We start from the raw sequence: 121,896 nt of genomic DNA, 5'->3' as shown, positions 1-121,896 counted from the left end.
TGCGCGTTTGTTACCCGTCGAATAGGGCAGAGGGTGTCGCGGAAAGGGCTGCACTGTTTGCGGCTGCTGCGATGATCGAGAAGTGGTCAAGGGCTTACCGGTAGGCAGCCTTGTAAGCCACCAGGGCACCGGAGCGCTTTGGCTGGCTGTCAGAAATGAAGATGGTAGCCTAGCCTAGTGACAACGACGCGTTGATAACGATGAGGCTGGGGGTTGTGCGACTGTAGTGAGTGGGTGAGTAGTAAGTGCAAGTGCTGTCGCGAGAATATCGCGACACCAAATGCGATCATCGTATGTGATTACGAGTAGGTGGGGTGGAGATGTTGGAAGTTGGTCTTTGAGCAGGCGCGTTGATGAGCGGTGATGGATCCGGCTAGCGTGCAGAGGCCACATCTCTGTCAAAGGAAGTCGCGACCGGTTCATCGCACCGCGCACGACCGGCATCAAAAATACATCGGACACGGTGAATCGCCTTCGCAGTAAGAGAAGGCAGTCTGTTTGCACCTGCGTTACTCTGGCCGGCGCCGTTGATGTTGCAAAAATTTCCCTCTGCTCCCTGAAACGGGACGCACGGGCCAGGCCACTAGCCCGTTCCTGGTGGTGATCCAGCCTACTTAATGACCTGTTCATTCTCTTAGATAGGCCCGCAGCCCACCTTCTCCGACGCGCTCCCGGCACCGCATCGAGTTACCACCCCGTCACGTGACTCACTTCCACAACTCTGACTACACAGCCCAAACACTTCTGTGCCGTGCCCAGTGCTTCCATGGCTACGCCTGCGGGCGCCTAGTAATTTCTAATTCTTCTGGTTGCGCTCCACCTGCGAGCCCGACTGTCAAAAGTGCAGCGCGAAGATGAGGTTTGTCGCATATCGCATCGATGCATGCATGACGCGCTAACGCTTTGGTAGTGCCACCAGATTGGATCGTCTCGTAACGTGAGTATACCCGGCGCATGTCCTGCATGTCTTTCACTGCTTGATCAAACTACGTTGCAATCTTCTGCGACAGCTTAATCACGCTTGAACAGCCTTGCTTCTTTTGTCTCTGTTGACTCTCGCTAACCCCGCCAAGGCTCCTCGAGACTGGCAGCACAGCATTAATCCGAAACACAGCAGCCGACCAGCTAGCGGACGTCCAAAAACAACATCCCGATGAGCTTTTCAATCTTCTTACCCGAGTCATACCCTATTTGCGATCAAAAAGCTGGGAAACTAGAGTTGCCGCTGCCAAGGCGATAGGTGGCATCGCTGCCAATGCCGACAAGTTCGACCCCAACGCCGATGACCAGGATGAGTCCGTCAAGCCGGAAGCCCAACCAGAGTCTAATGGCGATGTCAAATCGGAAGACAGCAATGGCGCACTGGTCAAGAAAGAAGAGAACGGCGATAGCACCCTCCCACCACTCGCCGATGGACTCGATCTTGCTACACTGGACCTGCCTTCTATCCTCAAATTTGGCAAGGTCTTAGCTTCTCTCGGCACCAAGGAGCATGACTACAAGCTCGCAGCCATGGACCCTGCTGAACGACTGGAGTACCAAAAGAGCACTCTACTCAAGCGACTTGGCTTTGAAGGCGCATGGGTTGAGGACCTTACACCACCCCAGGAGATGATGCCACAAACTCCCGCACCAAAGACTCCCGGCATGCACCGTATCGACACCAACGTCTCGCGGTCAGAGAGCATGCACCATGGTAGTTCACCTACTGCAGGCACACCTGATGGGAAAGGACTCAGCAAACGTCAGCAGAATGCCTTGAGGCGCAAGAACAAGAGACAGGCCGCTGGAGGTGCTAGCAAAGTCCAAGTTGTCGACTTCAATTCAACCGCAAGGAAAGACTCACAAGCTGACCTCATCGAGACCCCCGTTCGCCCACATCCTACTGCCCTAAAGTTTGAGAAGTCGGAGAACGGAGACGAGGACGAACCCATGAACGACTACTTCTCACTTGACCGCAACGGCGGAGACGACGATGCGAAGTTTGTGAAGGAGTTTAGGGGCGCGCCGGTAGCAGAGAAGTCGTCTTTCCAAACAGAGGCCGAAGAACAAGGGCTAGAATGGCCGTTCGAGCGTGTCTGTGCGTATCTCGCCGTCGAACTTTTCGATTACACCTGGGAGGTACGCCATGGTGCTGCCATGGGCCTACGAGAAATTCTCCGTATTCACGGCGGTGGTGCTGGCAGGCGGAAGGGACTCAGCCGGGCGGAGAACGATCGGCTGAATCAGCGATGGCTGAACGATCTGGCATGTCGCATGGTCTGCATCTTCATGCTCGATCGCTTTGCAGATTTCACCGGCGATAATGCTATTGCGCCCATACGAGAGACGGCCGGACAAGCGCTTGGGTCTTTGCTCCAATACATGTCTCGCGACAACGTCCTCGCAACATTTCAGGTTCTCAACCGCCTTATCATCAACCATAACCTTCCTCTCGACACCAATCCTCTGAGCGCACCCTGGGCCCTGTGTCAAGGTGGCATGATCGGACTACGGTACCTTGTTGCTGTACGAAACGACCTACTCCTCGAGGACGGCACATTACTGGATGGAGTTCTCGCCGCAGTCATCAGCGGTCTGAGTAACTCCGATGACGATGTCCGAGCCATCAGTGCCGCCACCCTTATTCCCGTGGCGAAGGAATTCATCGAGATGCGTCCAAAATCACTCGAGCACCTGATGAACGTGGTCTGGTCTTGTCTTTCCAGTTTACAGGACGACCTGAGTGCCAGTACTGGTTTTATCATGGACCTTCTGGCCAAGCTTTGTGGCTTTCCTCAAGTTTTGGAAGCGATGCAAGCCAACGCACGGCAAGATCCGACCCAATCATTCCACGAATTGGTGCCACGACTCTTCCCCTTCTTACGACATACCATCACCAGTGTCCGTGCGGCAGTGCTGCGTGCGCTGATTACTTTCCTCAACATCCAAAGCGAAGGCTCGGACGGCTGGGTAGATAGCAGGGCATTGCAACTCATATTCCAGAACATCCTGCTTGAACGCAACGAAGGTGTCTTGAAACTCTCCCTCCAGCTTTGGAATGCTATCGTCGCAGCCTTGGGTAGCCAACTGGCGCCTCTTATGGAACCCATATTAGATGCCGTCATTCCTCTCACGCTCACACCTATTGGAGTATCGCGTCACCCGATATCGTTGAACAAGTCACTACTCATCAAACCCTCTGGACAAGCCATGGGCCCGCCACCCGACTCTGAGCCGAGCCGTAAGTCGTCTCCACCAGATGGCAGTGAGCCAGCTCAGAAGAGAAGAAAGAAGTCGCGTATTGGAAAGGACGAAACGTCAACACCTACTCCAGCCTCACAGTCTCATAACGTCGACGGACACATGATCACTGGTGATCTCGAACTCATAGGCGCGGACGTCATGATCCGTTCCAGGACTTCTGCAGCACAAGCTCTCGGCAAAGCGATGGGAGCCTGGCCTGAAGAGTCGAGGCTCGAGACCTTCAGATCTAGGCTGCTGGCCCCATTGTCCTCTCAGAACTCGTCAACCCAACTGACGGCTGCAATCATCATTGAGGAGTTTGGAAAGAACCTGGCAACTAAAGATGCCTTGGCTGAGTCCTTCGTCCAGGCCCTGCTGCCTATGGTTGAAGGCGAGAGGCCTGCCGCCTACGAGGATCTTGTGCCCAAGCTGCAGATTGTTCGGACTCAATGCCACTCTTTGTTGAGCATCTTCCACGACGCCCATGTCCAAAGCCTGCCACAGATCGCTGCCCTTGTCCAGGGCATGCCGAATGCGAACCACTATGCATTTGGCGTCGCAGATGCCGAGAAGCTGATCAACGTGCAGTTCGAGAAACTAAAGAAGGCCATGACGCCGTCCGCCCGCATGGTCGCAGGAGCAAATCTGGACACAGCACGCAAGGAAGTAGAGACGAGCATCCAAGAAGCCAAGGACATCAAGGAAGAACGCGATGTTCGCATCAAGGCCGCTGCAGCCGGTGCACTTGTCGCGCTCAACTCGCCGCCGAAGAAGCCATCACCCCCGATTAAGGCGATGATGGACAGCGTCAAGAAAGAAGAGAACGTTGAGCTACAGAGACGTTCGGCAGCTGCAGTCGCTGGCTACATTGTGTTCCTCGTCAACGCTAAGAGATCTGGTGTGGTCAACAAGGTTGTTGGCAATTTGGTCAAATTCTACTGCATGGAGACAGCCGAAACACCAGAGTTCGCTGGACAGTCACACATCGAAACAGGCATTCTTACGCTCAAGAAAGATGAAGATGTGCGCGATCACCCAGACGCTGCTCGCTTCGCAGAAGAGTCGCGGGCCGCCAGGATCACCAAGCGTGGTGCGCGAGAGGGTCTTGAGAAAGTTGTCGAGAGCTTCGGCGCTGAGATTTTCGAGAAGGTGCCTATCCTGAAGGATTTGATTGAACGGCCCATCAAGGACGCCTTTACCGAGGCCACACTTCCCGCGCAAATCTTCAACGAGGACGGCGTCTTTGGCCAGGAAGTTGTTGATGCCCTATCAACTCTACGTGCTCTGGCCGGCAGTTTCCACCCAAGCGTCAGAGGCTTCGTCAAGGACCTGCTTCCACTTATTGCCAAGGCTCTCCAAAGCAAATTGTACGTCTTGCGGTACGCAGCGGCCAAATGCTTCGCCACTGTCTGCAGCGTCATGTCTGTCGAAGGTATTACCATGCTTGTCGAGAGCGTGCTACCAACCATCAGCGACGGTGGAAATGTGTACGCCCGCCAGGGAGCCATCGAGTGCATCTATCATCTCATCCATGTTATGGAAGACGCAATCCTACCATATGTCATCTTCCTCATCACCCCGGTTCTTGGTCGTATGAGCGACTCTGACAACGACGTCCGACTACTGGCCACGACCAGCTTTGCGACACTTGTAAAGCTTGTACCACTTGAGTCTGGAATTCCAGATCCGCCAGGCCTTCCGGACACTCTCCTCAAGGGCCGAGACCGAGAGCGCAAGTTCGTCGCCCAGATGCTGGATGCGAAGAAAGTGGAGCCTTTCGAGATTCCTGTCGGTATCAAGGCGACGCTCCGTTCATACCAACAAGAGGGTGTTAATTGGCTGGCGTTCCTCAACCGGTACAACCTTCACGGTATTCTCTGCGACGATATGGGTCTTGGTAAAACGCTACAAACGCTATGCATGGTGGCAAGTGATCATCATATGCGCGCAGATGAGTTCGCCAAATCCGGCGATCCCAACTTCCGACGTCTACCATCTCTCATTGTATGCCCGCCAACGCTGTCTGGTCATTGGCAGCAAGAGATTCGCCAGTATGCACCCTTCCTTAGCTGCGTAGCCTATGTTGGCTCGCCACCTATCCGCGGTCAGCACAGGAATCAGCTCGATAAGGTGGATATCGTCATTACTTCGTACGATATCTGCAGGAACGACGCCGACATTCTCAAGCCCATCACCTGGAACTACTGCGTACTGGACGAGGGTCACTTGATCAAGAACTCAAAATCCAAGACCAGCCAGGCTGTCAAGCAATTCCAGTCGAATCACCGCCTCATCCTCTCCGGTACACCTATTCAAAACAACGTGCTCGAGCTATGGTCGCTCTTCGACTTCCTTATGCCCGGTTTCCTTGGTACAGAGAAGGTCTTCCAGGAACGTTTCGCGAAGCCTATCGCTGCCTCCCGGTTCGCCAAGAGCTCGTCGAAGGAGCAAGAACGGGGTGCGCTGGCGATCGAAGCTCTACACAAGCAGGTGCTTCCGTTCCTCCTTCGCCGTCTCAAGGAAGAGGTGCTGGATGACCTGCCGCCTAAGATCCTGCAAAACTACTACTGCGATCTATCTGAGTTGCAACGCAACCTTTTCGACGACTTCACCAAGCGCCAAGGCAAGGAGATTCAATCTAAGGCCGGTAATGCCGACCGCGAGAGCAAGCAACATATCTTTCAAGCTCTTCAGTACATGAAGAAGCTGTGCAACTCACCTTCGCTCGTCGTCAAGGGTCCCACCAACAAGGCATACGAACCGACTCAGCAATATCTCAAGAAGCACAACACTACGATCGACGACATCGCACATGCACCCAAGCTCGGCGCTCTCAAGGATCTGCTTGTAGACTGTGGTATCGGCGCATCCGACGTGGTTAGCGACAAGTCTGCCGCCGCTAATGGCGACCTACCGGAAGCTGTCTCACAACATCGTGCCCTCGTCTTCTGTCAAATGAAGGAGATGCTCGACATGGTTCAGCACAACGTTCTCGAAAAGTTGCTTCCGTCTGTGCAGTTCATGCGTCTCGATGGTGGTGTCGAAGCTACCAAGCGTCAAGAGATTGTCAACAAGTTCAACACCGATCCTTCATACGATGTCTTGCTCCTGACAACCAGTGTCGGTGGTCTAGGTCTCAACTTGACTGGTGCCGATACCGTCATCTTTGTTGAGCACGACTGGAACCCGCAGAAGGACATCCAAGCCATGGACCGCGCGCATCGTATCGGCCAGAAGAAGGTCGTCAACGTTTACCGAATCGTCACGCGCGGTACCTTGGAAGAGAAGATCTTGAAGTAAGTATTCGAAACTCCCGCACTTGAATCCTGTCACTAACAAATGCTTTCAGTCTCCAAAGATTCAAGATCGATATCGCTTCCACCGTCGTCAATCAACAAAACGCGGGTCTCCAGTCCATGCAAACAGACCAGATTCTCGATCTCTTCAACGTCTCGGCCGATTCGAACGATCCTGCCGCACTACCAGCACCGCCCAGCAACGCCAAAGACGATCGCACAGGCATAGACGAGAACGACGCCGTCGACGCCACCGGTGCGCTGAGAGAGAAGGGCAAGAAGGGCTTCTTGGACGAACTAGGCGATCTCTGGGACGAGAAGCAGTATGAGGAAGAGTTCGATCTCGACGGCTTCCTCGGTAAGATGAAGGCTTAAGCCATGCCCGGTGGTTTTGAGTCCCTTCCACACTACAACTACCTTGCGCTTGCCTACCAGGCCAAGATTCATCATCTTTGGGCGGATTAACAGGCGTACACTGGCGTTTCTTCTTTCCACTACGGGGGCATGACATGACATGCATATGGTATCAATGTCTCCATTGATCGATCGGGTTGGTATGATGTTTTTGTGCATTCTCACAGGCTAGGTACTATGGAAATGTGTGTATTAGCATGGCGTTGGATGAGGGCTTTTTGTCTTTTTTTGTTTGTTTTTGTATCCTTTGCTCCGATTGTTGAGGGAGCGGGGAAAGTGGTTCGTGTATGTCTAGCCTGTGTGAGTAGAGTATGGTGTATGCTGAGAGAACTGTTATGATTGGTTTGTTACTTTGCATGCTGTGAGGGTGAAAGTGGTGAAGTGATGGAGGCTACTCGTCAGCACGACGTCAACGCTTGTGAGATGGCGCAGGATAACATAGCATTTTATGCGTGCACTACCACTTCCGAGTATGCACAGATTCGCCATTGAGGATCATGTTACGCTGAGAATTGTACTCTCGGATTGTCTGGCATTCCATCGTTCTCACTCACTTCTGCCCGATCATCACATAGGTCAACACCACAAGAGCGCATTCTAAGGGCTTCATGAATTCGTCATATTTGGCTACTACCCCATCTACAGTCCATTTCACCCATCAACGCGCTTGGAAAGGAGGATTGAATAAAGCTCTTAAATGCGCTAACAGCAAAAAGATAGTCGCGTCGTCTATAGTCGTTGCATATTTATCGTAGCATAGTAAAGATAGAAGGGTTTAGGTTGTAGCGCTAATCGTAGGTGTGCGTAAGTTAAAGTGCGTAAGAGATTTACATAGGAAAGAAAGTGTGCATGTAAATGATGCTGCGAGGGCGCTACTTTGTAATTGCGAGGTTGAGGCTGTTAGGGGTGTGTGGAAGATTATTGGGAGAAAGATACAAGGGGGAGAAGAGCTGTAGAGAGAGATGGATAGATGCAGTAGTAGTGACCTGCCAATGATGTAATCTTTGAGCGGCTACCGATCCGACAGTCTTGATCACTGTCACTACTCATTTGGAAGCCATCCCTCTCTCCACACCCACTCCGGCATAGGTTCTTCCCATCTCACCACACTGCCAACTCCCGGAGGGACAAATCCACCCACATGCCCATCTCTTGTCGGCAAGGCGACGAAAGCACCTTCCCTTAGCAACGGCTTCTGGCCTTGGCTTATCGGCACGTACCCCGCGAGTTGGATATTGACGCCGAAGTCGTAGCACTTGGAGCGGAAACCCCGACCCATAATATTGAAGGCCGTCACAAAGTCCATCTCGCACCACTGATGACGTGTGTAATGGACTTCTGATATCTCGGCTATTGCCTGGCGATCCCAGATGCGTACGAACTCGATGGTGGGGTTGCTGAGTGTATGGCGGGACAGACGCTTGATGTGGTGGTAGAGGAGTTGTATCGAGGCCGTGGTGATGAAGGTGCGTATCGTGCGTTTTTCAGCATCGCTCAACCCGTAGTTCGGCAAAGAGGGTACAATTTTATTTATGCTGCCGGGTAAGAATACGTCCGTGTCCACAAGATATTTTTCGGGCAAGTCTGAGAAATCCCAATCCGCAGTGGTTTTGCGAGCTTCGGCGAGGTCTTGGAGGAACTTGGATGTTCTGCTCTCGTAGTCGACAAGAGTTTCCGGGGCAGCGTGTTGGCCAACTGGAACGAGATCGAGTCTTGAGCGGAGGTGATCAAAGTCGCGTGCCGCAGCTCTTACAATCGGTGCTAGGGACTTGGCGTGGGTGTAGCGATCAATGCTGCCTGCAACCTTGGGCGATGCCTCAAGGATGAAATTTCGGATCGTCCTGTGGACGAGCGGCGCTGCCTCTTTGTAAATTTCCTTGCAGACTCGAAGAATAGAAGTGTTAGTGCTGCGGTGAATGAGCGTGAAAGATGGCTGGTGTCGAAGACGCCAGTAGTCACCGGGGTGAGGCTCGATTGTCGTATTAATGATGATCCGAGGAAGATTTTCGTACACCATGAACCTGACCTCCTTGGGTAGGTCAAGGAAGCGGAAGGGCTCATCAGGCATTCGTGGATGTGTCGTGTTGCGTGGAGGCTGAGGTTGCGGCTGGTATGAGAGAAGGAAATGCAGGTGCTTAGCATTTTTTTTTCTCTGAATGGAAGCTGCCTTGGGTATCACTGGGAAATGCAGGTGCAAAGGGTTTTGTATTGTATTCAGGTGCAAGATTCATCGCGGAATGAAGCCGTACGGTTTGAACCACGGTTCCATGGTCGCATGTAATGTGATGCTTGTCCAGTCATTGGTGTTGGTTGTAACCTTGGTCGCTGATTTCATGGTTCCACACTTTACGGTAGCGCATCGTCTTCTGAATGTACATCTTACTCTTACCTCATTGAGTGCAGCACGTGTATCACGACATCTGACCGCGTATCTTTTGAACAAACTCGCATCCCACCTTATCCATACCTGCTCACAAGTCCTGTTCAGCTTTTGACTCAACTGAGACAACAGACTGGGCAACCATGTCGCATGGGGAGGATTGTTACAGGCGCTCGGGCGACGTGATTATCAACCGCTGGGAATCGGTGGCTTCGGAAACGGACTGGGGTTCACCATGGCTTCCTTTGCTCAGGTTCCGGGCGAAGCTCGCGAGGCTACATTGGCATATGGTCCGCAAGTATCTCCTCCGATATGTAACCAGGTAAGTAATCGCATCTCCAGTTCCATGCAGGTAGGGTGATGCGAATGAGTAGAGAAGTTAGGGCATGGGCCACGTCCCTCGGGTGAATATCCAGCACTGCCTTCGTCGTTTGGAATGGCAGCAGAGCAGCAGAGCTTCTGGCATAAGCTGAGCTGGAGCTGTATCCACAGGTGAAAATCCTAAGCATGATAGAGGTCCGGTGGCATATTCCAGTGGCGGTGTGACGGGTGCAGGAGGTCCTTCGAGAGGCCGTAAAATGGTCAACATAGGCCGGGGTCTCCATGCAGCCGAGGGTGACACTTCCACGATCCGGGCAGGCACGGCTGGCAGTGGCTATGGAAGCCATTCCGTCCGGGAAGAACAGTCGCTTTGGAGAAGAACGATGCAACGCAGGAAAGTTTACGCAGGAAGAACAGAACTGTGTACTACGAGATGTGCATCGGATGCTTCGCGACCAAGTCAAATGCCGACAGTTGGTCAGGCGTCCGTGTGGGTCACGAGCTCGTGCCAGAGACACCGTTGTGCACCAATCACAAACTGCTCACACGCAACTCCGTTCTCGATGTCGAATGATCTGACCGCCTTATCTCGCTACGACGAAGCCGCTCCATCACGAGCCTGATCAAGCCAGCTGTGCGCTTAGCATCTATATGATCGGCATTGATTATGTGGCAGCGGAGAAAGCGAATGGGAGGGTCTCCTGGCAGTTGTCGCCGAAGCCCACCGGAGCGTTTTCCGGCTGAATGCAGGTGTGCGGCACATGCAAATGAATGCGAGGCGGTCAACACACATCGTGGTCAAAACGAAAAACGCCATATTGCTGCTCCGGCCATGGAAGCTGAAGCGCGCAAAAAGAGTAATCCGACTAACAAACTATGGCAACGACTATGACGGAATCTGGAGATCGGATCGTGAAGTACCGCCGGCGTAAAGGCGCTGGACTTGAGGCCGAAATGAAGGTCGACTGCACAGGGCGTGGTGGAGACGAAAGGGGACAGCGCAGAAAGCAGCTAGACCGCATTGGTAAGCGACTAATGCTTAATCTCCACCCTCGGCAAAGTGGCGTGGCCAATGCCATTATCGATTCTGGAGCCACGGCGCCTCACACAAAGGACCGCTCGGTCGTGCAACACCGGCTCCGGCGCGAAAACAACACCAAGGGCAGGTGACGTCTTCCGTAAGCAAAAGACCGAATCTGTTGTTTGGTTCTCACAGGCTCGAGCGTGCGTGAACGGCGCAGTGAGATGTTTGCAAAACTAAACATGCGCTGACGCACCCTGCAGATTCTGCAACACTGACACCGTAAAGACACTATTTCAGGAAAATGATCTCCAGAGGCTTTGCTGAGAGGCCCAAGTGCCGGTGGAGAACCTCTGTTCAACGGGCAACACGATAAGGGCCGCCCCTGAAGATACCCTGACGAGATCGCCACCTAGAGGCTCAGCTCGCACAGAGCAGAGGCCGTGAGGACAAACGTGCCTCGCGATGTTCTCGAAATGGAAATGCTGCGTTCCGCCGCCGATAGCGCGTAATTAGAACAACAGCCGCCGGCCTGGGAATAGCGGCCTGTGTGCAGCAAGACGACAACAACACAGTCTGGACTGAACGACCAACACAGGCCGTTCATTTCTGCAACACGAGAAGCCACCGCGAGCCTCCACAGCCAACCTGCCGATCTGGTCTTAGCACCAGGCACGCACCGCCTGCGAGTGGCCAGCGGGGCGGCAGGCCAGCTTGGTTCCTGCATTAGCCCTGACATCCGCCAGACCACTTGCAGCGCCCAGATGCTTTGGCCCCTGTCGCCCGTCCTGTCTCCCCCTTTCAGTGGCCACTTGTTTCCGGTCCGCGCTACCGTGCTGTAATCTCCTGACGGTATATATCCAGGCAGCGAGGTCGCCTTGCTGTTTTTTCCACTTCACAGCCAAACTTTCGAGCTTCAAGTCCTTTGACCTTCGGTCGTCCATTCGTTGTTACCAACTAATACTATCATTAATAATACACACTCGCCAACTCTCTCCCACCACCTCCACCACCAACCAACACTTCCAACTCTACCGTTTCAAGTTCTAATACCCAACAATCAACATGCGTTACTCCATCGCCATCGCTGCCTTCGCCGGCCTTGCCGCTGCCGTTCCCCAATACGGCGCCTACCCCGCCGCCCCGGCCAGCACCCCCGCTGCCCCGGCCTACCCTGCCTACCCTGCTCAGCCCGAGTCCAGCAAGCCCGCCTACCCTGAGGTCCCTGCTGAGAGCTCCAAGGCTCCTGAGTACCCAGCCTACCCCGCTGAGACTCCCTCCGCTCCTGCTCCTGAGTACCCCGCCTCCAAGACCCCCGAGGTCCCTGAGCACGAGTCCTCCGCTATGCCTACTCCTTCGGCCTCCAAGCCTGCTGAGTACCCCATGGAGACTCCTTCCAAGCCCGCTGAGGTTCCCTCCGTCTCCACCAAGACCCCCGAGGTTCCTGAGCACGCCACCTCTGAGGTTCCCTCTTACCCTGCCTCCTCCATGACCCCTGAGGTCCCCGAGGCCGAGACCACCTCTTGCCTCAGCTCCACCACCATCACCGTCACCGTCCCCTACCCCACCGGTACTCCCGTCGTTCCTGGTGCTGGCAAGCCCTCCGGCTACCCCATGGTTCCCGGTGCTGGCAAGCCTTCCGGCTCTGCTCCTTACCCATCTGCCCCTGCCGGCGGTGCTCCCTACCCCTCTGTCCCTGCTGGCACTGGTGCTCCCCCTGCTGCTGGCACTGGCTACCCCACCAAGACCGGTGGCTACGTCAAGCCCTCCACCCCCGCTGAGTTCACTGGTGCTGCCTCTGCTCTCAACGTCGGTGGCTTCGTTGCCGGTGTTGGTGCTTTCGCTGCTTTCTTCTTGTAAATGTCATAACCTTCAATTGAGCCTGTCTACGGGCAGGCTATGACTTTACACGATACATTGCATCGAGGATTGGTCTTCACTTCAGTAGATATCCTTGGTGTCGGAAAGGGTAATTGTAATTAGTCCGGGGATGGTGTGGTTGAATAAGAACTTGGAAAATACTCCTTCGTGCCTTATGATCGTGATGCTTCTATGCCCTCGTGTGAACTTGGTCCAATGCTCCATGCTGCCTCAATCCTCATCCACCTTCTCGCGATCGCTTTACGCATGATGTGGAACTTCTGCGGTACAGGAATGTTGAATCTATGCTGATGGAACCTGAATGCTGTGGCCTAACAACGGCTGTCGTGATCTGTTGTGGCATGCGACGAGTCGCACATGGCTACACAGCATCAGTCTATGCACGTCTTCTTTGCTTATGCCCCTGCGAACGTGCCTGCTTCTTTCAGTGCCACGAAGTCAAGGATAGAGCTGCATGCGATGCGATGACGCATGACCGCCGTAGCGCAAACTCCCGAGGTCGCATCCTCAAAACAACAAAACTGCACCCCACGTTCTCTTGCACATCAACTTCGACGACCACCTCATCACGGACGGTGATGACCCTGCATGGCGATAATTGTTGAAAGCGTAGCCTGGAAGCTATGTTTCGGCCGCGAACTATATTTCGATAGCCATGGTTGTTTCATCAGCCGTGCACCGTCGCCGCGCTGCGAACGCCACCCTCTACACTTTTCAAGCTTTGCGCTAGACCAACGCGAACCAGGGCCATCTAGCATAGTTCCTTCTACGGGTGCTCGGTTCGTTGGCGCACGTCTGGTATTTGGATGCAGGTGCTGCAACACGACCAGGGAAACACAACAAGCTAATTGCGGCATGCCGAATGCCTCCGACAAATGCCCTCGTTCAGCTTGAGCAGACTTGCCCAGCTCTCAAAAGGCACATTTCAATATTGAACTGCACAACAGACGACTCCAACAGTCTTGAGAGTGCTTAGTCAATACTCGCGTCAACGGGTAAAAGGTGGGGTTCCGGTATCCTTTGCTGCATGAAACGGCCAACCACCAATAGTACTCAAAAACACCGTCTAGACGTCTGACTTTACAGGAATGAGCGCAGGGTCACTATACTACCGCCCGAATACAGAGCTTACCCAGCTAGCCACGTCTCACCTGAGAACCTACCCAGTCCTGCCTGGCATTCCTGGCAAATCGTATGAATTGGAGGCGTCAGTGGGGTTGCCATTTTTGGAGGCAAGAGATATTTGCTTGTCAGCTTACTTTTAGATGATAGGTCCTTTGTTTCGAATGTGTAGGCGAGGATACGACTCGGTACGCGAACGGTGGACGATCGTTGCCAATGTGCGCGCCAGCCTGACGGACCTGAGCTGGAATAACGGTATGGAGAAAATGGGAAGTATAAAGTGAGAGAGTAAACTTCCTGAAGTGAACCACGCGTTCGCTTTGGTTTCTGAACCACTCATCCTACCTGATCGATTTATCAAAGCCATCAAATCGGACTCCCTCGCTTCATCATGAAGACCTTCACGCTTTTCTCGGCCTTCCTGGCCACGGCCATCGCTGCCCCAGCCACACTTGCGCCAAGTGATATCACACCACGCACATTGGGCGTCCTCAAGGGCCTTGCCAAATGTCCGGCAAACCCAGCTCAACCCGACGGGAAATTACCAAAGGGAAGCATATCGACCTCAGCCCTGGTGCCCATCAGCGCGAAGAACCCCGACAAGGCCTACCCAGCTACCGAATGGGCGACCGTCACCCCAAAAGACAAATGCACAATCTTCAACCTCGAGCTCGACTCCGACGCCACCCAAGGCAAAATCTGCAACCTCGTCTTCGACTTCCCCTCTCTCGTCCAAGCACCCGGTCTCTTTGTCTTTAAGGGACCCGGGCATTTCACGTTCACTGGTTATGCCATCAACGCTGGTGCAGAGCCTGGTGTTACTACGTACAACAAGCAACCGGCTCCAGGTCCTAGCCCACCGAACCCTCCGGCAGTCATAAAGCCAGGCAACAGCTATGTTGTCAACGGTGCGCCGTGTGGAATCCCGCCTGGTATCGGAAAGGTGACTGTTAGTGGAGCGCTGTGTTCGGAGGACACCACGTTGACGTTCAAACAAAGCGATTTGATCTGTCCATTGGGCTTTTACGTTGTGCTTACTGATGATCCTAACGCGGGAGGGTATGCGGCTCCTCACTAAATATTTGGTGTCGTTCAATGATCATAAGGAGCATTAATTCAGTAAATTAGCGTAAAGACTCCAATTCATGTTTGCAAATTCCAACTTTGACATTTTCTCGCGCTTTCGTGAAAAAAATGGGGCTACAAGTAGCGCTGTCGGGTTCGCTCTTTCCCTACCGTCATTCTGCATCGATGCAACGCCATTATCGTCCGATCAACATCGTTAATGCCGTTATGAGGAGTGTGAAGAGATATACTATCTTGAGTATCGCAGCGATATGGACACGCATCGACGTGCATCGGAAGTCTCCGACACCCGATCGCTCTTGCGTGTTTGCGACGTTGCGCGGGGAAGCGTACTAACCCTATCAATCTCTACAGCGTCAAGAACTCGAATTGCTTTGTATCGATCAACACAACCTTCCGTTTGGACATTTTCGATAAGAAATTTTACTTCATATATCAGTTTCGAGGTCATTTGCGCATCTTCCTCTCATGTCAAGCTCATCTAACTACCTAGAGGCCCAAGATGGAAGCGCACAACAACACAACAATTGAGCGTCTCAAGAACGCGACCTGGTACTTCTTCGATCTCGACGACACTCTCCACGAATTTCGCAAGGCATCTTCCGCCGCCGTAGACGCGACACTCCGCCTCATCCTACAAAACCACGCTCACCATGAACTTTCTTCCGGCGAGCCGCTCACAATCGCCGAGCTAAAAGCGGAATACCTCAAGATCCTCAAAACCGGCACATCTGCCGCATTCGTGGATGGCAAAACAAGCCACGAGTATCGCGCCGAGCGCTTTCAGGGTGTTATGAACGCTTTTGGTATCGATTGTACGGAGCAGCAGATGCAGGTATTGCTCGACACGTACGAAACTGCAATTATGCAGAATCTGCAACTCAAGGAAGGCGCTATATCACTTCTTCGGACACTTAAACATCAAGGAAAGAGCATAGCGATCATCACCGAAGGCCCTCAAGATTCACAAGAACGTACCGTTGGTGCTTTAGGCCTAGAGCCGTATTTCGACAGGCTGATCACTACGAATAAGCTTGGTGTGGCGAAGATTGACGGCCTTTTTGGCAGGGCGTTGGAGATGATTGATGTGAAGAGCAAGGAGGTGGTTATGGTGGGTGACAGCTGGGATAGGGATGTTGTTCCTGCGCTGGAAGCAGGGATCAAGTGTGTGTGGTTTGCTGAGAAAGATGAGGGAGGAGAGAGGATGGTTGCTTTGGGAGGGGAGGAGAAGAGAGTGATTTTAGTAAATTCGTTAGGTCGGCTACAAAGTATGATTCTAGAGGCTCAGGACTGATCGGATTAATCATCGATAAGCCTGCAGCATATGTTGCGCAGATGCAAAGCAGAGAAAGGGCATGTAATAAGTGCAAGAGCCCGCTCAATCATCCCCGATAACTTCCGTGGACCATTCCGGAATAATGTTTCCGTCCTCATCGATGGGATTCCCATCCTCGTCGACACGATCTCCGTCCTCGTCGACGAGGTTTCCATCCTTGTCGACGAAGTTTCCATCCTTGTCGATACGCTGTCCGTTCTCCGTGATGATATTCCCATTCTCATCAAGAACGTCTCCGTCTTCGTCCTCATCAATGGAGATGGAGATGGCTTCCTCAACTCTGAGAGAGCCATCTTTCGGGCGCTGAATGTGCTTCAATTTCTATACCTTTGGTCAGCCATGGTGAACCCCGAGGAAACGTGTCCGCATTGTGTTTTCGCAAGACCACCGAAAAGGGTTACTTACCTTGCTCCAAAATTTTCTGCTCGGTCTGAACAGCATACCACTGAAAGAGATGGCGTGGCCGCCAGGCTCCTACTAGCTGTTAGTAACGAGTTTTCCAGGAACATAAGAAGAGATCTACCTACATTCCACACTCTGTGCTCGTCAATGTCAGTCTGGACCTCGTGCGAACTGTTGACCCCAAGTTTGCCGATATTCGTCGCCCCGATTTCGGCTCCGGTGTCGATCTTACTGCCCGTCTTGTTCCACATGGCAATACTGCACTTCTCCGTGCTCCATGTGGCTGTGATGATCCAGACGCCGAACTGAATAATGTATGCGAGATAGTTATCCGTTAATTGCTTCATGTTGTCCGTAATCCAATCCTCAATGATCTTGCGCGCATCAATGTTAAACTTCTTGTGCACCACGTTTGGCGATACAACTACACCAGCGCCGGCTTTTGCAGTACTTCCCACTGCGAAATTGGCTCCAACGTCCACGGGTGCTTGGGCAGCGATTCCGGACACCTCAGCTTTGGCGCCGAAACCACTGCCTTCGTTCTTCTCGACAACCTTCTTGTCCCATGTGCATGTAGCAGGCTTGGTCAGAACGAGATCCTTCTTAGGGGCCTTGTACTCGTTGGGGTTGTGCTCCTTGAGTTCAGTAAGATCGGTAATGACTCGCCACCCTCCGTTTTCATCGAAGAAGCCGCAAGAGCCGGGATGGAAGATGTCGTTAGAGGGTGGTGTATACAAGTAGGTGCCTTCGGTGCACATGCTCATAATTTGGGCGTATGCTGTCTCCATTTTGCTGTCGTGTGTGCTTGAGAATATGAAGGGTCCTGGATGAAATGCAGGTAGAGTGACTGAAGTCTGGTCTTTCCACACCTGAGAGAAGCTCCCTATATAACGTCGCGCAAGTTGTTTACTACGAAGAAAAAGAAACAAACACTATGCGCTCAGAGCTGAGTCCCCATCTGCAGCTCGTCGAGCCATAGCCCTAGTACTCTGGAGTAGCCAGGTTGACCCCAACAGTAATCGCCGAACAGAGGATACAGCTGCGAAGTTTTGGGCAAATGACGGGCTGCGCAAAGGTGTTGCCAGTCAAGCACCAATGGACGGCTCCGCAGATCATGGAGCACAGCGAGGCTATCGAAGATCATTTCCTCACTCTTATGTTGATCGATAGGGCATAGCGAGAGTATCGACAATCGTTCCCACACCTTTATGTCGATTCATAGGGTGGCACAGTGAGGGTACAGAAAATCATCCCCACACATCTGTAGTGATCGCTGGGGCGGCCCGCGCGCCGTCGGTGGTTCCGAAGACACACAGCTTGTACGTAGCCCGCAGACCGGCGCTGTCATATACCGTCGCCCTAACACACAACGTGTGATGGACCTTTGAGCCCGTGAATTTGCGCTAGAGTATGAATGTAGTCAGTTGTTTGTGCTTCTAAAGGCGTTGCATTCGTCGCGAACATGCCCGTCAATTTCTCTAGTGGTTGAGGGTATCTGCGAATTTCGGTATGCCAACGCACATCCGAACTTCGATCATGATCGCACCTGCGTCATTGAAAGCTTATATTCTGGACTTCCGACCAGAGTGCTGGATGTGGAGATGGTCGAAGCTTCCTATGATGTTGTTGTGTCGTCAGAAAGCCGCCATATCTGGTGGATCTAAGCGAGGTGGGCCTGCTGCGATGGCATTCGTCGTGGGCTTCTGCGGGTTTGACTCGATCGAGTGGCCGCGAAGCCATCCAGCAGCCGCCATCACCGTGTCAGTGGACTCGTGTTCAGAGGGACGTCGCGCTATCGGCGTACTCGAGAACGCGTCGTTAGCGCACACGTCGCGAGAGCTGTCAGTGTCAGTGTGCTCCGTGCGCAATCTCGGCATTCGCTCCCGCGGTCCATGAGTCTTGCCGATGAAGCAAAGGACTAGCACGGCCTTAGCATCGATCACTTCTGCACAAGACAGCAAATCAACCACGATGAAGGTTTGGGACAATGGCAGATGTTATGATCGCGTCTCTGAACTCGCCCAACGTCACAGCTGACATGGCACCCGAATGTTTAACGTAGGCTCGGGACTGAGGAGGCGCTTCGCTGACCACCTGTAACGCGGCTTGGAGGGGTATAAAGTCACTGTTCGAATAAGAGCGGGATGACCCTATTGTGCGTACTGCAGCAATCGTATGGGAAGTATCTAAAGCTCAATGAACTAACCCATCGACTCCATACCTCCCTTTCAGTCTCGCCATCACACTCCATTCCGTCCATCCCGACTCACATACCACATTGCCTCATGCCCATCACACCTCACCGTCCCCCGCGCTGCCACCTTCCCATCATGCAAATGCGCAAACCGCTTGACCGCCTCATCGATGATATCAGCCATATCCTGGTTATTCATATCGAACGAGAACTCATGCGGCGTGTTAGGTATAGCACCAATACTGAACCCGCAGGGAAATTGGTGCATGTGTTGCTGGTAACCTTCTGGTTTGCCTATGGAGTTTCGGTGTTAGTGGGGTGATGAGTGGAGGTACGGGGTGGGTTTACCTTCTAGATGGACGACCCATTCGCCAGCGTCTCCGAAGATACTGAAACACGACTCCTGGCATTCGGTTGTGGTGGGTGGGTTGGTTGCGGATAGGGTGGTGTCTTCGTAGGTGAGTGTGTCGCAGTGGCCCAATGTGCTCTTGTCGCCTTCGCAATAGTTGATGTCTGGGGAGAGTTGGGCTGCTGTAAGGATGGCAGTGAGGAGGCTGAGAAAGAGAGATGATGCTGGGTGCATGTTGATGGCTTGATGTGGTGAGTTGATTGCGATGGTGTAGAGAGAAGAATGGGTGTGAGGGAATATGAGGTCGTCTTGTATGTGCTGACATGATTCTACGCCTTACGCATACATACGAGGTGCATCACAGCGTAGGGTAGTTATTGGATGGAAGATGGACTGATGTGAGACGTGCAGCGGTGATGCGAGGTAAGTCATATGCCCGCGGGGATCTTCAGATGAAGTGACGAATCAAATGGACGACAGCATGTTCATCGGCAAACAACAGACCATGATCTACATACCCGCCACTACGGCGTAGCCCATTCACACACCGTAAGCTGCATGCGCGCGTAAAACCCCAGACCAGCGCGTCGAGATACATCGGTTATATCACCCCTGTATGTATCTGACATACTGACATACTGACATCGTGCCTATTCGACGCTTTGACGCCTTCCTTCGTCGCGCTTTTCAACCGGCTACTGAGAGTATTCCAGATGCTACAACTCAAACTGTCTGCTCTTGCGATCTTCGTCAGTTTTCTTGCGACCTTCCCTAGCTCCCTTCCAAGCTTCATCATATTGCTTTCGAACTTCATCATACCGCTTCCGAACTTCCTCAGCTCGCGTTCGTACTCGCGCCAATTCATCCTCCGAAAGTTCAACGTCCTCGTCTATTCCATCCACATCAAAAGATCGTAGCCGCTTAGCAACACCGTCAGAAACCGAAAACACTCCCTCATTCAGCTCAACGACCAAAGTGTGCCTCTCTTTCGATTGCTCCTTGCTTTTCTTCTTTTCAACCATCTCACCACCCCGGAATACAAACGTGCGGTCAGTAAGTCGCTTCCACAACTTGACGAATGGACATGACGTCTCATCGGACTTATCCGTGCTGTCCGCGACACGGGACTTTGAAGAGATGTGCACGCGGCCATCGTTGGACTTCAGCGGTGAATCACCAACGTGATTCATCTGCTCAGCAAAATCCCGCCACAGCGCATTCATCTCAATCTGATAAACCTCGGGCATATCGTCAAAATCGGGATACTTCTTATACATGGCGGTAATTCGATCCGTTATCTCCTTAAGCTTACGCGAAGGCGTATTCTGGTTGATACGCCAGATCTTCCCTTCAGGACCATACAGCTCGACAAGGCCTTCTACAGTAGTGATCGACGGATCGATTCGATGGCTCAGCGTGCTGACATATGCGTCCAAGTCCTCTTTTATAGCTGGGTCGATATCAAGTGAGTTGGTGGTAGCTTGAACTCTGTCTGTGAACGTGGACACAGCCTTTTTGGCGTTATCGAGAGCGAGGATGGCACGATTGCCAGCGGTAGCGATGCTCGCTTGTATGGAGGCTTTTGGCGGGGCGGAGGCGGAGGCGGACACTAGGCAGGCTAGGCTAGCGAAGAGGGTGGTAGTCGTGGACAGCTTCATGTTTGTGACGAGTGACTTTGGGTGTAAGGTTGAGAGATTGGGTAGAGGCGGTGGATGGGAGGGGATCAGAAGGTAGACTGGTGGTACCATATATACATCGAGGGAAGAAGCAAGAGGGTGGTGATTCACGAGCGGACCGTGCTGTGAGAAGGCGAGTGAGCTGCCTATCGATGACATGCCTTCACTATCTACGGAGGACTAGCGGTGTCTTTCACGCGTGGTTCCATGTAGTGAGACAAACTTATGCACACTTAGATAAAGGTAGCAAACAATATGGGGTATCCTAACACATCCAAACCAACCTGCCCAAACAGATACGCCGCGCAATGCTTTTACAACGAGACAAAAGTATCTCTTCGTTCTCTTCACAAACCACCCATCTGACTAACCTCTCCAAACCCCACTCTCGCCCTACCACCTCTTCCCCTACTCTTCCTCATCGCACTCCCACTCCCATTTCCACCAACAGCAACACTCCCCCCAAACCCACCTTCCCTCAACCTCCTCTCAAAACTCGTCACACCACCAACTCCCAACCTCACATCCCTCGCACTCTGCACAGGCGGCGCACTCATAGTCCCCAACCTACCCCTTCCTTCCCTCTCCAGGAACGAGGAGCCCAGCGGTCGCCTCACAGGAGAAAGAACGCGTGCTTTCTCAGGACTAGGCGGGAGTTCAGGTCGTTTAGCACGGACAACGCTACGTTTACTGGGTGTTTTGAGGTAGCCTGGTTTACTGGTTGTAGTAGGAGGAGGGGGCAAGGGCGTTCCGGACCAGAAAGTGGATTGTGCGGCGTCGCCAAAGGAGAGGTCGGATTCGTCGTCTTCGGGGATGGTGGCGGGAGGGGGGCGAACGGCGGATTGGGGTTGCGGGTAGGTGTTTGGGCGGCGGAGGATGGAACCTGGGGGGCGGGTTGTTGATGCGGGTGAGGGAATGGGAGCGTAGGGGTTGGGGGTCAGCGTTGGATGGCGGGGTGGCTGTTCTGGGGTAAGGGAGAGAGAGAGGTCGAGATCGTTGTTTAGACCTAGAGCGGTCTCATCGAAGGCGGTCCAGGACTCGAGGCGTTGGGTCTCGTCACCGGATTGCTGAAAACCTCCTTGCCCGGCGGTGTTGTTGCCGTCATCGTGGTCGTCAAAGCCTCCGTCGTTTCCGTGACTGGTATAGTCATCCTCGTCATCCCGTCTTCGTCTTCTCGACCTACTAGGAGGCGATGGACTCGCAACCCGTTGGCCACGCCGCTCGGTAGCACGCTCGGCCCAGAAACGAACCATGGCCCTAACATGCTTCTCAAAGTTCCTCTCGAACAACGCTCTCGCGTTCTCCTCTTGCCTCTGGAAGTTCCAAAGACGCCATCCCATCTTCTTCAAAGCGCTGGTGGCAGCAATCTCTGTGCTCTCTTGCCGCAGTGCGACAGCTTGCCCTTCGAGTGTGTGTACAAGGTCGATGCGTTGGGACCAAATGGCGAAGTAACGGGTGGAGAGTTTGAAGGCGTGGAGGCTTTCGGCTTGAGCATCCTGCTGGCGGAGTATGAGCGTGCGGTCGTGCCATTGATGCAAAATTGCGCCACTGCTTTGGAAAGTACGGTTGTCGAGTACATCGTTTGCCCTTTGCGTCAGCACTGCGATATGGTTTGCCTTGTCCCGCCAGTGCTCAAAGACTCTGCGCACGAGATTCGTCTTGACCATTCTACGGACTTGCGAGTATGTGTCGCGTCTGCGATTACGGCGCGCATGTTGTGTGGCTTGGCTCCATGTGTTCAGTGTATGTTTACTCAGAACGTAGAAGCGCGCATCGGCCGACCACTGGTTCAACTCTTGGAAGTGCGCTTGCCTCTCCTTGAGTTTGTCGAATATACGCAGCTTGAGTTTTTGCTGGTACTGGGATAGAATAGCGAACTGCTCCCTTCGTCTCTCCGTAGTGATAGCTTCCATCTTGCGCAAGCATGTCCGCATCAGTTGAGCACGCTTGAATTGGGCGAACCGAACTTCCGCAGTATCGAGAGTGTTGACGCGCTGATTGGTCTTGGTGACCCAGGATAGGAATGTTGACTGTTTGAGCTGTCGATCGTGGACACGCTGGAAGAGGGATACTCGGGATGCCAACGTCCATTTGTACAAGCATTCGACAATGATGCGGTCGTTGATTCGATCCTCGAGAGCCTTGATGCGCAATCTATCATTCCAGGCAGTATAAGCATTGCGTAGGACGCGCATGCGGTCAACATTGCGTGCTTGACGGGATAGCTGAGCGTCTTTGCGCCAATCCTGGAACTTTGCACGAAGCAAACGACCGTTGGTGCGTGCTTGAACCTGGCGCAGTAGTGGCTCGAGCTGTGCCTGCCTCTGGAGTGTCTGGACCGTCATTCGAAGGAGGGAGGTCTGTCGGAATTGGTCCGCCTGGGATTGCAGAGTCTTCACTGCCACTGTCTTCTGCTGCCACGTCCGGAACGTCTTGCGCATGAGTGTTCCATCGCGCCGATCCGTGGCCCACATGTTCCGCTCCCTCATGATCTCGGTGATCTCGCGCCATTTCTGCAATGTCGTTCGTGCTGTTCGCGTGTCATGCCAGTTTGCTGCGCCTCTGTTGAGGTACTCGTTGTTGAGAGCGTTCCACGACTTCCGAACAATCTTCTCTTCATAGTATGCTTCAGCGAAGTCGACGCGATCCCGCACCTTTGTTGCGCGTGCTCGCCATATAGAGAGGAACTTTGCAAGAGCAAAGTGCTGGATCTTCAGCTCGTTGACTGCCGTAATATCGCGCCAACCGTTGAAGAAGCGTGTGCGTAGGATGTGCCGTCGCGCAACAGATGTTCGCTGAACCTCGTCCTCGGCACACTTTGCCCAATGTGTGAATGCTTTTGTGAGCAGGAATAGACTGCGAGCCTTATCTGCACGGGTTTCTAGCCGATCGAAGAAGCGGTTCGTCTCTCGACCAGAACGTCTTACAAGCGCGGTGTCGCGCAGCTGCAAGAGGGAGGCCCTGAGCAAGACGCGACGATCAAAGGCGACAGCTGCTCTCTCCATATCGTCGCGCAGATTCATGCGCTCTTGCGCGCGGTTCCGCCAGATCCGTATGCATTCTCTCGTCACTCGGTGTAGCCGTTGCTCTTCGAAGGTTTCCGCATCGTCCATCAATCGGGTATCGGAGGGTCGAAACGGTTCGGGGACATATTGTTGGTGTTGGGTTTGTCGTGACTGTTGAAGGCGGCGCTGGTGCGGGGAATCGTACGGATCGTTCGGTATCGGCGCGTTCACTCCTGGTATCTGGATGGAGGAGAGGTCGAGGCTAGCCGTGTGGTCGGTGAAATCGCTCTCATCTGCATCGTGAGTTCCAGTTCTGTATGTCGTTGTAGGATTTCTTCGAATTCGCAGACTGCCATAACTCGAGACAGATGTACTGCGCTTGTGGACTGGCGGCTGCGGTCCAGAACTCAATCTCCGAGGCGCGATGCCATTCACTTTGGGGCGACTGGGAAGTGGCGCAGGCCGGTACGAATGCGCTTCGGTGTCTGACGTTGCGCGCCGGTGGTTGCGCGTGTTGGCATAGCCGTCAGGAGCATTCTGCTGTGATGCTCTCCTCGGGCGCACAGCCAAATCGCCATAGTCGGTGCCTGCGACCTTGTCTGCCGTGCCGTCAAGAAATGAGTCGAAGCTCCCGGTTCTCGTGTACCGCCCTAAGCTCGCCTGCGCCCCTCTACGCGTCGCGTCAATGTTATTCGGGACTTCGACGACCTCTTCGTCACCGAGTTCGCCATTGAGACCGAAATGCTCCTTCACCACGCGCAGAACCAGCGACATCAAGTCTTCGCCTTCCCGCGCATATTCCTGCATGCGCAACAGGAAACTGTAGTAGAGAGCGGCATCGGTGGGCGAAGAAAGGTGCTCCTTGACATATTCATCGTATGCGACGAAGAGGGCGTCAATGGATCCATCATAGGAGTCTTGCGCGCGAAGAACGATGTTGTGAATGGCATCGGAGACTACTGCGGTGTTAGTATATCTATTAACCAACTCTTGTTTCGATTATTTTACCTTCATCCCGACAAAGATCATCAGCTGTTATAGCCCTCGCATCATCTCCATTCAGCCTCATGGAGGATAGCATTCGTGCACGCGACTCGTTCGTCTCCGGCGCGTTCGCGACAACATGGAAGGGACCGGCGGGAATGATTCGAACAGCGACCAACAAAAAGCAGCGGCATGCGAGAAAGTAGTCGTGGGTTCGTCGCGCAACAATTAAGCATTACAAGTCCAAAGTAAGAAGAGAGGAGTGATGAAGGGCTGTTGGTGCGCCCGCGTTTTGGCGTTGCAGCGACGCGCTTTGTTGTTGGAGTGGTTGGCCGCCCGCGTTCGTGGATGCGAGGGCGCCAAGGCTTTAGTTGGGTGGGCCCTGTTCGTTGACCTCATCGAGGTGGAAGAGCGTGGGTTCGCCGTGTCCAAAGAACTTCACGTATCTTGGAGAGACTAATTCTTGTAACACTCCAACACATAATACACGAGAGATATACTCAGTACTGCTCGAGATGCCCGGTCGAACACGTCCCATCGATAAACTCGCCACAGCGGCTGCAAAATGCTCGACGGAGGTATGATACGCCCCTCAGTGACAGTCAGGTTCAACTCGATGCTGACATACTCCAGAGCGCAGTATACGGCAAATGCATCTTCGCAGACTACAATAACGTACGGAAAGACATGTGTGTCAACGAGTTCATGAAGCTCAAGGAGTGCTATCTGGTAATGTCTCCTCACCGCATCAAAAGCCATGACAACTAACCCCCGTTACAGAAGGCATATAAGCAGCGGTGACAGCACTTGTAACGACACTTCTTCATCATAGAATCACACAGCATACGAAGGCGTTCGGTGTAAACATGGAAATTTTGATTTGATTTCATCAACGATTCATGCAGCGCCACCACACTATCAAACCACACGATAACGCTACTATAGCTTGATCAACCGCAACATGAAAGTTGCCTTGTGGAGCTCTTGCTCTTCTTCCGCAATGACCTTCTCGTTACTGTTCTCCGGAATCTTGCCCTCAACCTCAGTGATGACGTGCTTGTCCACAGGTCTTCGCAAAGCCTTCTCAAACAATGGGCCCTGATTCTCAAACGCCTGCTCCAGTCCTACACTTTCCGGATCGCTCAGCACTCGGTACTCCATGCCTACGTCGTCGGTTGGCACCAGTCCGGCCTTCTTGCGCAGATCTTGTACACGGCGGATAACCTCACGAGCGAGGCCTTCTTGCTCGAGCTCTGGATATGAGGCGACGTCGAGGAGAATGAGGACATCGTTGTCTGTGTTGAACTCCTGGTCCTTGTTGCTAGAGTCCTTTGCGAGACCGCGCTTGACCATCAGATCCTCAGCCTCAAGCTTGATGCCGTCCACGACAATCTCGCCGTTCTTCAGGTAGTCCTTGATATCTTGGCTCTTGAGGTTTGGTAGCGCCTTCTTGACCTTGATGGCGTCCTTCTTCAGCTTCTTGCCAAGCACGGAGAAGTCGGCTGTAGCTGAGTACTGGACGTTGTACTTCTCCTCATCGCTAGAGAGCACGATATCGCGGACGTTCAGCTCCTCCAGGATGTAGTTCTCCAATGACTTGATGTCGTCAAGATATTGTTGTTCTGGGTGGATGACCACCAGCGTCTTCAGCGGAATCTTCAAGCCCTTGTTGGCACGGTCACGGCAGATACGGCCAAGCTCAATGACTGACTGCATGCGCTTGACTTGGCGCTCGACATCCTCGTCAAACAGCTCCTCGCGCACTTCTGGGAAAGGAAGGAAGTGGATACTTCTGTTATCTTCCGCGTGCAGTTCCTTGGGGATGTGAGGTAGTAATCGCAGGTAAATGTTGTCCGTGATGAAGGGTGTAAAGGGCGCAAGACCGCGGCAGAGTGTGTAGAGAACTTCGAAGAGGGTGTTGAGAGCGTGTTTGGTGTCCTTCAGACCGTGCTCACCCTTTAACCGGCGACGGTTGAAGCGAATGTACCAGTTTGTTGTGTTGTCAATGAGCTCCAATAATCGCGGAACCACGGTGTACAGCCTGTACGCAGCCATCTCCTCGTTCACGAACTTTAGCAGCGACTGGGTGGACGCGAGGATCCATCGGTCGAGCACGTTCTTGTTGGTCTTTCCAGCTGCCGGGTCGAATACGAAGTCCAGACTCTCGACCTTCTTCAGCAGCGAAACTTGTTGCTCGAAGAACTGGTAGCTGTTCCAAAGAGGCAGAAGAACCTTGGAAACAATCTCCTTGACACCAGCTTCCTTGAATCGAAGTGTCTCGGCACGAACGACGGGAGAGTTGATGAGATATAACCGCAGCGCATCAGAACCGTAGTTGGTCATGATCAAGTTGGGGTCAGGGTAGTTCTTGAGACGTTTTGACATCTTTTTGCCATCTTCCGCAAGTACGATTCCGTTGACAACACAGTTCTTGAAAGGAAGCTTGCCGAAGAGATGTGTTCCAAGGACGGTGAGTGTGTAGAACCAGCCACGAGTTTGGTCGAGGCCTTCGGCAATGAAGTCACCAGGGAAGGACTTCTCGAATTGCTCCACGTTCTCGAATGGGTAATGCGCACTGGCGTAGGGCATGGAACCAGACTCAAACCAGCAGTCAAAGACCTCATCTGTTCTTCGGAGCACCCCCTTGCCGTCTTTGCTGGGAATGGTGATGTGGTCGATCTTATCCCGGTGAATGTCGGTCAGCTCGCCCTCATACCCGCTGAGCTTCTTCAGCTCCTCCACGCTACCAATACAGACCACCTCTTTGCCGTCATCGCTGACCCATATCGGAAGTGGCGTACCCCAGAAACGGTTTCGTGAAACAGCCCAGTCAGGTGAGTTGGTGATCCAGTTGGCGAAGCGCTTTTCCTTAACGAAGGAAGGAACCCAGTGCGAACCAGCAATGTTCTCCAGCATTTGCGGTACAATGTCCTGGATCTTGATGAACCAGGAGGGGACCGTTCGGTAGATCAAGGGTGTGTCAGAACGCCAGCAGAAGGGATAGCTATGGAGAAGTTGTGAGTCTACGATCAAGCGACCAGTGCCTTTCAGATGCTTGATAATGCCCTTGTCGGCCGCCTTGACGTGTTGGCCCTCGAAGTCGCGGACAACCGCGGTGAAGCGACCCTGGTCATCGACTGGGTTGGGTGGCGGTCGTGTGTCGGAGATGACACCGTGGGCCTTTGCAACGCGGTAATCGTCCTCTCCGTATGCGGGGGCCTGATGAACGATACCCACACCACTGTCTGCTGTGACGTAGGTGTCGTTCGCAACCTTGAAGCCGTAGTCCTTGAAATCGTCGTAGAGGTAGTCGAATAGGGGCTCGTATTTCCAACCCAACATATCCTTGCCCTTCAGCTTCTCCACAATCTTGAATTTGGCCTTCTTCGGGTCCTTGTATAGTGTGCGTAGCAGGGCTTCGAGTAGGATGTAGTGTTTGCCGGACGCTTCGTCGAGAATCTTGACGTATTCAAAATCGGGATGCGCGCAGAGACCGGTGTTGGATGGGAGTGTCCATGGCGTGGTGGTCCTGTTCGGGCTGGTCAGCGCACGCCAGTAGCACTGGGTTGGAGTAAGTAGCTTACCATGCCAACAAGCACGTGTTCGGGTCTTCGAGTAGCGGGAATGTGACGACTACTGCTGGGTCCTGAACGTCCTTGTAGTTCTGCGAGGCCTCGAAGTTGCTGAGAGGCGTCGCCAACGCTGTGCTGTAGGGCATGACCTTGTAACCCCGGTATACGGCACCCTTGTCGAAGAGACGCTTGAAGACCCACCACTCCGACTCCATGAAGCTGGTGTCCATAGTCTTGTAGTCGTTGTCGAAGTCGATCCAGCGACCCAGACGGTCGATAGTCGCCCTCCATTCGGTCGCATATCGCATGACAATCGCGCGGCACTTCTTGTTGTACTCGGCGATTCCGATTTCGCGTACAGCGTCGCGTCCCGACATGCCCAATTCCTTGTCGATCTCGTACTCAATGGGCACACCATGGGTGTCCCAGCCGAACCGTCGCTCGACATAGCGGCCCTTCATGGACCAGTAGCGGGGGATAATATCTTTAATGGTCGAGGCCAGGAGATGACCATAATGCGGCATTCCTGTCGCGAAAGGCGGTCCATCGTAGAAAGTGTATGGTTGCTTTCCTTTCGACTATGGCGAGTTAGCAAGTGTCGACCACACGTGCTTGGGTTCACTAGGCTGTAGCATAGTCACGTACTAGCTCGACTTGTCTCTGGAAGGCGTCAATCTCCTTCCAGCGCGCGAGGATGCGCTCCTCCTCGCTCGGAAAGTTCATCGACATGGTGGCGGCGTGAGTATGCTGAGACAGAGCCGTGGCGGGGAATCTTTTTCTAGAGCCTAGAGTTGACTCCTCCGATCCCCGCCATTAGCGTGACTCAGCCGCTTATCGATAGCACCCCGCCATACCTAGGCATCGGCGGCGGATGACTCCTGCAACTAACAACATCTTCCCGGTCATACGAAGCCTGCCTCACTACATTGATGTCTTGTCTTCGCCAGCCATATCCACCAAACCCATCCAGTCGTATGCCCACTAGCTATATGCGTCCTAGACTTGATCAACCTAATAATCTAATAATCGTAACTGGAACCGTCAGAGCATACTCATCATGAAACGTCGCATACATACATCTTCGTTGCGGCTCTGCGGCAACTGAGAAGGTTGAAACATTGACAGGTCTAGCTAATTCCAAGCCGATGTGGCAACCATCACCTCGCCTTTTTGTCTGGGCATTCTCATTACATACTTCTGATCAACAATGCGTTTTCCGATACTCCTTATCACTTCATTCTTTACGCTGATAGTAGCCTCAAACGACCCGTTTAACAATCTATCTGTTCAGTCTCTACAGAGCGGTGATACGACCATCAATACCAGAGATGCCGAAATCGACAAGACATGTAGACGCTTACGTACGTTGACACAGCTCAACAGGATCGCACATAACGAGACCCTCATGGACATGATGATCATGCGCGACAAGTTCGCTCAACCACGCATCGACTGGATCAAAAGCAACAGTGACGACATCACTGCCAAACTCGACAAGCTGACATCCAACTCAACTCTCACTGCCGAATGCAACACCATCAATGCGCAGCGCGAGACAGCTCGTCAATGCAAAGCATTGGAGATATTGGAAAGGCTGGTAAGCTCAACGAATGGCCAGCCCGGTACCAATCCAGGTCCTGCTGCGGATTTTCTCAGCGAGGAGCAGAATCAGAAATTGCAACAAAAGTTCGAGAAAGCGGAGCTCAAGCTGCAGCAACTTAGGAGGAACGCTACATTAATGGGTCTCTGCGAAGACAATATTATGTTCCAGCAGAATGGCGCCATTGGAAGTCGTGAGCATTTTTCTACAGTGCGAAACCGAAATGTACTGACTTACATACAGAAGTGGTTGACAACAGCGGCGCCATCAGCATGACGAAAAGTAGTGCAAGGAGTAATGTGCATGAATCAGGAAATGCTTCATCGCTGATGATTTTCGTGGTTCTGATGACAGTGTCGATGCTGTAGTACTCCCTTTCTTTATGTTGAAAACAATAGCCGGATAAATCGCGTCACTTCGTCGCTTTTTGCGGTTGCATGCATAAAGAATTGGGGCACGTGGCGGGGTGTTCGACGACGTGCATGTTGTGGCGTAGCCGTAAAGATGTGCGAACTCAATTCCAAGTCATGGTCATCTCATCAATATTTTACCATGGTCAATGCGATTCTTTGTGGCACAGCTCCACCTGCATAATAGGGAACGACAGAGCATCTTTACCGGACATGTCGATTGACAATGACGAGCAATACCGATGGCGCATCTGTGCATGAGAAACCCGTGCGTTGTACGCCACAAGGGATACCCTTATTTGTGCCAACGATAACTACACCGCGTCTCCGATCAAAACGCTCCGTTTCTGTGCTGGTTTACCCCATCCACCCACTCTTTCGGGCTTGACTCCCGTCTTCTGAGTTGCCCTCAAGACACCCAGTGGTATGGCGACATTCGACTTCGGCGACCCACCCCCGGGCCTTAATCTCAGCGAGTCCCGGACAGTCGGAAACAGTGTTGTCGCAATCATCTTGTTTGGTCTTTCGGGTGTCTTCGTTGCATTAAGGCTGTTTACTCGCCTGAAGTTGAAACAAGAACAGCTGGGGTGTGATGACTACTTGATCATTGCTGGGCTGGCATTGAACGCGGGGAATCTTGCGTGCTGTATCGTTGGTTGGTGGCCAGTTTCTGGGCAAAGTCTTGATTTTACTGACGCAGCGTGAAGGAGGTTTCTACGGTCTGGGCCGACATATCTGGGCGCTAGGACCTGAGCAAATGCGACATATAACTATCGTGCGCTTACATGCCTGGGCATACTCTTGCGGGACTGACATTTGACAGATCACCTTCGCATACGTTTTTGTCTACGCGTGGAGTGTCTGTGTCATCAAACTCTCCATCCTCGCTTTGTATCGACGTATCTTCGGTATAAACTGGTTGGGTTGGTTCTGTGTTGGCATGACCGCTGCCTACCTGATCACAAACCACGTCGTTCTGCCATTGTACACTCGACCGTTGAGCTACTATTGGGATCAATGGAATGGGGCACACGGAGAGATTCTCGTCGATGAGGCAAAGGTGCGCCGCAGGTACCCCACATTCTGATTGAAGCTGTCTGCTTACGCGATCGCAGTTCTACCTTGGAGCTGGGATCTTCAATCTCTTCGGCGATGTGTGTATACTTTGTATACCCATATCCAACGTTGTCAAATTGCAGATGAAAAGAATGGAGAAAGTGGCGATCTGCTTTATCTTCCTGCTCGGCAGCTTGTAAGCACTGCGAAGTAAGGAAACCGTATTGTTTCTGATCATCGTAGTGTGTGCTTCGCCTCGCTTTATCGTATCATCACCATCGTCCGATTGATGGCCTCGCCAGACGTCAGCTGGAAAAAGAGCGATGTCTTCATATGGTCGTCCGTCGAGCCATCGATTGGCATCATCTCTGGATGTCTTCCAACGCTTCACCCGCTTTTGATTCGTATGACGCGCTGTTTGGCAGGTGCACTCGGTGTTACACCGAGCCATACTCCGGAGCAGGAGGGCCCTGAGAGTCGCGAGACTGGGTCGAGGACGATCAACGCTTGGACAGAACGCTGGGGTAGAACTCGGCCAGCCGAAGAAGATTTGTGTTTGACTACGACAACAGTGTGCGGATCTGCTAATGAAAATGATGGGATCACCTGGCAAGACTTCATCCTGGGACGCCATGAAGAGAGGAGGATTACTATGACGCATGAGTTTGCGATAGACGAGAGCATACGGAGTCGCAACAGCTCAAGATGAGACTAAGCTTTTGCACGTTGCTATGAGATGAGATTTGAAGCATGTATCACCATTGGCAGCTGAAGCGACGAGCACGTTCGTTAAAGGACTTCAGGCGCGAGGTAGAAGGGAAGGCGGCCGTGTTGGCGGCAATTGAGTAGGGCGCGCCGCTGCAGATACTCGGTTTGGAGGGCGAGAAGGGTCGACTTCAACAGACACCATCCGAAGTTTCTGGGATGATGCAGGTGTCTGAGTTGTCGACTTCGGAAGTCCGTCGCACCTGTCGGATGCATGCAAGCTAGCGCGGAAGGGCCCCTAGGTCACATGTCTCCCCCAGGGCTCGGCGCGACCGCCGAAACCCCGCAATACTACTTCGTCTCTTCTTCCTCCACTGAACTGACACCTGCGCACGATTTATCCGTCAAATATGCACAATGACTGTGAGGCGTCCGGACATAAGCCCCCAATCTGTTTCCTGGCCGGCGCGAGGTGTGACACGGCGTACATGCCTCGAGTTTGCGATGCCACCTGGGCAGACTCTTGGCCATACCACCCGAGAAGGAACTCTAATAGTAGATCCACGACTCATTGTCCCATTGACATTGCGGTCGGCCCGTATGCTACGATTGACAGAGGAATGAGAAGATCGAGCTGGATCATTCACATCTACAATCATTGAAGGATTTCGGGATAGGGTGCCGGTCTCCGCATTTCGCACCCCGCATCTTGCTGGACGTGGCTTGTCAAGTCTACCGTACTTTTTGCACTGAGTATAAAGAGTGCTTGTCGCTGAAACCCCATGATGATCGTTGCCAAGTCTTTCTTCCCCGCCGATATGTTTCTTACATCGTTGGTATTGCTTGTCTCGCACTTCGCGCTGACTGGATTTGCGGCTGCGTCATCTGAATTTGAGAAGAAGTGTCTCGCATTCGAGCCCGAGAGATACATCAAAGGTGCAACTCGCAATGTTCTCCAGCATGTTCCGGCAGGGACCAATTTGGCGTTTCCCGACAACGACGCGACTTGTGGACGTGCTAGCCAGATTGTCTCAGTAGACCTTTGTCGTATGGCATTAGAGATCAAGACGACCAGAACATCGAAGATCTCTTTCGAAGCATGGTTTCCTGCAGACTGGTCTGGCCGCTTTCTGGCAACGGGGAATGGAGGCATCGATGGCTGTAAGTGTTGGACGAATATGATGGCGCGTCAAGTACAGTGAGTGCTCACATCAACAACAGGCATCAAATATGAGGATATCGCATATGGAGCGTCAAACGGCTTCGCTAGCGTTGGCGCAAACAATGGCCATAACGGTACTACAGGAGTAGCCTACCTCAACAATCCCGAGATGGTAGTGGACTTCGCCTGGCGATCGTAAGAATGTCTCTACTATCCACGACGCATATACTCACCGGCAATACAGTCTTCACCTGAGCGTCGAAACGGGCAAAGCATTGGCCAAGGAGTTCTATGGAAAGTGCCATACCAAATCTTACTACCTGGGCTGTTCTCTCGGTGGACGCCAGGGCATCAAGAGCGCCGAAAGGTTTCCAAAAGACTTCGACGGCATAGTTGCCGGCGCTCCAGGCGTCGATTTCAACAACCTCATCTCCTGGCGCGCACACTTCTACACTATCACCGGCCCCATTAAAGGTTCAGACTTCATCTCGAAGGCAGCATGGCAGACATGGATCCACGACGAGGTGCTACGCCAATGCGATACCATCGACAAAGTCAAAGATGGCATCATCGAGGACCCGACCCTATGCAAGTTCGATCCAACAACCTTACTTTGTGGTCGCAACACCACAAACACGACCAATTGCCTAAACGACAACCAAGTGCAGCAACTCCAGAAAATCTTCAGCGACTACCGTTTCCCAAATGGCGAACTAATTTACCCGGCCATGCAACCCGGTAGCGAAATTAACGCCGTCGACAAACTCTACGCCGGCGCCCCCTTCGCCTACTCAGACGACTGGTTCAAATACGTCGTCTACAACGACCCAACGTGGAACGCATCGGAATACGGCTATGATGACGCGCAAGCAGCAGAAGATCTCAATCCAGGAGATATTCGCACCTACCCTTCTTCTTTACCCGACTTCAAGCAAATTGGCGGGAAGCTGCTCATGTACCACGGCCAGCAGGATAACCAGATCACGTCTTTCAATACGAACAGATTCTACGAGCATCTTCGCGGCAACAACACGTACGCAGAGATGGATGAATGGACGCGTTTCTTCCGTATCTCGGGCATGTTTCATTGCAGTACTGGGCCAGGGGCGTGGGTGTTGGGTCAGGGTGGGAATGCGGCGCAGGCTGGTATCCCATTTGATGCGCAGCATAATGTGCTTGCGGCGATGGTGAACTGGGTGGAGAGGGGTGTCGCGCCGGAGGTTATTGAAGGGACGAAGTTTGTGAACGATACTGTAAAGAGTGGAGTCGACTTTACGAGGAGGCATTGCAAGTATCCAGCAAGGAACACGTTTATTGGGGGTGACTATAGGAAGCCTGAGAGTTGGGAATGCAAAGTATAGGGTGAGAAACAAAATCAAACTGTCTGCTCAAGTAACGGAAGTCGCGATAACATACTGTTCCTCATTCCGGCCTTTCTTCATTTTGCGATCACCTTGCACAATGAGAATCCTGAACAGGTTTGCAGCATACATTAAAATAAAAGCACGCAACGTAGCTGATCTAACGTCAATGTAGGCTCCGGGGTTTTTAAGTTTTTCCTTCTTGAACGAGGTGCGATGCTGCCGAACGGTCGCTGTGGTTAATTCAGGGTGCGTACTTCGAGTTCAGACGACGCCGTGGTAACAATGCAGACGCGGGCAATCGACGGCTTTCGAGAAGTTGCCTGATTTGGACTGCGTCCAGCAATGTGCAACAGCCTCGCTCAACCCCTCCAAAGCCTGAGATCTGATCCTCAACTGAAAAGCTTTCATTCGCCAATCCACAAATTCTCTGGAAGCACTATCCAAGTGTTTCTATCCTATGACAACGGGGCGGTAATCGCTAAACGAGCTCTGCCACCATGTACGGCGTTCCCAAGGGTAGCCTGTGAGGGCTATATGCTCCGCTTCGCGCCCAGTATGTCCAGCTAGAGGCAAGAGGTCTTGTCCTAGCATATGATTGTTGTACAGGCGTTTTGCAATGCTGGGTAGGTGCACCAAACCAACTCGTTCCAAGACGTCGCCATATGGAGCAAGCACCATCAGATACCCTTCAAGCTCTTTTGAGTGTTCCGTTCGTCCATCGAGCAGAGCGCCTACAAGTTGTTTCGAGCTTAAAGAAGCAGGGTCTGCATCCCAGTGTAGTCCAAAGGCGTATTTGTAATGATCGTTGATCTCCAGCGCCACTTGAAAATGATCAGGATAGCCATCAGTCCAGCCATCAGGCACCAAGTCTAGCTTCGCTGTTCTCGCTGTAAACTCAAGCGTCGGTGGTGCGGGGTCGACATCTTCTTGTAGTGCCGGGTCAAACTTCGACAAATCGCAGCTGAATTTTGGAAAGTGCAGTCGAGCTTTCCGAACCTGAATCAGCACTATAGGAGGCTCTTCGCGGTCGATATTACAGGCCCATCTTGACCAGCTCAATGGACCCTCCCATCCTATAGAGGACCAACTTGGAAAGCCACATCGACGACGAGCTGGTTCCTGGTGATACCATGCAAGGGCCATCTCAATTTGCTGCCCATGTCCAAGGACAGAGCATTTATCTCCTTTTTGAGGTATAGAGGGATAATTCATACTTTGGAGATCCTGCGAGGCAGATACATGGACGCGCTCGACGTCGTTATCGTCTGTGTTGGTGGATCGTCGACTTCCAATAGAGACGAAACTTCCACGATCACGTATAGAATATGTGAGATTGTAGTGTCGAAGTCTTGCCGAAAGAGAATCTGCTGCATACGCAGCAGCGTGGCGAAAAGGTGCACCCCAGGTATGGTAAATGGAATCCTTCCGAAGCGAATGTAGAGCACCTGAGATAGCATCCAAGCTATCACTGTCGTACGTCAAGTCCCGATTGCTATAGGCCTGTAGATGTCCCGCGGCCCGGTCAATAGCGGTCCAGCTCGACCCTTGATCCCCTGCCAACCCATGTTGGGGTAACCAACGTTGAGCCCAATACCCATCTTCTGTTGGCAACTCATCTGATCTGGGCCAGTGGATTCCCGACAAATCTACCTCACACCTGATGTGATTATTGCACACAAAGATAATCTGGTTCTCAGTGAAGATTAAACGCCTCGTGGAATGATAGAATTCCTGGAAGGTCCATGCTCGGGAAGCCCATCTTGACTCAGCTACTTCTGCTAGCTGAACGAAGCGTGGGAGAGGCTTCAGACACATGTTTTGGATTTCCTCGGCTTCCGGTATGAGTCGTGGCCTCGACAGGACGCCGGGTAAGCCATAGCTTGGGTCGCTTCCTGCTGCCGCCACAAGCGTAATCTGTGCTGCGGAATATATTTCGCCCATCTGCCTGACCTGCGTGTGCTTATCCATTCTATCATTCTGGTCGATACACTGGGTTGGTTAGTCTCAACGAATGCACTGAAAGATGGTAGGTACGCACAAATCTGTCGATCCAGAGGTACCGGTATCCTAGCATTTGCGCGATATAGATACTGTCTTCGATAGTCTTTGGTGGATTTTGCAAGTCGTCAAAAGCATCGTTGTGCTGTCCCCAAACATAAGACAGTGCCACGTAATGGCATCCCACAGGCGCAGGCACAACAGTCTTTGAACCACAATCAATCAGACGCAAGTTTTGCAGCAGATGCTGGACGTCTCCAATGTAACATTCGCGGTGTTTTATGTGGCAGTCTTCAATCCAACCTTTGATCTGATCGAGTTTCATGTGGCTGGCCTTGTAAGAACGCTTCTCGACCGAGTTGTCCTCCGGTGAAAAATCGGTGATTGCGAGATGTGGGAACGGGCTCCACTCTCCATCAGAGGCTGTCCAAACTTGTTCTCCAGTCTCCGGATCATGAGGCTTAATTTGTGCAAGGCCTGTGTTTCCTTTTCCTTGAATGTTGGGTATGTTTGAACAGAAATTATTAGAGGTGGTGGAGTCCACTCTAAATCCTACCAGCGAATAGTGTTTGTCTTCTGGGAGGTGCTGGGCTTCGATGATCTTCGCGACAAAGCGACAGATGCGGCAGTGCGATGCTGCTAGCTGAGCCTTCGTCATGTCGATAAGAAGCAGAGTCTCATGAGGTAACTGCGTATATGGGATTTGATCCCAACGGAAGGACTTGCATCTCTGACATACATCATCGTCATCATTACTATGTCCGTCCTCTTGCTTCATTCGAAATTGTTCCTCATCGGCTGTACTCGTGGGGAAACCGTAATCGAAATCGTTTCCGAGACTGCGATTGTGATCACAACCAATCTCCTTGGGAGTACTACAGTCGATCTGGGTTTGCGAAGGAGCGAGGTCGAGTTTTTTGAATGCGACATCCATGACATCCACAGATGCATGATTTGCGGTGTATTTGGGCCCCTCAGGATCGTGTTCGGGCGCTTCATCCGTGCACTGACCCGGATCCAGCTCAGTTACGCGGCTGCCGTAGATGTGCCCGTCCATAGTCCAGACGATGGGATTGGCGAGTTGAAGAGGAATGTGCAGAAGTACCAAATGAGAAGGCTGGGGAAGGGGGCGGTCGAGTATCGACAAGGTGCATACATCGCTTTATTTGATTGGCTGCCTTAGGCTAACAACGATCCCAAGCAGCTACATCAGGCTGAAGCCAAGGAAAGCGCGACCGGTGAACCGCGCGAGGCGCACGAGGCTGACCAGACACACCCACAACATGCCAAAAGTCATTGCAACTGCCTCGGCACCCACAACTAGAAGGCACCCACCCTAAAACATAAAAGTATCTGATATTAAATATATGCCAAGCGCAACAGCGCAGAACAAAAGGTCTAAAGCCGTGCAAACCATAAAGCCCTGTATGCCCAGTACCGATACACCCACCAAATCTATCCCACAAAACGCCATCGCAATGCCCACCTATCATCTTACAACAAAAATCTACAGCCTCACCCTCCCCTCATCACCCCTCCCTCCAAACAAACTCAAGAACCCACTTCCGCGCTCGCCCTCACCCCTCTCTAATTGCGTCCGTCTACTACGTCCGGCCTCAACTTCATCGTCATCACCACCCAGCCACTTCGGCCGCGGGAAAGAAAAGTCATTTGTCTCGAACGTATTCTTCACCCTGGAGGCGAAGTTTTCGAAGAAATTGCCTTCGTCTTCTTCGTCGTTGAGTTGTGGGCGGCGGCGGTCCGGGCGCGTTGTGCTTGGACCGCCGTTCACTGCCGCTGCAGTGGATGTGGGAAGGGTGGAGGATGGCGATGGTGCAGGGTTATCGGTGTAACGTTCGTTCGGTGGACTGGTGGTACTGCGTTGGGAAAGACCAAGGACGTTTCCACTTGCACCTTGGATTTCGCGCTCGATTAATGCGCGGCCTTCGCGCCAGGAACCGGTGCCAGCGTAGTTTCCTGCTGAGTCTTCTTCATCGTCAAGGAGGTCTCCGAAGCCACAGATGTTTTTGACTTTGCCGTACAGACCGAAGGCTGTTGCGAAGACGGGCACGAGGATGAAGATGGGGAAGAAGGCGCTGAAGCCCTCGCCGAGGGGTGTGAGAACGATGAGGCGGCCGAGGAACTTGTAGAACATGGTGCCTTTCCAGATGTTCTTGTCTGTCATGGTAAGGAAGTTGTAGCTTAGAGGTACTGTCAACTTGGCGACTTGGAGACCGTACCAGGTTGCGGACTCTTGGTATGTGTTCCTTCGTACAAGTGCTCGGTTGCCCCAGATCTTGACCTCGGTGAGACTGTAGAATGCGCAAATACACATGTAGCACAGCCAGGCAGCGGCAATGATCTGGCTGTTGAATCCAACCGACGACCGGCCGTTGTCGTGGCGATGTACGACTGTCCAGCCGATGATGGAAAGTTTAGGCCCACCGAAGTCCTGGGCTTCGCGCACGCATTCTGACCAGACAATGGAGATGGAGGCGAGGATCGTGATGGCCCAAAAGACGTAGGCCAGGGCAGGGATAACGTGGACGTGTAGATAATAGCGCGTGAGTGGCGTGAGGATTGTCATGCGATCGAACAGTCCTCTCGAGGTTGGCAACGCGGCACCTTTGAACTCGAGATGTTTGCTGGCTTTCGAGTCGAGGATAGCCTGTGTCCTGACTGCCCTGCGCACAACATGATCCCACTCGTTCTCGAACCGACACTTCGCATGACGCGCGCGCTTCAACTTCCTCGTCAGGTCCGCCAGGTATCTCTCGGTGATAACTGGAGGCACCGTTGCCGTACCCATACGTCCAACAACACCCGCCCTGTTCTCCGGAAGATTGCCCTTCTCGGCCAACTCATCAATCCACTCTTGAAACTCCCGCGCCGTACCGTTCTTCCTCTGCTTGAGCTGCACAACCTGGTATTCATACTGGTCCAGCTTCTCCAGCGCCTCGGTCAACCTCTCGTGGACCTTTGGCGCCGAACTCTGTATCCTCTTCAACCTCTCACTAACACTCGCGTACCGAAACAGGCTCCTGGGGAATGCGACGAGGCCGTGGCCCATGAGGTAGATGCCCAGTATAAGACCCCAAGTATACGCCAGCGCCATGACCAAACTCTTAAAGGTATCCGCCTCGAATCCATTCCAGATGATCAAATAGATCGACCCGACGATACTGCACCCAGCGACAATGAGCCAGTATCGTCCATTACTCCTCAGCGCATACTGCAACCTCGCCTTGGGCTCCCTGTACCCACTATCGCAGTACTCGCCCAGCATAGGCAGGATTGCCCACGTGAGCGCGAACGTGAGCCAGTAGATGATGCGCCATGCCTTGTACACAACCGTGTCATTCAACCAGATGCCCCTCGCGCCATCCGTTGTATCCAAGCCAGCACTGCTCGCGAGATCGATCGGCAGGAGCACAACAATGCTGGCCGGCAGCGCTATTGCCAAGAAGACGGGTACGACGACGTATGCGGGTGTGGTGCGGAGCGGGAGGTAGTAGCGGAGGAGCAGCAGGACGGCGCCGCATATGGAGAGGAGGGAGAGGACGAAGAAGGCGGTTGAGCCGGCCGCTGAGGACGTCATCGTGGTGTGTGGTACGGGGTGCGCATAGAAAAGGCCGAGGTTGTGGCGGTGATGGCGCAGATTATGGCTATGTGTGATGACAGTGAAAGGAAGCCTGGGTGTGGCTGGCCCGAAGATAGTTTGACAGTTGTCGCGACGGACGGCGTGGAGGCGTCGGAACGCTGCTTAATCTCGGAATGCGGAAGGTGCGCGACCCGGTCGGACTTCTACTACGTTCTATTATTCAATCTTTTCATCTAGAACTTCATAGTTGCTTTCACTGCAAATCCCATAGCTATGCACTTGGCACTATGGTCTAAACATGCGTACAAGCTAGGTCCCTACTCTCGTCCGCGTCGCAATCAGCCGCACGCGTCATGGCGAGTCCGCGTCCTTACCCCTGTTCGTCTTTTCGTCTTTGTAAGCACATCACGTCGCATCGCCGATCCATCTCCGACGGCAGTTAGCGCAGTACTTCACGAGTGATTGCATCATTTGCCATCGAGAACGTTTGCTACTGCGGGGGGCAGCTGCACACTAATCCACTACTTGTATACAGTACATCTAGAACCAAACTCATAAAGCTACTACCATCATCTGACAAACCTCGACTTCACGCATAAGTACGTCAACCCACCCACCCCTCCAACACCACAACACAGTACTCACATCTCTCCAGCCCAGAACAACCGCCAAAATTTCCTTCCTGCGTCACTTCTTCACGCGCGCCCCCTCGCCCGCCACAATGTCCGCTACAAAGACCAAGGTCCAGTCTATCATCGACGAGAACCCCGTCGCCGTCTTCTCCAAGTCGTACTGCCCATACTGCCGCCAGGCCAAGCAGCTGCTGAGCGACAGCGGCGCAAAGTTCTACGCCATTGAGTTGGACCAAGTCGGTACGTGATAGCTGCGAAACGGTGTATCGAAGAACCACAGCTAACAGGCGCATAGATGATGGCTCCGCCATTCAGTCCACCCTTGGCGAAATGACCGGCCAGACCACCGTCCCCAACATCTTCATCGCCCAGAAGCACATTGGTGGAAACAGCGATTTGCAGGCCAAGAAGGGTCAGCTCAACAACCTGCTCAAGGATGCTGGTGCTGTCTAAATGCCTACCATAAGAGAGAAGCTGTAGCTGCTCCTCGATAGCTGGTCACATAACAAAATGAATGATCTACATCACACACCGTGCACCTCATAATAACGCCAAAGTATGCATTGAAAATCTGCCAGGAATGATTCTAACTGGGTAATCTTTGTGGTTTATTGCTAGTGAGCCCAACTACTAGCCTCACTCAAGTCTCGTAAAACAAAGCTCGAAGCTACACCTACAGGGCTTGCGGCTTGGGTTCTTCCTTCATCCCCAGACTGTTGTCCTGCAGTCTTTCCAGATCATTAACCATCGTTGATGCTATTCATGATGTCATTCTCCACATTCAAGAACACGGGCGAAGCTGGATCTTCTAAGTCTGCATCGCGTCCGTGAAACCTTGTGCGGCCGTCGTCGCAAAGTATCGTACATCCACATCGTCATCTTGCTGGAGCTTTTCGAGGTTCGGCAGAATGCTCTTTGTAATGACATCTGTAGCCTTCTGGCAGCCCTGGCCAGGTGTGCCAGCCTTCTCCAGAGCGATGACGGTACCCTGCTCAGGCAGCTGCTTGAGTGTGTTGATGAGCTGGCCATATGACTTTGCGACGTTGAAGCGAATGTTGGGGATGTCGTCGTTGACCAGCTTGTCCATCATGGGAATGATGGATTGTTCGATAACATCCAGACTGAGAGCGGGTGCGAGTGTTGACACGGCAAAGCAAGTCGTCATTCGGTAGAGGTAGTTGGGGTGCTGGCCCATAGCCATGACCTTGGGAACAATAGCGTCGTTGGCCCACTCTACACCGAAGACCTCCGTAAGCTTCTTCAAGTTCTGAGTGGATGCCTCACGGATCGAGAAAACTGTGTCGCCCAACCAGCTCATGCACAGGCTGCTGAGCTTCTCATCGAAGAATTGTACACCGAGTTGTGAGGCGAGGAGGGGAACGTATTCGATGATGGCAAGACGTACGCGCCATTGCTTGTCCTCGGCGAGTTGGACGATCGCGGGGAGGAGAGACTGCGAGAGGAGCTCGATGCCGATGACGTTGTTGACAGACTCGAGCTTGGAGATGATGTTTAGGCGGACGTCGGGGAACTCATCCTTGAGCATCTGGAGGAACATGGGAAGGAGATGCGAGATGGTCCTGACTCGTGTTAGCAGGTAAGCACGTGGTCACGCGCAGTCGCAACTTACTCTTCCTTTCCAAGAATGGGAGCGAGCCCACTGATCTGGGTGCCAAGTGCGGCGCGCACATGCTGTGATTGATCGGAGACCAGCTCCTCTATGCTGGGCATGACCTCGTGCAGGAGGGTCTCACGCTCCAAAAGCGCACAGAAGCCTGGTAATGGTCAGCCTGTGTGTCGCGCTTTTGCTGCATGTAACGTACCTGGAATTTGTCCTGCGATGGCGCTGCGGACCTCAGCCTCGGTATCCTTGAGGAGCTTGACAAATGCGGGTACAAGGTCTCGGTTGACAACCTCGTCGTCGACGGCTTTTGCAATCTGTACCCGTTAGCGCATGCCCTCTCTCGCTACAAGCCAAACGCACCTTCTCAAATCGGTCCGCCACCATGTATCGCACCCTCCAGCTCTTGTCCTCGAATAGGCTCCGTAGCGCAGTCAGCAGGACACCGTGGCTCGACTGCTGCTCCTTGGGTACTGCTTCGGCGATGGCAATGAGGATGTCGACAGTCAAGAGACGGACGCTGTCCTGGTCATCGGCGGCGAGGTGCTGGAAAAGAGGAATCATTTCTTCAATGACAATAGATGGCGGCATCGCCTTGATGAACTTGGCGAGGTTATTGGCCGCCTGTCTCCGGACCATGGGGGTATCATCGTGCACTAGCTGGCCGTAGTGCTGCCTGAGGGCTTCTTGTGAGGGTGGTGTAGCGCGAGTGTAGGGGGTCTGGTAGAGTCCAGTCGCGGAGATCTTCGACGTGAACCAGTCGGCTTTTGATAGGCGCAAGACGAGGGGTATGAAGTTCTCTTCAATCTGCTGCTGCGACAGCTCTTCGCAGATCTTGTTGAGCGATTCGACAGCCTGCACGTGTTAGCTGGCGGCCGGGCTGAGGCAATTGTTGCGCGCACCTTCTCTCTGACAAGAGGCTCCTCTATGGCTGCAAGGTTCTCGAGAGGCGACAAAAGCACGTGTGCATGCTCTGGGCCGCCCACATACTCGACAAACTTGCCAAGTTCCTCGCTCAATGCTGTGAGAACCTCGTCTTCATCCTCGACCGACTCTGGATACTGCCGTTAGCCAGTCAACACGTGACGCAGGCGCCAGCCAGGCTCTTACCATCGAGAAAGGGTATGAGTTCCTCTCGTGTCCGCTCGGCGCCGAGGGCGAGGGCAATTGTGTTCAGTCGGTGGATGGCGTTGAGGCGGAGGATAACGTCGTCGTGCTTCAGCTCGTCGATGAGCACGGCGATGGGGTAAAGCTCGTCGTTTTGATTTGCGTCCATGGTTCAGTGTCTGGGGCGGGTTAAGTTTATGAGGGCGCAGTAGGGAGCTCGAAACGCGGGCGTGGTGTTGACGTACCTGGTTGTTGGCGAGGAAGCGAAGAGGGGTGTCAGGGCGCTGAAGGACCAGTCCGAGCTTTTCAGCCACAGGTGCGCCACACTTGCAGATGAGAAGGTACCGGAGGGAAGATGGAACCTGTGTCAGATGGAGATATGGTGTTTAGCTTTTGATTGAGAATTTGGCCCTTTGATCAAAAGTGCTACTGTTTTCGTGCATTTCGAATTGGGAGCGTTATTTGACACCTGCCTTTTCCGCTAGTGCGCCACACCTTGGCTCCATCTGAGGAAAGCACGATGCCGTGACTACAGATCTCTTAGCGACATCCACCCACGCAGCTTACGATGTACTTAGCATCCCACTTTACGAAATGCGTCAGGGCTCGCGCATACACACAGAGCCGCGATAGCGCGTGCCGAATGTCTTGTGACATCGTCTAGCGCCTTCCGCTCGCCAAGGCCCTGAGAAGGACCGTTCTACTAGCAAAACGACTTGCTGCCCTTTTGTCTCTTCAACTCTCGGACGAGGAATTTGGATCGGCTCACGATGGACGACGAACACCAACAGAGGCGTGTTGGAAACCAAGGCGCTGCCAAACCGAACGCGACCGAGGACGAACCACTGCTTGGCCGTTCTTCGTCCTCATCACAGGCGTCCCAGCAACTGCCCAAACAGCTTACTACACGTCACGCGTTCGCCGTTCTTGTCACTCTCCAAATCGGCTCAGGAATCTTTGCGTCGCCAGCTCAGGTCGATAGCAATGTACCATCGCCCGGGGCTGCTCTCCTTGTGTGGGTCCTTGGTGGGCTGTTATCATGGGCAGGAGCAGCATCCTTCGCTGAGCTTGGTGCCGCGCTGCCATTGAATGGCGGAATGCAGGAGTATCTGCGCCATATTTATGGTGATACTGCGGCCTTTCTGATGGCATGGGTGTACATCCTGGGTGTGAAGCCGTCGTCAATGGCTATTCAAAGCATCGTCATCGCTGAGTCTATAGGCTCCGTCACGTCCAGTACTGGCGAGTTACCCGACACGAAGATTCTCAAGCTCATGGCTGCCATGGCCTTTATCTCCATGGTGCTGCTCAACTCCATCAATACCCGATTTACAATGCGACTGAGCGAGTCATTCACAGTCTTCAAGCTGTCCACAGTGGGGCTGATCGTCTTGAGCGGCATGGTAGCTGTGGCTGCACATCTGATCAATGCGAACTCTTCGTTTTCCGGGCCGTCCGACTGGTACTCCCGCAACTGGTTCCAGACTAGATCGACAGTGTCGGATGGCCAGACCATCGATTGGGTTTCCATGGGGACCTGGGACCGTTACGGTCACTACTGTGCAGCGATTTACGGAGGACTATGGGCATACGATGGATGGGATAACGTGAGTGTATGGCCTTACTGACTCAACAGTGTGGTCTGACAGTGTGTTCTAGGCCAACATCGTAGCAAGCGAAATCCGCGATCCAGGTCGTGCGCTTCCAAAAGCGATCAAAGCTGCAATGATCGTCGTTCTCAGTTCATTCGAACTCGTCAACGTCGCTTACTACATCCTTGTACCATGGGATAAACTGAGCAGCAACAACGCGGTAGCTGTCGCTGCTGCCACCTCTCTTTTGGGCAGACCTGCAGGTATTCTCGTTACTACCCTTGTCGCCATATCTTGCGCAGGGTCTATTACGAGCAATGTCTTCTCAGTAGGCAGACTAACAATTGCTGCATCGCAACGTCATGTACGTGTTCCTGTACGGAATGCATGTGAGAGATATACTAACGTCGTACCCCGACGTGCAGTACATACCTGCAGTGTTCAGCAAGCGAGGACTGCCGATGACGCAGAGGGCTGAAGCAGAGAACAGCATTTTATCCAACCTTGACGCCCCAATGTAAGCCACTCGGGAACCCAGGGTCTGCCAAGACACTGACACGCGTTACAGCTATGCCAACTGTTTAGCCCTGGTCGTTACCCTTGCCTACATACTGGCAGGTAGTTTTCGGGCACTTTTGACTTTCGTTGGGATGGCTGAATGGGTCTTCTACGTAAGCACAGTGGCTGGGCTACTTATACTTCGTCGCCGAGAACCGGAGTTGGACCGACCCTATCGTCCGTTCGTCGTCCTTCCCATCATCTTCGTTATTGTCGGTACTCTGGTGATCCTGCGATCTGCTCTCTTTGCACCGGTGCAGAGTGGAGTTTTGGTGGGACTTCTCGTAGCCGGCGCTCTGATCAGCCGATTACGGAGCATCCAAAGCTCATGAAGATCGACCGACGAATCTGGAATCTACAACGCATGCACCCGCAGGATTCTGCGCCCGGTTTCCAAAGACCTTGAACGGTGTTGCGCCTGCAGCATGGTTCTCTCGCTCAGCTGTCTAAGTATAGCCGGACCAATCTCTCTGATCTAGACGGTGGCAAAGCACAAAGTTCGATTGATCCACCAGCCCTCATGGCTCGGGTAAGATGGATGTGGAGCTGACATATGGAACCGATGCGCTAAGCAAGGTTTAATTACCTAGCCCAACGGCAGGCTACCTTCCCCGCAACTTAATTCTGACTTCGGTGCCGGCATCAAGCATGATTGATCCACATGCTGTCAATTTTACTCTGCTAACTCTGTTTGTGCCTGCCAGTCACTCATCTAACACTATATCCGGTGCCGCATCCGACCCTTTGGTAGTACTACCTCGAGTTGCCCTGGCGCCGGGTCATGCGGGTTACCCAATCAGACACATATGGCTAATACGGCGCCATATACGTACAATGGTCGACGTCCGTCTTTGCCGGACATCAGCACTATGACGAAGCCTTAAGGCGAACGAATATACTTTTCGTAACGAGGCATGATCCCGAGACCCACGAGGCGACAAGACCCGACCGTACGCTTGCGTTGTGACAGCAAACCACACCGTACCTTGCAGGACGATACCCATCTCCCAAGATCGGGTCCCAGAGCGCTTCTCGATGCGGAGGCTGTCTATCTTAATCAGCATCCACACAACCCGTATTGCTGCATCTGATGCATGAAGACGCGGTATAATGAGCAAAAACTCATCACTCATTTTATCCACTCGCCGTTGGTAAGCAAAGAAATTTCCCAATTAGTGATGTGACAGATGTCACAAACTTTCTTTCGGGTCACGATGCTGCAACTACACTAGCTAGTGGGTCATCAGCGTGAGGGTTCACAACACACGCTCACGCCTAAACGCATCGATCCCCGGTCCATCGCCCTGCTCGCTCCTTGTAGAGCGTCGATCGTGACTCAGGACGTCCAGAGTACGAGCAAGCGACATCGTTTGGAGTTGCGGGGAAGCTCTTGGGCATCGCGTAGCTGCATGTCTTACAGCACATGCAAAGAATGTATGGCACTTCCGAGGAAGATCAAGGAAAACCATACCTCCTCGGGCCACTGGGTAAAGAACCTTTATCGATTTTATTGAGGAATGCAGAGCCTCGTCGTTGGCATTGGTGGAGGTCCAGTGTTTTCTTATTGCTCTGCAGATGGTTTTGGGAAGCAAAGAGCCGAGACGGGACTCGGAGTGTCGTACAGCGTCCTGCTGCGACCTTGCAAGGCACATTCCACGTTCAATGAACCGGGGACGAGAACAACCGCAATTTAGGATACGAGAAGACGGACGGAGATACTCCTCGGCACTACTCAGTCCGCCAAGCGAACGGGCCTCGAAGTAATGTCAACGAAGAAGTATAAAGAAGGCAGACTCTGGACTTCAAGTTGAGCATCCACAGCATCAATCATCATCTCAGCTTCTTACCTTCACTCTCTACCAACCAAACAACTTCCAACCATCAACATGCGCTTCTCCATCCTCGCCTTCGTTGCCGGTGCCGCCGCCGCTCCCTTCGCTTCCACTGGAACAGAGCCCGTCTGCCCCGATGGCCTCTACAACAGCCCCCAGTGCTGTGCCACTGATGTTCTTGGTGTTGTCGGCTTGAACTGCGCAGTTCGTAAGTCTTTGCCTCCCATTCCTTCCACTCATACACGAAATCATGCTAACGTTGCTATCCAGCCGCCACCACTCCCACCAGCACCACTGGCTTCATCGCCGGCTGCGCTGCCGCTGGCAACCAAGCCAAGTGCTGCACCATCCCCGTTGCCGGCCAGGCTGTTTTGTGCCAGGACGTTAGCCCCGGTGCCGGCGCCCCCGGTGGCGGATCTCCCCCCGCTACCACTCCCTCTCCTGCTCCCGCTCCTCCTGCCGAGAGCCCTGCTGTGCCCTCCGGTTGCCCTCATTACTAGATCAGAAAGTTGGTGGTGAATCAGTGGGGAATTGATGGTCGAGGCGAGTAAACATGGAGCCAAACTGGAAGACATAGGGGAAAGCACACATATAGCTGTAGTCATCGTCAATACAATCTGCAGTTGTAGTACCAGTCTTATATTCCAATTCTCGCGTTTTGATTGATTTGATAATATGTGACGCTGCTGCATCGTGACGCAGCGTGTACTATGGTGGTTGATGGTTGTCGTGGAATGCGGGGAAATGAAGATCGCGCTGGGCGGGTGAATCTCCCGGCGCACTGCGACCGTTTCGAAAGGGGAAAGTGGGTCCCTAACTAGGGGACGTGGGTCGAAAGGCGATCGCGATTTTGCGCTCTCGTCCGTCCCTCTTCAACCGTGCTGCCCTCTGTCGAAACCTCTGTATGCATCGCGCTCATGCTACAATAGAGCTACTCCAGAGTATGTCTAGAGCGTGCATACTCAAACACGGCGACCTCATTTCGTTCTCTTCGACGTGCAGCCTCGTCGGCCTCACCAAACCTAACAGCCACCACGTGTCAAAACCATCCGAGCGTCGACGCCGTTCGCAAACACAGTTTTGTTCATTCCAGAATGTCACATGGAAGGACTTCAGCTGGCACTAGGGGCTACGTAGCGCACCACCAGCACGTTGGTGGCTGCTGACGTGGATATTTGCCTTGTGTTGTCTTCTCGCCCTCGGGATCCGTGCACCACGCTTGATTGGTTGATACAGTAGCTGAAGCTCTAGGGCTGAAGCTCACCATGCCCCGCGCTCCAACGCAGGAGGACTGCACTCACAGAGTCATCTGCTGGTAACTTTGTTGGACCATTGAATCGTCGCACCATGGCCTACAAGGTGCTTCTAGTCTCTTTGCCATTTGCAGGCTCAGCGTTGTACCTCGCGTATCTACACGCAACCCTCTCCCGAAAGGTGCAGTGCCGAACGACGCCTTACCTCCAAGACAAGTCCATCTCCATTCCTAGCATCGCACAAAGGAGCCCGGAAGACTACATCGTTCATCATGAGTGCGCGCGTAAGACAGTCGCCAGAGAATCTTTTGGAGGTTCAAAACCAGAAGAGCTGCTGGTGCCGTTCCTCCGACACACCATGGCTATATTTTGCACGCGTCCTCCTGCATGGGGTATCTGGCATATGATCAAAGACGCTAAAGATAGAGAGTCCTTCAACGCAGCATATATCCGCTCCCTCCGATTTGCACCTGGAGACCGCGTCTGCGGGGTTTACGTGGTGACTTCTCGAAACGGCAAGCGTGTTACCTTGACTCTGGATGCACCTGCAAGTTACAGAGGGCCATCTGTTGAGGGTCTTCTTGTAGTTGAAGTCAAAGAAGAAGGAGGCCAGACTACCTTTATCAATCACACGGTAATGTGGCGCGAGAAGGGGAAGGGAAGCGCTGGGGTCTTGGAGGGGAAGTTCGGGAGGTGGATGCATGCTTTGATGGTAAGAGGCCTTGTTGAAGGAGGCGTGCAGCAACTATGTAAGGATATTGAGGATAAGAAGCGAGTATGAAGAGTGTGAACCTGCAGGAAATGACGTTCGGTCATGCTACAGTGGGAAGGTACTATGCGACGTTGCCTTGGCACGGCACGACAGCTTTTTATTCGACCACACCTTCCAACTCAAGGCACCAATGTTACCTGGAATACAATCAAAACCGTCCCGATACATCCATATCGGGAGTGTGTGGCAGGGGCCAAGGACGATTGATAGGCTGCGAGCTGTTTCGCCCCAACACACGTGGGTAAGCTGCATCAACCGCCCCCATTTTCGGTTCCCGATGTGGTCGCACCTACCTGCAGCGACATATGCATAACCTGGAAGCTCTTCCGTGGAGTCTCCTTCATCCTCCAGTCCTGGTCATGCCTAATACCCGTTACCATCAGATCGTCCATCATGTCGGGTAGCCTCGAGGTCGCCGCGGGGATCTTCGCGATCATCGGTGTAGCCGATGTTGTTGTACGAATGGGAAGGGAGGTTCATGGATTTCTACGCGACATCGCAGGTGCGCCAGAAGAGATCGACAGACTTTGTACCACCGTCAAAGAGACTGCGCTACTGGCCGAAACCGTGAAACAACTTCTCGATACCCTGGCTTGTCGGAAACAACCCAATGTGACGAATCACATGGTAGCGCTTTTCGAATCTGCGCTCAAGAGCTTGCAACGCGAATTACAAAACTTGAGGATACTAAGCGCGAGATTTAGGAGTGGCGGCAAGACTTGGAGTAGGGTGAAGTACGTTCTGGATGAGCGGAAGATCAGCAAGATGTTCAACAATCTGGAACGGTCAAAGAGTCTACTAGGCAACTCTCTGCATGTTGCAAACAGGTACGCATCTCGTCGCATCATTTGATGACGTTGTTTTGACAAGGCTCCTAGGCAAAGATCAGACGATCAACACCTGGAGCTACTGCAAAGGCACGACACAAACCAAGCCACGTTGATTCAAGGACAAGAACTTCTAGGACGGATGTCGGTCTACCACTACCAGGAGACCAAGCGGACTTCGAAGATCTTGGCAATCACTCACAAAGAGCAAGTGAACGAGCACCAAAAGACCCGCGAAGTCCTATCAGAAAAGATTGGCGATGCCATAGCCGCTGAGTTCGGGAGGTATCGCATACCTCGCGCCGAGAGATGGATGAAAAACATCTTCTTCTTCGGTGAACGTCGCGACATGATCATGGCGTATCTACTTCTCGTCAAACCGCATCTAGAAGCAGCGTTCAGAAATCTGCTGATCGATGGTATTGACCGCTTTCCCCCACACTACGTCGATTGGCTGCGGTACGAGTTCGACCACCTTGTAGCATCAGCAGCGCAGGAAGAAGCAACGAGACACAGAGGAACTTCCGCAACATCTTTCGACCGATGGCATTACTCTGAGGAGACGATGCCACATCATTCTAGGGTATCTGGGCGTGCAATTGAAGAGTCGAACACCATTTCAGATACACCGGAGGCAGACTACGCAAACCTTTATCTCAGCGCGCCGGTGATCGCGGGCCAAAGGGCATATACACAAACTACTCCCTTCGGTAGTCTACGTATACAGTCTCCCCGACGAGCGGTCAAAGCCAAGTTTAAACGTCCAAATAACGAGGCCAGTTTCACGTTCACTTGTGGTATTGGCCAGTCAGTCCACGCCATTCACGCCCACTTCCTTCGTAACGCAGCCAATGCGTCGAATCCGGGGCTCTGCGCTCAACTCAGTGTATTCACATTGGCTGAGTCCGAGACGCATTACAACCAGCTTTTTGCATCTGCTGGTGTCGAAGAGATCGACGACGCATTACGGAGAGGCGTCGTCTCTCCATATGAGATTAACCGTGAAGGAAGAAATCTATGTCTATATGTAAGCTTTCACCTAGGGGTCTCTAATACAGTGGCGAAGGAAGCTGACTTGCATAATCTAGTATGCTGCAGAGAACACACGAGTAGATCTGCTCGACTATTTGGCAACCCAAGGTATCGGAGTATCGAACCTGAAGTAAGCAGCTCCAATACCCTGCAACCTTTTTCTAACATCCACCAGCCACGACGTCAGCATAGTCGCAGGTCTCTTCGTGCGCTCAATAGTTGATGACGACCGTGCCCCGTTCGAAAAAACCGTAGATTACATCATCCCCCAAGTATACGAGTCATCTTCATTCCTCTTCGAGACGACAATGAACATGCTGCTCTGGGACTACTACCAAGGACGACCGCGCTCCCTACTACGACAACAGATACAAAGATTGCAGCAAGAGGGTCTCATTTCGGACTCTGTAGTCATGAACGACGACCCGTGGGACTGGCCCTCAGTATCAAGCATCATGGCTCCACTCTTCGAAGTCGACGCTGCGTACATCAACACGATTGGTAGTCTTGGCCGCAACAGGATACAGCGTTGCTACCGCGTTATTGATCATGGAAGTAGTCCAGGAGATCCGGTCGCTGTCGAAGAAATTGCAAATGCGTTGATAAGAGCGGGTGTTGATGTGCATCACCGCGACCATGACGGTCTGACCCCAAGTATGTATGCCAGACGCTGTGGCGCATGGGATGGATGGTGCAGCGCACTCGCGACGAATGGACTGCGCATTGAAGATGTTGTTAGAGAAGAAGATGCGGAATGGCTCTTGGATGATGGTTGGAGGAATGTCATGAAGGAAAAGCATGGGGAGCTCGCGGTCACGGGGTAGGGGGTACTGATTATCCCCTCTCAATCCTGAGGATATGGTATTACAACGACTATATCTAGTAGGCAAGTTTTTTAGAGTTGTCATTCTCATGTATGGAGTAAATGAATCTTCTACTGTAGATGTTATTAAGCGCATGAAATGATGCAAAGGGAGACCAACGACAAGAATCATTTGCGCATACATTCAAAAGCTCTACGAGGGCAGTCAAAAATGCTACCTGTATCTAATCGCTTTCCAGTCTAACCTACTGTGGCACTAAAGCCTTCCCACAGTTCCCGTTAGATAAGAAAAGAGGGTCATAGTCGAAGTAGGGGTCGAACAGGCCGTTGAACGCCACATTATTCTGGCTGCACGTCCTCCCATTTTCGTATGTTAACAAACGGCACCCGTGTGAGTTGAAATACGATGCGCCACACGTCATGCTTGTTATACACGCGACGCAGCAGTCGTAGGCAGTGGACGCGCTGGCTGAGCTAATTGACGTTCCTGCTCCAAAGTTGCCGTTGGTGATCTTACGTCCATTGCTTGTGCTCACGATATTTTTTGTGGAGCAGGCAGCGTAGACGGTCGGGCCGGGGACTTCAGCGACAATAGTGGTAGTTGAGGTGACTGTGGTGAAGACCGATATTGTGGAGGTGGAGGTCACTTCTGTAACAGATGTGACAGTGTTAGTGACAACTGCGTCAGCAAGGAAGTCGGTGATGGTTGCTGTTGCAGTGCTGGTGACGCTGTTGGTGAAGGTTGGTGTAGGAGCAGTGATGGTACTCGTCTTCTTTGCAGTGTCGGTGCTAGTCTTTGTAGTTATCACGGCTACGATGCCTCCGCAATAGACGTTGACTGGGTATCTCTTTGGTCCACCTCTGACCCAGTCCTTAGTTCCTCGAGCTTGTTCGGCAACGGGGTCTTTCTTTTCGAATTGCGATGATTTGCGCCTCTTCATCGAGTTGGGGATCGTTGACTGAACCGGAGTGAAGCCGGCGGATGCTGGAATAGTTGTAGTCGAGATAGTGGTGCTAACAACTGTGCTGGTGACCGAAGAGGTGATGGTTGTCGTCGTCTCCTCAATCGCAGTGGTTGTACTGACGAATGTTTCCGTGACAGTATCAGTGATCTGAGGTGCGGTCGTCGTCTGGGTATCTGTAACTACGTCTGTTACAGTATCCGTGACTGGTACTGGAGTAACAGTCGTGGAAGGCGTGCTGGTGATCCATAGTTTCGCCACCAGAGGGATGGTCAGATACCGCGAAGTGGTGGGAACTGGGTTCCTCGCGGTGGGCCCGAGTTTTGTTTTACAAACATTCAACACGGTTTTGGTGCTGAGGGTGCCGGTTCCCAGCGCGAGATCTGAACTCGCGCAGACCCAAAGAACAAGAGTAGTTAGCTTCATGGTGAGGAAAGATGCTTGAATGTGTGATCTTCAAACAGAAGGAATTGGCGAAGATCTGGAAAAAGTGTGCCTCTGCATGCATCTAAATACTGCAGTATACCACACCCCAATATGACTACCAGTGTTCTCGCCATCTCTAGCATTGCTGTAACTCTAGAGTTTTCCATGTCTAGTGATATGCCAGCAAGCCACCACAAAAATGGGCCATACTCAGCGAGATTCAGTTCAATGTGGCATGCATCTAGCAAACCTCTGTCCAGAAGGGCACCATTTTCAGCCGCAGTCTCGCGCATTAGCCCAGCCATCTTGATGTAGAGTAGCAATGTCCAGCCAGCCTCGTATAGCCTTGTCTATCGATTCCATGTCTAGAGCGTGCAACCCCGCAAAGTAGGAGGCCTGAATCAAGATCCGCCAATCGCCAGCAATGGGTTCTCTCCGAAGGCGTCGCGCTTCTACGCTTAATTGCAGGAACAGTGCCTGGGTGCCCTGTATGCCTTGCTTTTGGAGGTCTACACACGGGAATGGCACTGATGTGGTATGTGCGTGGATGGTGAATTGGCAGCTAACCACCATGGTGCGATACAGCGAGGAATATGAAGTGGTAGGCTTATTCGTCCATTTGACAAGCCAAGACATGCGTGTGTGGAACGATGCCTAAGCTAGCCATGGGGTTGCTGATGCCAGATGCGATTCCATTCAAATCCGGTCCTAGCGGAGGCCTAGATCGCTCGATTATCGATTATGGGCGTGCTGCTTTTGAAGGACATTTTGGCCGCGCCGTGACAACGAAGAGTTGGGGTATAAACTACATGGGGGGCGCATAGGAGTCTGGAAAGGAAGATCTGGGGAGACGTGGGAGCGCTGTGAGCGCGCGTCTGTGCTGGCGCAGGGGAGAAATACATGATGTCATCACTTCTCTCCAATCGCGATCAGTAGTCACATTCGTCTTCCATGTCTAAACCACCAACTCTCAGCTTCGATACGTACTGTTAAGCGATGACAAAATCCTGTACTCTCTGTTCCAAACCCCGCGACGTTCTCGTGCGCTGCCAGATCGACGAGTCGCAAAAATGGCATTTCGTCTGCCCTGGCGCATGCTGGAAATCGGTTTCTGGTGGAGTTGAAGACGCAAAAGGGATGCAAGAGGAATACCCATATTACCGTTACGGGGGCATGGTGAGTTACTGGCAGATTTGAAGGAAGGAGAGGCGGCTAATGTGAGGTCGTGGGTAGTGGAAGGATAGAAGTGCCGATGGGCCGGTTAGCGCGAAGAAACCGAAGAAAGTCAAGGAGAGGCAGAAAGAAGAGATGAAAGCGAGGGAAAGAGGCACTGAGGCTCAGAGTGGAACATGAATAATACAATAGGTAGGCAAATATGCTCGTTCTTTCATCGGATGTGGTAACACGCTAACCATGGCAGCCCTATGACGGGGCGTTCAATGCCGACACCAAATTTATACACTATACCGGAACTTCCTGTTGTGGAAGTCGGTAGTATCCTCAATGGAATCCACATCGCTCGAATTAATGCCTTGAGCGTGTGAGCTCTCCGCTTCTTCGCGATCGCGTTGGGCGTTCCGACGTAAGAGCAGGGCTCGCAGACAGAGCGCTAGCACAACTTGGGAGACTGCGCATCCCAAGATCATCTTTACACCGGTCTCGTATTTTGGCGCTTCCTTCGCCAGGAAGGCTTGTGGCCCTGAAGTAGGTGATGTTAGTAACCGCGGTTTTGAGATGGGGTTTGACGATGTGGTGAGGCTTACCGATGATGTTACCAACACAATAACCCAGAAAGACAAACGCGGTGCTAGTAGTACGCTTGGTGTAGCCGCCTACGTTGGATGCCGGAAATTGAAGCGCAATCACCAAAGAGCCAACGAAGGCGCCAATCTACCTTTGTTAGAAACATTTCTGCAGAGCGACAAATGGTGAAGACGAACCATGTAATAACCCGCCAAACACCCAGCCAGATTAGTGCGTGGAAGTTGCCAGATCAGACATGCGCCGATGATCGTTGGACAGAGGTAAAGAGCCATAATGTATGTGCGCGCGTTCGGCAGTCGAGAGGCGAGAAAAGGGCCTGTGAAAACCCAAAACACTTGAGCGAAGCCCTGCGGGATGCCATACAGTGTGGTCTTGAGCGGATCACCTCCCGCTGCGTCCTTGACAATGAGCTTGCCGAAGTTCGCAGTGCCACCGTTGATCATTTCGTTGAGCGTGACAAACAGAAAGAGTATCCAGATTTGCGGGTCCGTCAAGGCCTCCCAGACCTGAGGCAGTTTGATCTTGCGATTGTACACTCCGGTGCGATTGCTGGCGGCGCGCGCGATCAGGAGGGCCTTCTCTTCGACAGAAAAGCTCTTGGCTGTCATGATGTTGTTCGGTAACCTGAAGAAGAGGACTACAGACCATAAGACGGTCATACCTCCACAGATGATGTATATGATCTTCCAGACGACGAAGCTCTTCGCATATCCGGCGCCGTAGAAGAGGATGCCCCCGACGGCACTACCGAGGCCGTTGAAGCAGTAGAACGTACCCGCTCTTGCGGGTTGTTGTTTTCCTACGTACCACATTCCGACGATCTGCAACAGTAAAGAAAAAACGTCAGTGTGTGTACGGCATGTAACCTGAAGAGCAAGACTCACCATCATAAACGCGGGCGTCACAACACTCTCGAAGACACCCAACAGGAAGCGCATGACAGCGAAGCCCGCGAAGTTGTGCGTAGCAGCTGTAAGTAGCATAATGGAGCCCCAACAGAAGCAGAAGAGCGACACCACTCGGCCGGTTGGAAAGTGCTGCGCAAGGTATGCTGATGGCCATTCAGCGAGCAAGTAGGCAAAGTAGAAGATCGACGCCAGCCAGGAGTACTGATCACCGGTGATGCCAGTAGTCTCGAAAAGATCGAAGACGGCGGAGTAGCCCATTGCTTGCTTGTCGATGTACTGGAGGAAATAGGTTCCACATAGTAGTGGTAACAGCAACAGGTCGACTTTCCTGGAAACGCGCTTGTTGGCTAAGTCGTCTTCAAGGAGCTCAGCCATGTACTCCGGTGTGATGTTGTGTTGCCTGAGGAACAGGTTCGCTTCATCGAGGTCTTCAACTTCACCCACAATAGCGCTTTCTTGCTTGTGAAGGGAGTTCGCGTCCATACTGCTGAGCTGAACCTCCATGTCTTTTGACATGGTCGGTGTTTTGTCGTCGCATTTCGTGGTATTCGGCTCCGTCGACATGGCTGAAAACGAGGGTCGACAATCAACAGAGTGAGTGATCTATGCGTCGGGGACAGCCATACGAGGATGCTTGCAGTAGAGCTTTAACATAACTTCGGATGAGATACCCGCGTCGAACTACCCCGCGACATCAATCATTCAATGCAAATGAACGGAACCCATGCAGGATTCGATAAGAACGCGTGATAGCGGAAGACAGGCGGCCGATCGCATTGCCCAGAGGACATATCCGGGACTCGTTGCTACCTTGTTATCAGGGTGGGCCAGTATTCGCCTGCAAGCTGGTATCAAACCTGGATAAGGATCGAAGAAGTGGATCATCGCCCTGGTAAGTGACCTTGAAAGGATGCAGCAGATTTGTGAACATGCCATCGCCCGGCGGCAATACTTCGGCAGTGATAAGGGAGTCGCATGGTAGATGTCAGATACCGGTAGCGCCCCGCGGCATTCGTAAAGTGGTGGTCGCAAGCTGGGGTCGCATCCTAGTGACCACCAGTACCCGTTAGCGGCTCCGCCATACCTGCATCGATTGTGCGAGAGCTCCGAAGACGGCATCGACAATGCTGATACCGAGCACAACGTTGAGCGATATGTGGCTGCCACTAGGTAGCTACATGCTTGAGTCATTTGGATGTAATTGGCACAGGTTATGGGAAGACTTCGTTAAGACTGAGTGATGAAACTTCGACTTCCGGTTTCGAGCCTGAGAGGGGGATGCCGACTGTTTCTGCAGACTGCACGAAAGCCGCGTCTAGTTATTCATCGCAGCCTGGAAACTAAGCTCTCCTAGAACATACATGTATTTCGGATACAGATACGCTTCCCCCAATTTTCGCTGTTGGATGTCCGTGAGGTTTGTGAAGATGGCGCGATAGCAGTGAGGACAGGAGGATTCGGTGGACGGTGCAGCTGCAGCCGAGGTCTTCGCCCAATCGAGCGGCACCGTCTTATCGATATGCGTGGACAACGAGAACCCCAAAGAAATCACACTTTTTGCTCCATACAATGGAATCAACAGAATGGCGGGCACGCTCAAGCCTTCCAGGCAACAACTGTCAGTAGCGTTGAGTTCCCCGGCGGAGAACTCGCGGCTCGGGCTTGGCATCGATGCTGCATATCCGACCCGACTACTTAAGCCAGACGGGCCTAGTGAATGCTTGTGCGCCTCAAGGAAGCGTCCCACTCCTCTTGAAACCTGAGAAGAAGATCTTCGCCTTTGGAACATTCACGGAAAGCTGGAAACATTGCAACTAGAAGATGCCTAACATCATCGTAATCGGGTACGCTTCGTTCCATTTCCCGACAGCTATCAGCTCGGTCATACTAACGTTTCTTGGTGTAAAGAGCAGGCGTCTCCGGACTGACCTCAGCGTATTTTCTCTCTAAAGACCCAAGCAACAGAATTGCGGTCGTAGCCAAGCATATGCCCGGCGACTCCGACATCGAGTATGCATCACCATGGGCCGGCGCAAACTTTATGCCGTAAGTAGACGCGAACAACTGGGTACACAATCAGCTGATATATGCTGTCCAGAATGTCTTCAGAACCACAAAGTCTTTATGAACGTAGAACATGGCCGCAACTGGAAAGACTAGCAACAGAAGTGCCAGAAGCTGGTATCCACCTGCAGAGTAAGCAAACTCTCTCACGGCCAGACCACAGTAGCATACTCAAACAATAACAGAATGCCGCATCTACCGCCGAAAGCAAGACATGAAGAAACTGCAAAGCGGCGGCGCCACATCCTTCAACAACGTCTTTACCGAAAACCCCTGGTGGCGCGAACTAGTCGACGACTATCGCAATCTCTCCCCCTCCGAGTTGCCATCAGGAATGGCATCAGGCAGCGAATTCGGCTCTGTGTGCATCAACCCAGCCCTCTACCTCCCATGGCTCGTAGGACAATGCCGCGCAAACGGAGTGGAATTCCATCGGAAAACTGTATCTCACATATCTGCACTGCGGTCTTCGGGAATAGGAAACTTCAAGCCAGACATCATCGTCAACGCGACTGGGCTATCAGCCGGGAAATTAGGAGGTGTAGAGGACAAGACTTGCTACCCGATCCGCGGCCAGGTCGTCGTAGTAAGAAACGTAGCACCAGCTATGGTGTTCGTATCCGGCACGGACGACAGCGAAGACGAGGCTTGCTACATGATGACGCGAGCAGTTGGCGGTGGAACAGTCCTGGGAGGCACCATGCAAAGCGGAAACTGGGAGAGTCAACCAGATCCTAATATCACTAGTCGCATCATGAAGAGGGCTGTTAGTCTATCGCCTGATCTGACGGATGGGAAAGGGCCAGAGCACCTTGATGTTATCCGGTATGGTGTTGGGTTGAGACCGGGAAGGGAGGCTGGTGTCAGGCTTGAGAAGGAGAGGATTGATGGGGTTTGGGTTGTGCATAACTATGGGCATGCGGGATGGGGATACCAGGGTTCGTTTGGATGTGCGGAGGAGGTTGTGAGTCTTGTTGGTGAGATTGGGCTGCAGGCTAAACTGTAATATTGAGCTAGTAGCGGAAAGATCAAAACTACTGCTGAGACAGTTCAACCTTGGACCACCAAAAGTCGCTCTCCTCCTTCGCATACGTGTCGTCAACCATAATAGCCGGCTCACCGATGGTCTGCCCACCGATCAACTCCTCGTTATCCCTCCCAAAGATCATCACCTTTGGATCAGCTCTATTATAGCTCTTCCATTCCGTTCTGTTCGCATACGTGCCCTCGAGTCCATTCGGACTGCCAGTACAAATGAAACTCGTGATATACGCGTGCAGAACCCCCGACAACTCATCTTGACTCTTGGACTTGGAAATGAACTTCGGGTCTCTCATTTCATAGAACATGTTGTCTGCGTGACGAGCTCCATCGACGATGTCGCGTCTCATTGCCCAGTGATAGAGATATACTGGCACATCCTGGCTGGCGAAGAATGCAGTTTGACGGACTGGAGCGACGTATGCGTAGTGCGCGTAAGCCGCTTCGATACGCTTGTACATGGGACCAACACTGTGCTCAAGTCGCGTTTCTTTGTATGTAGAGTCCGGTACTTCAGTCGGGTCAGGGTACAACTTGTGTATCGTTTGGATGTCTTCGTCGCTCATCTGCGGCAGCAAGGTTCTCCAGAAATCCAGAAATTCTGAGGACGTCGACGTCTTCTTATTGACGTATAGCGAGCCTTCGTTGCCTTGGAAGCCAGTCATGATGGGAATCTTGTACCATTTGCCCGTCCGCCATGCATCGATTGGACGGCGTCGGATGATCTCGTTGTCGATTACCGGTTGGAACGCCCAGCGTAGACTGGGGTTGTACTTCTGGAATACCTTGGTCTGAGCCTTGGCGATGGTGGAAATGGGAAGTTTGCGTAGGAAGCTGAAGACTTCCGACTCTGGTAGAGTTGAAGGACATTCAACTTCTTCCAGAAAGTCTTTGAACTGCATCTCGTGGATCTCTGCGTCGGGGTTGCGGACAGCGCGGGATGTCGGAGCGCCTGACTCAATGATGACACGATGAAACTTGGGCTTTACACCCTCCTCATAGTTTAGAAGATGATGCCCTATCTAGACGAACGTCAGTAAGTTTGATCAGGGCATCCAGCGGCTCAAACGTACCGAATGCGCGCCGGCCGAGAGCCCTATGAGCGTTACATTGTTCTTGTCGCCACCGAAGTGCTCGATGTTCTCTTCCACCCAGTCAAGTAAGCAGATCTGATCCTTCAAGCCCAGGTTGAGTGCGCCTTCTGCAGCGCTCAGCTTTGATGGCAGGAATCCCAACGCTCCTATGCGATAACCGAACGATACTGCGATGAAGGGCGACTCAGACCATCCAACCATAGACGCCGTATCGTGCATCGCAGCATTTCCTCGATTGAAGGCTCCCCCATGAAGGTAGACTGCAACTGGTAGCGCAGTCGCTTTGTCGGGTTGAGCTTGCCGGAAGACGTTCACTGTGAGGCAGTCTTCACTCTCCTCTAATTTCGGTCCAACTATCATGAGCTGCTGTGCTGGAGCTCTTGGGCCGAAACTTGAAGCATCTATAGTGTCTTGACTAGGTGCTACCTTTTGTGGTGGTCGGAATCGGCGTTCACCTGTTGGTGGTAACGCATAGGGGACTCCTCTGAAGGCTTCAACGGCCCGTGGATAGTCGCCCTGCAAGGTCGTACCTAAGAGTGTACCCTGTGTAATTTTTACTTCCGGTCTCGTCATTGCGATAGATGCTGTGTCAATTGCTAGTGAGTTATCAGTATGCAACGAGGCCAAGCCAAGTCATTCGACATACCTGTGAACTGTAAATCGTATGCTCAGTATGTCAAGTGATACCAGTGCTCTGAACTGTTTGGATATGTTAGTCTAAAGCTGACGTGGTACTCAAATGCCGATGTCAATAGATAGCCGTTGGAGTATGAGCACCGGCATCGGCTAATGCCCCACCCTGCTATCTGGGGCCCAGCTCGCTGCGGGTACTGCGGGCAGCGACCTTCCGAACGTGCATACCTATCGCAGGGACTACCCGTCGGATCTATTCGGTCAGTTTGACGTAACACTAGGAGCGGCTCGGCGTTGATAAGGTTACTAGGCATCTTCCCATCAATATCGTTCAATTGCATTGATGGCACCCGACCTATCCCTACCACCTCAGGCCCCGGAGCTCGGTCGATGCGGCGACGAATTCGACTGGAATCGCGCCGCGTTTGCTGTCTACACCCTTGTCGACGGGGTATCACTTCAAGATGTCGCCTCGACTCTTGAGAAGCAGTGGTTAGAGCAGGGCAACGAGGATCATCTCGTTCGACCTGCCCCTTCCACATCAGAGCTTAAGACACTCCTTGAAGTCTTACAGGCTCACATAGCCTTGGAAAAAGGGGCAGACAGCGAAACGGATGAATTAGAGTGGTGGCCGACTGCGTTCATCGTCGTGGTTCGAAAGGACTGGAAAGAACCTGGAGGGTTGCTGTTCGTGTTCGCAGATGACGAGAACGATTACAAACTGGACAAGTTCTTTTTCCAGGTCGATGATGCGTACATGATGCTTTCGAGTCTGAGCTTCCAGGACGAGACTGAGGCTGGAAGTAAGGAGGTATACGCCCAAGGGTACTACGATGACGCAGAGTGGAGGAGCTACCCAGAACTTCCGCAACCTCACCGACGATGAGACACTCACTGATGAGAGACATCGCAAGTATTGTGTACCGAGGAGGCGTACGGCTATAAGCCCCAGAGTGAATGGAAGGCTAAGCTGGTCACTGTTCTGTATCGTATTTGGTCCGCTGTTAGACCAGCAGCTGGTGATGTTGTCATTGCTACGAGAGTTTGCGCATGCTCGGTATCGATGTACAAAGCCTACTGTATAGGCAGTTTCGGTATAGAAGCATTGCCGCCGCGGGCGCCAGGACGCGCCACGAACTGGGCTCGCCGGAGAATGTACTTTTCCTGCGTCGACAACGCTCACGAAATTGTCGGGCTCTCTGTAGGGTACCACCCAGTCACACCATCGCTGTTCGGTGTCCGTCGACAGTGGGTGGAGATGATGATGCGTTTGTTTCCAAGGTCGCGCTTGGGTGGACAGCACCTGCCCAAAGCTGGCGCGTTGCCGAGGCCCAGCCAATCCATCCAGGCACCTCTATGAACGAACATTATTCTAACAATCAACGACACTAAGTGTTTCGTGAACGTACTCCACACAGGGACCGCCGGATATTCTTGCTGCTGTGCTAATACAGTTTGCGTGTTACCACCTTGAGGATAGACTGCGTAACGGAAGGTATGCCGACAGCTCGTGAACTCGACGAGCTGCAGCTGATATGCAATAGCTATATCGAAAAACCTATTCTTACCCTCTGCACAGCCTACTGACTCAAGACGAGTAGTTTGGTGAAGTTTTGACGAACTTACAACTTATGTTTAGTCGGAATGGTGATGTTGCTATACATAGGTCTCCATGCAGCGGCCCCGGGGGGCTCTGCTGGTCGCTCCTCTTGTGGGACCCACTGAAGCTTCATGCAGTTGCGGATAGCTCCATTGGCGTCGATAGCCAACACAAGCGCCGGCACCGTGTTGAGATGGCACTGTTCCGAAGATGGGGTGATGCGGCGGTTCTTGAAACAGATGATGGTGATGGTGTTAAGATGAGCAGAATTTGAGGTATCAGCGGCATGTTTGCTGCATGCGCAGGATGGATGCTGGGTTGCGTGGATGGCATCTTCGGTACAGACCACGATGCACCAGGCACGAAGAAGTTGGTGGCGGTTGTATGAATTTCTAGCTCCGATTGCCAGTTGCTTGTAGTTCTTGAGCCAGTGGCAGAGTCTAACGTCAGCCAAGCTGCACCACCAAACGCCGTTGACATGTTCAATTGGGTGGAGGGGTAGACCCTTAGGGCTTTCTCTCGCGTGCGCACAAGGATGGCGAGTCGAAGGATGTATTCGAGCCTGCATACTATCCCCGTCGTCAGAATAAGCCCTAGGAGAGTTGTTGTTACCTCGTGAAACTATCGATTCCAAGGGATCCCGCTGCGGTTGGAGCTGTACTCGCATGTGAGCCAACGTCAGTCGAGCAGTCACCGGCGGCAATGTAGACGCAGACACCAACCAGCGCATAGACTAGGCCGCCCAAATAAGGACCCTTCACATCGGGAGTAGGAGATGAAACATTGCTTGGAGCCAGTGATAAAAAGAGCAACCTCAGCGCTTGCGGAAACGTTCAACAACCCGCCTCGCATCCTGTCTCGTGGCATCCTCCCAACCTCAAGGTACGGGCATGGGATCATCGTCCACGCCGCAACACTCTGGCCGCACTCCTTGCACACACGCTGTTGCCGACCTTTGATCGAATTCGCTCCACGTCATTGGCTACACGTCGGTAATTCCTTATTATTAGTCCACGCGTCAAATGAAGGTTGGAGGTGTCGAGGCTGTTTGGAACCGCTGGACAGCGGCCTAGTCCCCTTGTCGGCAAGCCTTGCGCGCACGCGCCTAGCCGCTCTCCACCACCGTCCTGAGCCCCTCCAGCACGCTGAGGTCTTGAAACCTAAAGACCCGCTGCCTTTGTCACTCTGGCCGCCCGTCGTCCGCCTGATCTTGGAAGAGCTATCTCTTAGCCCCCCGAAACCCGCCCCCTAACGGAGCCCTCCCCACACCACCGAGTCGCGCCTGCCGCCTGTCAAGCCGCACCTGCCTGTGACTCGTGGCCCAACGTCACTCGTGCCTAAACCCGAGCGGCCTCACACTCCACCGCACCTCACCTCCTCGTATTCCTCCCCCTGAGACGTCGACCGCGCGAAAGACCGCCTCTTTGATCCGGCTTACGGCAGCGACCCACTCTGTTGGGACCCAAGACGATTGACGTGCCACCTCAACACCACTCACTTCCCTCGTTATCTCCGGGGCCAGCATCGGTTCAGACTCTGCGGGAGCCAACGTAGATGCAGTCGTTCAACAACGGGCCTTCGCCTCACCCACAGCCAAACATGTCGTCCCCCGCGCCTCTGCTGCGACCACCCATCCCCGGCGCGCGCCCGGGGAGGAGGGGACCGCCACAGCTTGGTCTATCCATACCACCATCACCGAACGCACGACCTGTCACCAACGGCGCAGGCGGCGGCATACCGACCCTGAACGCGCCTCAGCCCCGTCATGGGCCGAAGCTAAGCGTCGTTACTCCCATGGGTTCCAGCAATGCACCACAGGAAGGACGAAACGCACGAGCTCTCCCGCCGCTTATAACGCCAGGGCAAGGACTGTCAGCATCAGGCTCGAGCGACGCGAGTGCACACTCAAGATCGGGTAGCTTTGGCGAGGTGCAAGCAAATGGCTCTGCTTCATCATACCATGCGGCACTGGGTTTTATGGGGGTGCAAAAGGCCACAGATCCCATTTCGGCAATATCACAAGGAGGAAGTGAGGGCGCGCCTTCCATGGAGCGTGCAAACAGCAGTCAGCCTCTACCAGATCTAGATGCCATGGCTATAGAGAAGGGTCGGCCATTGGAAGTGGACGACCTAGATGACGCAGCCTGGAGAGCGGCGAGCGCACGAGGCATGATTGAGGAGAAAGGCAGTTTAGGAGAGGGCGCTGGTGGCGCTGTCACAAAATGCATACTAAAGGGCGGAAAGACGACATTTGCGTTAAAGGTATGCATGGTCTCCAATGCCGTCTGAGACTCAACTGACCCGTATTTCAGATCATCACAACGAACCCCGATCCCGATGTCAAGAAGCAAATCGTACGAGAATTGTCTTTCAATAAGAACTGCGCCAGTGACCACATCTGCCGCTACTACGGTGCCTTCATGGATGACAGCACAGGGACCATCAGCATCGCTATGGAATTCTGCGAAGGCGGATCGCTCGATGCAGTATACCGCGAGGTCAAGAAGCTTGGAGGCCGAACAGGCGAAAAGGTCCTTGGCAAGGTGGCCGAGGGTGTGCTGAATGGACTGACCTACCTCCACTCTCATCGCATCATACACCGGGACATCAAGCCGAGCAACATCCTATTATGCCGAAATGGCCAGGTCAAGCTCTGCGATTTTGGTGTATCCGGAGAGTTCGGAACCAAGGGAGACGCCAACACTTTCATTGGAACGTCATACTACATGGCACCCGAGCGCATCACTGGCCAAAGCTATACGATCACCAGTGATGTATGGAGTCTAGGTGTTACTCTACTCGAAGTCGCGCAGCATCGCTTCCCGTTCCCTGCCGATGGAACCGAGATGAACCCCCGCGCTGGTCTTATTGATTTACTCACCTACATCGTTCGGCAACCCATTCCCAAGCTCAAGGATGAGCCCGAAAGTGGCATCAAGTGGTCAGAGAACTTCAAGTACTTCATCGAGTGCTGGTATGTAACCCTCTTGCATAAAAGTGAATCCCTGCTAACCTTTACAGTCTTGAGAAGGACTGTCCTCGCAGAGCCACCCCCTGGCGAATGCTTGAACACCCGTGGATGGTCGAAATGAAATCGAAAAAGGTCAACATGGCACACTTCCTCAAAAAAGTGTGGGACTGGCAGGATTAAACGCGCTACGATCCGATTGCCAACTTCGACGCGACTCGCTGCGAACTTGCCTTCGAACATGACGAGGCACGATGTTGTGGAACCCACACTTTCTCACTAGCCTCGAGCGGCTCAGACTGTACCTTCTATTCATACACTTGGTCACATGCTGGCCATCGGACCAAGATTACCTTTCCCGAGAACAGCTGTACGCGGAAACAAAACTTTGGATCTGGAGCAGGGACTGCAACTTTGTCGATAGCCTTGAGAGTTGCTTGATTGAAGGAGGATTACGCCTAGTTAGGTAAAGGTGCCTGGTGGACATCAGGGGCATTAACGGCGTTTGAAGGGCTCATGTCGTATACAGCGGCCTTTGCAGAAACAAGATTTAGGTACGACTGAATGTCAAGATTGCATATATGAAGACTCTATGCACGATATCAAGCACTCTGTGATCGTGAAGATAGGATGGAGGACTAGGTAGTTCGTTAGCCACTATTAGGCCGGAAAGCAAATCGTTCATCCAGTTTCAAAAGAGCGATGCTTCATCTTGCATGAGCTGTTTATAAAGTTCTATCTGCAGAACTTCGACGCGCATCCAAAACGGCCTAGCGCCAAGGTCCGGTCCGACGCAGCTCCCGGCGCCGATTGCTGCGCTCGAGGCTTGGAGTCATACCAAATTATTTACGCAGCCGCACCTCTCACTCAGCCGGTCCATTGAGCGACTAAAAGACGACAGCAGCTTCCTGTATTACGGCTACCTTCGTATACGAGTACTGCGACATTCTCCACACCCCGCCAGTCGCTCCTTCCTCCCAACTTACCCCTCCAAATACCCCACCATCGCACACGAGAACCACGCGAAACCCCCCAAGAGAGCAGACAAACCGCCAAAATGCCTACCATCGGTGTGGATAAGGCGGCCCTCTTCAAGGAGCTAGGTCGGGAATATACCTACCAGGAGTTCGACGACCTATGCTTCGAATTCGGTATCGAGTTGGACGAGGACACAAGCCTGAGCACCAAGCCAGAAGACCAGGCGCAACCACCACAACTCAAGATTGAGATTCCCGCAAATCGCTATGACATGCTATGTTTCGAGGGTATCGCCATGAACCTCAAGGTCTTCCTTGAGAAACAGAAGCTGCCCAAGTGGACTGTTACTGCGCCCAAGGGAGGAGAGCTGCAGGTGCTCGACATCAAGCCTGAGGTATGCCGAATGTCTGGAAAGCGGTAGCGAAGTTGTGCTGACTAGTCGCTCTATAGACCAAGCAAATACGAGAACTCTGCTCAGGTGTCATACTACGAGGTATCAAATTCACACAAGAACGATACGACTCCTTCATCGCGTTACAAGACAAACTACACTCCAATCTGGCACGTCAACGGACACTTGTATCCATCGGAACACACGACTTGGATACGATTCAGGGCCCCTTCTCATACGAAGCACTACCGCCAGAGCAGATCAAGTTCGTGCCCCTGAAGCAGGACAAGGAAATGAACGCAAAGGAGCTCATGGAGTTCTACGAGGTCAGTAAACATAAGATGCCCATTTGTAGCACCATTCTGACCCTGAGTAGAAAGACAAGCACCTGGGACGCTTCCTGCACATCATTCGCGACTCGCCTGTATACCCCGTAATCTACGATGCGAACCGTACCGTTCTCTCCCTTCCGCCCATCATCAACAGCAATCACAGCAAGGTCACACTGGACACAAAGAACGTCTTCATCGAGATCACTGCGACCGATAAGACAAAGGTTGAAATCGTCAACCACATGATGGTCACCATGTTCGCTGGATACGCGGAGTCGATCGAGCCTATCAAGATCAACTCGCCCCACAATGGAGAGTCAAGAGAGTCGCCAGATCTGTCACCGCGGCAAATGCAAGTTGAGGTGGACTACCTGAACCAGGTCACTGGCCTCACCTTGTCACCCGAGGAGATTTCGAAACTCTTGTCGCGTATGGGCCACGACGTCTCACCGTCTCAATCCGACAAGAACATCCTCGACGTTTCGGTACCTGTTACAAGAGCGGACATACTGCATCAAGCGGATATCATGGAAGATTACGCCATCGCATACGGCTTCAACAAGCTGCCGCGAGTGTACCCAAACAAGACTGCTGCTGTCTCAGCGCCATTACCCATCAACAAGCTCGGTGATATCGTCCGGATCGAGTCTGCGTCATCGGGATGGACCGAAGTCATGCCTCTCATCCTCTGCTCGCATGAGGAGAACTTCGAGTGGCTGAACCGGAAAGACGACGGAAAGACAGCAGTGAAGCTTGCGAACCCCAAGACAGCGGAATACCAACTCGTCCGAACATCGCTACTACCGGGTCTGCTCAAGACAATCAACTCCAACAAGCACCATTCAGTACCAATGAAGATCTTCGAGGTCAGCGACATTGGTCTCGTCGATTTGGAGCAGGAGAGGAAGAGCAGGAACGAGCGCCACTTCGCAGCCGCATTCATGGGCAAGACAAGTGGCTTCGAGCAAGTACACGGTCTGCTGGACAGGCTGATGCTCATGCTTCGGTCGGCATTCCTTACGCGCGAAGACGGACTAAAGAACGAGCAATTGCAGGGCTACTGGATAGAAGAGGTTGATGGTAAGTGGATGAGTTGCGCATCAGAAATGGTGCAAATATACTGACTGGTCACAGACCCGACCTTCCTTCCCGGGCACTCAGCGGCTATCAAGCTCAACCTCGGCGGCAAGAACCATACCATCGGTGTCTTCGGTATCCTGCACCCGAGTGTGCTGCAAAAGTTCGAGTTGCCGTAAGTCGCTTTCAGCTTGTCTCGCAATGTAGTTGAGATGCTAATTATCGTACAGATACCCAGTGAGTACGCTAGAGTTTAACCTGGAGATCTTCTTGTGAGATGCCACGCCAAGGTCGCCTTGCCACATAGTCGTCGCCAAAACTGCTTTGGCGCAATAGTTACCTACAACGCATCCACAAATTAAGATGTCATGATCGAATTTCGTCCAGATCACAGCAGTACCATCTTTTGATCCCCAGACCTGGTCTTCAGCGACACGTAAACGTCTCCCCATAGTTTCTAGCAGCACTGATAACGGAGCTGCTTCGCATCAACCAACAAGTCAAGCTGGCGCTTCCAAACGAATGTCTAACCCTAACAGTACGCCTGTGAGTGACTGTGGTTTCGTGAGGGCCGAAACCAGCTGATTTGAGATTATCAGGACTAGCTTCTAAGAAAGGCTCGAGGCTTGTCTGGAAGCGCATCCTCCAGCAGCTTGTTCTCAGCGCGTTTGGTCCATTCAAAATACTCGGCGCATATCGTTACCCGTAATGTCTCGGGTTTGCATGTACGTGCGACGCGAGAAGGTACTGTGCCACACGCGTGCAGCGGCCAATACCGTACTGGTTCACCCCCACCATCAACGCGAGCAATCTCATGACTTCTCTCCACTTTCGCTATAATCGCACATATCACTTGTTTGACCCAGGAGGTAAACATCCATGTTTGACTCGTTGAACTATATTCACACGACACCAAATTCGCCATTCCTGTTTGACCTCTCAGCATGATCAGTGGCAGGTACCACGAAGTGCTTGAACGGCTCGGAAAGGCGGAACCATCAACAGTGGACGAGTGCAAAGCTGTGTTGGAGCGCATTCGTGTCAACAAAGGCCACATCGACGAGGATTACCGACTGGATTTGGAGAAGCTTTCCCACGGACATCGCGACCGGACATTGTATGTTTTTGCAAAACAGCGCAAGCTTGAGGCAGCTTTCACCAAAAGGTTCGTGTTGCAGGTCAAACCATACTCAGATTTTAACAACTGATGCAGCATCTCCCAGCAGCTTTACTCGTCCAAGTATCGTTTCTTGTACGAACTTGTTCAGAATGCTGACGATTCGCTGTACAACGAGGCGCACAGCGCATCGGTACTACCCTTTCTCCGATTCAATATCGCGCCAGATGCTTTCATTGTGGAAACAAATGAAGATGGCTTCAGACTAGCCAACGTTGAGGCAGTGTGTGCGACTGGGGAAAGCTCGAAGAAATCGTCAGCTACAGACGATCACATCGGAGAGAAAGGCTTTGGATTCAAGTCTGTGTTCTCCATTGCAGAGGACGTGCACGTTCAATCTGGACTCTGGTCATTTCGGTTTCAACATCGGCGCGGAGACGACGGTCTTGGCATGGTGACGCCTCTGGACGCCGAGCCAGTCACTCTCCCTGAGGATGTGACTACAAGAATAACTTTGCGCCTCGCGAGGGATGCAACTGCAGAGTACCAGGGCCTACTCAAGGCTGTCGCAAGCATGCCTGATACAACACTCTTCTTCTTGCAGAGACTACGCAGGTTCCGTATTCATGTCACAGACCCAGTCCTGGACGACAATGAAGTAACAACCACTTTCGAGAGAATCGCACTTGAATCTCCCCCAAGTCGCGTTCTCATCAGGCGCCACGAAGAGTTCAACGATGAAATCACGGTTGACGAAAGCTTGTATCGTTGTTTCACTCACGTCGTCGAGAACATGCCAACACACGAATACCGGGAGGGTCGCGGATCGGCGCGCGTCGAGTTGGCCTTTCCAGTTGACTCCACAACACAGCAGCCAAAGCTTAGCGAATCTGGGCATCATGTGTTTGCTTATTTACCATTGCAGCGTTTGCAACAAGTTCAGGTAAGATCAATTCATGTGAAGAAGAAGTATACTGATTCATTCCGTAAGTTCCTCATCCAATCAGACTTTGTCACCTCTGCAAGCCGAGAAAGTGTCGTTGACTGTACATGGAATGAGTTCATATTCCATGGTGTGGCGAAGACGTTCGCGATGGCTGTTGAAGATTTCACGAAAGACGGTGATCCCCTGGGGTATTCTTGGCTCGATTACCTACCTACCGGACTAAGCGACGATCGATGGAAATTAATGCGTCAACTGATTACAAAAGAGCTCGCAGAGAAAACTATCCTGCAGACTTGGCGACAGCGACGTCTTAGAAGACCAGGAGAACTACGTTTACTACAGGACAACATGCTGCATGGCGGCAAACCGATCTTGGAGGCCATATCGGGTGATGTCGACCTTGCCCCTGATTACATTCCTAAATACGTCTCTGAAGTTTTTTCCCTTGGGGTACGTTGGGCAGGTCTACCTCGCATGATGAAACGGCTAGAGACTGATGTCCTGACCGTCACTTCGAGATTGAAAGCCACGGAACCGCACGATGCATGGCACGTTGCATTTGCATCCTTGTTTCTACAGGCATGGTCGATCAAAGCCCCCGACGTTGGTGTCCAAAATAGACTGAGGAAACTGGCTATAATACCTCTGCAGAATCGTCGTCAGTGGACAGGCGCACCAGGGCAAAGCAGCGGTGGGAGTTTGGATCATATCTACTTCTCTGATGTCGACGGCATTCATATTCCCAGCTCTATAGGATTGAATCTCCTCGATACACACGCGTCTTCGAATCCGACGCGAAAAGCCTTTTACACAGCACTCGGTGTCGAGGAGTGTTCGCATGAGTTGGTCGTGGACAGGATCAAGCAGGTACATGGCCGCGCCAACAAAGCTCCTGCTGATATACCGTCGCACCTTCGATACCTTTTCCGCGCGAATGAGGAAGCTTCGCTGCTCAAACAATGGATCTGGGTGCCGACAACAAGCGGGCATGTGAGAGACTCTGCAACGTTATACTTCCCGTCAGAAGAAGCCCATCATCTCTATCAAGCTCTTGCTGAACTTCATCCCTCGAAATATCAGGGAATCTTGGAATTTGTTGACAAGTCTCTAGTCGACTGGGAAGAAAATTCTGCGAAGGACCAGCGTGATGCGTGGGAAAAGTGGTTGGAGCAGGCGACAGGTGCCCGATACTATCCGCCTCTCGTATACGAAAATGCAAAGACGTCTTTGCCAGAGCTTTCCCCAGCTTTAAGGTTAGTCTACCTGTGGTCAACTTACGACTTTTTCGACATGCTCAGAGAGCATTGGCGCGATTACCAAAAGGACATTTCACGCATCGTAGACCAGCTCAGGCACCTGGAAGTACCATGCGCCGCCCAGGTTGATGAGCCTGACCAATTCGAACCTCTTCAAGATACATACCTACCTACGGTAGACGTCATTGATGAAATGCTGAACCTTGGTCTAACCTTGGGCAAGTTTCGTATACTCGATATACCTGGTTTTTGCCAACTGTCGGACAATCTTGACAAAGACGGCCGTGTAAAGTGGCGATTTTTGGAAGAATTTGGCGTACGTAGCGAGGTAGATCTCGAGTTCTATGAGCGCGCTCTTCAGGGTATCAGGTCAGTGGCTCAAGATCCTGATTTGGGAATTCTGGAGAAGATATATGCGGGCCTAGCGAAGTTCGCTAAGGCAGACGATCACGACGATCTTTGGTACGTTCTATTCATCCCACGCTCTTCAACTCAGTCACAAGGCTAATCAAAATAGCGAACTCTTCTCCCAGGAGCTGCTCTGGATACCCAGCAGTAGAAGCTGGGTAGACAAATCTTCATGCGTCTGGCAGGGCCCAGCCTTTTTGCGACACAAGAGCGTGTTGCAATCGCACTATGGGCATATTCCTGCACTGTCTAGATTCTTTCAAGGAACTCTAGATGTACCAGATGCTGTCCCCGAGGATGTCTTGGAAGAGCTGATCAAACGACGGCAAGCTACCGATCTCACAACCACCCTTTCCGTTGCAGGAGACATCTATTCATACATCCGTGATAATACAGTCCGTTACGAGGAGTGGCAGATACTGAGGTGAGTTATTCTTGTTTAATCCCCCCGCGTGATTTTCAATTCTGTGCAGCTTTGGATCGAACATACGATGTCTACATCGTTACCCGATACTGAGCTCAGTATTGGAAAGCTTCAATACATGTTAGCAGCACCATCGAAACCACTTCTTAGCCGCGTTATTTGGTTCATCCTTGTATGTGCTAACAACCTTTAGGACGCAGTTCCAGCAAAACGATTTGATCTTGGGCACGAATAACACCTGGCACACCCTGGAGACATGTGTGTGGCACAGCCGTTTCTTGCTTTCTGGATACGAAGACCTTAGCTCCATCTACCCACAATTGGAAACCTTCTTCGTGAAGCATCTCAAAGTCAAGAAAGTCACACCGACTATGGTTATCAAGGAGATATCGAAAATGGTCAGGAACAAATCGCCCGACTACGATAATATCCGAAAGCGGCTCGTCGACGTCAGCAGGATGCTGACTACTACCAAGCTGGATAAGGCAACTAAAGATGCGCTATCCGATCTTGCGGCAAGCAAGTTCCTGCCCAAAAGACTTGCCAATGGCGGTGCAGTCCTCCTTAGCCGTCACGATGCCTACGCTATCCGGGACCATACTCGATATGGCAGCGCCTTTGAGGAGCATGACATCTTACTCGACTTCTCCGTTGAGGAGGTTCAAATTATGAACGTCATGTTCACGCATACCGGTGTCAAGAGGTATTATCTCTCGTCTTTGGTGGTCGAGAAGTCCACGGTCGAGGAAGATAGTGAGGAAGACGATGCCCTTACGCAACAACTGCAAGTGAAAGCGTACGCTCTATATTGGTGAGTCTTTCCTCATATGAAAGCCACTCTGTGCGATCAGTCAAGCTGACTCTACACAGCTGTGCTGCGAAGTACAAGAGTGTGAAAGCTCTCCATGGAGATCACTCACTTTTCGACACTTTGTCAGCGGTTCGGATCTCCAGAGGCGATCTCGCGACCCACCTGGTCATCGACAACAAAGACCCAGACCTTCATCTTATTGTTCGAAGCGAGCGATCATTCATACACCATGAGAGGACGGCAGACGGTCTAAGAATCTACGTACCCAAAGGCCCGAAGCAACGTCAATCTTCCTATCGATCACAGCTTCCGAAACTGCTTGCAGACATCATGGAAGTCGACGACAGCGCACGTCATGACATCTCTGTCATCATTGGTAGCGACCTCCGAGCCTTAGACGACATCCTGATCGAGCTCGATATATCGTGCGTGTCGTGGATCACAAAGCCAGTCTTAAATTTACCGGATGACGAAGATGAGGATGGAGATGAAGATGATTCATCGTCGCCGTTTGAGCCACGACACGTGCCGAATGCTGAGAGCACAGGCACGCGAAGACGTTCTTCTCTAGTCTCAGCAACTGGGTCTGTGAACTCGTCCGAGTCAACCTTCGTCGAAGATGTGACAGCTAGCTCCAGACATGCGGCCTACAGTCCTAAAGCAAGTCGCAGCTTGGATCAGGAGCGTATTAACCGCCTTCATGGAGCTCTAGGTGAAGCATTTGTAAGTCGTCGCTTCGAGTGACTCCGTATCCGCTTACTGACAGTTGCAGGTTTTTGAAACGCTCGCCGCTCTCAATTTGACCGACTTCACGCTTGACAATTGGCGCAGTACGATTCGCGGAGAGCTCTCACGCCATCCGAGATACGCCGGCATTGCCAACTGGCAAGGTCGCGAAACAGCGGATATCGTCTACACAGATCGCGATGGTACGCTGTCGCAATGGTTGAAGGGGAGATGCACAGGTGGCTATCCTGCTAGTAGTGCTGAGCGCGACTTCGCGAGGCACCCGATCGAATACTACTTCGAAGTTAAGAGCACGACAAGTGCTTGTGAGACGAGATTCTTCCTGAGTGCGGGACAGTACAAACTCGTAAGTTGTCTAGACTTCCTTAACAAATATGTGGGATGAGTTTCGTGGGCGCATGACTGACACAACAAGCAGATGCATGAGATGGCTGTTCAAAGAGACCAGGAGGCAACCAGAATGTATGTCATTATGCGAGTGTCTTATCTTTTGTCGGACGACAAAGGATTGAAGATCTACGTTGATCCTGTGCGACTGAAAGGAACATATGTTGATTTCGAAGCGGAAGGTTGGGTTGGACAGACTCTATGATGTGCTGTATGCTAGCAGAGACACTCGCTCGGTGTGACAGATGAGTTCTCGCATGCGATGCCGTTACAGCCGTGTAGCAAGATCTCAAGCACCGTAGCTCTGGGAAACCATGCATAGCGCATCTCTCTTCCCAAGCGCAGTTTCTACGGCGAAGCTTTAGTTTGTGGGGAAGCCCGTAGATCATTAGTTCACGCGTGCTGACGTCACCCACTTGGCGTGTAAATCTCGACCAGAGCGGATGTGACGGAGGCCTCACCTCCACTAATTCTGGACCACAGCGCGAGAACATTTGAAAAGGGCCGTGATATCCACGCGACTCCTACCATTCTGTGTGCGTCTCGGCATCAAGCTTTACATCGCCTTCTTGACGTGCCGATTACCCGCAACTGCTCATACCGTTCCTGACGCGGCCTCAAGCCTGGATGTCATTGTGCATGCGGCGAACCAAGTTTTCAACAAATGGTCATCCGTCTATGCGGTAGCCAGGGACTTTACACTGGCTCAGTAAGTGCTTTCGCGTCGTTCAGAGCCAAGAATCCAAGCAAGCGCCTCCGAACCGGGACTTACCAGACGCTAAGAGCCCCAGACTCCGATGGCTGGGCATGTAGACCTTCTAGAAGGCTACTAAACTTACGAGGAGCTTATTTTCACGCCAGGACGCAGCCAGCCATAACCTCAGGAGCGCTTCCGACGTGTCTTTGGTATTGACACGGCTGACCTTCCATGCTACTCACAGCTGTGCCGAAATAGCCTTCTCGTCATCCACCAGCATCTATCGTTTCGTGGATGTTGATGGTGAACATGCATCTCGCCACGAGATCTTGGTCCGATGAATATGCTAGCATATGACGACCGAATTCGAGGATGGCGTGTGCATGTTCGGTATACCAATTGTGACGCTACTCTAGATGTACCTCTCGCAGTATATATATTGATCTCCTCTCCCTTCATTAATACTGTCATCTCAAAGCCGTTCAAGACATTAATTCTTCTACGGTTGACACGAAATAACACTTCAATCGCTTCCCGACACCTACACGTCCTAATCCAAAATGGCTCCCCGTGCTGTGCACTTCATCCGCCACGCCGAAGGCTACCACAACGCAGAACACAACGAGAAGATCCCCGACCCCGACCTCACACCGAAAGGCAAACAACAATGCAAAAACCTTTCGGAAACGTTTCCATTCTTTGATCGCATCGACCTAGTCTGCGCAAGCCCTATCCGCCGCACAATCCAAACAGCACTCATCAGCATGGAGCCGTGGTTGCAATCCGGAAAGCGCAACATCCTCGCTCTTCCCCTAGCCCAAGAAGCTACATCTGAGCCCGCCAACACACCAAGCGATGTAAAGCGACTTCAGAAGGAATTCGGCGATGTATGCGACTTCCACAGGTGCCTGGACACCTACACAGACTTCAATACCAAGGAGGGCAAATGGGCACCAGACGGGGGCTCGCTGAAGGCACGCGCCCTGGAACTCCGCCGCTTCTTGCGCGACCGCGACGAAGAGGAGATCGTCGTGGTATCGCACGGCGACTTCCTGCACTACGTGTCTGGGGATCTAGATGAGAACGATTGTCAGGCACATGGAGATTGGCAAAACACGGAAATGAGAAGCTATCGGTTTTTCCCGGTCGATCACGAGGATGCGCTGTTGCAGGAGACAGATGAGAGTGTCAAACTGAGGGATGCGAGTGCGCCTGGGCAGGCGATGGGATCGGCTAAGGAGGGCACGCCGTGAGATGCGATTCGACGGAGCGACGATGACATTGTGCAGTTTAGCGAGCTTTATCTGGAATGAAAAATATTTTGACAAGATGCGCTTCATTAACAGAATCACGTCGAGATGGCATGAGTGAATGATGGAGGTCGAAATGCTGATGCTGAGAAAGACGGATGTTCGTTCCATGCGCAGTTGCCCCACAGCGGCGAGACGGAGAAACTTGCTACTTCCAGCGGCGCTAGCCCCGGGGGTGCCTTCCACGAACGCGTGCCATCGCGGTCTTGCAACATCACCTTGCGACTGCTCCTGGCGTCCTTATAATCCAAGATGGAGTCCCTCGCTATGAAGACCGTATTACACCTGCTACATGTTCCCCAACATAGCCGACATCCTCGACCCCGCACCCATCACGCCCTGCACCTCCGCACCAGGGACTCCTGCATCGGAGACAATGGCTAGCGACACGATCACACACATCGTGCTCTTCAGATACCGCCAAGATATATCATGGACGGACCTAGAGAGCCACTTCAAGTCCTTCATGGCCCTACAACACAAGTCGCTGAATCCGAACACCGGCAAGCCGCTCATTCAGTCGCTGAAAGCCGGCAAAAACAGATCGTGGGAACCTTTTTCCAAAGGCATGACACACGCTTTCGTGCTCGAGTTTGCGAATCAGGAAGATTTGGACTATTACCTCACCACTGAGCCGGTTCACAAGGCCTTCTCTAAAGCCGCGAAGCCGCTGATCGAGGATAGCTTAGTCGTCGATATCAAAGACGGTGTGCTTTTTGGTTCTGCAGCCGAACATCCGTCGGCGAAAGGAGATGGGGTCAGGAAGGGCACATGCCATTGCGAGAGTGTAAAATGGACCGCGAAGCTCGAGAATGCTGAGCACGTGCTCTGTCATTGCTCAACATGCCAGAAGCTCGGTGGTGGACCGTACTCGTGCAATCAGATCATACCGAAAGAGGAACTGCAGATTGTCTCCGGCGAGGAAAACATCAGGCAGTATGGGTACAAAGGTGCTAGTGGTATGTTCACTTTGTGTTGCTGAAGGAGGAAAGGCTGACTGGGTGCAGGCAAGTTCGTGCGATGCTACTTTTGCAAAGTTTGCACGAGCCATGTTTATCATCATCAGGATGTTATGCCGGACAAGATCATCGTGCGCACTTTGTTACTGGAAGGCGGTGAGGACATGCCAGCCACAGCCGAGATCTTTGGCGAGGGAAGGTTAGCCTGGGTGCAAGAGCTTTCGAAACAGATTTAAGCACGAGTTCTGGAGATGCAAGGAATGTGATGATTCAGAAAGGGATACAAGCGTGGTGGCAAAGGATGCTGCCTAATGTGGCACAGCTACTTCATCATTCAAAACGAACAACACCTCACTACTCGATATCTACTTGGAATCCCGAGTGCGAAACGCATCTTTGACGGTGTATCATTGATCTCGCCACTGGATGGAGTCGCAGGGACATGTCTCATCTACTCTATCTACCAACAGAGCTTCTCATTGAGATCCTGTCTTCTTGCTCTTGCGCCGACATAAAGAGACTATGCGAGACATGCCGCTCGCTATACGACGTTGGTGTATGTGAGCATTCCTCAACTTTCGCATAGCGACTGACGACGAGTAGATGCCAGAGTTGTACCGCAACATTGACTTGAGCTCACATAATGCTCCCATCGACTGCACGCCTGTTTATGACGGGCTTCATCGGGTGCCACCCGATTTTACCCACAGAAGATGGGGACGCCTCGACTTGGACGTATTTGAGAAGCAGCTGCAATTTACACGAACTTTGCAGCACGATCCGGGGCTTGGTAAGCACGCGCATGTGCTATGCTGGACAGTCTTCAATTTGTTTGAATGCGATGAGACGGCTTGGGAAGACGGAGAAGAAGAAAGTTTGGAGCACGAATTCAAGCGCTTGACGGATGAATACCCAGGGTCGGAAGATCTGGATATTGACGGGCATGGAAGCTACGGTACGCGGATACGCTATTCAAGGTGTTGATGCTGACTATGTTAGGCTCTCTTTGGCGCACGTTCCGTAGCCTTGATAACGTCTCCGAGATTGACCTTTGCTTCACGCAGTAAGTGTTTGGCTGATTAGCGATGATTGTTTACTGACTTCTAAAGGTCATGCGATCCTCTACTACTGCCTTTGATATGCTTTCCTAAAGCTACTTCGGTGCGCTTGAGTGGCTGGGTGCGACGCGACGTTGTCAATTGCTTCTTCCAGGAGTATGCCCACCAACTCAAAGCACTTGAGTTACACAACCTGTTCCAGTCTGACGAGTTTGACCCGCCTTATCCAATGTTTTTTGCCGTCCAAGACATGGTAGACTATTTGCAGGAACACGAGGAAGATGAACGCACCGCCCTAGACGACCGGTACATGATGGGATTGCTAGATTCTTACGTTGGGGATTTTACTGCTCTCACTTCTTTGTGTATTGCTACCGTCGGCAATTCCTTTACGAATGTTTGGTACGATACAGAAGAGGGCAAGCAACGATACTCTGAATGGGCGCGCTTCATGCAATCCGTTCGGCATACCCTACGTTCTCTCTCCTTCAAGCAGGGTTACAATCGAAATGAATACGACTCTCCAAGAGGCATTCGGCCACCGTGCCCGCATTATTCGTATCGGCCAATGGATCTCATGTTCCGACAATGGATCTTGCCCGTTCTATTGGAAGCTCCATGGCCTCATGTGAAGCAGATGGAGATCAGAGGCGTTGGAAGGCATGTGGAAAGTATGGTTTCAGATCATACACCGACAGAGCAGGAGTCAGCCGAACCAGGTCTTCAGCTTGGTTTGATATCGCATCAGTCACGGGATGGTCGTGCGGAAATCAGGAAAAGCCTCGCACGCATGGCTTTTCCGTATGAGAAGAGAGAGGAGCTATTAAAGCTACTGCCTGAAGGTGCCAGACTCATCGTCGAAGAAGAGCAGGAAAGAGATTACGAAGAGCTGCACTGAAACATTGAGGGCATCAAGTACATCCTCGCAGTGGGGTGGTCGGCCACAGTTTATAGAATATAGATGTCTTACAAGTTCAATTACAAGAAATGGCGAACAGTTAGCCAAAAAATCATATCGCAAATGGTGTCACGAAAGACCAGGTGCTCGACAATATCCTCACCCACAGCGCGCGGCTAAACTCCCACATGATGTGGGGCTTCAACCCCATTGGGCCATGCCGAACCAAATCCTTCCTTCTCAGCCAGAGACCGCAAGGATGCGCAAACACGTTGAATACCCGCGACCTGGGAAATGTTAATTGATGCTTCTCATTCGTGGAGTCAACAGCCACCGAAGGAGCGGGCCGTGGGCATTCGAGCCGCGGCTCCACTTCATATGTAGGTACGAGTAATGTGAATACAGCGAGCGGCATGCATGTTGTATAGAGCATGCCGCATCCCGACATTTGACTCCTAGACACTATCTGATGTGTGGATCTAGAATGAATCCTTCGGTTCGGTGTGGCGTGGGTTTTTGTTCATTTATCAAGATGGGTCGACGAGGCTTGGTCGTGCAGCGCCTACACGTTCACTCCTCTTGACCAGACGTCCTTTCGCTATGTCTGCGCGCAGATCTTTGTTGTTCTTAGCTGCGAACGCTATCGGCGTTCTTGGAAGTCCGGTTGCTTTCCGCGATGTCGCACCTGCCGCCGCCACAGTCTCCACGAACTCGCCTGCCGGAGTTGCGCTTTTCCCGAACGAGGCAGTCCAACTGACCAACGACGCCCTGAATGCGGCTGCTCGCCAAACCAGTGAGGTTGACGTGGTTTCACTTTTTGGCTTCGACAATAAGGAGGAGACGACGGATGGAATCAGCAGCGGTCAATGCAAAGTCTTCCCAGGCGATTCCGACTATCCGGAAGAAAGCGTATGGTCTACCTTCGACAACCTGCTGGGAGGAGCGCTCATCAAGACGATTCCCATCGCTGCACCATGCTACAAGGACTCGGCCTGGAACGACTATGATGAGGCGAAGTGCGCAGACATCTCAGCCAGATTCACCACATCCGATCTCCACACAAGTGACCCGACCTCGATGATGTGGCCGCTCTTCCAAGGCCGCACGTGCATGCCTACCGACGACCCTAGTGGCACCTGTACGCTAGGTGGCTATGCATCTTACTCGATCAATGTCGAGAATGTTGCCCAGGTGCAGCTTGGCGTCAACTTTGCTCGCAACATGAACCTCAGGTTGACTGTCAAGAATACTGGGCACGACTATATTGGAAAGTCGTCTGGGGCAGGTGCTCTCAGTATTTGGACACACAACCTCAAGGACATCCGGTTCATTGAGCAGTACGATTCGACTGAGTACAGAGGCCCGGCGTTCAAGGCTGGTGCTGGTGTCCAAGGGTTCGAGATCCTGGAAGCTGCCCGCGAACACGATGTGACCGTCATGACCGGGATCTGTGAAGTAAGTCGCCATGGTATGCAACGTTTTGCAGTCGCAGCCACTGACCCTGAACGTAGACTGTTGGATGGAGTGGTGGCTATATCACCGGAGGTGGCCACTCACCTCTCGCATCCATCTACGGCATGGCCGCTGACCAAGTTCTCGCCTTTGAGGTCGTCACCGCCGATGGGCGTTTCGTCACTGCCTCTGACTCTAAGAACTCCGATCTCTTCTGGGCCCTTCGCGGAGGAGGCGGTGGAACTCTTGGTGTTGTGACTTCAGTTATCGCCAAAGCCCATCCGAGAATACACGTTACCAAGTCTGTCTTCTCCTTCCAGGCCCCAGTCAACGACTCTGTCAACTTCTGGAAGGGCATCAACGCTTACATGAAGCGGTTCCCTGAGTTCACCAACGCTGGGACCTATTCATACTTCTGGATCTGGAACTATGGTACGACGCTCGACTTCCAGATGACTCCCTTCTTTGCGCCGAACCACACCATTGAGTCCTTCAATGCGCTCACGAAGGACTTCTTCGCCGACCTCAAGTCTTTCAACATCTCAGTAACTCCCAACACGACCTACCACGACGACTTTTACTCTGCCAACAAAGGCTCATGGGGTGCGGATACGCTCGGCGTGACCACCATTCGTCAAGCTACGCGTCTCTTCCCCAAGAGCCTTTGGGCAACCGAAGAGAAGTTCAACTCTTTCTACACCACTATCAAGGACACAGTGATGAACGGCCACACGGTGGGTGGTTACCACATGGCTCCAGGCAACCCTTTCAAGGTTGACAATGCTGTCAATGAGGCATGGCGCAACACCCAGTCGTTCTTGATCACCGCGAACATGGTCCCCGAGAACGCGACGCCGGCTCAATTGAAGGAAGCGTCCGACTACCTTACGTACGACATCATGGACTCGTGGCGTGCAGTCGCTCCGGCGTCCGAGGGTGGCGGCGTCTATCTCAACGAGGCGGATATCCAAGAGCCAAACTGGCAAATCGACTTCTACGGCGCGAAGAACTACCCCAAGCTTCTCGCAATCAAGAAGAAGTGGGACCCCAAGGGCGTCTTCTACGCGACAACAGCTGTTGGCAGTGAGGACTGGGAAATCAGGGATGGCGAGCAGGGTACTCAAACTCAGAACGGACGATTATGCCGTGTCTAATTTCGCGGCTTGTCGTGTTTCGGCGTGATTATGGATAGTGCTGCGCTTTCATGTTGTATACACATACACCCCCCGGTTCAAGTGCCTAGCGTCTGTTTCAGGCAGCGAATGAGCAGCCCTGGAGAGTGAAAAACTTATTGAAAAGCAATGGCCAGCGAAGATTCTGGAGTCATCATGCGCCGTTATCGAAATGCGCTGCTTTCTTTTGGGGTTGTGCTTACGTTCCAACGAGTCACGATGTCTCTGCTTGTGGTATTCTGTCTCGATGCTCAGAAGTTGTGAGAGACTTTATCGGCATCACATGTCGTCAAGTTGGAATTGTGAAGATATTTGAATCACATTGTACTGTGTATTCAAGGCAAGAAACAAGTTGTTGATTCAAGAGGTATCTTGCAGGCCCGCTGTTCATGGTGTTGATACTCGCCCCCTGAGAACGCGTCCGCGCTTTCCCCGCCCACTAGCGCAAAACACAGACGCGTCGCAACAAGACGTCATTAGGATGGGGTGATCGCAATGCCACCCTTTCTCATTTATCTCTACTATTTCCCTCTGAATCTGCGTTTTTGCCAACCTATTGTGTTTCGACGATTGTCGCTGTATATTGTTATTGGAATACAATCACATCAGCACCTCATACAAGGAAAAACTTAAACAGGTCTGCAGACTACACTAAGATAAGTACATGCAAAGTAGGTGTGTTAACATTGATGTAGACCCTAGGGTGTTTACTTTTGTTCAAGTTTGACGTGTCAGGACCGCACAGTTTCAATATGGCGTACATGAACTCATACCCGATGCCGACTTTGGAGAACCAAACTCCGTCCTACCCGCCGATGTCGAATCAATCTATGTCGAACCAACCTATATCACACCAGCCTATGCCGCACCAGCCTATGTCGCATCCGCCTATGTCGCACCCGCCTATGTCGCACCCGCCTATGTCGAACCAACCTATGTCGTACCCGCCTCCTATGCCGCACACGATTATCTCGAATGCGCCTATGCCGTACCCGACTGTGTTAAACCCGACTACCTCGAACCCAACTGCGTCTAACCCGAGCATGCAAATCATCGATGATGACGAATCAGATTTTGAGCTTGAGAACAGGCCTGTGACGGAGAGCTGCGATGTCTTACGGTATGCGATTTTTATTTTAGTAACAATGCGCGCGTTGCGTGTTTCTACGCAGCCACCTTATACAGAGGAAATAAAACGAACAGGTCTAGAGCCTACACTGATGTTACGCCACCTACTTTGTAGGTTTCTATGTTGATATAGGCTGCAGACCTGTTCAGGTTTTTCCTAGGTTGACGTCCCGTCATGAACATCTCCGATTCTCCATGATCTGCGTATAGTATCTGATTTGTATGCAGGCGTAAGATACGCACCTTGATTGACAATGGCGAAATGAAAGTGGGCGAGTTCCAAAAAGCAGTTGGCATCGCGCCCAATGCGTACTCGCGCTTTATGAGCCAGCATGGGAAGGAGAAGGGAGTTGAGTCTTCAGTGTATGTGGCAGCGTACGCATTCTTCCAGCAGCGCGAGATGGCAGGCATCAAGACGACCGCGAATAAGAAGGCGAAGAAGAATGAAGGAGACGCGGGAAAGGACAGCGTGCCTAGTGTCGATGATGTTGAGCTGGATTTTGAGAAAGAAGATAAAGTACCAGTATACGGTAAGCTTTCGCACCACCATGACGGAAGAGATGTGAGCACTCACACGCTGATAGATAAATGCGACGACGTCCGCCATAAGATCAACGCACACCTCAAGAAACCCGGCGTAACCCAGGCTGCATTCCTTCGCGCAGCCTCAGCGTCCTTCCACAACCCATCCAAGACCCTTAACGCGCGTCAACTCTCTGCTTTTCGCAGCAAGAAAGGGGCGTTGAACGGCAACACATCCGGCATCTATTATGGTTCGTACGTCTACTTTGAAAAGCTACGCATCAAAGAGGGAAAGCCCAAGAGCAAGAAAAGGCAGGAGATGGAGGAGATACATGCCAAGGATGGCGGAATCGACACAAAACATATGCAGGACCGACTTACTACCCTAGAGGGTGACCACTGGCACCATGATGCCTATGGGAGGACGATTCTCAACGGGGAGATTCTTGAGTAGAGGTTGGGCGAGGGCCCTTTGCCTTGTAATATATGTGTTCGATATGTCGTGGTAATAGAATGGTATTTACAAGTGACGTCCAATGTGTGTGGATATCTGATGGACCCAACGCCATAAACGCCGATGCTTGATTGTGTGAAGCCGCCGAAGTAGTGTAAAGCGCTCATAGTGTGGCTGCTGCCTCAACAGCTCCAGCCAGCTTGAACGTCTTCGGACTCGAGAAGACGATTTCGACGGGGTATTTCCATTCCATAAACTTGGCCCATCCTGCACAGATGTTAGCTACCTGCCATCTATCCGGTCATCTAACCTTGAAGATGACGTGCCCCAGTATGCGGCCTTCCTGCCAAAGTATTTCCCCAGGTATGGCACCATGACCATTGTCAACAGCAGCTCCAATTGCTGCAGCGACTCTTTCCACTCCCGGTCCGCATCTGACATGTATTCTTCCTCATCGGCTGAGGAGCTTGTTGCCGAGGATGGTAATGAATCGATCTCGTCGTTGGAGGATGGCTCGATGAAGCTCTCGCTATTGCTCAGGGACATGGCGGCGGTGGCGTTGGATCGTTGACAGGAGAGGGTGGTGGATGTATGACTGGATCGGCGGACTACCGTAGCAGCATTGGCGATAGTGACGGGATCGCGACGGCTATGGTAGAGGCGCGTTCGGTGAATGGTGTCGGAGCGCTCCAGCCAATGAGCGGAGGTGGGGCTTAGCGGCAGTCGGCACGTGACGCAAATCTTGGCACTCAGCGTTCGACTCACACATGTGTTGCGGCGAACTTTGGGGTGACCGCCTGCCTGACTCTTCGACTCACCACGCCTACATATCACTACGTACTCCGAATCGATACCAGAACATCCCCAGAACTCACTGAAGATCGAAAACTCGAGTGCAACCGCAATCATGGCTGATACTGTACGTCACAGCCCCACGTTCGCTTTCGAAATATCCTGTGCCTTGAAAGTGGGCTTGCTGCATGCCAGCTTGCTAGCTGGGACTTATTTCTACTTCCCTACAAAGAGCTACATACTAACGGACACTTACACAGGCCGATCTCCCTGACCGCAAACCCCGCAAGTCGGTCCAATTTTCCGAAGGTGCTACGATTGTCGACAGCAACGGCGACGTTACCGAATCACTAGAGATGAACGGCGACAAGGACTCCGCTGAGGGCCACGCCGCGAGTGCTGGTAAGATGGACCACACACTGGAAATACATCAGTCGCTGACAAGCGGGGCTACAGGCGACGACAAAGAGGTCGAGGAGGTCACCGACATGTTCGCTGATCTCGCAAAGAAGGTGAGGCGCAAAAAGCATGCGCGATTATCAACATTTTGCTGACAAGATACAGAAGAAGAAGAAGTCCTCCAAGAAGAAGGAAGGCGAGGAAGAGGACGGCGCAGAGGGCGACTTCGCCGCGCTGAAGAAGAAGAAGAAGTCCAGCAAGAAGAAGGTCGAGGACGACTTCGAGGCCAAGCTCGCTGCCGCCGGCGGCGACAAGCCCGAAGGCGAGGAGGAGGTCGCTGCTCCCGAACCCGAAGTACAAGAAGGCGACATGATGAAGGGCACCGGCATCTGGGAACACAACTCGACGACCCCTATCTCGTACAACCTCCTCCTGAACCGCTTCTTCACGCTCCTCCACGCACAACATCCCGACCTCGCCAGCTCGGGCACAAAGAGCTACAAGATCCCGCCCCCACAGTGCATGCGCGAAGGAAACAAGAAGACCGTCTTTGCCAACCTTGCCGAGATTTGCAAGCGTATGAAGCGTTCCGACGAGCACGTTGCGCAGTTCCTGTTCGCTGAACTGGGTACGAGCGGTTCGTTCGCCGACCAGAAGCGCTTGGTCATCAAGGGTCGTTTCCAGCAGAAGCAACTCGAGAACGTCCTCCGCCGATACATTGTCGAATACGTTACCTGCAAGACCTGCCGCTCGCCCGATACCGACCTCTCCAAGGGTGAGAACCGTCTCAACTTCGTCACCTGCAACAGCTGCGGATCGAGACGTTCGGTACAGGCCATCAAGACTGGTTTCTCGGCCCAGATCGGAAAGAGGCGGAGAATGGTGGGTTAGAGGAATTGATGTTATGCGCTTTACGATGTTCAATGTTATGCATGGCTTGGGCTGGGGATTCTCGATCAGCGGGCGCTACGGCTGTTGCTGTTATGACGCTTTTCGGCGGTATGCACGGTCATGATGATTCAAAGCAATGTCTGTGGAAGGTTCATGTACATTGAGATGAGTCAAAAGATACAGTCTAATAGACGCAGAAGAGAACTTGCTCAGTACATGCGTAATATGTGATGCTGATATACGCGCTGGGAATAAGATGCAGACTAGCATGTGAGATATCGTGGGCGCTTAAGTCGGTCGCAAGTGGACCCTGATAGCTACGGTGCCTCCCGGAGCTCCCCTGCATCGTGGATGCATGCGAACATGTTTGTTTCTGCTGTGCCCAACTCTTCTAGTTCAAAGATAGCTTCTGGCGCATGAACGACTTTATGCTATTCTCTTACTCACCCGTGGCACAGGCTTGGCGCGTAGGCCAGAGCGAGGGAAGCGGGGCGCTGATTCGGCGGCTCGAGAGACCCCGCTAGCCAGCAGCTGCGCGCTGGAGGCTGAGCAGCTTGACCAAGGAGACACCAACGGGGCGCGCGGTTAAAACGTCTATACTGCTTATGGTGCTGATGCTTCCGTAGACTAATCTAATCCCTTCTCCGCTCCTCTCCTCTCTCCTACATTGCGCGTGTGGTTGCTGCTAACATCCCCTTACCTTGTTCTCTGAGACCCAACTGCAGTCGCGTCAACTCGTCGCCTTAGGATCGCAAGCTTGAATATGTCGGGATATCAGGGAACTCCACCACCAGGCGGGAACTACTACCCTCGTGAGTCGCGTGTCGCAGTGTATGTGGAAGTAAACTGACGAGAAGTAGCACCGCCAGGTACATCTACACCATTTGCTTTCCTCCTGTCATATACCGAACGCCCCTTCTCCAGCCTTCCAATACTACAACACCGCTCCTCTTGAACAGCCCTCTAACATATACCAGACCAACAGGGCCAGCAGCAGTACTATGCGCCTCCGCCAGGCGGCCAGTCCTACCCTCCACCACCCACATCCCCTCCCGCACACCAACAGCAGCAGCAACACTACCCACCTCCGCCAGGTGGAAATGCCGCTCCACAACAACACTATGCGCCTCCGCCTGAGCAACAGCAATATGCGCCGCCACCTGAGCAACAGCACTTCCAGCCCCCAGGCCAAGCGCAATCGCCGCCCCCGCCTTTCCAGCAGCAACAGCCGCCACAACAACAGCCACAGCAACCGATGAGCCCCGGCTTTGGTGGATTTCCGGGTGGAAGTCCAAGTGCGACTCCGTCAGGATACCCTGCTGAGAAGACTGGCCATCCAGGCATGGGCCATCAGTCGCAGATGAGCCAGCAGAGCATACCCCAGCAGCCGCAATACGTAGGCGCGGGCGCGGCAGCACACACATCGCCCGCAAGTGCCTCAGCAGACGACGTGGGAACCTTCAATGGAGGAAGTTACCGCGTGAGCCACAGGGACACAAACTCCATTCTCACAGTGCAGTTAGCCATCGGATGTCCTTTTACTGCTAAACCTGGTGAGTCTTCCAACACACGATCCATTCTTCGCTACTATAGGGAGCGAAAGATGCAAAGAACGAATGACTAACACAACTCCCAGGCGCAATGATAGCAATGTCCCACACCATGACGCTAAAAGGCAACCTGAAGTTCTCCCTGAAGAAAGCCCTCATGGGCGGCGACATGTCCAAATCCACATACACGGGTCCCGGTGAACTTCTTCTCGCCCCTCCCTCCATCGGCGACATCACAATCATCAAGCTTGGTGGAAAGGAGACATGGTCGGTGGGCCGCGACGCGTTCCTGGCTTGTACACAAGGTATTGTGACGGAGTATAAGAGTCAAGGGATTGGCAAAGCCATGTTCAGTGGTGAGGGACTGTTCGTGTACAAGATTAGTGGGACGGGTGTGCTTTGGGTGACGAGTTTTGGCGCGATTATCAGGAAGGATGTAAGTTTCCATTCATCCATCTCCATGCCAGCTGAACGAAGTGCTAACGTTATTGATTCCTCCAGCTTGCTGCCAACGAGAAATACATCATCGACAACGGTCACCTCGTTGCATGGAACTGTAAATACGTCCTCGAACGTGTTGCTAGTGGTGGTATCATCAGTAACATGACGGCGGGTGAGGGCCTTGTCTGCAAATTCACGGGACCGGGCACTGTGTTCATGCAGACGAGGAATGCCGCGGCGTTTGGGCAGTGGTTGGCCGCGAACGCTGCTGCGCCGTAGGTCGCATGTCAAACACGGTGTATGATGATATGGGATAGTTGAGTTCAATCAAGAATCAGAACAATCGATACCACCTACCATCCACTACAATCTAAAGCCACAAGACTAAACAACCCCCCAACCCCCCAATCCACCCCCTACTTCGGCGCCTCCAGATTCTGCACCCCCTCCACCCTCTGCACAACCCCAAACCTCTTCCTCCCCTGATCAAAAACCGCATAAACCCCCTTCAACCACGTATCACCCAGAATATCAAAATCGCTCTTGCCCCTCGACTGAATCCCCCCATACTGCATCCCACCCCCACATTTCGCGAACCCAAAATCTTCCTTTTGGACTTCAAACACCTTGTCACCGACCGCCAGGGCCAGCGTAGGTAAATCCGTGACTTTAGTCCCTAGGGGAAAAACCCACCCCTGATGCGCTTTATCAAACACCGCACCAGGAATGGTACTGTATATCTTCTCGCAGAGCGCGTCATCCAGCAACGCCAGTGTAGTTCCTGTATCAGCAATCGCCGTGTTTGCAGGTGGTCGTTGAATGGTTTCGCCGTTTAGCACGGCGGTGGGCGAGGGGAACTGCTAGAACCCGCGTGAAGAGTCGATGGGGACGTAGTGGGGTTCTGAGACGCCGCAGCGGGAGAGGACGGTCTCGTCGATGTAGCCGAATGTGTAGAAGGATTCTCCGGCGTCGAGGTCGGAGGTGTCGCGCCAGGAGCCGAGGTAGCAGGTGAAGAGTTCGCTGGAGGTGGGGATGTCGGATTGGGAGATCATCTGGGTGGAGGGTGTTAGTGGTTCGTGGGTTCAGAATTCAGTATTGATGGAAAGGCTAAACAACCGAGAGTTGGTGAAAATAGGGAAGAGGACTGACCGATTCAACAGGCGTAGCCACTTTCTTCGGCTTGACAGTATTGATGTGTCCGAAGCCTAGACCTAATAGCCCGTCTCCTGCGCCGGAAGTGAATTGTGGACTGAGTTTGTTGGCGAGTTCAATCGCTTGGTTCTCGATGCATAGGCCGCCGAGAGTCACGTTGTCTGTGCCGACGATGCCGGATGCCGTGGAGCCTGTATTTCAAAGTCAGATAAGAGGTCTCCAACATCTGCCAGTCATGGCTGTAAGGCTGGATGAATGAGCAAGTGCAGGAGAAGAGAGTGAACTCACCATCCCCATACCTGATCCTCCAACTCGCACCCTCAACCTTCTTGAACGTCTCACTTGCCTTCGCATCAAAAACGTTATGTTTCGTCTTTCCATTCACCGCGCCCTTCTTCGTCGCAGGATCCAGCAGGGTAGACTATAACTACATGACAAACGTATCAGCCACGCCTTCTCACCTCCAAACCTAGAAAAGACGAAGAATGACGTACCCAAAGATCACTGCTCCCCGTATCAAAATGCAAATTCATCACCTGCGGCGGCGTTCCAATCTCCACAGGACAAATATACAACGCATCATTCTGCTGGTCTTCCGCTTTGACCTCGCCCGGTTTGCCCTCCTCTTCAATCTTGCGCAGAACCGGTTTGGTTTCTTTCTTGGCCGCGGGTTTAAATAGGTTCTTTACGGATTTCGTGGCGACGTCGAGGACTTGGAAGGGCCCTTCGGTGGTGGGCGCGAAGTCGTATTTGCGGAGGAGGGAGGCGTAGGATTTTAGGCCTGCGCGCTCGCAGGTGGGATTGGGGAGGATGGATATGCGTTTTAGGTTTGACATTCTTGGGATGCAAAGAGGTATGTAGGTGAGTGTTCTAGAGGTTGGGGTGAAGTAGGAGAAACGAAAATAGATGGTGAGGACGTTGTATATAGGTTGGTTAAGATAATTCGCTTTCAGGGCGTAGCAATAGTATTAGGATTGTTTTGAGGAACGAGGAGAGGATTTGAAAGTGAGTGATGACAACTGTAGCCATGCGCCAACCACCTGCCGGTCTCACAATGCGGAGCAGGAACATGCGGTCAACCACGACCAGCTCTTGCTCACAGCCCTTTCTATGTATTCCTTCCCAACTACAGTGTCTATGCTCAATCAAAAGTAGTCTTCTTGCCCTGCGACTCAACAATCGCTTGACTGGCCCTTTGAGTACTCATATGAGCAGCACCACTCTTGATATTCCTCGGGTCAACCTTTCGCTTGCCACCCCGTCCGCCATTGCTCTCTCCAAAGTCTTGCCTGCCTCCTCTTTGGCCTCCTCCTCCCCTGCCAAAGCCCCTCTCGCGACCTGCATTCTCTCCATCCGCACCCTCCTTCTCATGGCCAAATCGCTTGTGGTACCTCGTATGATTGTCTTCAGCGAACTCACGACGCAATTCTCTCCCCATGAGCTTGTTGACTAGCCATTTCCTTTGCTTGACGGGTTTGCTGGTGTCGACCTCGCTATCACTCTCGTCCCTGTCCTTCTTGTTCTTGAACGCCGACGGGTCTTTGAAAACAAAACCCTTAACCGCTGCTGTTGCAGCTTCCACATCCCTGAAAGTGACCCAGGCAAAGCCCTTGCATTTGCCAGAATCTTCAAACGTTGCCATGTGTATGTTATCAATTCTTCCGCATGGTGCGTAGTGGTTCTTGAGATCGTCCTGGGTAACGTCGAAGGAGAGGTTTCCGACGAACACGCGCTTGTTGGGAGGGTTCTTCGGTTTCGCATCCTTGGCTCCACGTCCGTTATCCTGAGTCTCTTCCGTCTTGGGCTTATCTGGGCGCCCGTCGAAGCTCTTTGCATTCTTGATCAGCAACGCGCGGTTATCCATCTTCATCTCCGTCAAGGCAATCGCCGAGTACATTGACAGCTCAGTAGAGAAGTCGACGTATGCGAAACCCTTGTTCATTGGCTTTGTAGTCCAACTCGGGGGCGGCGGCCTCGTGGGAGGGGGCATGTGAATGCGTGTGATTTGGTCGTCGGGGATTTCAGTATTGTCCGTCAAGAACTTTCGTAGCGACTCCTTGGTGGCAGACCATGGCAAGTTGCCGATCCATACACCGTATTCCGAGCGCTTCGCAGCATTCTCCCTGTCTTCAGCTGACTTTGCGTCCGTCTTCCCATCCGTCTTCGCGGCCGATGCTTCTCCGTCTGTATCGGCGGCGGGCGTCGGGTTCAGCTTGGCTTTCTTCGCTTTACGGGCGGCTTTCTTGGAGGCGGGTTCGGGGAGGTTGACATCGATCTCGAGTTCGTCAGGCAATGCTTCGCGCTTGCGCTTCTTTGCGGGTGTCTCTGCTGCGTCCTCGCTATCGGACTCTGCAGCTTCAGCCTTCGACTCGGCCCTCGCGCGCTTCTTTTCTTTCTTTTCCTTTTTGTCCTTTTTCTCCTTCTTGTCGCGACGCTCCTTCTTGGAGACAATGGCAATCTCTTCCGCCGAGGACATCTCTGTATCTGACGACATTGTAGCGTGGGTGGTGTTGCGTATCGATACTTTGCGGCTCGAACTTTTTTCTGGGGCACTTTTCGCTCGCATGGCCGCGCTAGAAGACCCTGGCTTAGTCATGCTCCGCCCGCAAACGATCAAGATATAGCGCGTGTGTTGCTTGTCAATCGGACTTTGCATTCGTCACATTGTTACAAGAAGCGTATTCAAGAAAACTACCATTGATTTACCACACATATAGAAGACATGAAAGGAAAGATCAAATTGAGCCAAGTAGGAGAGCCGTAACCGAGCCAGAGGCAATGAAGCACCCTACTCACATGTCCCGTCGAGGTGTATCGAAGCACGCTCCAGCGCCTTCTCTGTGTAGGGAATGTTGTGTGATCGCGATATCTCGCAGGCCATTCCTTTTGACGCCCCCAGTACCCAGAAATTCGAACGCTTTAGACACCAACCAGGAACACTTTGCCTACCTTTGTGCTCACGAAATATGGCAGCTTTCGCTGACGCCTATCAAACCACCTACTGCATCTCTTCATCGCTGGCATCGAGGATGTCGTACTCCTCATCGGTCATGAAGCCATCATCGGACATAAGGGCGACACTCTCAGCATCCTCGAAGAACTCGTCATCTGAAGCCACGGTGACAGTGCGTGCAACGGTACTCTTCTCAGATGGGGAGGCAGGCTGAGCTGTGGTAGATGACTCGTAAGTGCTGGACTCGGGAGACTCCTTGTCAAGCTGAGGGAAGATCATGCCGGAAGCGATGGGCTCAGATGCAGACTGCTTCTCCTCGACTGGGAGTTCGGCAACTGGCTCTTCGACCTTGGCCTCCACCTTGGGAGAAGCAACAGGCTCCTGCTTGATAGTAGCAAGAGCAGCCTCGTGTTCCTTGCGACGGTTCGCCTCCTCGTGCACCTTGCGGCGGCCCTCCATAAGACGCTCCATGGCAGCCTTGCGTACACGCTGAACACGCTCCATCTTCTGCTGATCCAGCTGTTGCTGCAGAGAGTGGTGTGCATCCTTCATCTTCTGCAGTTGTTGTTGCTGAGTGTGTTGCATTTGCTTCATGCGCTCAGCCCTGGCCTGTAGGAGGCGGTCGTACAGAGGGTTCGACCTAGGAGCCACCTCGAACGTGGTGGCTGAGCCGGATGCGGGAGTAGGAACCTGGACTGGCATGGGGATAGCTGGCTGAGCAGCGACAGGCGAGGGCACGGCAACGACGGCAATGTCACACCACAGGCGATGGCCGAAGGGCATACCCTCGGGGGTCTTCAGGCGCCAGTAGGAGATGGCAGTGCCCTCGCGCTGGGGTGCCTTCATCAGAACACGGAACTGAGCTTCCTCGCCGGCCTCGACAGTGTGGCCGAGCACGTTGCTCTCGCTAGCTTCAGCAAGCTCAACGTGGCTCAGAGGACGAGTGTTGTCGATGTTGAGCATGTTGTCACCACCAACGTGTCGGACGCTGCAGCCTCGTGGCCAAGCGTTGGGGCCAGGGTTGCGAAGAGTCCAGACCTGAACGAACTGGTGGCCTGCACAGATCTTGGAGCCATCAATAATGGTGTCCCGAATGAAGTGTGCGTCGAGGCCCTCGGTAGCAGTCTCTGACCTAGGAATGGGAATAGCCTCGGTCTTGACTGGCGCCTTGACCTGAACAGGTACGGCAGGCTTCTCTTGCACCGGCTCAACGGAGTCGACGAGAAGGTCGCGAATAGCAATCTTCTCCTTCTTGGCCTGAGGCTCCGCGGATGGCTTCACGTCGACAATGGTCTGGACTTGGGTCGCAGCATTGGTGGAAGGAGCGACTGGGGCAGTCTCGGTTGAGGTAGATCGCCTATCGCATATGCGGTCACCGAGTCTAGCCATCGACTTGCGCTGCTTGTCGTCGTTGAGTGTAGTAACGCTAACGCTGCGCACAGGAGTCTGGAACTTGATGAGCGGGTGAGTGTGGTTGTGCTTGTTGCTGGGATGGGCCTCGCAGTTCTGGCAGAAGTCGGTGTCGTGGCAAACAGCACACTTGTAGCGGACGCCGTCAATGTATGACAGGTTTTCCTTGTCCTTGCAGAGGGGACCGTCACAGTAGATACCGTAGTGGCGGTTTGCGCTGTTCAGAGGCTCAGCCAAAGGCTCGTAGATGGGAACAAAGCGATGACGGGGGTGGATGAACTTGGCGTTCTTGAGGCAGTCAGAGCAGTAGTCCCAGTCTGGGCAGTTCAAGCACTTGTGGCGGACACCGTAGATGAACTTGTCGCAGCCATCGCAGACGGCGTTGTGGCGGACGTTCCTGCCAGAGTTGCACAAGAAATCGGCCAGGGTTGGCAGAACGGTCTCGGACGTTGCAGGCTTGAAGGTGTGGCCAGGGTGGTGACCGTGCTTGTTGCTAACATGGCAAGTGAGGCAGAGGTCGTAGTCTTCGCAAGGAACACAGGTAACGAATTCCTTCTCGGGGAGGACCTTGACGCAGCAGTTGCAGGTGCGGGTTGGCTCCTCTTCGTATGTGACGGACTGCTTCTCATCGGTAAAGGCACCTGGGATCTCCTGTTGTTGGGGCTCCTCGGCCTCGGCCTTGACCTTAGGTGCGATGCGCTGGGTGGTGCTGTTGACGACGCTGCCGTTCTTGACGAAACGCTTGACCATCCAGTGGCCGCTTCCGGGGCAGTGGATGCCGTTGTCTACGCAGGCCGGGCAGAGATCGTAATCACCACCGTCGCATACACTGCAGTGGAAGTGCTCGTCCTCCATGGGCTCGTTGCAGTTGTTGCAGTATACGACCCACGAAGTGCACGCGTTGCTCGGCTTGGGGCGGAATGCGAGACCTGAGTTGTAGTTCGCAGTTGCGAGGTTGTTGAAGAAGCCTGTATAGTGTGTTAGCCGATGATCGCGCGACATGGACATGTGGAATTGCTGCTTACTCTGACGAGCGGTGAAGGCCTGCGGTACGGGAGCCTCGCCGTCAGCATCTACCGTCGTTGGTGGCGATACAGGGCTGGTGCTTTCGGTGGGCTTGATTTCTGGCGAGCGGGCAATGACCGGAGAGACGGGAGCGCCGCCCAGTGGAGTGAGAGTCTCGGTGCTGACGGGGTGGGCAGTGGGCTGGTAGTGTCGGACCACATGGTTTGGCGCGGGTGTAGGTGCGGGCGCAGCCACAGGCTCTTCGCCGGGGACGGTGGCCCTCAGACGCAACTTGAGCTTCGCCTTTGCGGCGCGGAAGAGCGTCTTGTAGACTTGGGGCTTGTCCGCGTCAAGGGTGACATATGAGGCGGCTGAGTCGGAATAGCGCTCAAAGACGACCTGCTCGCCGGATTCAAGCTGAAGAACACTTCGGAGCTAAACATCACATATCAAGTCAGCACTGTGATTCCCGAGCGTGTTTGATCGTACGTCCGAGCGACCGATCCGATCGCCTTGACGTGACAACCTCGGGTTATAGAATGTCACGAACCTTGTCGGGCAACACGTGAGCTCCGAGATCCTTCAACGGCAGCTTGAACTTCTTCGTCTGGCCGCGGAACAGGACCTTGACGACGATGGGCGTGTCCAGAGTCACGGGGACGTTGTTAGTCGCCGCCATGATGGGCGAGTGAGGCTGGCGATGGGGGAGGAGTAATAGTCAGAGCGACTGCAGCTAGCTGGCCGCCGCTGTATTGAGACAAAGAGGTGCAGCAACTAGAGAGTTGTCGCTGTCGAGGTGGTGGATGGAGAGTTGATGGCGGAGGTGGAGCAGGTGAGACGGCGGCGGAGCTGGAGGTGTAGGTAGTAGCTGCCTAGTGAGTGGGGTCAGTGCAGCGTTAGTGGACGCCGGGGGCGCGCCAACTCTATCGCAGGTACACCGGATTACCAGTGCTCGCGTCGCAGAGGGCGAAAGGCTGATATTGGCGCCTGGGATCACTTTTCTTATGAACTGATGGTCCGACGGCCAACTCAATTATCTGTCAAGGCACTTCTTGATGCTTTTCCTCGTATTTGAGCTCCGGATCGGCTGATTCTTGTACTTCGAGTGGCCGAGTGGTTCGCTACCACACAAGGCTTCCAGACACGTCGTCAGCCGTGAGGAGCCGCAAGAATTCGCCCGATTACTACTGCCTTTACCCACTCAATGACTGCCTCCAAAGAGGCTATTGCTCAAGATGATGACGCCATGGTTCAGCCGCACGTGATACTGGAGCGCTCCCGTGCACCAGCTGATCACCGAGATAGCGGTTTCACTGCGATAAAGAGGGCGCTAGCGCAGCGCTCCCGAGCTGCTTGACGGTGGCCGAGAGCCACCGACGTGTCTTGTCTCGCCTCACTTGACGGTTTCGCGATGGAAGATTACACCGCAAGTACCTCAAGTATAAATATGACGATTCCGCATTCCCACTATTCTTTGTGTGCAGCCGCTCCAATTCGCGGCGAAGAATGGCCGTTGCGAGGATTATGGAATGAGGCGAAAATACCAACACAACTTAGCTTGTGCAGTTGTTTGCATAGCGAGTATTGCCTGTGATAACACTTACATTCGGCATTTGCATAGTAGGCCAAGAAGAGGTTCGTAGGATGCAGACGGTTGTTGCATAAAACATAGACAAGTCTCTAGTCGGAAGGCATTCTTCAAAAGCGCCAGCGAATGGGTACAATTATTTTGCAACAAAGCCTGAGCACCAAATAAGCCGTTCGTATTTCCCTGAGCTCACCCTGGAGTTGAGTTCCATAGGCCTTGGAATATCGAATCGTTTCTCATTTTTGGGGTATCAAGTATAAGCCTCCACAAGCCTGTCCAGCATATCCATGACCTCTCGACACCAACCCTGACACCAACCCCAATTTTCTCACTTCCTCCCCTCAACCATAACAATATGATACCCCTCACTCGTCTTAACCTCTCCAATCTTCGGACTCGCCGTCGTACTCGGCTCCAACTCATACGCCACCTTCTCGAAATCCTGCATGAGACTCCCTCTAACCTTCCAGCCCAGACTGCCCCCTTGACGCGCCTTATCCTCACTCATTTCCCTGGCTACCTCGTCGAATTTCGCGCCGTTGCGCAGCTTCTCGAGAGCTTCTTCCTTTTTCGAGTGCTTTTCGCAGAGGATGTGTCGCACGTTTATCGAGGTTGCGGGCTTGAGTTTGCCTTTTCCTCCACCGCCACCTTCAGATTTGCTACCGCTGTCGTCTTTGGCTTGGCCTTTGCCTTTGTTTTTGGGTGCCATTCTGCCGTGGGAGTGTAGAGTAGGATGTAGACGTGAGCGTGTATCAGGTGGGAGGCTTCGCGGATGCGGCTATTGTGGCTGGTAAGGTCGCAATCGGGACGAGAATTAGTTACTGTCGGAGGCTGGGATCGGTAGTTGGTAGAGTGTAGTTCCAGACCTATCACCTGGAGTTATTTGCAGTATAGTAAAGTTATGCGCGTGAGGAACTTGGATTCGTGAAAGTGCACCGGAGCTTGGAGCTCTGATGCGGGGCCACTGGGGCGGCCAGATGCACCGAAGTGGGGTGAAGCCTGAGGCAACAAGGATTAACCTGGCAAGATACGAGAGCGAAAGCATGATGTAGTGGATAAGATTATACAGTTCCTTCGTCAATGGTTTGAATTTATCTCGTAATTGTGCACATCAGTCCTCATTCATGGAGTTGCTGAACTCGCTATACCCCCCGGCCAGTTGCTCGCTGCGGAGCTGGACACTACATAACATATTGACAGGCGTAGTTTCCTGTAGCTTCCCCCAGGCGCTCTTGTTCTTCGTACAACATTGTACGGCACGGCGCGGCAATGTGGGATGGTCCTCATCCGAATAAGTATACAATCAGGGTCCCCGTATCCTTGCTACTTCATCCATTGCCGTTGACGATTGCGCGAGGCGCTGTGCCATTGATGCCGTTGTGCTCTCGCACCATGTCCATGAAGCTTTTCTTGGGTTTCGGCTTCTTCTCTGGCTCCTCGTCACTGCTATCTACTAGATGGATACGTCTTCTTTTGCAATCGGAGCGCATATGGCAGAGCAGCGGCCGTAGGGTTTCAATCTTCTCGACTTCAGCGTAAAGCAGCGACTCTTCCACCCAGTACAGGCCCTCCATAGCAGAGAACTGATGCTTAGCTTCCTTGATGCTGTCCTGGATCTTGGCGTAGTCAAACTCCGGCGAGCCTTCCATTGGGAATCTGGTGTCCTGGGCTAACAGCGCAATATCATATTGGCGAAGTATGGCATTTCGTTGTGCGCGGCTCACGGGAATGCGAGACCATTCAGAGTAAGGAGCGTCGAGATGCGCTAGATCGAGTTCGGGAAGACCAAGTATGCCGACAGCCTGGAACGAACAGATGTACTTCCGATTTGGGATGGCTTGCGAGTCACCGAGGTCCTCAGCATTTGCCAAGAACAAAGGTAGGAAAATAGCAGATACACCAAGTTGCTCCCCTGCGAAATGAAGCGGTCGATTGGTGCCTAATTCGCAGGCGCGTCTCAAAGCTCGGGGGAGCCTGGATATCCGGTCTTGACGTTCGAGCAGATCCTTCTGGCGTTTCGCTTCCTGGTCTGCTCGGCGTTGAGTTTCCTGTTCCTCTCGTATTCGTGCTGCTTCTGCTTCTGCTGCTTGACGCTGTGTCTCTGCTTCCGCTTCGGCCTTCTTCTTCGCTTGCTCGATCTCTTCAGCTTTGCGAGCCGCCTCCTCCGCTTCCTTCTGCTTCGCCTCGGCCTCAGCTGCAACTTCGGCGGCTTTGCGTTTCGCTTCTGCCTGTAGCTTGTGTTCCTCTTGACGACGTGCGCGCTCAACTTCTGGAGTTGCTATCCTTTCAGGCGGTACGGGCGTAGATTTGGCAGATGCTGTGGGCGTCCTCTTCACGCTGACATCGTCTGTTGATGCATCCGACATCTTTCTTTTCCTAATCTTGTCTTCAACGGTCTTGTATTTGATCTTATTCTTGACAACCTTGCGTTCGTCCGGAGAATCGATCTCGGGTGTCGGTTTGGCGCTGAGTGGTCTGCCTGGTTTTGTCCGAATCTTGACTGGCTGCTTAGTACCATGGTCCTCGTCGCTCTCGTCTGAGTGTGCTCGGTCCGGTCGTTTGGATTCATTGTCATCTGATCGTGCTTTCACAACCTTCTTGACAGGCTTCGCTTCTTCGCCTTCGCTATAAGAACGCTGCTTGGCCTTCCGGATGGGCGGCCGTACGTCTTCTTCGCTCTCCTCTTCTGATGAATCATCGTCTACAACGCGCTTTCTTCTTTGGTCTTCTCTGGTCGCCTTTTCCTTTCCGGACATGAGTCGTCGAGATTTTTGTGGTGCAGCAGGCTCGGTCGTCGACTTTACCAGCTGCGCGCGTTTTGCATTAGGACGTGGGGAGGACGACCGTTCTCTTCGCGGCGACGTCTTTCTCTTCATGCGGTTCGCCGGGGCGTTTGGAGCTTCTTTCTTGACTCTCCGCGGGCTCCGGTGTGTCGTTTGATATTCCTCGCAGGCGCGCTTCAGCATATCCCTCTCTTCTTCCCACTTGGGACCATGCCGTTCCTCAGAAATCTCGTAATACGTCTTATTGTCTTTGTTTCGGCGAGTGGGATTGAAGTTGTCTTGCTCGAGAAGTAGTTGTATGATCTTGAGGTATCCTCGTCCGATGGCAACTGTCATGGGCGTTTCTGGATGCTTGGACGGGTCGGGATCAGCCTTGAGACCACTCGCGAGGAGTATACTGAGGATGTCGTAGTGTCCACCTCTTGCTGCTGCAACGCCACAGGTAATGTTCGGTTTGATGTTGCTATTGATCAGCTCTCCTACTGCAAGGATGTCGCCATCGCCAGCCTTCTCGATCAATGTTTCCACGTTGAACTCGTTGTACAATAATCGTGATGCGGTCTTGGCCTGCTTCTGGGTGCGTTCGGGGTCGTTGTTGGACGTGTCTGCCCGCCTTCTCATCGCTTCTCTAAGCTCCTTCTCAATCTCCTCTGCGTCGTCATCTTCCGGGTCCAGAACATCAATCGCACGCTGACCTTTCTTGTTGGAGTGATGTGGATTGACCTGACCCTCGTTGAGTAGCAGTTTAACGACATCCAAGTGCGAGTTCTCTACCGCATCGATGAGAGGAGTGTCTCGATCGTGGCTTTCACAGTCTGTTCGGCAGCCCTTGCTGATCAGGTATCGAACGACAGGCGCCCAACCGTGCAGCGAGGCTTTTTGTAATGGAGCGATGCCGGCGTAGTCGGGCTGATTCAGTTCGTCGGGCGCGTCTTCGAAGGCTTCCTTGACTGCATCCAGATCGCCTCTTTCGCTTTCTCGAGCAAGACGCGTTGCGCCAAATCTGTCGACCTTCCGTTGGGGCATAGTGCGTGCAGGCGAGGTCAGCGCACGGTTGGTGGAGCGCTTCACCCGGGCGTGTTGGAGGTGCGGCGCAGACGTGGGCTGCGGTGATGTTGAATGATCTGAACTCGATCCTGACCAATGCTCTTCTGTCGACAGAGCGAGATTGGTTACCTCGCGGCGCTTGCGGCCTGCTATACCCGTGACGGCGGACTGTGTTGACTGCGAACGCTTGTGCGGGCGGCCAAAACCTGGCGTGCCAGGCGAATGGGGCGGGCGCGCGTCCTTCAAGCCCTCGGTCCTAGCTTTTTGTCGCGGTGGCTCGAAGGTCTTGGGGAAGGATTGATCGCGCTGCTTGCGCTTGCGGTTCTCGACAGTCGACGCGCTGCGGCCGCGAGTAGTAGCTTGTGTGGGAGAGAGGGCGGATCGGGCTGGCGATTTGGCCGAGTCGTTTGGACTGGTGTCCTTGGTGTTTCGCGAGGCCGTGCGGCTGCTGGGTGAAGTAGGAACGGGGCTCTTCGCATCGCGCTCCGAGGCGTGTTTGGCGCCATTGACCTTGACGTGATTGCCGTTGCTCGACCGACGGCGGCCGTTGGGCTGGGCTGAATGCGCCCGTGACTCTTCCTTGATGGAGCGCAGCCGCGATGCATCGTCGTCGTCGTCTTCGACGCGCTCTGTCTTGATCATCTTGTTTTCTTCGGGGTGTTCGTCCCGTGACAGGACGACCGTCTCGGCCTCGGACTCGCCTTCAGCGTCCTGGTCTTCATCGTGAGCATGTTGGGACGGAAACGCGGCCGTCTTGGGTGCCGGGCGAGGCGACGGCGGGCTGTGCGGGCGGTCGTGGTGGAAGGACTTGGGGGCAGAGGGTGCGTTTAAGACCGGATCGGCATTACTGGTCATTACGCTGGGACAGGACACTCGAGTTCCTGCCTCATGCTGGCTTGCAGAGCAAGGGACGGAAGGAGCACAACGGAGGCCTCTGCAGGAGGGTGGGCGCGGGCGGCAACAACAACAGGGCGCTGGGCTGCTCGACGGGCTGCGATGGAGGGCGCGGTCGGGGGTGGGTGATGAAGGCGCGTTGTGAGGTGTAGTGGAGGAGGAGCGACACGGAGAAGAGCTGAGAGGCTTGCCAGTAGCAGGCAGCGCTCCACCATTCACCGGCCTGCGCCAGCCATGGGGGGCATGGATCGTCAAGGCAACCCTGCACTCGCCTTTGTGCTGCTATCAAGCCATCGTCTATCGTGAACGGAGAACAACAAGCGACGCGACATCACGATTACCGCGCCGTGTGGCCGTGACGTTTGCTGCTGCGTGGCTCGCTGTCTGTCAGTCGGCCTCTTCCACTCATAGGGAGCGCTGCGAGCTGCTGGTCCCGTGTTCCTCGTGGCTCGCCATCCCAGCCGAAACAGGACTCCCAAGGTTCCAAACCGCCGCTAACTCGGCCTTTGCCGCGTTATTTAGCCCTCATCATCTCCTGCGGGCCAGATTGTTTGGTCGCGAGAACCACGGAGAGATTGGCTTGGGCGACACGTGACTCGCCCGTCGAATAAGCGGTCAGCACCAGTCAGGGCTTCATCATTCTGCCGTCACAGCCCCCTACGCGTTCACTTTTCAATACTCCCGACATGGCCTCGCTATCGCGTTCGCTCTCAGCTATAGGCTGCCGCGTCGAGGACCTGAACCCCGTGGCTCTGCTGCGCATCTTCTACCTCGCTGCGTCTCTTCTTGTATCGCGGCACCATTCACCTCCACATGCAACCTCACTAACAGTCCGGCTTACTAGATCCTCGTCATTCAGGCTGTTCCTGTCCTGCGCTCGCGCTTTCTTGCTTATGGCTCCCGCGTCACCGGCGTGAGCGGGAGGAAGGAGCCACCCGCTCAGCAGCAGTCGGTTCTCACTCGTACACTCGACTACGCTGCGTCGCTACAAGTGCCCCACAACTACTTCACCCACTTCTACATCACGTCCGTGCTCTGCTCGCTGTTCTGGGCATGGAGACTGCACGTGTGGGAAGCTGGCAGGCAGCAGCAGATTGTCTGGGCGCTCCTGCTGCTTCAGGGCCTGCGACGGATGCTCGAGTCGTACGCATACACTTCGACGAGCAAAAGCCGGATGTGGTTCGCACACTGGATTCTAGGACTTCTCTTCTACATCACGATAAACATGGCCGTCTGGGTTGAGACACCTAGCAATGCCGCCGGTAACTGGGCATTCGTGCCGGGAGTTGTCACCGCGCAGATGCTGCAACACTCCTACCACAGCTACCTCTACCGCCTCCGCACCGAGAGCAACGGCTACCAGCTTCCCTCGCATACTGTATTCCCGAACCTACTCTGCCCGCACTATACCTGCGAGGTCGTCATCTACGCGTTATTGTCGCTCATAGCAGCTCCTGAGGGCAGCTGGGTCAATGGGACACTGGTCTGCGCGACTATATTTGTCGCTACAAACCTAGGAGTAACGGCCGTCGGCACAAAGGAGTGGTACGTGGAGAAATTCGGTGCCGCCAAGGTAGGTCCGCGGAAGAGAATGGTCCCTGGTATCTGGTGAAGTGTGTTGCATGTAGAAGAGGGCATGCCGGTCGATGGTTTCCAGAATATCTGCACGGCATTCTACCGTACATGCTCGGTCGCATGACCCCGTGCCTTCATTTTTTGTAAGCGCAGTCTTCTCTGCTATCTGTACACCCCTCCAATACTCCTTCCCACCGCCTAAAGTGGTCTTCCGTAGTGATGACGACAGGCGGGACGAAGTTGGTATTCCCGCGCCGCCTATGCCCTTGTGCCCTCTGTGCGGGGTATCTTGCAGCGAGTAGCCCCACCTTGGATGGTTGTTTAGAGCAAGTAACCACATTCAGCAGATCATCCTGCACTGTATCGTGCGGTATCGTTGGTGGCTTGCTTACAGACGGTAGTTGGAGACTATGATGCTATCGCAATATAAATCAGACGTATTCCCTTTTGACAGTGGAGCAACTATTTCTCAAACTTCCACTCTGCAACATGTCTCAATCCGAAGCACCCAAAGATCTACCCGAGATGGAGTACCGCTTCATGGGCAAGAGTGGACTGCAAATCTCTGCCATTTCCCTCGGTGGTTGGCTCACATACGGCGGTCATGTCGGCGATGACAACACTTCCGCTTGTCTCAAAGCAGCATTTGATGCTGGGTAAGTCAACGCATACGATACACGTGTGTGATGTACACTGACTTTGTATCTGTTCCTCTGCAGTATCAACTTCTTCGATTGCGCTGAAGGATATGCAAAGGGAGAGTCTGAGAAGGTCATGGGTCGCGCTATCAAGCACTTCAACTGGAACAGGAATGATATCGTCGTCTCCACCAAGGTATGACATGCGGGCGTGAAGTTAGACCATATACCTAAATTGACTGGCGTAGATCTACTGGGGTACTCACAACTCTGCGCTCCCCTCGCCACGCAACAAGATCAACAACCTTGGGCTATCGCGGAAGCATCTTATCGAAGCAACCGAAGCCTCGCTCGAACGACTACAACTAAGCTACGTCGACATCCTCTACGCACATCGCCCAGATCGCTACACACCAATCGAAGAAACAGTACGCGCCTTCAACTATCTCATCAACGCAGGCAAAACCTTCTACTGGGGCACATCTGAGTGGCTCGCGTCCGAGATCGAGGAAGCATGGGCCGTAGCCGACCGTCTCGGACTCATCGGCCCCATTGTCGAACAACCCGGCTACTCACTGCTCCGCCCTCAGAAGGTAGACCAAGAGTTCAAAGACGCGGGCCTCTACACCCGCCGCGGTCTCGGTCTCACCATCTTCTCTCCGCTTCAAGGCGGTCTCCTCACAGGGAAATACGTCGACGGCGTGCCAGAAGATTCGCGTCTCCGCGTCTCAGACGACCCATACATTCAGTCCGTCATGAAAGGCGTTGGCAGCGATGCGTGGAACGAGCAACAAGGCAAGATCAAGAAGCTCATGGAGGTTGCGAAGAAGCTTGATACTGACGTTGCGACGCTGTCTATGGCGTGGGTGCTGTCTAACAAGAACGTGTCGAGTGCTATCACGGGTGCGTCGCGGCCGGAGCAGATTTATCAGACGGTCAAGGCGGTTGATGTTTATCGCAAGTTGACAAAGGAGAATCTGGAGGAGATTGAAGAGGTTATGGGGAGTAAGCCTGAGGCTCTTACTATGAGGTTTGGATAGACTTCACATGCAGGAAGAGATTGTATGAAATTGTTTGGTGGATGCATGTAGATCAGATCGTTCTAAGAAATCCTTCTTACTGCATATGCCATTTGGATTTGCATGTATCGATGTCTTGTTAACAACACAACTGAAAGCAGACTATATGGAACCAGCTATACTACCGCTCAGAATGTATCGCAGTACAAACTTCTATCTGAACATTGTAAGAGTTCCGTGAACGTATCAGCGGAACCATGCTGCGTTTCTTCCTCTAGGGCTCCATGAGGCTAGCTTCGTCACGGGTTCTCGCGTTGTAGTGCATGGTCCGTGCCACGTTTGCCTAACGCAACAGGCTACACCGTGCCGTCTGATGCGACGACTACAATACCTCACGCCTTCGCTCTTTCTTTTGATTGCGACTTCTCTAATTCATCACGTCCAACACTGCCAAAGCACATAATTCATTCGGCCTCCAGTGTTTTGACGTCGTAAAATTAGCGGCACGCGACGCTACCTAGGTAGTCACCACACGCGAAGCGCGCAGAAGAAGCATACTATAACGCAATCATGGCTGGTAAAGAGGCGACAGTTTACATCCTAGATCTGGGACGGTCAATGGGTGAAAAGAGACATGGCCGCGATCAGACCGACCTGGATTGGGCATTGGAGTATGTGTGGGACAAGATTACCACTACTGTAAGTCGACGTTCATTTGGAGATTTAGTATGTTCAATGCTCGTCAAGCTTCAATCGCCGCTCAACGCTGTCATGTCTCGAAGGTTAATGGATGTGTAGGTCGCGTCAGGCAGAAAAACCGCGCTGATGAGCGTGATTGGCTGTCGGACAGATGAAACGGATCTCGCTGGCAACATGGAAGAAGGGGAAGGATACGAAAATATAAAAGTATTCTCAAATTTGAAGCAGTAAGCTATCAGACACGAATTATGTTTTATGTACTAACAGGTGCGAGATATCTACTCGGCGACATTCGGATGCTGCAAGATCAACTCAAACCAAGCAAGACAGACAGCGGCGACCGTGAGTAACATGCATCTTTAGTTTTACTTCCTGCTAATGGTCATAGTGCTTTCCGCACTTGCGGTAGCTGTTTACATGATTGGCAATGCGACACAAGGTGCCAAAGGCAACCCATTGAAGTACGATCGCAGGGTGATCATTGTGACTGACGGTCGCGGTCAAATGGACACAAGCGATCTCGCAGAGATGGCGGCGAAGATCAAGGACCCGGCTGCTCCATTCGAGATCGTGTTGCTCGGTCTCGATTTTGATGACGAAGATGTGGGTTACAAAGAGGAGGGCAAGAACGCGGAAAAGGTATGTGACACGATCGCCAAAGCGGACAATGATTGACCCAATCTAGGCAAGGAACGAAGCGATATTGAAAAGCTTCATAAATGACTGCGATGGCAACTTCGGCACACTTGCGACAGCCGTCGATCAACTTCATACACCGCGTCTCAAGGAAACCCGCCCTGTTCAGAGCTACAGAGGCTCGCTTACATTAGGAGATGCTAGCAAGTACGAGGCCACCATTACCATTGACGTCGAGCGATATCCATGTACCATGATATCAAAGCCGCCCACAGCAAGTACTTTCGCAGTACGAACAGATCCGGGCGCCTCGGGGCAGTCATCGGCGACTGTCGTGGGCGAAGACCAGCCGATGCCCGATCTGGCAGCAGTCCACAACCAGCGCGTCTACCAAGTGGACAACCTGGATGAGCCTGGTCTGAAGAACCCCGTTGAGCTTGACGAGCTAGAGCGCGGCTATGAATACGGCAGAACTGCCGTGCACATCTCAGAGTCCGATATGAATGTCGTCAAACTGGAAACTCAACAGTCTCTAGAATTGGTCGGCTTTGTAAAGATGGAGGAGTTCGAGCGTTATCTTCCCATTGGCCGCTCCAACTTCATCGTACCGCAGAAGGCCAATACCCAAGCACAGCTCGCCTTATCTTCATTCATTCACGCTCTCTACGAAGCCGATTGCTATGCGATCGCAAGACTAGTGGCAAAAGACCTCAAACCTCCAGTGTTGCTGCTCCTTGTTCCCCGTATTGAGCTGGAGTGGGAGGCTTTGGTCGATGTCGAGCTTCCCTTCGAGGAAGACATGAGACGGTACAAGTTCCCACCGTTAGATCGAAAGCTCACAGTCAGTGGCAAAACTATCACAGAGCATAGAGACTTGCCTACCGACAAGCTCCTTGACGCAATGAGCGACTATGTCAATGCTATGGATCTATCGACATTTGGCCGCGACGAAGAGGGTAACCCAGAGGAATACGCGAAACCAGAGGATACGTTCTCACCTCTTGTCCACCGCATTGGGCATGTGATCAAATGGCGAGCGACGCACCCCGACCCTACGCTGCCTATTCCCGATCCACCCGAGATCCTAATGAAGTACTCCGCGCCACCAGCAGAGCTCCTCGCTGCATCGGAAAAGCAAATGAAGAGGTTGATGGAAGCAGCAGATGTCAAGAAAGTCCCACCAAAGGTCAAAGGTCGAGGAAAACGCCAGCGTGGAGATCGCGACAAGCCCCTCTCGGGTCTCGATGTTGACGCACTCCTCGGCAACCCCAAGCGAGTCAAGATCGAAACCAACAACCTCATACCCTCATTCAAGCAAGCACTGGCCGCTTCTGATGACATGGAGGCTATCCAAGAAGCCGTGGACGACGTTGCAAAGGAGATTCGCAATCTTATCAGCAACAGTGTGGGCGATAATGCTTATGGGCGCGCACTTGAGGCCATTCGCGTCATGCGCGAGGAGCTTATCGAGCTCGAGGAACCAGACATATACAATCCCTTCATCAAGCAATTGAAGGAAGATATCCTGGGCGGCAAGCTGAATGGCAATCGTCGCGATATGTGGTGGAAGATCAAGGGGAGCAAGTATGGACTTGTGGACTTGAACAGGTGCCACACTAGCGCTGTGACTGAGGATGAGGCGAGGAGATTCTACGAGATCTGAGGGGACTGGACTGTCGAGATGTACAAGGACGCCTGAGATAGATGAGATTCAGTACCACAATACTGCCTCTCGGATGCAGCGAGATCACTGTAGCATGATCGTATGCACAAATGTATTTGTGTCGTGTAGTGGTGACTTTGTTTGCTGCTGCACGTACACGTCTTGTTGCGGATGACTCTCGGCTAACGCACCTGTTCCGTCCGAGCTTCCTCTGTGCCTCCTTCTATGGCTTTCCTAGTGTTCGTATGTTACCTAACTATAGAATTAGCGTTAGTGCTATTAGAATATACTTAGAATAAAAACGCACTACTATAAATAAAGTACTATATTATATTAGCTTAACTATTCTTTATACACTAGCTTAATATAGTTTAAAGTACTATATAAAAGTAAAAAATAAAAAATAATACTATAAATATATTATAAAAGCTTTTTAAGAGCTTTATAAAGTACTATATAACTATAAGCTAATACTACTCTCTTTTTTTAGTACTTAACTTAGGCTTATAGCCTACTTTACTAACTAATAAAGTATTTAAAAGTATTAAGCTAATATTCTATTAGGCTTATATTAATAAAAAAGTTATAAATAAAAATATAGTAAAAAATATAGTAAGTATTCTTTAAAAGCGTACTTTAAACGCTTTTTAATAGCTTTCTAAAGTAAATTACTTATTTTACTTACTATAAAAAGTAATAATAGTTTTACTTTTATAGTAACTACTAAGTAGTACGTTATAGTAATTTTAATATACTTAAAGATAACTAAAAAAAAGTATACGTATATTATATAGCTTCTAAAATTTACTACTATAATAAAGAATACTCTATTAGTAGTATTATAAGTAGGCTTTATATTAAAAAGCTTTTAGAACACTATCTAAATACTCTCTAGTTTTAATATACTAAATATACTAAGTATAAAAAGTATTTAATATTTTTCTTTTATCTTAGATACTATATAGTACGCTAGAAGTACTAATACTCTAGTATTAAGTACTATCTTTACTTTTAGAAAGCTTTTAAAAAGAAATATACTTACTCTAAAGTAATACTTATACTATATAATAAGATAAGATACTTTAAAAATACTCTAAAGAAGAATAATTATATTTAGATATAAAGATTTATAACTAAGTTTATAGAAAGCTTTCTAATTACTTTTATAAAGTATTCTAGTAGACTTTAGTATATTTATCTCTATCTAAAACTAGTTCTAAGTAAGTATAGTTTATATATTATATAAAGAAAGCTATAGTTCTATTCTTAGATAATAAAGAAAATAAGTAGAAAAGACATTTTACTTAGAAGGCTTTTAGAATATATTCTAATAGCTCTTTAAATACTAATAAGAGATAAGCTCTAGTATATAAAATATAGTAGCTAGAGGTAGTATAACTAGATAAATAAGAAGTACTTCTTTTATACTATTATATCTAAAATTATAGTAGAGAGATTAGAAGTATCTCTATTAGAATAGGTGCTTAATACAGTTAGTTATATTATGTGTATCTAGTTGTTGTTCTTGTCTAAACGCTGTTTAGACCTAGCTTTCTCTAGCGCACTAACTCTTAAGCCTAATAGCTATTTAGCTTATTATTATATTACTAGTTTTACTACTACATCTCTTCTACACTTAAGAAGAAAGCTTTCTCTTCTTCTTAAGTATAAATAAGAGAATAGCTCTTAGATATTCTCTTCTACCTATTATATTACTAGATTCTATCTACTTAATCTAAATATACTATACGCTAAACTTCTGCCTAGAAATCTAAATGCAAAATCTTTTTAGGCTGTTTCTATTTTAGTACATCTCTCTCTATTACTCTTCTTGTTTTAATTTAATCTCTTCTACTAGTCTATAGCCTCTTCTTCTATTTCTCTAGTATATTCTAAATCTTATCTTAATTACTTTTAATGTTAGTAGCTAATAATCTCTTAGGCTTAGATCTATATCTTTCTTAGGTTTAATTTTTACTTTTCTATAGCGCCTACCTATCTAGCGCTTAACTCTCTATAATATTAGCCTTTTTTCTAATAAATATTTTATTATCTTTAGTGTATTACTAGTGTATCTATAGAGATATTCTAGAAGGTTTATACGTACTACACTACTATTAAAACCTATGCGCTAGTTACTCTACTTTTTTGCCTAAGAGCTCTTTAGCGCTTAGTAACTAGGCTATTAAAATAATAATATTGCAACTTTTCTTCTTATATATAGTAATTACTACTCTTAACTCTACCTTTACGCGCGTAGCCTTTTACTATTCTTTCTCTATCTTCTTCTTTTCTTCTACTCTACTCTACCTTAACCTTCTTTCTTTACTATAGCTTTACTTAAGCGCTCTAAAGGCGAGTTAGCTACTATAAACACTATACTAGTTACTATATCTACCTTCTACACTTAGAAGCTTGCTGCTAAGCTAGCTATTATATCTAAGGCTAATAATAGCTCTACTACCTCTACTACTATACCTACTCTTAAGTCTACTATAGCTAAGTAAGCTGCTGCTATTACTACGCACGCGCTTGCGCTTTCTAAGCTAACTTCTACTAATAAAATAACTATTAAGCCTAAGGCTATAGATAATTCTACTACTATTACTACTTAGCTTATAACTAAGAGTACTAGTAATAATACTACGCTATTATTCTAACCTTCGCGTGCGCCTAAATAGCTATTAGCTAAACCTACTCTACCTACTCTACCTAAAACTACGCTCTTAATTAAAGCTAAGACTAGCGCTAGTGTTAGCTAAACTAATACTATTATAACTAACGTGCCTAATACTGCTCTACTACTCTCCTCTATCTGCAACGTTAACTCCGCTAGCTCTTCTTAGCCTAACTTAGCTCTAATAAAAGCCTCTTAGACGCCTGCGTCTTACTTTTCTAAGAAGTAAAAAAACTAGAGTAAATCTCTGCGCCTTTCTATCTTTACTTTAACTAAGGCTATTAAAGAAAGTAGGCGTAGTATGCGTATAGCAAAGTTATATAAGTATAAAACTTCTAACTCTAGTTATAATTAGTACATTACTTAGTGTAAGTCTTTTCTCTTCTCTAGAGCCTTTTAACTAAATATTATTCTAATATCTTCTACCTTATTAGTAACTAACTAGAGAGCCTATATTATTACTCTTAGCTTTACTATAGATATATAAGATTACTTGCATGCTTTATAAAGCGTAGAATGTATACTTAGGCTTTCTCTATCTATTCTAGCTACTAATTAGAAAAGCTATTAGTCTAATATATAGGTTAACGCTTATAGCAACTTCTACTTAGCTAATCTAGAGATAACTATTAGCAAATTCTTTTAGTTAGACAATAAGTCTGCGCGCTAGCTATTTAACTTTAATATAGAGGCGCTTATACTATCTTATTATTTTAGCGCTAAGTTAGTTAGTGTAATTAACTCTTTAGTTAAGAATTCTTCTATTAAGATTATTATCTATAGTTAGTGTACGTTGTTAAATTATAGAAAGATGTTTAGCTAGTGTATCTAGGTCTATATTAATAGCTAGCTAATAAAGAGTAGAGTTTACACTAATTACTTAAAGTATAGTAATTATTAGGTTTACTCTTTTTGTAGTAAGTCGCTAACTATTCTTTAGACACTTACTTTCTTATTTCTAGTATCTTTACTAACATATTCTTCTAGAGACCTAAGTAGTAAGGCGCAGCCTTAAGTCTACTATAGCTACTAAGTTTATAGTTACCTCTAATATAATTACTAGTCTTTCTAAGAGCGTTCTTACTTGTCTTAAGGCTAGTAAGAAGCTAACTACTATATCTAAAGAGAGTAATAAGGCTTTATTTACTTAGGCTAGTAATAGTATAGCTACTTAGTATAGATACTATTTAAGTAATGTTAATGCTAGTTGCAACTTAGCTTTCTAACTAAGCCTAAAGAATCTTAGCTATAATTTACCTAAAGAGACTTCTAATACTAAGGCTGCTTCTACTTCTACTAGCGCAACTTATATTTAGTTATTATTACTACGCTTAAAGATTCTTAGTAAGAGTAATAATAAGTCTAGGTTAACTATTACTAAGCGTTAGAGCTAACCTGCAAAGTCTAATCTATCTACTAGCTAGCCTGCTCTAGACGCTGCGCTTTCTATTAGGCCTAATAGCTATTTAGCTACTAGTGTTCTTAAGCTTATTACGCTAACTAGAAAACCTTATTATTACGCTTCTTATGCTGTTTCTTCTTCTGTCTAGATTCTAGGTAGTAGTTATAGTTAACCTTGTAAGCAGCCTAAGCCTAAGAAGGCTGTTGCTAATAAGGTAGATACTATTAGTAATAATATTATTAAGTCTAAGGCTTCTGCTATTACTACTTCTATTGCTACTTCTACTAGAACTACTAAGCTTGTTTCTTCTTTAACTTCTGCTAATTTTATAACTTCTAGCTCTACTAGCTCTTCTATACGCAGGTAGTTCTCTAGTCTCTTTTCTCTCTAATTAACTCTTAGGTCTATCTATTCTACTTTATAGTTATAGTAAATAAAATTATAATATACTTCTAAGTCTTCTCTTGTTACCTTATATTCTTACGCCTATAATATTATAATAACTAAACCTATATTACTTCTTTTCTACACTTAAAAGAAAGAAGGTCTTTTCTTCTTTAGCCTTAGGTCCTAAATATTATTTAGATATAATCTTTCTATTATAATATTCTTAGGTTTCTAGTAGTTATTACAATAATACTAGATTCTAAGCTACAATTAAGAAGTACTAATAGCAATAGTCTTAGTAGCCTTTATAATTATGTAAAAGATCTTCTAACGTCTTTCTAAATTAAAATAATTCTTCTATAAAGTTAAGATCTATTTCTAAGATTCTTAAAGCTATTCTCTAGCCTGTCTAAGAGCCTTTTCTTATTAGTAGATACTAATCTAAGCGCCTACTTAAGATGTTTAGTTAGAGTTTTGCTACAGCTCTAGCTAAGCAGCCTTTAGTTAAAATTCTAACTACTCTAAATATATTACATTCTATATTATAGTATTATAATATTCTTCTTACATCGCTAATATATTCTAAGAGTATTATTACATACTAGCTAACTTTAAAATTCTAGTGTTATAATCTAGTATCGCGTAGCAGTTCTTATAAGAAAAGTAGGTCTATTACTATAGGCTTAATAGCTCTTTAGGTAGTAAATACATTAAGTAAATTCTCTTATAATATCTCTATTACTACTTTCTACTCTTTTAGCGCTTTAACTGCCTTATACTCTTCTACGCGCTCTTCTACCTCTTTTTACTCTTTACTTTACTACTACTACTATTATTCTACGCGTATTCTTACTATAGCTTTTAGCTCTATTAATACTACACCTAAAGGTAAGACTATTAAGTAGCCTCTTATTAAGAGCGCGTCTATTATCTTCTCTAACTTTAACAACGCCTACTCTGCTACTCTATAAGCTCTTCTATACGCTACGCCTAAGTAAGCGTCTACTATTACTACGCTAGAGGCTACTACTACTAAGCTAACTTTTGCTAACAAGACAACTACTATGTCTAAGACTAAGAACTATTTAGCTACTATTACTACTTAGCCTATACCTACAAGTGCTAATAAGTTTAACAAGCTAGACACGCAGCTTTTTAATAACTTTAACTTCTCTACCTTAGATAATAAGAGATCTCTTCTTAGCCTTTAAGAGTAGATTAATATTAAGATATCTTTAGGTATTACGCAAATAGATTTTAACCTTAATTACGCGCTAAGCGCCTCTTAGGCGCTTTAGAGTATTATAGGTAAGAATACTTTACGCTCTACTATACTGCCTAACTACTATAAAACTCTATCTAATATTAAGAAATTTAGCCTCTTTATTAAGAGCTCTAGCCTATCTAAGTCTAAAGTTCTTTCTAAGTTACCTGCAAAAAAGCGTCTAGTGCCTAGAGCTCTTAGTAATTAGATAGTAGAGTTACATAAGCTACTAAAGCGTATTTCTACCTCTAATACTATTATTAGCTAGAGTAAGTCTACTGTCTTTCTTTCTTACTTTCTAAAAGATATTCTACTAATATTATATTTCTTTATAGTAATACACATGTTGCGCGTAGACTTTACTATTAACTAGATTAAAGACCTCTATAGATATATTATTAACCTTAACACTTTAGAGACTCTAGCTAGACTAGTTTTTATAGCAGCCTACTTTCTAACTTAGAGTAAAAAACCTTAGATTAAGCGCAAAATTAATTTAGCGCCTTTAGACGTGTCTAAGAACTATTTATTCTTCTATAAGTTCTTCTTTCTTAGTATAAACTATAAGCAAATTATCTTTAAGCCTCTTATTACTACACTTATATACTATTATCTTATTAGCGCAATTAAGTATAAGTTAGCTTTAAGTAAGAATAAAGAGCTTAGTAGATATAATAAAATATGTAGCTATTGTAAACATAGTTTAAAGCTTCTATTTAAGTTGTGTTACTTAGTTATGTTAAATAGCTTTCTAATACTATAGAGAACTTATACTAATTACTACGTAAAGAGCGCAGAACTCTAGTGCTCTTTTACTTATAAGTTTCTAACTACTACTTAGATATCTACTTCTTTAGTATTAGTATAATAGCTAACTTATTCTTAGGTTAGCCTAACTTCTCTAGTAAGAAGATTATGTTTACTAAGCTAGTAGATCTTAATAAGTCTTCTGTAGTATTCTACTTCTCTTATTAATTATTACAGCCTTTCTTCTCTCTTAATAGCTCTAATAGCCTAAGCGCACTTTAGTTATATAAGAAGAGTTCTATAGTTTAGGCTCTGCGTGCTCCTAAGAAGCTAGTTAGTAATAGTAATTATAACTCTACTAAGAAGTTTTAGAACTTAGATATTAGTAACTATAGTAAAAGTATCTCTAAAAAGAATTATAAGCTAAGGCTTACTTAGCTAGAGAAGGCTATAGCTGCTCTAAAGAGTCTTCTAGCTCTACTATTTTCTAAGCGTAAGCGCGTTCCTTCTAAGAGTACTATAAAGTCTACCTCTACTAAGAAGATAAAGAAACTAGTACTACTACCTACCTCTATACGCACTTTTTGCACTTGCAAGCCTACTACACTTTCTACTAAGGCTATAAATATTAATAATAATAAGAGTAATAAATTTCTTACTCTATCTAAGTCTAAAGGCTTATTAGTCTAGAAGACCTCTAGTAAGAAGAAGAAGAAAGGTAAGAAGTAGATACGTTGCTTAGTTGTAGGCTAAAATAGTAGTAGCTATTCTCTATATATATTTATAGACGTAGTTTAGAGCTTAGTTATAGTGTTTAATATATATATATCTAAAACTACTTAAAACTATACCTATAATATATATACCTAATACTTATTCTAGTTAAAATCTAGCTTCTTTATTAGAATAACTGCTAATAATTGCTAAGGTCTAGATAATGCCTATTCTATATCTTGTTCCTCTTCTATATTAACTAATAGATTATCTAGTTAAGCTCTTAGCTGTAGGCTTCTTTAAACTTTAGTTAACTCTAGAGTATCTAGAATATCTTAGCTGTACGTAGGCTGTTTAGACATCTTATTATTATTATTACTACTTACTTCTTAATCTATATTATTAGTTTTATTAGTAGAAGATATAGTTATAGTGTAGTCTAGCCTATTAATCTTAGCGAGATCTGCTACTATACGCTAGTAAAAGGCCTTTAGGCGGTTTTCTAGCGTATAACTTTAGAAAGAGGTGCCTTGTATTTGTACTTACTTAAATTCTAATTTCTCTTAGTAGTAGACTAAACTCTACTCTTAAAGCGTATAGAGTAATAATAGCTATTTAGATTAAGCTATATAATAACTACACTCTAACTCTTCTTACTACTATTAACTATAAGAATAATCTTTTAGATAGGCTTAGTGTAATTAATAGAAACTAGCGCTAGAGTAGTTATTAGAGCTGCCTTAAGATGTTCTATTACCTACTTCTACTCTAGGCTCTATTTAAATAGTGCATTCTTATAGAGAAGCTTAAACAAAGAGGCTATAATAATAGTAAAACCTAGTACCTATACTCTATAGTAAACGCAGATTCTAAGAAATATTTAGACTTTCTTAGCGTTGCGACAATCTAGCTAACGCGTAATCTTATTAACCTTCTTCTTATTAGAGTAGCAGCTATATTTATTAATTTAATAGCTAATAACAATTATAGAGAGGTAGTAGAAGTTAGACTTATAGCCTAATATTATTGCGCCTGCGCGCTTAATATCTATAAGCACTTTATCTATATTTAAAAGGTGTTTAGCAACAAACTACCTTATACCTAGTTCTACCTTATAGTTACTGTAGCGCTTCTTTAGCCTCTTAATATATACGTTATTAAGGTATAGTATACACCTATTAGAGATGTAGTCTCTATAAATCTTTGTTATAATACATATAAACTCTACTAGAGAGTTTATTATACCTATTAGAAGTATACACTATTATACAAGTTCTAATAGCGTTAAAAAGGCTGTTATATCTCTTAAGTTCTTATGTAGTTTTACTTAGTTATACTCTAAGAAGAAGTCTAATAGGCTTATAATAACGCATTCTGCAAATTTCTCTAAAAACTTATTAGAATTAGGTAGCAGGTTAGCGTTGCAAATTATAACTTTATTAAGTTTTTAAGCGTTATTAATTAGGCGATACCTCTTGTCTTTCTTAGTAACTAAGAACTATAAGTTGCAATACTAGCTCTTATATAACTCTAAGGTACCTCTATTAATATAGTTCTAAATTATATTAATTACAACCTACTAAAGCTTCCTTAGAATAGAGAACTAGTTAGCTCTCTAGACTTAATGTAGTACTATATTAATAATAACTAGAGAGATAACGTTTTTACTAACCTTTCTAGATTCTCTAAAGTTCTAGGCTAGTGCTGCTTCTTATTAGTAGAGAATCTCTAAGAGCATATCTTTCTCTACTAGTAATAACTCTAATAAGATTTTTATCTCTAAAATGCGTTTAGGTGTTATTTAAGTACCTTAGAGAAATACAGCGTATTATAGCTTAAAATACTTAGTAAATAGAGCTAATTAGCTATTAGTATTAGGTATTTGCTTTGCTACTGCCCTCTTCTTCTAGTCTAACTACCTCTTAATAGGTTGCGTTAGTTAGCTAGAGTTGTTAATAGGTTTAATCTTAACGCCTTTACACTTATAAGCTCTATTAATCTAAGCGTTATTTAGCTAACTTGCTATATACTTAGTAGGTAGGCGCGCAGGTTTACGTAACACTATAACTATATTAACCTTTAGTGCAAGGCCTTTATCTATCTTAGCTAGGTTCTTCGCCTAGAAGAACGCCTTACTCTATTTTATAGTGTCTTTGTTACTAATACTCTCTGTAATGTTACTTAGAAGTTAGGCTAATAGCTCTTTAACGTCTTCTATCTTAAAAATATATAGGCCTTTATTATCTTTTATTAGTAGGCTTCTGTTAGGCCTAAGGCCTATTAACTTACTATTTAATCTTAATAAGTACGCTATTAGATCTTTTCTAGAGGCTCTACGCTTCTTCTATAGAACCTATTTACTAATAGATTATATAGGCATCTAACTACTATTTAGTCTACTATCTCTAACCTCCTCTATTATTATACCTACTACTTCTATATGCGCGCATGCTGCGCTGCCTACTAGCTCTTTAGTCGCGTGCTAGAGTGTAGCGCTAGCTACTACACTTCTATACCTTTTTCTAATATAGGTCTAGCGTAAAGACTAGAAGCTATAAGCTTATTACTTCTAGTATATATAAATCTTATATTAGCTTAGCTATCTGCGCTAAAGATATAATAGTACGTTAATCTATTAGTTGCATACTTAATACGCGCCTAAGCGTCTATTAGAAAAGAGTTACCTAGAATAATTAGATTAGTGCAAAATTCTATAATAAAGAAGTTTATTTAGACTTTAATCTACTCTATAATAATAGAGATACTCTAGATAATACCTATAAAGCTTACTATACTTCTATTTGTAGTAACTATCTAAGTAGCCTTTATACTACCTAGTAGTAATATAATTAGTAATATAGCTCTCTTAGCTACTTCTCTTTTAATAGTGTTTAGCTTAGCGCCTAAGTCTAAGAGGCAGAGAAAAGAGTTCTCTCTAATATTAATAGAGACCTTTAGGTAGTCTTAACGCAAGTGCTTAATACCTATTAGTTAGTTATACGCTTAATTATCTCTTAGGTAGTTATAATCTACGTCTTTAGAGTTGTACTCTTAGCTTTAATCTATAATAATATGCTATTACACATAGCTAATCTTCTAGTTAGTCTAGTATTCTACCTTTAGACTATAGTAGTTAACTACTCTACTAGCTTCTGCTTCTACTAGTACGTAGTTAAAGAGAGTGCTAAAAGTAATTGCATTAACTGCAGCGCCTAAAGGCTTATTAAACTTCTATTCTTCTTTCTCTTCTTACAGCTTCTCTTATCTAGCCTATTACTTTAACATCTTAATAACATTAACTTTAAACTTATCTAGCTTCTTATTTATATAGTTAGAGTTAAACAGCGTCTTACAGACTTTAGGCATATTACTAAGAAGAGTACTAATCTAAAGAGAGATTAAAGTGCCTAGAATACTACAGATTATAGCCTATATATTAGGCTTAAGCTTATTAACAATCTTACGCTTTCTTAGTTACTTATTAGTTATCTTAGGCTTTAATTCTAATTATTCTTATAGTGTTCTAGATACTCTATTATCTAGTTGTATAAAATTATTTTCTTTACTAAATTAGACAACTTTTTTCTTATTTAGCGCCTAATAGCTTAAAGAGTGTTCTATTCTATTCTTATAACCTTAGAGATAAGAGATGTAATTATTACTAGGTCTTTGTAGTATTATCTTCTTCTAAACCTTAGAAGAATTATAAGATGCTGCTTTCTTAGGTTCTAAGAATACTCTAGAAATAGTTACAGCTGTAATAGTGTTATTACATTAATTTAGGTTTACTAGACGCAGGTAGTAGTCTAATTTGTCTTTAGCAAAGATACTTAAAAGCTTTTAGAATTATTCTATATTATCTACTTAGAGACTTTTAGTAGAGTCTAGTATAAGCTAAACTAAAATAGCGTTATTCTCTATACTAATTAGAGCCTTTAGGTTACTAAACTAGGCATTAACTATAAGAGAGTTAATATTCTTCTTTAGAAATTATTACTTAATCTTAGCTAAAATGCTCTTAGCCTATAGTCTCTAGCCTAGATTATTAATATAACTCTAGAAGTTCTCTAGCGTACTCTACTAAAGCATGTTCTGTTTATCTATGTAAAGCTAGCTCTTATCTATATACGCTTAAAGAGTTAGGTAGTTCTACTTATAATAATTACTCTTATTATATACCTAATAATTTATAGTTACTCTAAAAGTCTATCTATTTGTAGTGCCTTAATTATATCTAGTTTCTAGATTCTAAAAGCCTTAGAAATTGTTGCAGAAAGTCTAACTAGTATTCTATTAGTAACTACTGTATTACTGCTACTACTAAGGTTAATACTAGTTATTTAGCTAGAATTACCTCTAGCCTTAGAGTAGGTACGCTCTTAGGTAGTTCGCGCGTTTATTAGCTTAATAGTCTACTTTACTGCGTATGTTAGAGTTGTTTATAAGTTTAGTTTTATAGTAGATCTACTAGATCTTCTATAGTTCTATCTCTAGGCTAGCATAATTAATTTTTAGGTTAAGCATCTTGTTAACTAAGTTATCTACCTCTGTGTTAGTAGGTGCTTTTTCTAGAGAAGACTAGAAGGTATAGAGCCTAAGCAGCTTATCTTAGAGTAGAACGTTAAGCTTAGGTAGCTAGAAAGCCTGCGTGTAGTTGTCTTAGAGAGTTAGTGCTAGTTACTAAGGTTACTAATAGGCTATTAGCTACGCTAGGTTAAATTTAACTTCTAGAATAATCTCTTTAACTACTTTAGAGGGGTTAAGTATATAAGCTTCTTTCTCTACCTCTAGATAGGTAGTAAGGTAGTTACTAATCTTAGTGTAGTTAAATGCCTTTAAGTTATTAGTCTTTAAACTAAACTTGTTAAGTATCTTTATAGCATACCTAAAGAGTAGTCTCTTAACTAGGTAGAAATCTTAGTAATCTTTATTAATAGTTAATGCTTTAATATAGCGCTTACTATAAATCTAAAACTTTTGTAGGTACTTCTTAATGTTTAGATTAGACCTTGCTTAGCACTAGAGAAGCTAGTGCTTAAAGTACTTAGTCTAAGCTTTCTATTAGTCTTTATTATTAGTACAAAAAAGCTTTCTAAAAGCCTCTCTAAACTTCTTCTAGAATTTAGTAACTAGAGCGTTAGAATATTTATTTAAGGCTTAGATAATTACTCTCTACTTAGGTTTATAGTGCGCTAAAAGGTAATTAATCTTTATCTTATCTATAAACTTGTAGTACTTTAACATGTTCTTAAAACACTTAAGAAACGTAGTAACGTTAGTTCTATTAAACACTAGAACTATCTCTAATAGGTATAGAGAAAGCTAGGTAGAATAGACTAGAAGGTAATTACCTAGCTACTAGAGAGACTAAGCTATTATCTAAAGAAGCTTTACTATATTATTATTCTAGAGTTATACTAGAGGTTGTACCTAAGGCTGCTAGCTAGTAGTACCTAAGAACTCTAGAATATCTAGCATTTTAATATTCTTCTAGAATAACGTAGGTATTACTTTAGGTTTTATAGGCTTAGTTTAGAGAGGTAAAGATAGTTATTTAGTAAACTAGGCTTTTAAAGAGGCTTTAGCAACTAACTTAGATTATTTATTAATCTTAGCCTTATTAGATTAACTCTTACTTATTTATATAAAGTAGTACACAAGTATTATAAATAGTATAATAGCTAGTGTAAATATTAAACGTATAAGTGCTGTTAATTAGGTTTAACTATTTACTTACTAACAAAGTTAGGTATTCTTTACTAGAAGAGCTATTACTACCTTTTTTATATGCTGTAATAGCTTTCTACCGCTATCTTGTTATTTAGCCTCTTTCTTTCTAGCTATACTAGAATTAAGATCTACTACATTAGCTCTTCTAACCTTTCTTAAGTCTTATTATTTATTCTTAGTAGAATAATATAGCTATATACTTTCTATTATATTATTTCTTATCTGTACAGCTATCTAAGAGGCGATTAGCCTAGTCTAAACCTCTTGTCTAGCTCTTTGTATTACTTAGCGCAGCGCTACTACAGCTATATTATCTATTAGCCTAAGTAGTAGTTATTATTATCTAATTATTTATATTATTAGAGGTCTCTTAGTGCGTCTACTTCTTAGGTGTCTATACTATTAGGTTTCTATAGCTTATAGTTTGCTTCTACGCGTCTCTTAGGTATACTATTCTATATATTATCTTATTCTCTATTTTATATACTTACCTATTACTTATTCTATTATATTACGTAATAATTATATCTCTTCTAAAGCCTAGTTAAACTATTGTTCTAACAAGCCTTTAGTAGATAAAATACGCACTTAAAGGTAGCGCGCAGCCTTTCTAAGGTAGAAGGCTAAATAGGTTAAGTTTTAGTTAGTTGCTATATGTAGTAGAGAGATTAGAAGTATCTCTATTAGAATAGGTACTTAATGCAGTTAGTTATATTATGTGTATCTAGTTGTTATTCTCGTCTAAACGCTGTTTAGACCTAGCTTTCTCTAGCGCACTAACTCTTAAGCCTAATAGCTATTCGGCCTATTATTATATTACTAGTTTTACTACTACAAAATTAATATAAAGTATCTTACTTATCTATTTTAAGAAAGTTTACTATAAAAAGAAAAGTATAGAAGTTATTATAATATATATATCTCTACTTTAATAAGAAAATAGAAGTATAGTATAAAATACTATTTAAGAGCTCTTTAAAAGTATTCTAATTACCTTATAAACTATAACTACTCTTAAGGTATAAAGCTCTTAGTATTATAACTATATTTTAATACTAAATTTTATATAGTTATTTCTTAAGATGTTATACGCTACCTCTATTACGTTCTTATTACTATTAGAAAGTATAAGTATATTTCTCTACTTTCTATAAAGTCTATAGAAAAGTATATTAATAATATTATAGAGATTTTAGCTCTAATATTAATACTAGGCTTAATAGTTAGTAAGTAGCGTAGATAACGCTTTTTAAATACTTTCTAATAGCTATCTAGTATAGTTTCTTAGCTTTTTATAGCTTAGAGTATACTTATAAAAGTATAGCTTTAAATCTATAAAAAATATAAGTATAGCCTTTACTAATAGGTTTTATATTAAGTAGATTATTTAGTATAAGAAGATAATTAAGTTTCTCTTTAGAGCTAGACTTAAAGACGTAATATATAAATAGAGAATAAAGTACTAAGATTTAATAAAAGTATATACTTATAAATTACTCTTTAAATACTTTCTAAACGCTATTTAGGCTTATATCTACTCTATTAACTCTTCTACTACTAGAACTATAATTTACTACTTTCTAAACTAATAAGCTATTTTTTTACTTAAATAGAAGACTTAGTAAATAGATATATTCTTTAAGCGCT

The 121,896-nt window shown here is 50.0% G+C and overlaps 39 protein-coding genes across 39 annotated transcripts; 25 read left to right on the top strand and 14 right to left on the bottom strand.

The window, feature by feature from the left end:
• Positions 1 to 854: 854 nt before the first annotated feature.
• On the top strand, positions 855 to 6,896 carry J4E83_007082 (uncharacterized protein; the record flags this gene model as incomplete). Its single annotated transcript, XM_049333988.1, has 4 exons — positions 855 to 859; positions 911 to 937; positions 1,074 to 6,521; positions 6,575 to 6,896. 4 exons carry the CDS (start codon positions 855 to 857, stop codon positions 6,894 to 6,896), a joined length of 5,802 nt encoding a protein of 1,933 aa, XP_049186799.1.
• Positions 6,897 to 7,977: 1,081 nt separating this feature from the next.
• Positions 7,978 to 9,003, bottom strand: J4E83_007081 (uncharacterized protein; the record flags this gene model as incomplete). Its single annotated transcript, XM_049333987.1, has 1 exon — positions 7,978 to 9,003. The coding sequence occupies one exon, from the start codon at positions 9,001 to 9,003 to the stop codon at positions 7,978 to 7,980; it is 1,026 nt and encodes a 341-aa protein (XP_049186798.1).
• Positions 9,004 to 11,722: 2,719 nt separating this feature from the next.
• Positions 11,723 to 12,517, top strand: J4E83_007080 (uncharacterized protein; the record flags this gene model as incomplete). The annotated part of the gene is made up of 1 exon (XM_049333986.1): positions 11,723 to 12,517. The coding sequence occupies one exon, from the start codon at positions 11,723 to 11,725 to the stop codon at positions 12,515 to 12,517; it is 795 nt and encodes a 264-aa protein (XP_049186797.1).
• A 1,534-nt stretch (positions 12,518 to 14,051) lies between these two features.
• J4E83_007079 (uncharacterized protein) lies at positions 14,052 to 14,738 on the top strand (the record flags this gene model as incomplete). Its single annotated transcript, XM_049333985.1, has 1 exon — positions 14,052 to 14,738. The coding sequence occupies one exon, from the start codon at positions 14,052 to 14,054 to the stop codon at positions 14,736 to 14,738; it is 687 nt and encodes a 228-aa protein (XP_049186796.1).
• A 215-nt stretch (positions 14,739 to 14,953) lies between these two features.
• On the top strand, positions 14,954 to 16,040 carry J4E83_007078 (uncharacterized protein; the record flags this gene model as incomplete). The annotated part of the gene is made up of 2 exons (XM_049333984.1): positions 14,954 to 14,962; positions 15,240 to 16,040. 2 exons carry the CDS (start codon positions 14,954 to 14,956, stop codon positions 16,038 to 16,040), a joined length of 810 nt encoding a protein of 269 aa, XP_049186795.1.
• Positions 16,041 to 16,124: 84 nt separating this feature from the next.
• Positions 16,125 to 17,272, bottom strand: J4E83_007077 (uncharacterized protein; the record flags this gene model as incomplete). The annotated part of the gene is made up of 3 exons (XM_049333983.1): positions 16,125 to 16,403; positions 16,488 to 16,556; positions 16,610 to 17,272. 3 exons carry the CDS (start codon positions 17,270 to 17,272, stop codon positions 16,125 to 16,127), a joined length of 1,011 nt encoding a protein of 336 aa, XP_049186794.1.
• Positions 17,273 to 19,743: 2,471 nt separating this feature from the next.
• J4E83_007076 (uncharacterized protein) lies at positions 19,744 to 24,777 on the bottom strand (the record flags this gene model as incomplete). Its single annotated transcript, XM_049333982.1, has 3 exons — positions 19,744 to 20,700; positions 21,075 to 24,664; positions 24,717 to 24,777. The coding sequence occupies 3 exons, from the start codon at positions 24,775 to 24,777 to the stop codon at positions 19,744 to 19,746; spliced, it is 4,608 nt and encodes a 1,535-aa protein (XP_049186793.1).
• Positions 24,778 to 25,631: 854 nt separating this feature from the next.
• Positions 25,632 to 28,993, bottom strand: J4E83_007075 (uncharacterized protein; the record flags this gene model as incomplete). Its single annotated transcript, XM_049333981.1, has 3 exons — positions 25,632 to 28,221; positions 28,277 to 28,842; positions 28,910 to 28,993. 3 exons carry the CDS (start codon positions 28,991 to 28,993, stop codon positions 25,632 to 25,634), a joined length of 3,240 nt encoding a protein of 1,079 aa, XP_049186792.1.
• Positions 28,994 to 29,471: 478 nt separating this feature from the next.
• On the top strand, positions 29,472 to 31,361 carry J4E83_007074 (uncharacterized protein; the record flags this gene model as incomplete). The annotated part of the gene is made up of 3 exons (XM_049333980.1): positions 29,472 to 30,057; positions 30,678 to 30,925; positions 31,098 to 31,361. The coding sequence occupies 3 exons, from the start codon at positions 29,472 to 29,474 to the stop codon at positions 31,359 to 31,361; spliced, it is 1,098 nt and encodes a 365-aa protein (XP_049186791.1).
• A 1,459-nt stretch (positions 31,362 to 32,820) lies between these two features.
• On the top strand, positions 32,821 to 34,558 carry J4E83_007073 (uncharacterized protein; the record flags this gene model as incomplete). Its single annotated transcript, XM_049333979.1, has 3 exons — positions 32,821 to 33,196; positions 33,257 to 33,392; positions 33,442 to 34,558. 3 exons carry the CDS (start codon positions 32,821 to 32,823, stop codon positions 34,556 to 34,558), a joined length of 1,629 nt encoding a protein of 542 aa, XP_049186790.1.
• Positions 34,559 to 38,066: 3,508 nt separating this feature from the next.
• J4E83_007072 (uncharacterized protein) lies at positions 38,067 to 40,157 on the bottom strand (the record flags this gene model as incomplete). Its single annotated transcript, XM_049333978.1, has 1 exon — positions 38,067 to 40,157. One exon carries the CDS (start codon positions 40,155 to 40,157, stop codon positions 38,067 to 38,069), a length of 2,091 nt encoding a protein of 696 aa, XP_049186789.1.
• Positions 40,158 to 40,881: 724 nt separating this feature from the next.
• Positions 40,882 to 41,245, top strand: J4E83_007071 (uncharacterized protein; the record flags this gene model as incomplete). The annotated part of the gene is made up of 2 exons (XM_049333977.1): positions 40,882 to 41,032; positions 41,088 to 41,245. 2 exons carry the CDS (start codon positions 40,882 to 40,884, stop codon positions 41,243 to 41,245), a joined length of 309 nt encoding a protein of 102 aa, XP_049186788.1.
• Positions 41,246 to 41,600: 355 nt separating this feature from the next.
• Positions 41,601 to 43,689, bottom strand: PAA1_2 (Polyamine N-acetyltransferase 1; the record flags this gene model as incomplete). The annotated part of the gene is made up of 6 exons (XM_049333976.1): positions 41,601 to 42,372; positions 42,423 to 42,567; positions 42,616 to 42,730; positions 42,777 to 43,268; positions 43,316 to 43,467; positions 43,524 to 43,689. The coding sequence occupies 6 exons, from the start codon at positions 43,687 to 43,689 to the stop codon at positions 41,601 to 41,603; spliced, it is 1,842 nt and encodes a 613-aa protein (XP_049186787.1).
• Positions 43,690 to 44,290: 601 nt separating this feature from the next.
• Positions 44,291 to 46,002, top strand: J4E83_007069 (uncharacterized protein; the record flags this gene model as incomplete). The annotated part of the gene is made up of 4 exons (XM_049333975.1): positions 44,291 to 45,127; positions 45,180 to 45,476; positions 45,538 to 45,629; positions 45,681 to 46,002. The coding sequence occupies 4 exons, from the start codon at positions 44,291 to 44,293 to the stop codon at positions 46,000 to 46,002; spliced, it is 1,548 nt and encodes a 515-aa protein (XP_049186786.1).
• A 1,554-nt stretch (positions 46,003 to 47,556) lies between these two features.
• On the top strand, positions 47,557 to 48,002 carry J4E83_007068 (uncharacterized protein; the record flags this gene model as incomplete). Its single annotated transcript, XM_049333974.1, has 2 exons — positions 47,557 to 47,710; positions 47,773 to 48,002. The coding sequence occupies 2 exons, from the start codon at positions 47,557 to 47,559 to the stop codon at positions 48,000 to 48,002; spliced, it is 384 nt and encodes a 127-aa protein (XP_049186785.1).
• A 2,149-nt stretch (positions 48,003 to 50,151) lies between these two features.
• J4E83_007067 (uncharacterized protein) lies at positions 50,152 to 52,210 on the top strand (the record flags this gene model as incomplete). The annotated part of the gene is made up of 4 exons (XM_049333973.1): positions 50,152 to 50,354; positions 50,406 to 51,381; positions 51,443 to 51,516; positions 51,562 to 52,210. 4 exons carry the CDS (start codon positions 50,152 to 50,154, stop codon positions 52,208 to 52,210), a joined length of 1,902 nt encoding a protein of 633 aa, XP_049186784.1.
• A 2,841-nt stretch (positions 52,211 to 55,051) lies between these two features.
• Positions 55,052 to 56,833, bottom strand: J4E83_007066 (uncharacterized protein; the record flags this gene model as incomplete). The annotated part of the gene is made up of 4 exons (XM_049333972.1): positions 55,052 to 55,296; positions 55,361 to 55,487; positions 55,538 to 56,182; positions 56,246 to 56,833. The coding sequence occupies 4 exons, from the start codon at positions 56,831 to 56,833 to the stop codon at positions 55,052 to 55,054; spliced, it is 1,605 nt and encodes a 534-aa protein (XP_049186783.1).
• A 1,257-nt stretch (positions 56,834 to 58,090) lies between these two features.
• J4E83_007065 (uncharacterized protein) lies at positions 58,091 to 59,339 on the top strand (the record flags this gene model as incomplete). Its single annotated transcript, XM_049333971.1, has 4 exons — positions 58,091 to 58,113; positions 58,178 to 58,315; positions 58,368 to 58,465; positions 58,519 to 59,339. The coding sequence occupies 4 exons, from the start codon at positions 58,091 to 58,093 to the stop codon at positions 59,337 to 59,339; spliced, it is 1,080 nt and encodes a 359-aa protein (XP_049186782.1).
• A 28-nt stretch (positions 59,340 to 59,367) lies between these two features.
• J4E83_007064 (uncharacterized protein) lies at positions 59,368 to 61,041 on the bottom strand (the record flags this gene model as incomplete). Its single annotated transcript, XM_049333970.1, has 2 exons — positions 59,368 to 60,396; positions 60,448 to 61,041. 2 exons carry the CDS (start codon positions 61,039 to 61,041, stop codon positions 59,368 to 59,370), a joined length of 1,623 nt encoding a protein of 540 aa, XP_049186781.1.
• Positions 61,042 to 61,444: 403 nt separating this feature from the next.
• On the top strand, positions 61,445 to 61,987 carry J4E83_007063 (uncharacterized protein; the record flags this gene model as incomplete). The annotated part of the gene is made up of 1 exon (XM_049333969.1): positions 61,445 to 61,987. The coding sequence occupies one exon, from the start codon at positions 61,445 to 61,447 to the stop codon at positions 61,985 to 61,987; it is 543 nt and encodes a 180-aa protein (XP_049186780.1).
• Positions 61,988 to 64,300: 2,313 nt separating this feature from the next.
• Positions 64,301 to 65,852, top strand: J4E83_007062 (uncharacterized protein; the record flags this gene model as incomplete). The annotated part of the gene is made up of 3 exons (XM_049333968.1): positions 64,301 to 64,963; positions 65,014 to 65,675; positions 65,723 to 65,852. 3 exons carry the CDS (start codon positions 64,301 to 64,303, stop codon positions 65,850 to 65,852), a joined length of 1,455 nt encoding a protein of 484 aa, XP_049186779.1.
• An 874-nt stretch (positions 65,853 to 66,726) lies between these two features.
• On the top strand, positions 66,727 to 68,626 carry J4E83_007061 (uncharacterized protein; the record flags this gene model as incomplete). The annotated part of the gene is made up of 4 exons (XM_049333967.1): positions 66,727 to 67,041; positions 67,098 to 67,364; positions 67,415 to 68,450; positions 68,505 to 68,626. 4 exons carry the CDS (start codon positions 66,727 to 66,729, stop codon positions 68,624 to 68,626), a joined length of 1,740 nt encoding a protein of 579 aa, XP_049186778.1.
• A 765-nt stretch (positions 68,627 to 69,391) lies between these two features.
• Positions 69,392 to 74,541, top strand: J4E83_007060 (uncharacterized protein; the record flags this gene model as incomplete). The annotated part of the gene is made up of 7 exons (XM_049333966.1): positions 69,392 to 69,625; positions 69,716 to 70,326; positions 70,735 to 72,195; positions 72,428 to 72,598; positions 72,792 to 73,409; positions 73,469 to 74,132; positions 74,182 to 74,541. 7 exons carry the CDS (start codon positions 69,392 to 69,394, stop codon positions 74,539 to 74,541), a joined length of 4,119 nt encoding a protein of 1,372 aa, XP_049186777.1.
• Positions 74,542 to 75,800: 1,259 nt separating this feature from the next.
• Positions 75,801 to 76,493, top strand: J4E83_007059 (uncharacterized protein; the record flags this gene model as incomplete). Its single annotated transcript, XM_049333965.1, has 1 exon — positions 75,801 to 76,493. The coding sequence occupies one exon, from the start codon at positions 75,801 to 75,803 to the stop codon at positions 76,491 to 76,493; it is 693 nt and encodes a 230-aa protein (XP_049186776.1).
• Positions 76,494 to 76,842: 349 nt separating this feature from the next.
• Positions 76,843 to 77,745, top strand: J4E83_007058 (uncharacterized protein; the record flags this gene model as incomplete). The annotated part of the gene is made up of 2 exons (XM_049333964.1): positions 76,843 to 77,509; positions 77,558 to 77,745. 2 exons carry the CDS (start codon positions 76,843 to 76,845, stop codon positions 77,743 to 77,745), a joined length of 855 nt encoding a protein of 284 aa, XP_049186775.1.
• A 2,320-nt stretch (positions 77,746 to 80,065) lies between these two features.
• Positions 80,066 to 82,071, top strand: J4E83_007057 (uncharacterized protein; the record flags this gene model as incomplete). The annotated part of the gene is made up of 2 exons (XM_049333963.1): positions 80,066 to 80,920; positions 80,977 to 82,071. 2 exons carry the CDS (start codon positions 80,066 to 80,068, stop codon positions 82,069 to 82,071), a joined length of 1,950 nt encoding a protein of 649 aa, XP_049186774.1.
• Positions 82,072 to 82,841: 770 nt separating this feature from the next.
• On the top strand, positions 82,842 to 84,193 carry J4E83_007056 (uncharacterized protein; the record flags this gene model as incomplete). Its single annotated transcript, XM_049333962.1, has 2 exons — positions 82,842 to 83,209; positions 83,446 to 84,193. The coding sequence occupies 2 exons, from the start codon at positions 82,842 to 82,844 to the stop codon at positions 84,191 to 84,193; spliced, it is 1,116 nt and encodes a 371-aa protein (XP_049186773.1).
• A 163-nt stretch (positions 84,194 to 84,356) lies between these two features.
• Positions 84,357 to 84,739, bottom strand: J4E83_007055 (uncharacterized protein; the record flags this gene model as incomplete). Its single annotated transcript, XM_049333961.1, has 2 exons — positions 84,357 to 84,460; positions 84,520 to 84,739. The coding sequence occupies 2 exons, from the start codon at positions 84,737 to 84,739 to the stop codon at positions 84,357 to 84,359; spliced, it is 324 nt and encodes a 107-aa protein (XP_049186772.1).
• Positions 84,740 to 85,100: 361 nt separating this feature from the next.
• J4E83_007054 (uncharacterized protein) lies at positions 85,101 to 86,275 on the top strand (the record flags this gene model as incomplete). Its single annotated transcript, XM_049333960.1, has 4 exons — positions 85,101 to 85,112; positions 85,246 to 85,387; positions 85,442 to 85,497; positions 85,550 to 86,275. 4 exons carry the CDS (start codon positions 85,101 to 85,103, stop codon positions 86,273 to 86,275), a joined length of 936 nt encoding a protein of 311 aa, XP_049186771.1.
• A 763-nt stretch (positions 86,276 to 87,038) lies between these two features.
• Positions 87,039 to 87,899, top strand: J4E83_007053 (uncharacterized protein; the record flags this gene model as incomplete). The annotated part of the gene is made up of 2 exons (XM_049333959.1): positions 87,039 to 87,087; positions 87,253 to 87,899. 2 exons carry the CDS (start codon positions 87,039 to 87,041, stop codon positions 87,897 to 87,899), a joined length of 696 nt encoding a protein of 231 aa, XP_049186770.1.
• A 38-nt stretch (positions 87,900 to 87,937) lies between these two features.
• Positions 87,938 to 88,545, top strand: J4E83_007052 (uncharacterized protein; the record flags this gene model as incomplete). Its single annotated transcript, XM_049333958.1, has 2 exons — positions 87,938 to 88,261; positions 88,327 to 88,545. 2 exons carry the CDS (start codon positions 87,938 to 87,940, stop codon positions 88,543 to 88,545), a joined length of 543 nt encoding a protein of 180 aa, XP_049186769.1.
• A 581-nt stretch (positions 88,546 to 89,126) lies between these two features.
• J4E83_007051 (uncharacterized protein) lies at positions 89,127 to 90,254 on the bottom strand (the record flags this gene model as incomplete). The annotated part of the gene is made up of 4 exons (XM_049333957.1): positions 89,127 to 89,318; positions 89,416 to 89,609; positions 89,707 to 89,839; positions 89,913 to 90,254. 4 exons carry the CDS (start codon positions 90,252 to 90,254, stop codon positions 89,127 to 89,129), a joined length of 861 nt encoding a protein of 286 aa, XP_049186768.1.
• A 305-nt stretch (positions 90,255 to 90,559) lies between these two features.
• On the bottom strand, positions 90,560 to 91,912 carry J4E83_007050 (uncharacterized protein; the record flags this gene model as incomplete). Its single annotated transcript, XM_049333956.1, has 1 exon — positions 90,560 to 91,912. One exon carries the CDS (start codon positions 91,910 to 91,912, stop codon positions 90,560 to 90,562), a length of 1,353 nt encoding a protein of 450 aa, XP_049186767.1.
• A 504-nt stretch (positions 91,913 to 92,416) lies between these two features.
• On the bottom strand, positions 92,417 to 95,465 carry J4E83_007049 (uncharacterized protein; the record flags this gene model as incomplete). Its single annotated transcript, XM_049333955.1, has 3 exons — positions 92,417 to 94,749; positions 94,807 to 95,221; positions 95,337 to 95,465. 3 exons carry the CDS (start codon positions 95,463 to 95,465, stop codon positions 92,417 to 92,419), a joined length of 2,877 nt encoding a protein of 958 aa, XP_049186766.1.
• A 1,237-nt stretch (positions 95,466 to 96,702) lies between these two features.
• Positions 96,703 to 97,083, bottom strand: PIN4 (Peptidyl-prolyl cis-trans isomerase pin4; the record flags this gene model as incomplete). The annotated part of the gene is made up of 1 exon (XM_049333954.1): positions 96,703 to 97,083. The coding sequence occupies one exon, from the start codon at positions 97,081 to 97,083 to the stop codon at positions 96,703 to 96,705; it is 381 nt and encodes a 126-aa protein (XP_049186765.1).
• A 619-nt stretch (positions 97,084 to 97,702) lies between these two features.
• Positions 97,703 to 101,059, bottom strand: J4E83_007047 (uncharacterized protein; the record flags this gene model as incomplete). The annotated part of the gene is made up of 1 exon (XM_049333953.1): positions 97,703 to 101,059. The coding sequence occupies one exon, from the start codon at positions 101,057 to 101,059 to the stop codon at positions 97,703 to 97,705; it is 3,357 nt and encodes a 1,118-aa protein (XP_049186764.1).
• Positions 101,060 to 101,784: 725 nt separating this feature from the next.
• On the top strand, positions 101,785 to 102,710 carry J4E83_007046 (uncharacterized protein; the record flags this gene model as incomplete). Its single annotated transcript, XM_049333952.1, has 2 exons — positions 101,785 to 101,886; positions 101,943 to 102,710. 2 exons carry the CDS (start codon positions 101,785 to 101,787, stop codon positions 102,708 to 102,710), a joined length of 870 nt encoding a protein of 289 aa, XP_049186763.1.
• A 452-nt stretch (positions 102,711 to 103,162) lies between these two features.
• J4E83_007045 (uncharacterized protein) lies at positions 103,163 to 104,351 on the top strand (the record flags this gene model as incomplete). The annotated part of the gene is made up of 3 exons (XM_049333951.1): positions 103,163 to 103,329; positions 103,393 to 103,507; positions 103,560 to 104,351. The coding sequence occupies 3 exons, from the start codon at positions 103,163 to 103,165 to the stop codon at positions 104,349 to 104,351; spliced, it is 1,074 nt and encodes a 357-aa protein (XP_049186762.1).
• Positions 104,352 to 104,900: 549 nt separating this feature from the next.
• Positions 104,901 to 107,328, top strand: KU80 (ATP-dependent DNA helicase II subunit 2; the record flags this gene model as incomplete). Its single annotated transcript, XM_049333950.1, has 5 exons — positions 104,901 to 105,056; positions 105,129 to 105,256; positions 105,304 to 105,371; positions 105,418 to 105,668; positions 105,715 to 107,328. 5 exons carry the CDS (start codon positions 104,901 to 104,903, stop codon positions 107,326 to 107,328), a joined length of 2,217 nt encoding a protein of 738 aa, XP_049186761.1.
• Positions 107,329 to 121,896: the final 14,568 nt, after the last annotated feature.

The sequence above is a fragment of the Alternaria metachromatica genome (genome assembly GCF_023757995.1).
Source record: "Alternaria metachromatica strain BMP 0045 chromosome Unknown scaffold_17, whole genome shotgun sequence".
In the NCBI taxonomy this organism is placed as follows: Eukaryota; Fungi; Ascomycota; class Dothideomycetes; order Pleosporales; family Pleosporaceae; genus Alternaria; species Alternaria metachromatica.
Note: the sequence above shows the minus strand (reverse complement) of the source record. Positions and strands in the feature narration are given on the sequence as shown.